This window comes from Nymphaea colorata, chromosome 10, assembly GCF_008831285.2.
Source record: "Nymphaea colorata isolate Beijing-Zhang1983 chromosome 10, ASM883128v2, whole genome shotgun sequence".
Classification (NCBI taxonomy): Eukaryota; Viridiplantae; Streptophyta; class Magnoliopsida; order Nymphaeales; family Nymphaeaceae; genus Nymphaea; species Nymphaea colorata.
This window is the reverse complement of record NC_045147.1, coordinates 23,477,319-23,599,125: the sequence shown is the minus strand read 5'-3', so window position 1 is coordinate 23,599,125 and position 121,807 is coordinate 23,477,319. Positions and strand designations below refer to the sequence as shown.

Genomic DNA, 121,807 nt, shown 5'->3' with positions numbered 1-121,807 from the left:
TTGCAAGCTTCATGTTTTTCTTCTTTTTCATAGGAATCATATCCTAAAATTGAATCGAATCGACCAGGTTAGCCATAGAGCGAGTCAATCCATTCAGCGATTCAGCTGAATTAACTAAAATTTGCCAGAAAAAACTTATATTGCATTATATTATATTACACAACGGAATGTATATTATATTATATGCATCGGCAAGAATGGTTTGCATTGTGCCATTTTAAAGTAACAAAAGTTGTAACTGGTTCATTCAAATGTTGGCCGATACAGAATTGGGCCAATTATATGGCTTCAATTTCACATTAACGCTGTCAATAACGTTATATATCCAGTTCCAAGAGCTTATTATTTGATTCTCCGGTTTGGAATTGGAACTAACATGATCCAATTCAAACCCGGTTGGTTTGATCCAAGAGAGGCACAAATTTCTTTTGTTTTTTCAAGTGCAAACGCACTAATGCACACCAGCAGTGAATCGATATAGACCAATGCACACGTGAAACAGCATACTCCTCTTTTGCAAAAAATAATTTTCGTAAATTTGGTTTTATTGAGAACAATTTGTTAACAGTTCGACATATAGAGATGTATTTATTTCTGGTATGCTAGATCTACCAGCCAGTCGAATATAAGAATGTATATTTGTTTTAGATATTTACAAAGACAGTCAATTCATATTCACAATTGAAGAACTTGGCATTCAAAACTATATTGACCATCCTACGGCAGAAGGGCGGAAAGTGAGAGAGGCTGCTTGTGCTTCCGCCCGACTCGGATTATGAAAATGCTCGTTCGTGCTTGCCATAGAAGCTTAATGAGCATGTTTCAAGGCGTTCATAATTCCTAATTTAAATGAGCTGAGCATGAACAAGAGCTACACACTGTTAGTTCGACTTGCATAGGCCGTTATTATACTTTATACATATATTACACGTAAATATTGTGTCTATGCACATTAATTTTCTAGATAATATATGTCAATTTATGATATGCACATATTTAATTGTGATATTTTTTAATATATTAAGCGAGAGAGAGAGAGACTAGAGAGAGAGAGTGAGAAACCCCATTATAGAAATTATTTCGGATGGCACGCAACAGAACAGTTGCGTTACATGGTAATAATACTGATCACCTCACATGCAGTAGCATCAACTCTGGCTTCTCAATCAAATGCTTCCATTCATTGCAGAACCTGGAGATGGTTGCACCATCCACCACTCGGTGATCAGCTCCGATGGAAACCTGTGACATGACATCCATTTTCGGATTAATATTTATCAATATGAGTCTCACAAAAGGAACTATTTGCAAAATAATTTTAAGTTCCAAACATGACATCCATTTTCGGATTAATATTCATCAATATGAGTCCCACAAAAGGAACTATTTGCAAAATAATTTTAAGCTCCAAAAGGTTCAGGGAACAAAAGATACTTTTTCTTTGTTAGACATTAGGAACCTTTTTTAAAAGAAAAACTTTCTTATGCCGAAGGATTGGCTCCACGGTCATTCTTTTCTTGGATTATTTACAACCAAGAAGGAAATTTTAGCAAATGCATCTATAACATCCCTAAGCTTCTTCTTTTCTTTTGCTCAAAGATTCTCCATTGCAGGGCAGCAACGACAAAAACAGAGATGACTTGGTGACCATGTGGAATGTCTCACAAAAACAAAGGAAACTGACACCATGTCAGACGATAACCTGCTATTTCCTTCAGAACAATAAATAAAGATTAAACTACGTAGTTATAATGCAAGGGGGAACTATAGACAAGATGTAAAAAATTACTTCCATACTTTTATCCTGTATGGCTATCAGAAAGACCATTCGTGTAGAAATACACATTTTTCAGCTCCTAAATGTGTGTACGTGAAGCAACTAATTATATCTCATCTGAAGTTTCAAACAGCTATATAAAGGTCAGAGATCAATCATTTACATTCATGACAGATGCAGCCTGCAGGGTATAGTTATATCTCATCTGAAGTTTCAAACAGCTATATAATGGTCAAAGATCAATCACTTACATTCATGACAGATGCAGGGTATACTGTTCCATCTTCAGCAAATCTAGGAAGTTTATGAATCCGCCCAATAGCAATGATAGCAACCTCCGGCAAATTGAGGAGCGGGCAGCCAAACTTGCCACCAACTGCTCCAATGTTGCTCAAGGTGATGGTTCCACCAGAAATATCATCAGAGGACAACTTGTTATGGAATGCCAGCTGCTGCAGCCGTGACAGTTCCTTTGTTATCTAATAAGAAAAATGAGGTTTGTCAACAATGAGGGAATTACTGAAAACTTGTAATGTGGTATCACACTATCATAAATATGAGCTGAATTATCTTAAAATTAAAGAATCAAATTCATATCTGACATATAAAATGAAAAACTAATATCATTGGTGACACAAGTGACTCAATCAAAAAGCGGTTCAAACATGTGCAGTTTGAGGATCAAGCATGTCTATGTACATCCTCTTGTATGTGCATGTATACTTGTGTGTGTGAAAGAGAGAGAGAGATGAATCTTAACAAGTGACAATATCAAAAGACACTACGAATTTCTTTTTCCATTTAAATTTCTTTTGGAAGGGAGATATGAAAGAAAATTCTGTGAAGTACATTATAAAGGAAATTCCTTTACTTGTTTTCCTGATAAAAAACTTGTATTAGGCAGTTTTTTACCAATTATGCCAAGAGATACACCTTGGGCTCTTGCCCATCCGTAACTTGGTCTTATGTCCAAGCCCCTAGACAGGTGGACAAAGAATTGTGATAATAATGGGAGGCAAATTTTCAATCACACAAAGGAAAGATATGGAATAAATTATCATAGCAGCCAAAAGGGGAAAAAAGGAAAAAGACAACACCAACACCATGGATAACCTGACTCCCAATGAGAGTGGAAATGGATTGGTTAAATGTTAAGTCTATGCCATGATGAACAAATGTCACAGAAAAGAGCTTCCTTTGGATAGAAAATGATAACTGCTACCAAATAATGCATTATATTTTTTGAACAGAACCTAGACCACTAGAAAGTGATAGAGGGCACTAATCAAGAGGAACTCAAAGAAGAGGTGTTTTAGTTCCTAGCTTCCCAAAATTAGATAGCAGTATCATAAAGTCCAATACTGCATCATATACATGGTACTTATTATCATCCTTTAGACAATTTTAGTTGTGTAACCAATGGTCAAGAATAAGAGAAAGTGCTTTGCAGTTTACCTTCATTGAACAACTTCTATTCAAGAATACTTGTTACCATAAAACTGAATCACGTTAAAATTTGACAAAGGAGAAATAAAACGACCGAAAATGAAGCTTATGTATAGCTAGTGTAACTCTAGGATGACATCAAAGTTGTTGAAGAAAGAACCGAACCTCCAATATAGAAAGCGATTGGACCTTCTTTATATTTGGGACAACAAGGCCAGTTGGTGTAGCCATTGCAACTCCTATATTGTGGCATCCTGTAATTAAAGAAGGAAGTGTTAATGGCTTACACATAGACTTTATGACAGTTAGTCTAAACCAAGCAACAAAATTTGCAAGCCTGCATGCTTCACAAGAGACAATCATTTAGAGTGACGAAGCAACTAAAATTAGAGGGATATGCAAAGTCAATAAAAGGTAGCAAGAAAGCAATTCCAAAACCATTAACATGGAGAATCTAGAGCTGTTTAAACAAAGCTATTTTCTCTTCTAGATGACTCCGTGTATTAAAAGGATGGTTTCTTATTCTCAAGAGTAAAAAACTCTGTTGCGCTAATAATAGAAGACAAAAGGTCAACTTGTTGAGGTGAAATGTGTCCAAAAGATACAATAAATATCTAAGTACATAACTGGACCTTCAGCAGGTGTGAAACTGAGGCTAATTATTAGGTAAATTTAAACTTCAAATTTTGTTCGTCTGACTTATTACTGTATTTAATTGATTGGAATCCTCAGCAATTTGGCACTTCCAAAGCCAGTTATAAGCCAAAGATACTCTGTTTTTTCATTGGTATATGATGTGCTTGAAGTTTGTACAGTAATCTACTATTAGAGAAGAAGATCATGTGGACACCATGCAGCCATGTGTGGCACAGCAGTGTCCCGCAGGGACTATTGATGGGGCTATTACAGCCAAAATTTCTTCTTTGATTTCATTCTCCACCACTTGTATAAGCATGACCCGTGACTGACATGTATACAGGAAATAAAAAATCGTTCAAGGATTTTAAAATAGAGAAAACTGGAACAAAAGTTTTTCCCCCAGCATGAGCAAAATAATACAATAAGTTAGTTCATAACTGCTGACCTTTATAGACAAGCTCGTTCACCTCCTCGTTGAAGGTGCTATTCAATATGGGATACTTGGACAATGCCACTGAAAGTGACTTGATTAGGAATGGCAAGTAAGTGTGTTTTATGTTTGTATCAGCATTCTCCTTTTGGAATAAAGCTTTAAGTTTCACCATGGCGTTACAAAACACCTCTTCAAGATAGTAAAAGTGTGGTACTTTTGCTGCCATACTCATAGTTTTGACCATTGCTCTCGAAAATCCCCTGCAGCGACATGATAGATCATAACGGTTTGCACTGTAATAGACTTATCCACATCGATATAACAATAACTCGAAGCCAGTACAGCTCAGGCAACCCATTTCAAGCATGCATAGGGCCTGATTGACCAAATGATAGCCGCACTAATGATTTTATATAAGAAAAAAATGCAAACATATAAACCAAATATTTTTCAAGTAATAACCCATAAATAGACTGAATTATTAAACTAAGACCATGAGATATCAGAAATTTCTTTTAAAAGTATAATGGACAGACAACACCATTGCAGAAGAGGAAAATCAAAGGCCACTAATGACCAAAATGACACGTTACAGTTTGATTTACAACTTCAATAACGTTCTATCCAACATGTGCGACCCTTAAGGAAATAAAGATAAATCAATAAAATGACACCACCTTACCCCCAGTTGAATATTTAACTACTCGGACACTAACAGATTTAAACAGAACAGTCCTGGGCCTAAATTTTCTCCTTTTATCTTGGTTCAAGTTCAACCAATGACCTAGTTGTTCCACATGTATTAGTAGAAATAAATTCCACATGACATTGACTCTCAAGAATGTCGAGATAAACTTTCCCTTCTAACTAAAAACACAGTTACAATAAAATGACAACTTTCTCTCTGGACATACTTATTCCTCCTTTGTAGCATGAACATCTCATGGAATCCTAAGTTCCAGTTTGCTTTTCCTAAAAAAATGGTTTCTGTTAAAACATGAACCATAAAAGAGTCTGAAACATTATATGCTAGGGCATTTTGTAAGCCAAGATAAAGGATAGGGATAAAAGTGCATTCAGCATCCCAGACTTTGCAACATATAAGGTCTCTGGTGGCACTTCAATACTATCAGACATATGGTAAATGCCTCAACTCAAGTATGACAACGTAAATTATTCACTTTGAGATGATGAAACCATTGAAATCTCCAGCCCAGAGTTCATACTTGTAAATCTTTGTAGCAGAAATTGTTGAATTCAGTTCTCAATGTTCAGATCAGTATCCAACAATGGACAATCTTTTCAATCAGCTAGCAAAGAGAAAAAAAGGAAAAAGCATTTTGAGGTCAGAATTACCTCAAGGGGATGGTTTTATCTTCGTAACTGCTATCTCCTATTTCCACATAAGGCTCAATTTTGTCATGACAGTGTCCAGAACTAACCTGGGAGTCTAATGACTCATCTATGGCTCCTTTACCAGCTGCAAACTTCAGGATGTCTTCTTTCATTACTCTCCCGTCTTTGCCAGTACCACAAATTTCATTTATATTTAGACCATATTGCTTAGCAAGGTAACGTACTGATGGTGTAGAAAGCACTCCACCTACTTCCCCCTTGTTTAACTGTGAATCAGGTACATTAATCTCGCTAGCTTCAAGTATACTATTATCTGACATGTTCAAGCTGGGGCCCTGAGCTTCTTTTTCCTCCACCAATATTTTCAGAAGGGTTTCTCCTACCTTTAACAGAAGTCATATGTGTGAATCAATAATTCCAACATGAGCAGCAATCATTTGTAAAGGCTTGAAATTGACAAATCAGCAGTCATAAAGTTTTATTTATCACTATCTACCTCCTCAACACATGCATTAGTAAGCTGCAATAAAAAGCAAATATAATAACACAAAGGCAAACAACCAGTCAAAATTCAGAAATATGACAAAAGGAAAAGGAGTTTATCTTACTGGTGGTTTTTCCTGTATAATCCTAAGTCAGGATTCATTCCTATATTTTCTTTGAGATTGGTTCTTCTCTTAAGGGAACATACTAACAACACAAAGAAACAAATTTGCATAAATCTGTGAAGCATTCTCCCTCGCTTGAGAACAAGAATGCATCTTGGGTTCAAGGAATCTAGACTTATTAACATTATACTCATGTATCAGGCATGCTTGTATGAACCTGTGTCTACTCAAAAACTTTCTCCAGCACATCACACGATGAATTGTGCACCATATTAGGCACTGCTTAGGAATAAGCAGATTGTTACTAGCCTTCATGGAAAAAGTCATATGCATGGTGAGTCATAGAATCTCTGGATTTTTCTTGTTTGATATATGGCTTCCACAAATGAAGTAATCATTTTTCTTTTCATGTTAAATATCTTGTTGACTGATTGCTTCAGTTGTTCAGGAATAAAGATCTATATAGTCATCTTCTCCTCTTCACTTTAACATTCTAATCAATGCAAAAAAAAAAAAAAAAAAAAAAAGCATTGAGCAATCAACAAACATAATCATAAATATTGTTGTAAAAGAAAATTTTGAAATTTCACTGCCTCAAAGGAAGGTAGGAAGCCTGCAAAAACCAACAGTGAATTTCACTTGAGAAAGAAACAATCAAAAGGTAAAGCAATCCCCACGTACGTTTATGGCCAAGGGCTTAGATGCCACCGCAGTAAAGAAGAGTGTAAGATCCACTGAAACAATTTTGTACCAATAAACAAAATAAAGCTACCTGTCAGATGAGGGTCAATACTCAGTAGACCATGCAACCCAGATCAGTTACTTGAACAACACAACAACAACCCGCTCTTACATCTTAAACAGCACTTCATCCTCGATTAATTCATCAAGATCAATAAATATTGATTACCAACAGGAAGTACTTTGTACGATTTTATTTTTTACAGATATGTGCATACATTACTATTATGCAAATACATGCAGGCCTACCTACTCTCATAAATACATGCTTTGTCTCTATTGTGATGCTCTGTACCACAATCTCAAGATTCTCAACATTTAACTTCATATTTATAGACTTCATTGAATCCATCCATCCTACCAGTGACAAGATAAAACCAGACGTATTTACTTCAGAGAGAAGCTACTAAATGGGAAAAGGTGGATGGAACCCAAAGCCTCGGTAACTCAAACCTGTGATGGTTATTGTTTCTACAGTCAATTAAACTTTCATCCAATGGGATGTGGTCAATACTTCTAGAAAGAAGAGCCACTCACTCTTAGTTACCTTCACAATGTCACCTGGTTGGAACAGAATGTCAATAACCTTCCCCTTGTATCGACTAGTAATTTCTATAGTCGCTTTGTCACTTTGAACTTCACAAAGTTGTTGAAATTCTTCAACATAATCACCCTGTTAAACAGAAAGTGTTTTTTAAACAGCTAAAAAGGAACAAATAACCAAGAATAACTACAAGGTTTTCCACCTCCCAGATACAATTTTGAATTGTGAGATGGATAGTGTAAACTAAGGGAATACCCAGGCCCAGCTTTGACCTCAAATGATAATTTAAATTCTCACAGCGATATAATTATTGAGAAAAGACATTATGAAATTTCCTGTACCTCTCTCACAAACCACTTTAGCAGCTCACACTCAGCAATTCCTTCTCCTGTTTGTGCTAATGGAACCTCAACAACTCCAGCAGCTGGGGGATTGATCCACCCTTGATTTGTGCAAAAATTTTTGGTAATTTCATCTATTCTTTTGAACTATTGAAAGAAACACAAAAAGAAAGAAGTAAATTTGGCCTGTCAATTTGTATATTCATGCAGGTCTCCTAAAATCTCAGATAATATTTTCACGGAAAACAGAAGCAGTTTGCTAGAGATAAAGGAAAGGTACCACATAGTCTAAAGAATACTGCTGAGGCTATAGATTCAGTGGATAAAATGATAAATAGACATCTGCCACCAACTTGGAAATCAGAAGTTCTAGAAATTACAAATTCATCAATTTCAAAATTACATTTTAGCAATTTGCCATTGTATCTGCAGCTCAGTGTTTTAAATCTTTTGGTTGACCCTTGCTTTTCAGAAGCTTACTTTCCCAATATAGTATGTTTACCCCACATCTCTTTTAAAATAAGTACAAGTAGATGTTTACAAGTCACGCCGAGCAGAAAGCAGATGTTTACAAGTCAAGCTTGTAAGCGGTTTATAAGAATTAAAAGAAAGGCGTGATACAAATTATATCTAGAGAAATATAGCCGAGAGTAGAAATTTTCATTGGATAAACACCACCTTAAAAGCAGAAAAGTTCCCATGACTACAAACGTAACTTAAAAATTCCAACATTACTGTTTGGCAATCTGTCATTGCATTTCTGCTTGCTGTTTTTCGATCTTTTGGTTGAGCCCCTGGGTTACAGAAGCTTATTTGCCCCACATAGTGTCAACTTTACAAAATATGTGTTTATTTCAAATTTTGTTATTCTATTGTTTAATCATTTACAATATATTTTGTAATTTATAGGACACAACTTGTGGATTTGGCACTTAACGGTACTACTTGATGCACGCTTGTAGTTAAAAGGTGTTTTTTCTACTAGAGTACCATTAGATCTACAAATCTGGTGAAATATTTTCATACAAATTAGCCCACAAGTGAGCCGTGGAAAGATGAACGCACATGAGCTACTATTATCGATTTAGCTCAGTTGTTTCGTATTTTGTCATTACATGCGAAATTTGCAGTAAACCACGCAGAACTTGTTCTTAGCCAGCGTCACAATCGCCCAAAATTGGCATAAATAGCAACTAATGATCGGATGGTCAAAGAGAACGTGAAGAAAGGGACTGACCCATCCAATTTTACCCAATTCCGTCCGTGCAATGGTGCGGCGCGTGAAGAAATAACGGCATGGCGTTTCAGAAGCCGATACGTTCTTCGCTGCACATGGTTGCTGGATCAAGAAGTTGCTACTCCACACTAGTAACTTTTTGTGCCGATTCATGCATCTCCACCACATGGCGGAAAAAATCTTGCTTGAAGGGAGGCAATCAACTGGGCAGTACGAGGTAGAAGAACAATTCAATTGAGCTCTACTCTGCAATTCGAGGGTGCCAATGAAGATGAGTATGGGAAGGTAAGAAGGTAGACGAAACCTGCACGCCTATTCTACCTGTACGAGACTACCCACAGTCCAACACTATCGGAATTTGTTATTTTTACCTATCGACGACAAAAGCAGAAATCCCAGAAGGGAAGGAAGATGGAACGTTTAGAATAGTTCCTTTCAAACATTGGCGATGAGAAAAGGACAGGCTTGTCCTCGGTGAATTCCGACTTCTGAATGGGGATTTCTAGGTGCAGCTAGCTTAACTCTCTGTATCTAGCAGTTCAAGGAACCTCCAAACCTTATCCACACTGATTAAGAGGTTGGTATCTGATCGCAACATCCAAGTCCAGACCCATCTTCTCGGGTTTATCTTGGTCACGGACGACAAACCTGACAAATGATGATTTCAATCCCAATTCTGATATGATTCGCAAGGTCCCTGATAAGTTCCAATTAAATAAGATCAAACCAAATATTTTAAAGCAAAAGGAAATTAAATAAGATAGAACCAAATATATAAAGCAAAACGAACAAAGGGTAGGATGTCCCGTCCCCCCCTCATTTGGTACAGCTGGAACTTTCTTGATTCTTCCCCTCCCTCTGTCACGGAAGAATGTAACCATAGACAACTTGTCTCGTCAAACACATTCAGATGAAGTATGCAATTGGCTTGCGTATTTGACAATGACAACTTGTTCCATGACGTCTGTACTGTATGGATATTCTCTCCGGCCAGGCCCTAGCAATGGAACGCATCTGCAGCCAAGGATTCGGTCCTTAATTCTCCTACTGCCTTTTTTCCTCATTAGCAATCTCTCTTTTATGGCTTAACTTGCGTCCCGTCTTGCTCTTCCTTAGCAGAGACTTCTTTATATACAACTAGAATGATAACCTCCACACTGTTTCTGCAATCATCATTAACATTTAACACTTCTCTTCATCCTTATCGTGTCGGTCTTCGATGCAGAGGGAACAATGCGCCCATGGTCCGGAGCACAACCATGGCTGTCATCTTCCACTTCCCACTCGCCTGCATGCTTGCCTTTGCCTGACACTCTGCATTCCTGCTTCTGCCATGGCCTCTTGCTGCACCAAACTGAACACACTTGTTTCCTTCCTCTCGTGCATGCTCTACGTTGACTCGTTCTGCAACTTGGGGTGATGAGTGATGATGTACTCCCTGTCAGCTTTTTTATTATAGAGCTGCAAATTTCATTTGATCACTCTTTCACTTACAGATTATTGTTCAAGGAAAATGACGAAATATGGGGGATAAATTATCGTAGGTGATATCTGAAGAGCAGGTCGCATGGAAGGAGCCATAGTACCTCCATGGCGCTTCAATTTTCTGGTCTTGACCTGCGTTTTAAGGCTGACGATTTCGTTGGCCTTTGATTTGTGTCATTCTCTATTTGTAGTTTTGTACTTTCTTTCTTCCAATAATCTTGAAATTAACTGATATTTTAGGTTGCCATGGATATGGCGGATAAATTACCTTAGGCGAAGCCAGAAAAGCAGATGCTAATTAAGGAGTCATAATACCTCCATCTCTCTTGAGATTCTGACACAATCCTACTATACATATAAATTGGTGTCAGCCTTCTTTTAAGGCAAATGATTTCATTGTGCTTTGATTTGTACATTTCTCCATTTGTACTATTCTTTCTTCGAATAATCGTAAAATGTTAAATAGGTCCGTCTACGCCCATTGAGAAGTACACCTAGCTAGCGGAAGCTCAGGGACCTCTCTCTCTCTCTCTCTCTTATGCGGAACAAAAGATGTAACAATTTCATAGTAGCACTTTGTTTCCGGTAAAGATGATGAAATTTTGAATCTTACCATAAGAGCGTTGCCCTTAATTGGATTGTGTGAGTTGAGCAACTGCCTGAAAACCACAGGATGTGCCGTGCTCAAGGGTAGTGCCAGGCCAAGATTGGTGCTAGTATTAACCTCCTTCCTTCCTACCCCATGTGTACTAACATTGCTTCAATTCTGGCTTCCACCTTCAAATTTTTGTGTTCTCGGGCCTGTTATTGTAATTTGAGGAGCACAAATTGGGAGGAAAAGATGCACGGTGCTAAACTTTTATCGGCATGTGGAAATACGCAAATAGAATATGAAAACCAGGCGATGTACCAAATTCAAAGGAAAAGATGGACTCAATTTATTGTACTTTGGGTAGCATAACCACATGGTTCTTTATATGGATGTCACAGATGCATTACATGCCTTAATGTGTGCACATGCATGATACAGAGAGACTGTGACACAACGCGAGCGCGAGAAAACCACATGACCAATGAAGACAGCCCCGAAATTTTTGTCTGTGGGCAACTCTCCTGCAACACGGTCATGTTTCAACCGATGCAAAGGCCCATGAATGTGCAAATTCCGATTGCATGTAGGTGGAAACACTGGTCCACAAGGATACAAGGCTATGCATGTGCTAGAGAACAAATATCTTCATAAGTGGATTAAGGACAAGAGATTAATTTACTGATAAAGATGAAAGAATTATTCATACATGCAGTCTCAGAAATATACACGAGGGAGTGGAACATTCTGCAAGTATCTTACAAAGGTATCCAGTGGATGATACATTTCTGAGTAGGCACAATCATCGTTGTCCTCTTAGTCTTCACCATCACCAATACGAACATCTTCATCTTCATCACCCATAGTCATCATCACAAAGCCAAAAACTCTTTCGTTTATCCAGACTTGAACAGTAAGACCCCTTTTTGATCCACATAGAAGTAAACGAAGTGGTTTGTTTCGTGAGTGACGTAAGATCCTGCACAATATTTAGGATTGAAGTGTCAACCGTTATTATAGAGAGCAGCTGAAATATCGCCCCTTATCCTCTTACTACAGCAACAATTGCAAATCTTTTGCTAAAAGAACCACGTGGATCTCTTTAATCAACAACCAGGGAATTCTTGTTGAAAATTAGGTGTCCAAAGTAGCAATCAGAGAGAACAAACATAATAATGTGAACAAGCCAGAGAGAACGAACATAATAATGTTGAACAAATTTTAAGTAAAATTACATGAAAAGATAATCAGTGTTTATGTACAAGCAATATCATGTCAAACTAAAATAACCAGGAAGCATTGGTTGATGGCAGCACTGAGCAGCTAAAAACATGGGAGCAGGAAGACAACAGGGCAGCATTGGATTATCGCACAAGCAATAGAACTGGTAACCAAAAAATAAATGCCAAATGGTGCTTCAGAATCATATCAAGGGCAAAATGGTAGAAGCTGGACTAGAAGTAACCCCTCATGGAACATCACTCTTGAATGAAGTGGTCAAATGACAGTTAAGTTTCAGGTGCTTCTAGTATCTGCAAGAAGCCCATTTTACAAGTTATAGGGAGCACAGTAAAGATGTAAAAGAAAGAAGGGTACGCATGCACTGAAGAAATGGCATAGCAAACAAATAAAATAAATGACTGTAGGTCTCTGATTAAGATAGACTTATACTTTACTCCCTGCACCAACATGGTGTGAGGGAAAATAAGGCACCAGAAACAAAGCAACATTAAGTACTAAATCCCCAACAAGAAAAACTAATTAACAGGGCAATTGCCTTATGAGTTATGACACTTGGCAGAAGAAAGAGACTGAAAAAACTCCACACATAAATGCCACCTCATGTCATGTGACAGATGAACGTACCAATAAACCATCAATCTATAATCAGAGCCATGAATTGATTGACATAAGTAGAGGAAAGCTCACGTGAAGGTGCTCAAGCAGCTTTCCTCCGTAGGTTAAACAAGTAAAAACGAAAATCAACAGCAGGCCTCATTTCCAAACTTGGCAACTAAAAGTCCGAAACATGTCAATATTGAGATATAGTGATACACATGGCTTTCCGAAGAGGTTGAGCAAGCATTGGAAGTCAATCAACTCAATCTCAATGAATGTAGAAAATCATGTTGAAGATTGGAAGAGGAACTTTTGGAATGCCTTAGAAAGCCCTGGTGGATGCCAAACTCACCACAACACAAAGCTGCACAGTAAAATACACGTCACTGATATTCAAAGAAAATATTCATAGAAAACTAGAAGCAAGCAACAAAGTAATGCTTGCTTACATCATACATTTTGGCACCACATGTCCACCTGCATTCTCATCTTTTTATATCCCTTCACTACTTTATTCATATGTAGCTACTTCTATAAGAGATCATTATCATTATGCATTATTTACAACAGAATTTATCAGCCAAACTATTTCTATTGTCCATCTTTGATTTTTCAATTTTCTCCCTCCATGTGGTGCACTGTGGATAACCATGCATATCATAATGGCCAAATCGATATCCGTAATCAACACCACCGAGACACTCCTGTTTTGATTTTCTATGCACTAGGGATATCCTAGCAGGCGTTCAATGCTTGAACATTGTTTACTAGAAAACTTACAATTGCCCCCATCTTAATCAGCATAGTTGAAAACTTGAAACTAAATCACTGAAGTATTCCATTATATCACATGTACAGGCACAACTAACCCCCTCAATTTGTAAATACTGGTTTCATGTAATTTTTTGTTGTTTGCAGAAGATGACCATTGATTAGAAAATCAGCACTTGATCCAATAGTTGAAAAGGAACTATTAGCATGTGCAGCTAAACATTTATCCCTCTGGCCAGCTAAGCACCTAGCCTACTGTAGAAATGTGACACTAAAGTCAAAAGAATCTTACAATTTTCAAGTTGGAGATCAAAGGTTTCTTCTTTCAATGCACAGCTAAATACCAATGTCACCCACAATTAGAAACATAATTATTTCAGTCACAATCTCAACCTTTTATTCTTAAAGCACTTTGTTGAACAAAATGAATCCTGAAATAGTGTTCTACTGGAAACTTCCATAAAGTAGTGCTGGTTTCTCGAAGTCAAGCTACATAATATTTCACTATCAAGCAAAAAAACCCCTCCCAAGTTCTAACAAAATATTTTCACTGCTCAAAGTGTCACGACTCACACCACATGAACAGAATGGAAATGAAACAAAGATATTCATGGGTCCAATTTTGTTCATAGGTTATGCTTCCGGCAGATGCAAAATGTAGTTTTATACAAATACCGCCCGGAGATAGAGTAAAAATAGAAGTCAGGCATTATGGTTGAGGCACCCCAGAATTTATAGCTTTGCAACAACATTCAAACTCCTGCGAGTTTCTACATAGACATGTGTGTGTGTGTGTGTATTTATTCATTTGAACAGCAGATCTATGTTATATCCATATTAGAGCTCGCGTTCTTTTTCCAGTTAAAAAGAAACACAGAAATGAGTTGATCGATTCGCTTGATCTCTTAGTAGTACTTGCATACAATTTTCACCTACTTGCTGTATATCACATATTTACATAGATTAACAAGAAGTAGCTCATAGACCTTAATGTGCAATGTGATACTGCTTAAGCTTCCCACATCACGTTTCAAAACCTATCAATCGCAGCTAACAAAGTCCTGAACTGGAGAGAAGCAACACTATAACAGAGAGTAGAAAGAATCTTCGAGTTGGTATTCACGAGATTCGTCACGAGGGACTCGTGGAGAAAAATCTGCAGAGAAATAGGCAAAGATGCAAAACTAACAATGACCAACATCCCGAAAGTAGCCCGAAAACACAATTTAACCAACGGAAGAAGATCGACCACAGAAGGAATACGAAGCCACGAACAACTAAAGCAATAAGAAACATCAAAGCAGAATAAAGTAGAAGACCCCAGGCACCTATCACCAAAAGAACCAAAAGCAATCCCTATAGAAATAGAGTACCAAAATTACGGCCGACGATGCAATGCCAGGTGGGCCCGTACAATTTGTCGAACTCCTTCTTGATGTAAGCAGCGACGTCCTTCTCGACGCCATGCTTCTCGAATGCCTACAACGACGAAAAGAATAATGAAAAAAAATATATAGAAACGAGAAGAAAAAGAAGAAGAACACAGAATCGGAAAGGATAGAAGGAGAATCGATCTTGGTGGAAGGGAATATGAGGGAGGTAGGGTTCGCACGGCTAGGGCACGATCAACGGCCTCCTTCTGCATCTCCTCCTTCATATCGGCGCTCTTGATGGTGATCTTTGCCTGCCGCCGCTCATCCTTCCCGCCGTGGTGATCCGATGGGGAAGGTTTTGGCACGATGATCCCGCCCTTCTTCATGCTGCTTTCCTCCGTCATTCTCTCTTTCTCTCTCCCCTCTCTCTCTCTCTCTCTCTCCCTCTCAAGCGAAGGAAGAGCAAGGACACAGCTTCGGGGTACAGTGTCTGTACTCCAGAAGAAGTTACTCTTATGCACAGAAATAAACTGGAAAATTCCACAATAAGTTTCAAAGGTCATTAACACAATTGAGGGCCCTTTTAGGCATTGAATATAATAACTTGTTCAAGTTTACCGCTTAAATGTCTTGAATGCAGACAACATCAGTTCTCGTGTTCTTCAACTTCTCTTTTTCACTGCGTGGTTGGAGAGTTTTTTTTCAATTTAGCTGTCAATCTATGCATTTTAGCATTTTCAGACTCAAAATTTGTTACAAATAAGCTACAAATTATTATTGTTCTTAAAAATGATTGGGAAATTTTTATTATTATTTATCTTTATATCTAATTAAAACAAAAATTGATACAATTTCCCCCCTTCTTATGGTCATAATCCATAAAGTTAGCTTATGTATGTTCATCTTAAATAAATTAGGGGTCACCTCGCTGATCGAAATATTCTCTTTTTCTCATGAATTTAGTGTGGTCATTTGAAATGCTAAGATTTAATAAGAATTCATAGCTTTAATTTTCAATAAGAATATGAAATATTTTGCCTAAATGTATAATAATTACACCATGAAATTATAAATATTGTCTTTAAATTCATAAATCTCAACCCAGTATCCTTCCTCCGTGAGTTGACAACCATAAACTTGATATTTAATTGGAAAATCAAACATGGTCTCACCAAAACCCACCCGGTATCTTATCAATTTGCTAACTACTGCCACAATCAAGTTGATGTGCATTTGCGATGTTCATCTTAATTCATTCCACTTGAAAAAATCCAAGCGCCTAACGTCAAAATGAAGGCACCCAATATTTTTAGTTTCGTTTTAAAATCATGATTTATGAATAACATAGTTATAACGACAAGACTGGTTGATATCCAGCTTCATGTGAATGAAACTTTTAGTTGTAGCTATAATATTAAGTGTGTGTGTGTGTATATATATATATATATATAATTAGTCAGAGTCAAGAACGAGGCTACTTAAATACAACTATAAAGGTGTTTTTGTTTTTGTAGTTTAGCCTAATATATATGATCTCAATAATATGTTGATGGGAAACATAGATTAAATTAAACATTTTTTTAAGTTGATCTTATTTTTGTAATAAGTAAAAACTGAGCGGCTCATATAACATCAAAATTTTGATCATAGGGAAACCCCTGATTTTGTAAAAACAACTTGATCTAAAGCAAACTAGTTTTTATAACCATATTATGATGTTTGTTTACCTTTTTTTTTTAGCAAACACATGAAAGGTCCATTTTTATCCCTGACCTAGCGGCCTGGGATAAATGAAAAACTGAATTCTTAACAACTTGTTGAAAGGACCCTAAGATGACTAAAAATGAAAAGTTTGTGTCTTAAAAAAAAAAATGATCACACGAGTATTAGCGACCGTTTATGATGCAACAATGGTTTATTGTTCTAGCAACGATTCAGGGTACTTCCAGTAATGTATTTTTCAATTTTAGTTGATCATGTGACATTCAGCACACGAGCCAATATGTAACTATCATATGCACATATTCTTAATTGATTTCCAATAAAGATTTTTTTTTTTTTTTGCTATGACGAACACTCTAGCTGAAGTATCTTTCGTGGCATGATTTCCCCAAGCAACATTGTCGAAAATATTAGAGCTAGAATGCAGGTGTGACATCAATGAAATTAAGATCAGACATTCCATTAAAATCTTATGTCAAACCTTTGGTTAATATGAGATAACAAAATGAGAATTTGAATTGAATGATCCAAACTTTTAGTTTGACGAATTCATTAATGTATGTATACTTTTTTGGTGCAATCGCGGAGACACCACTCATTGGAACTCATGAATTTACATTTTGCGCCGCGAGCAAAAAGTGCTTATGTGAATGCGGCGTTTTGCTGCATCAACCAAAGCATTTTAATCGTATTCATGAGGTTTCCAAGTCATTACTTCGACAGCGATGGATAAGAAAATGAATGTATCCAACCTGCAAAGGGGAGAAGACCGGCAACCAAAAGATTAATACTTTCACAACTCTTTTTTGGTGGAATGACAAGAACATGATAAAATTTAAAGAAATTTATTCGAGCATCTGTTTATTTGTTAGAAATATTTCAAAAATAGAGTGATTGTTTAACCCCGAATGATCGAGAAGTCTGGAAACTGACAACTTTTCGAATCTGACTCACAAATAAGCTACTGTCCGCGCCAATAAGAAGGAAAATTGGAATCGGAAATCTGTCTGTTGAATCGGTCAAAGAAGACCAAGATTAGTTTATTCCGTAACTTGCTTCCCTTTTTTAATGCCATTTGCCAACTTGATATTGTTACTGAAAAAGGCCTTTTAATTGTTTTAAAAATATATTTCAGTTAATTACTTTTTATTATTTTTATAGTACTCGATTTAATGACATCCATTTCGTAAGAGGTCATCGGTTAAGACTAATGAAAGCATGCTTCATCTAATTATATAAAACAAATTTATTATGTATTTACTCCTAACAGATTTGTATCGAATAGCAAATTTATTATGCTAATAGAGGGCGTTTTCGGTGTTATATCATTCCACTGTTGCAAATGGAATGTGCAAAATACTTACCTATTGAGTGAAATCACATATTAAATAACGTGCTTAATGCTAATATCACCTTCAACGGATTACCCTGTTTAAAATAATGTATTTCTCATAACTATCATCTACTTTGGATCCAACGCCTCAAACATGAATAACGGTTATTTCCCAACGATATTATCCGAATATCACATTTTTCACATCCTTAGCATAAAATACCAAAAGGATGTGCCAAAAACCGAACCAAAGCATTAAATAATTTATAATTGCGTACGTAAATTAGTTTCTGAGATAGACATGAGGAAAGAAAATTTCCGTTAAAACGCAACTATTGTTTGTATATACACCCGAAAAGGTAGTTCATTTTTTCTTGATTTTTAATAGCAGGACAAGATCTTAGTTGTTACTATTATAACTTAACCTCGACTTCAAATCTAAGTGAAACTCAATCAAAAGCAGCTGCATCTTCTTCTTCTTCTTTTTTTTTTTTTCTTTTTTTGTTGACAGATTAAATGGGTTTAGCTTTCGGACATTTACTGGGCTCAAACTAATTGGTTATCCTGTAATCAATTCCAGCTTCCAGTTCGAACCCGTATGGGAAAGAAATTATCAGACAAATGCGGGGAGGAAGGCTCTTCTCTGAGATTAAGTACGAGAATCTGGTCTAAATAAAAAACTGTTAGATCCAGATATTTTATCAAAGAACATTTATTGACAGTCCAACACGCCACCGTCCTTCCGGGAGTCGGAGTTCCCGAGCTTGGGGTGCGTCATCCATGACTCAGAAACGGCCGTTTCGGCTCAACAACATCTTCGCCCACCTGCTTTTAATTGCTTCTGATCCTCACCATTCTGGGGGGTTCGCTTCTCTGCCTTCTTCTTCCCTCATTCTTGGATCTCTTACTGCTGCTTCAAACCGTGATTCGACGATATGGGCAGCAAGGGAAGGACTCAGATGGAGGTTGGTGCTGATGGAGTTGCTGTCATCACCATCATCCATCCACCGGTTAATGCGCTATCGGTCGATGGTATGACCGCGTTCTGGTTCACAACGTATTAGCGACTAGCAATTTAATGGTGCTCTTAGTTTGTCCTTTTTTTAGCTGAAGGTTTGAGGAGTATTATCTTCCTCTGATGGGTGCCTTTTGTTTTCATGGGTTTTCGGATTTGAGACGGTTTCTAGTATCTATGTTTCTTTTTTCGGTGCTCTTATGTTATCTCCACGAATCTGGCGGATCGTGTATCCAGTTCCTCCATCCTTCCTTTCGTCGCCATGCTGGTTTTGTCGGCTAGAGTCCCTTTCTCTTTTTCTCCCCACTATCCGCAATGGTTTACCGCGACGGTGGATCTATCAGTTTTCTCCTGTGGTCGCCCTTTTGAATTCCCATTTTCCTTTTGAATTCCCATTTTCTTGGAGCGGTTATGTTAAGTGAACAATTCCAAAAAATATTTAGATCCTCTAGTGGATGGTCTCTGCAACGTCATGCTCTCTTCTTCAATGGTATCAGCCAGAAGTAAATTCGTATTTAGTGCGTTTACATCTACTGATCTACCCATATTATTTCTTCTTCTTCTTCGTCATTCTTTTGCATTACGTATATTCTTATCTATTTATCTTCCTCATCGCTTTGGTTAACCACTCTCTATCGGCATTAACATGCCCAATAGGGTTGTTCGTCCAATAAGGATGGTCGTAACTTGTTAACTAGTATTCTTGAAATCATGTTCTGTTTAGAAAGTAATTACTAATTTGCTTTCTTATGCCTTTATCTGCCGCAATATGCATGAAACTAATGGTCATGCCTTTTCCTCTTTCAGTGTTAAAATATTGCTTTCGTTGTTACTTTTTCTTTGTTGGTATTATTTTCATTGTTCTAGCAGATTCCGTTTTGATTTTAATCAATCATATTTTGCCTTTTTTTTTTCTTTGATCAGTGTTGTATGGCTTGAAAGAGAATTACGAGCAAGCCTTGGAGAGAAATGATGTTAAGGCAATTGTAGTCACAGGTAATGTGGTCGAATTACATGAAATTTTATCTTCGAGAGACAGATACAGACTGACCTGTGTGTCCCTTGTTATCTTCTCATGAGCAGGTGCAAATGGAAAATTTTCGGGTGGTTTCGATATCACTTCTTTTGAGGGAGTGCAGAAAGAGTCTAGTACGTAAAATTACTTAGTTATAATTACAGACAGCAAGTTATTTATACTTCTGGTGAACATCTGTCCATGTTTGTTCAGGGGAACAGCCACCACCAGGTTTCATATCCATAGACGTCATAACCAATTTGTTTGAAGGTAGTGCTTGTGATTCACACGTCCACACATTGGCATTATCATTTCTATATTGCAGCATTATTTATTGTTTCCTTCCTTCCTCGTATAGGTGCAAGGAAACCTTCAGTGGCTGCTATTGATGGAATTGCTCTTGGCGGAGGACTTGAAATCGCTATGGTATGTGCTCCTTTTTTTCTTGGATTCCTTGATGTTAGTACCTGTATCTTGATCAATTTGACTGAATAAGTTAATCAGGCATGCCATGCACGTGTTTCAACCTCCTCTGCTCAACTAGGTCTGCCAGAACTTCAACTGGGAATAATTCCTGGTTTTGGAGGTAATTCTTCCATAAAAAATAGCTTAAATTGTTGGGTTGTTTTTATTTATTTCTTTGGCATATGCATCAAAAAATCTTTCTACTGGTATTTTAATTCATAAAATTCTGGGAGTTTTTTCTCGTTAAATAACAACCATATAGCTTCAGGTAATTTCATTTTAAAAGAAGAATTGGGTGGAAGTTCATGTTGTCAAGATTTTGGAAGCATCTGTTTAAGCAGCGTTACTGAAGCTCCTTAAAATATTAAAACATGGATTACCCGGACGGGCTGCATTAGCAAAATTGAATATATTCACACACAAACTTGGCAATGTATTATTTCTAAATATGTACATATAAGTATGCTACAAAACAAACTCCAACTATTGCATGATTATTCTGGGTTGACTTGTGAATGGTTTTGTTCTCATTGGAGAATCCTCAGGTTACATAGAAAACTAATGGGTTTGTTCAGTATATGTAAATCCAGCGGTTTATCTGGCCTTAATAGTCAGAATTTTTATTTTCTGTTGTCAAAATGTCCGGTGTGAGATTCTGCTTCACTGTATAAATTAGTGTAAAAATAATTATTTTTAGTAAGAGTATGGAAGTTCTCATTTCACTATTTTGTACATAACATTTGTTGTTTGATAATTTGATTGCATTATGGTTCATGATCCCAGGCACGCAGCGGCTTCCTCGGCTTGTGGGGCTCACTAAGGCACTTGAGATGATTCTGGTACATTTTTGTGAAGTGTGAACAAAATTATTTGTTTTGTCCTAGTTAGGTTATTTTCTAGCAAGTCATCTAACTCATTACCTGCTCCTTCCCGGTGCCTTCTTGAAGTTGTCAAAACCAATAAGAGGACACGAAGCTCATGCCGCAGGCCTTGTTGATGAAATAGCCACGCCAGACAAAATTGTGGCCAGAGCACGCCAATGGGCACTTGATATCGTTGACTATAAAAGACCAAAAGTTCTCAGTCTTTACAAGAATGACAAGCTTGAACCTCTTGGGGAAGCAAGGGAAGTACTTAAGTTTGCAAGGGCTCAAACCCTGAAACGGGCTCCAAATCTCAGACATCCCTTGGTTTGTATTGATGTTATTGAAGAGGGAATTGTATCTGGCCCTGTTGCAGGACTTTGGAAGGTTTACATCAGTGCTGTTACATGTGTTCTATTTTCATAGTTGAAAAGTGTGGGACCATTCAAGATAAACTTCTGATACTCCAAATCTATTGGCAGGAAGTATATGCATTTCAGGAACTTGTTGTTTCTGATACTGCTAAGAGCTTGGTGCACTTCTTTTTCGCTCTACGTGGAACCTCAAAGGTATTTTCTATTTTCTGACATATGTATAATAAATTTAGGGTCGTCATGGTTTGTCTTTGCGTTCGCCCAAAGATAAGTTGAAGGTGGTATAAGATGACCATTGGCTTAGCCATCTTGTCTGAAGCATTTCTACTGGGTGCTTGATATTCCTTATTGACACGATTCCACCGCTGTCTGGTTCCCTTTTTACTGCTTTTCATTCATAATGGTTTTGACACCTCTGTCTGTCTGTCTCTATCTCTGCCTCTCTCATGTGTAGACAGAATCATTCACATAAAGCTTAGCATGAAGCATGGGAAGCTTTGGTTTATGCTTGCTAAGGGCTTGATTGTGGATCTGTGGCTGCATAAACCAGAATCAGGCAAGGTGATCGACTTGGTTGCTAAATAAGCTGATCCCAGATGGTGGATTTAGGTTCATTGAACCTTTTGAAAGTTTTTGTGTAATACTATACAACATTTGCTTATAGTATGCATTGCTTATCTCGTGAAGGTTTATTTTGATATATTATGAAGACATTATTTGATTTTTAATTAGAGTGGATTGAAAACAAATGACTACCCTGCTGCAAAAAGCAAAGTATTTATGCAATGGCCGGGCTTTGCTCGAATAAGCTTTGCCAAGTGAAGCTTGAGCTAAATTAACTCAGGCAATTGGAGCTTTAAGCCAGGCTTCTGACAAGTGGCATCTCAATTCAAGACACGATAAGAATAAAGTACACACCCAGACTTGAGATATTTACTGCCATGCCTGATCACAGCTTAAGTTTTCCTGTGATATAGATCAGGCCATCTTTTCTTCATCTTTCAATATATATGGTGAATGTGTGTTGTCCATGTAATGCTTATATAAACTGCAATTGTTTTCCTGAGGTCACAGGTTCCAGGGGTTACTGACCTTGGTTTGGTTCCAAGGAAAATAAGTAAAGTTGGCATTCTTGGTGGGGGTTTGATGGGCTCTGGAATTGCAACTGCCTTGATATTGAGTAACTACCCTGTAATCCTTAAGGAAGTAAATGCGCAGTTTCTACAGGCGGGAGTAGAAAGAGTGAGAGGTTAGTAGTGATGCTTTTACATTTATTCTTCCCAGTAAATTTATTTCATTATGTCATTGGTGTTTAGAATATGAAGTCTCTTGGAAAAGAATCTTCTTTGTGATATGGATACATTTCAGCAAATCTGCAAAGTCGTGTCAGAAAAGGAAAAATGACCCAAGAAAAGTTTGAGAAAACATTTTCTCTGCTCAAAGGTGTTCTTGACTATGAAGGCTTTAAGGACGTTGACCTTGTCATTGAGGTGATGTGGAAACTTACTCTAAGTACTAGTAGTTTCTTGTTTCTATCTATTTATTCACTAAAAATGTCGTTGAGCAGGCTGTCATCGAAAATGTAAACCTGAAGCAACAAATCTTTGCTGACCTTGAAAAGCACTGCTCACCTCATTGCATTCTGGCATCAAATACATCTACAATAGATCTGAATTTGATTGGTCAAAATACCAAATCTCATGATCGCATAGTTGGAGCACATTTTTTTAGGTAAGATGTTTAGTCTGAGCTTCCATTTTCCTTGCTGAGGTTTTTCTTTTTCCCTCTCGACCAGCTGATGGTGTTATTCTTGCAGTCCTGCCCACATCATGCCCCTGCTGGAAATAGTCCGGACTCATCAGACGTCACAACAGGTCATTGTTGATTTGATAGATGTGGGCAAGAAGATTCGAAAAACCCCTATTGTCGTTGGGAACTGCACTGGGTTTGCTGTGAACAGAATGTTCTTTCCTTATACACAGTCGGCTTTGCTATTAGTTGATCATGGTCTTGATGTTTTTCACATTGATCGTGTGATTACCAAATTTGGAATGCCAATGGGACCATTCAGGTATGATGAAATGAAAAAAGATAATAATAAATACATATTCGCATGCTTTTGCAGAAAAAAATTGTGCCAGTATTTCGAAGTTTTATAGTTGCTCGAAGAACTCAGGCCTGTGGTTTGAGCTGGTGATTTAACTGGAAGCTGGGTCAACCACTAAGTGGGCATTTACTCAGCTAGGTTAAACTGAAATGATTGAACTCATTAAAATTTAGTTTTAAGTGAATTGACGGGCATCCAATCTTCTCTTCTTGTACATTAGAGTTGCCGTATGCCCAGATGTCAGTTTTTTTGAATAGCAGTAGTAATAAGGTATCTAAAAACTGCCAATGTCTAGCTATTAAGCATTTATTTCGTTGTGTAGGCTAGCTGATCTGGTGGGCTTTGATATAGCAGTTGCAACTGGTTTGCAATACCTTGAGAATTTCTCTGAGAGAGTGTACAAATCCATGCTTATACCGCTCATGCTTGAAGACAAGAGAGCTGGTCAGCATCAATCCAATTTGCCGCATGAGATTATTTTGTTCTACAAAAACTTCTAACTTAACAATGGCCCTTTTTAGGTGAAAAAACACGCAAAGGTTTCTATATATATGATGAAAGGCGGAAGGCCACTCCAGACCCTGAAATAAAAAAGTATATCGAAAAGTCACGGAGCATTGCTGGTCTTGCAACGGATGGAAAGGTAAAAGTTTTATTTTGCAAAATCAGTGAAAGGTATGTTGCTTATGACTCATAATGCCTCACCAGATTGACACCACCAACAAACCATGCACTTAACTATCTGGCTACTTGCTCTATTTTCAGCCTGTTTTACCTGACACAAGGACAACCTGTCCTCATTTTACAATGGTTTCCATGAGTGGCCCTCAAAGCACTCATTATTCCAAGAATTAGAAGCTAGGGTTGCTTTGTCCCAAGTCGAATGTTCTTGGTCAAGCTTTGATGTTGTTGAGGTTGTGACTTGTCTTTGTTCTGTTGGTAGCAGCCGCTGAAACTGCAGGACAAAGATATCGTGGAGATGGTTTTCTTCCCTGTGGTAAATGAGGCATGCCGTGTTCTTGCGGAGGCCATAGCTGTAAAATCGTCTGATCTTGATGTTGCATCAGTTATGGGAATGGGCTTCCCTCCATACAGGTGACCGTATCCTTCTCATATGACTTTCCTTCTAACATGTTGCAGAAGCATCATAGTTCTGATCTCCTCATCAAATTCCAGGGGTGGGGTCATGCATTGGGCTGATTCATTGGGATCGAAGTACATTTACTCAAGGTTGAACGAGTGGTCAGAAAAATACGGCAGTTCCTATAAACCTTGTGCTTACCTGGAGGAAAGAGCTGCCAAAGGAATTTCTCTGGTTAGAAAGCTTCACTTTTTCTTCATGATCGTTTCTTTATTCTTTCTATCGCTGGGAGTTACCAAATGCATTATATTCTATTATTGGTTCTTATGGCAAGTAGTCTGTTTTCCTTCATCATCATTTTTTTTTATTCTATCATCAGTGGTACGGATAAGTAGCTTGTCTGTTTCCACGAAGGAGTATCAAATGATGATAAACAACATAGTTGATCCTAGAGACATTCTCTGCTTGCAAGAGCCAACAAGCAAAATTATTGCACGAGTTATCTTATGCACTGTACACCAAATACATGTAGGTTACAGTTTCACAAATCTTTGGATCAACTATAATTTTTATTTACTGGTTATAACTGTTGCAGGCTTCCAACATGCGCGCAACCTCACGGCTATAAAACTGGAATGCAATGGTCCAAGAAAGAACACGGGCAAGGTTGAATAATTGAAATAGGTACATAGTAGACATTCCGAAACGGCAACGTTGGCAAAGTTGAATAATAAAAGTAGGCAAATATACATTCAGGAACAGCAAAAACTATGGTGCGACAATGACTCGATGGATTTGAATGTTGTATTCAAGCTATGTACGATTGCAGCAATTAATTGTTTGTAATGTTGCTTATCCTTGCTCTGTTGTTCACCATGTGCTTTTATTTTTTGAGTTCCCAGACTATTCCTTTCTGGTTTGTTTTCAGATCCGCCAGTAACTCTGGAAGTTGCCATTTTTTTTAAAATGGACTACTTTAGTAAGGTGAAGCAATTGATCATGGTGAACTGAAGCAAACTTATGAATTTAGTGAAAACGAAGTAAAAACTTGAGAATTTAGTGAAGGCGATATAGCACTTCAAAATAGGTCCAGGGCGTTGGCTTAGTGGAAGAGGGCTGTTGCTGTGTCAGACGGGCATGGTGAGGTTCGACCCTCATGGTTGTCAACTCTTTGTGCATCTCCTTGGGTCAGAGACCTTCAGCCAAAGGATTTATCCCTGCTCCTGACCTAAATCCTTGGGCTTGTTATCCCGTTTCAAAATAACCTATATAACGCTCCAGGGGACGAGCTAACGCTGATCCTAGACGTACTACCAAAATAGAAACATGCATGGGTTTCCAATAAAAGGACATCTTGGGAGGTTTGCTCTCTAATTTATTTCGTGGTGAGCTGAGGGAACCCCACCGTCTGGGTGAGAGGCCGAAGCCTCCTCCCCCTTCTTTCCTAAGGTTCGTTAATTTATTTTAAAGATACATATTTACAAGACAACAAAAAATGGGATGCACGCTATCAGCCACGCCAAAAACCAGTGGCAAGACACTCCCACAAACAAAAACCTGTACACAGGACCTGTCAGACAAAACAAAACAGACAAAAGAAGCTGCTTAACACAGAGCAGCATCGAACTGTCGCTCTTCCTGTAATTCAGAATGTTGATTCATACTTTTATTGTGCAATCTTCAAATTAGCCTGCATGAGAACTGGTGTGTCCGGAAGGCCCAGCCATTTCTCTGGCCACTTCCTGCGGCCCTCCAAGGTAGTTTTCAACCTTCTGAGCCAATCCTTGTTGTTAGAGCTGATTATCAGCGAGATGGGCCTTCTATTAAACTGAATGCCCATGGGAGGCATAGTTCTGTTTCATCATGACTACCTTTGACAGGTATGCTAGTGATCTCCCGACTGGTTATGAGTTGATCATGGGAGCACATACTGACATGAGCCCCAATAGTAGCTAACATCAGTGCATGAGTATACGCATGGCTCTGTGAAGAAAATGACAATACCAACATTTGTTTTCACACTTAACACGACTTTACTATATTTTAGTCTTTATGCGCATTGCTCTTTTCCGATATTTCCCCGTAAAGAGAAACCAGTTTTCTCGAAATACAACGTGATTTTTTCGCTTATCAAGATTTTCTAACTTGAACTCATGACCACGATCGGCACAGCCATGTTTGCACCACCAATCACCGTGAGTTCCAAGAGACTTGCAAAAGGAGATCAAAACCATTGAGGACTCCTATTACACACGCAAGCTTTGTTACAGATTCACTACTACCCAATTTGTCAAGAAACAGAATGACGCCTACGCTTCTGAAACAGAAACCTGACGTCCACATGCGCTTTCCTAGAGCTGGCGGACCTGCTGTCCCTTGCTCGAAACAGACCATTAAATCCGCTCAGTTTCTTCACAAAAGAGTTGATCATCTTGTTGGCAGGGTTCGATTTGATGAGTTCTTGCTTGATCGAAACGTGGTCCTTCTCCAACTCTGTAAGCCTCATCCTCATTCTCGCGATCTCCATCTTCAACTCTCTGTTCTCTCTCCTCACTGAGGCGTAATTGTCTCTCGGTGATATTGCGCCGCTGCCCGCCCCACTGTTCAGTTTGTGGGGGTTTTGCTGGGACTCGGAGCCGAAGAAGGGATGGTGGTGGTGATGTTGGTAATGTTGGAATTCGCCGTTCATGGCGTTGCGGAGGCGGGTCTGCTCGAAGTAGAGAACTTGGACAGTCATTTGTACGGGCAGTCTCTCGTTCTGGGCAGCGTGGGTGCAGGCATCTTGAGATAGCTTTTGGCAGTCGACGGCCTTACAGAGTCTGTAACGCTCTGATTCCTTGACGTTAGGATGAACCTGCAATCAGAAGAAGAATCATACGCTATCATAAAGATGGTAGAAGAAGAGAGTTTTTCCTTTTCCTATTTTATTTTTATTTCATTTACTTATTTATTTGTAGGTTTTTGTTAAGCGGATGACAACATTTTACCGAGGAAGGCAGACAGCCGACTTTGCGATGATCAGTTTCTCAGTTTCAATTATTTTCGTAAAGGTTCAGAGGATCTAGTTCGAGTCGAATTCAACTGGATTATTGTTGAGTGAGAAAGTTGAAAGTGAGTAAAAAAAAAAATCCGGTGGAAATATAATCCTAAGAAAAAAAATTAAGAAAATTCAAGAGATTTATCGGAAAAAAAGGTTAGTGATTTATAAAGATAGTCAATCTATAATGAGTAGTTCGTAATTATTAAATAGTAAAAAAAAATATTTCAACAATGTATCTGATCCGTTCAGCAACTGCATCTTTTTTCCATCGGCCAATTCGAAGTTTCGAACTGTTAATGGTGTGAAGAATACGAAAAGAAGAAACCAAAGAAGGAATGAAATGAGGTTAAAATCCATCAAGATTTTGAACATGAAAAGAAGAGCCTGGTTTCCCTGGGATGTAAAGGTACCTTCAGAAAGATATCAATGGCTCTATAAAGTCCATCGCTCACAATTCTTGCATGGTCTGGAAGTAGCTCAGCTATGGCAATAAACTTGGCGGGAGTCAAATTGGAATCTGTTGCAATTTCAGCAAGATAACTATCCAAGAGCTTGGACACCTTATATATCAGGCTCTGCTTAGGGGATCTTGGGTTCTCAAACTCATAACCGACGCCTAGCTCCGCTTGCAGGAGGTCCTCATTATCGTCGTCATCATCATCATCACCATTTCGGTTGATAAAAGTGGAGACAATTCTCTGAACGGAGTCTGTGTCCAACAATGCGGAATTGCTGTTAGAGGGGCTCACAGGGAGCAGTATGTCTTCCAGAATTGCTTGGTCTAACTGCAAGCCTATTCTTCTCTCCAAGTCGGACCTGCAAGATGTTGACACAAACGCTGTTGTTGCTGCTTTAAGCAAGCCAGAAAGAAATGCTATCGGCACAGGGCTCTTTGTCGACTGTGCTGGTAGAAGCTCCACTATGGTTTCAATTACATGCCTCTGTTTATTTTGGAGCTCTGTATCCAAGGCTCCTCCTTGCAGAGTGTTCTGGGAGTAGTTAATTAAAATTTTACTGATAAAATCCTGTTTCAGACCCTTGGACTTGAGTGTTGATAAAACCCTCTTGAATAGTTGAACACTCAGTTTTGTGAGATCACCGACCCACGAATCTGGTGAAGCATCAATTTCATAAATGGTAGTTTTTGTAGGAAAACTTTGTTCAAGTCTTGATAACCCAGAAGTCAGCTGCTCTTTGCAGGCATTTGATGCAATCCCATTGATGATTCTGTTGACAATTTTAATGTCCTCTGCAAGCGGCAGCAGACTTTCGCAATGATGAAGGACGGTGATAGAATTTGAAATGCTCGGGAGAACAACTTCCTTCAGATAATTCTCCGTCCGATATTCCAAGTTCTTCTCTACGAAGTCCTCTGTCATTTCTAGATAATGAGCAGCACATCTCAAAGTGGCCACATTATTTAATGTAATCTCAATATTTATGCCATAACAGAACTTTGCTGCTAGCTCAAAAGCTTCTGCTCCGCCTGGAAATGCATCAAGGCTTATCCTTGGTAATCGCAAATCCTTTACTTCAGCGAGCATTCTTCTAATCTTTCCGCTTCGAGACACTAAAGGAAACTGCAAGAAGTAAAAGCTAGTCAGTGCTTATTAACAGTGAAAATCACGATACATGTGCATATCTTATCAGATCCTCCTTCAATGCAGGCTTTTAAACGAAGTATTACATTTTTGGTCTTATAGGATAGCTTCTTTACACGTTGAAAGCCGACTTAATGCCGAATATACATAATTTGTGCTCTCTGAAATTTCTCATGTTAATCATGCTTCTGATTTTCAAAATAAACCAAGAACTTGAGCTTTTCGGTGAAGACAAAACGTTGGTCTTAAGCATCTCTAAGTGTGTAGCAGAATGCAGTGGAGACTTGGCTGCAGACATTTTAAGAACGAAGCTGTAAGTTTACAAAGTGGGGTTTCACATTTTTGCAAGTTCTACATGTACGTGCTTGTACCAGCTGTGAACACATACACACACACGCACAGAGAGAGAGAGAGAGATATGCCTTGTGGAGGCAATATTTTGCTGCTTGAACTTCAACTGTAAGATCGCTGGAAACGTCCGACAGTGGCCTGCAATCAAGTTGAAGTGGATAGTGTGAGAAGAGTGGCCATGAAAAGAGAATAACCAGACGTGGCAATAGAAAGAGAAGAAAAAGGGAACCATGATAGCCTATTGATCGGTTTTTCTTGCGACATTTTCCAAGTATATCCTAGTGGCTCACGGGGCCTTATAGGAAGCCAACTGAAAGCTACACAATATGACAAGACCTCTTAACACCACGGGAGATCTGTTTAACAGGAAGATGCTTTATAGGTCTACCATCATCAGAATAGGCGGATGAAGCATTTTCCCAGACTGAATTCTCTGTTAAAAAGTGTGAGCCGCATGTCACTTACTGACAGTACTGCTTCAACTCTGCCTACAAAATTTACATTTTTGAAAGATGTGTGTGATTAATGTGTTTTAGATGTGATATATAGGTTGCTTCAGTTCTTAAGGCAGAGACACTTTTTAAGATGCGAACAATTTTGTCATCTAACTATAACATGTTCTCACAACACCCAGTCTCAAACATTGGCCTATTTCTTAAGTATTGAATGAATTAAACTTGCCAAGGAATGGTGAGAAAAAATTAGTTTCTTGCAATTGAAAATAACTTATTTTGAAAATATTGCATTTTCTAAGTGTGTGTGTGTGTGTGTCAGTGTGTGTGTATATATAACGATTTCTTTGGTTGCCTATTGCTATTCCTGTGTGTGTACGTATGCAGAATTACATTTATTGATGTTTCTGTCCAGATTTTACTAAGAACACAAAAGCCTTAGAATGCAACAAGATCTTCTCAAAGTTAACGAGATTTATGTCATGGTTATCCAGCTTGAAAACGGCATCAATCCACACTTAGTGATTGAATAGAACTGGTGAAAGATAAAGACAGCACGGAGACAACTGACCAAGTCTGCCATGACTGGCGATGAGACTGATTACATGGATGGCAAATAATTGAGTTACAGAAAGGCAAGTTGAGCTGCCGAGTGACAAGGCCCAAACAATGGAGAAAAGGTGGGAGAGGATAAGGATTTCACAAACTAATGGCTGTAGTTAAGCAGAAGGCTCGCTGAGAGCGACCATGCATGCAGCAGAGAGATGGCGTAGGCAGGCGTGCCGGAGCCACTTTGATTTTCACTTTGAAAAACAAAGCTCACACCCAATCATAACGACCATGCTGTCCGTCTGCTAACTTAATTCACAACACCAAACATAATGCAGTCCTTTCCTCTCCACATATTTGTCTGAAATCAGTGAGCCTCGAGTAAGCGGCAGAGACGACGAGTTTCAGGCTCTGATACAAGTGGGTCAGAAGCAGCTGCTAGGTTACTGGTTCAGCCGAATCCCGGGGCCGGCCTCACTCAAATCTGGTGGGCAGTCAAGGATACTAAACCATGGGCCAACGGAAGCTACACTTAAGCCTCGGCCCGAGTTTAATTACAGAAAACTGGAAAAACTCTCGGTACTGCCATAGGTGACCATTTCCAGCCATGGACATAACTGTTGCTAGCCAAAGGTTCAGCCTGGATTGGCTTCTAGCTGGTTCCTGGTGCACACACACACATATCCACAATATATATATATAATTGGAGCTTAAATCTTTGAATTCCGTCCAGTCTGCCATTCCATGCATTGCATTGAGTGAATATGATTAAATATACTACCTAATGCAATGCATTATTAAACTATATATCGTGAGAGGCCAGACGAAGAAATCCACTAATCCTATATTATATATTTATGTATTTATTTATTTATTTATATAATATAGTACAGCCGCCTATTTGACTGCGGCACCCCACAGCTAAAAATGGCAGAATTCCTATAGAATGTCCAACCCTTTGGGGCCCTACAGCGGCAAGAGGCGGGATGACACTTGACAGTTGCAGAAGAAAACTAGCTGCACCCAAGTGTTAGCTTCTAGCTCAAGCCAAAAGCAGCTAAGGCGTGAGAGGACGGAGATTCGAAGAATTCTTTAGTCTATAGATCTCATATGTGTGTGTTTTTTTTTCCAGATGGAGTTCAAACACACACCTGTTTGAGGACCCTATGTCTCAAACGAGAGTAACAAAGTTAGGACTTTATCCTGACCGGACTTCACCTTGATCAACACCCTCTCCATGAAATCCCTACAGCTACTTTTGCACCTATATATGTTTGGTGAAAGCATTGGATCGTTTGCAGAAAAAGCTAAGAAGTTGCTTTCTGTTGGCAATTTTCTTGTCATGGAAGTGACCGCCCCAACTCGCACCATGGACGCTGTCTACCATTTTAAAAGAGTGAACAACAATATCACCTAGAAAGCCTCTTGGTCGTCTCTTTGTATCCACAATTCTTTGTGCCGTCATAGTGTTGGGGATGTGCTGTGATTCTCACAACATATTGGTATATCATCATTATCTTGGTGCATCACTGTCCAACTCATGGACCTAATAGCAATACAAAATTGCGGACCTAAAGCCTTTGAGTTGAACGAAATCAAGAGGTTAAGTGGGAAGTGCGTTTCGTACGTAGTATGGTATAAGCATGAATCTGCCTAAACCTATTGAAGTCAAAGAATAAGGAAGCAAAGCATAACTCCTCAAACCCTAGAGGGGTGAAGCATAGTTGATCGGCTTAAGGGACATACAACATGTCCTTAATTCCATTCTCGGATTACTATTTTTATAAACTGCAAACAATGGCATACAAGACACTCGAGTTAATGGGTTGTATTAGTAAACCACTGGAGTTCCAAAACAACCCTGAATTCTATAAAGGAAAGATGTCCAAGGAACTCTTAACAGGAACAACTAAAAATTGGCCCGTTAGACGCTTTTTTTTAACTTTTGAGTATGGCCATGCAACGTATGGTAAATAGCAGTTTGCGATGCATCCTCGGTTTGTAAGAATTAATTGAATGTAAGCGTCTCTATATCGCAGTTTTATGAATGTAAGAACTAATTTAAAATATTTTTAATTGATTTAAAAAATAAAGACGAACATTGATGCTGTATTGTTGTACATGGGATTCTACGTAGAATTGGTTTAATTGCCGATCGAAACGGCAAGCTAAAAATTTATTTCATATGTATTGGTCGGCTTCGTTCCCCTTGCAGCCGACGCATTGCATATCGGCAGATTGGAGACCTATATATCAACACAATCTTGACAAATATATATAACGCGGGGTCACAATGGCAGAGGTTAAAAGGAAAGATTCAAAGAGTGGTTTTCCAGTTTCAACGAAACCCGGAGAGAACATATGTCGAACAGTGTTCATCTTAAACTTCTTTCATCCATGCCGTGGAAGATCCTTCTGTATCTTGGGGAGCTTTCCGCTTGGCCTTTTGCAGAAGAGGGTGTGGCCTACAGCCACAATTATGAGGCTCGAATCGAGCACCAATATCTTAAGACCAGGGGCTTAAAACCAAGCAAAGAAGACAAATTAGAGGGTCCCCAATAGCCAGAATTGATTGTTCCCGAGATGAAGAAGAAAAAAAGGAAGAAAAAGAAAAAGAAGAGGAGGCTAGCAGTGGGACATAATCTCCCCACTAACTCAGAAGGAAAGAATCGTGTCTGCAATTTGCACCGACTGCTGTGGCTCATACTTCTAAAACAGCGGCATTTTAGCTATGTTCTGAGAAGGGTGAGAGGGAGAAGAGAACAAGGGAACTGCAGTAACTAAGATGCAAATTGATTAGATCGTTCGTAACGACCAAAAATTCACTAAAATCCTAACATTTCCCCGTTTATCCAGTTACCTGCCATGTATGAACTAAAGGACAAACACAGGACTGAAAAGGCTTTTTCGTCGTCGTCTAACATAAGGAACGCCGCCTTATGCTGAGAAAGGTGAGAAAATGGCGAAAGAGAGATGACAGAGAGCCTACCATTCATTGGTGTGCTTCGGTGGAGCTGAAGCAGTAGAAAGAGTGGTCGCGGTGGCGGCGGCGGCTCGGAAGTGGCGCTTGACGGAGATGCTGGGTTTCAGATCAACAACTGTAGCGAAACCCATCCCCTTCTGTACTAGTACTGCTCTTAGATCCGTTCTACAAATTACAGCATGGTCTGTCACCAAACTGCCTTCTCCTTGCTCATATAACGTTGAGAGAGAGAGAGATGTTGAATTCTGCAATTTGGGTTGTAGTGAAGGCCAAGCGTGGGCATACAGTTCGGGCTTGACTGCGCAGAAAGACAACTCAGGCTTTATGAATTTTGGCACACTGTGCTTCTCTACTTTCTTCTTTTCTTTCAGTTTAACTGATGCCCTGGTAAAAGAAAGAGAGAAAAGATTTGGGTAGCGGAAATCCGGAAACTTTTGCCGTGCTTTTTCTTGGTGGTGTTTTATGATGGCGTGCATTGTGGGGACATTTAAATTTTAAAGCATTCACACTGGGAGAGAGAGAGAGAAAGAGAGTTTAGATGTTCATGATTCCTTCTAGCTCCCCCTTTCTTCCCCTACTGGATCGGTGAAAGGGGAGTGGCATCTAAGAATTGAGAAAGGCAACGTGTTATCTCATGTCATGTCATCCAACAGTTGGGGTAGATCTAGCTTTTGTCGATTTTGAGTTAACCAATTTTATGTACTTGGATCTAGATTTTGAGTGAGATTCATCCTTTGTTTTCTAGAACCAAATTCACATCGAATTAACATTTATATATGTAATTGAGTCTGATTTTTGTGAGTTTTCTGTTTACTATTGGACTCACATTTAATTCGGTTACGCATGCGCATGTGCATGGCATCAAATCTGAATTCTTTTTTAAAATCACATCCAACTGAACATATTTACTCGATAAACATATTTTAAAATTAAACCTTATGCACTTCCATGAGTCTAAGAATCGAATGATTCACCTGACTATATAATGTGCTTCAATTAATTTACGTCTTGTCAGGGAGTTCAATCATATTCTTTGCATGCGTCAAAAAACATTTACTTTTCATGTGGCGAATATAAATTATGTCTGGTTATCTCAAAACATGCTTCAAAAATGACTTTTGATTCGAAAACAATAATACATTTTGCTAGTGTGCTTGTAAAAATGAACTACAAAGATTAATTCTCCATTTTTATGCGAATGAAGAGAGTATAACCATAACTTATGGTGGTCCAAAACTATGACATATATAGGATGTCAACACTCTTGATATTTTTTTTAGCAAACACAGATCTTAAAACAATCCTCTCTGGTATTAATTATCCTAAAGATCCATATTCATGAACATTGTTTGAACTTTAAAACAAGCAAGGAGTCGCTAGGAAAACTATAAACAAGGGAATCGTCGGGTCCAATGGACTAGACCCGATCCGATATCTTACCCAGATTTAGGGCCACATTTTTTTCTTTGGAAAAGGTAAAGGCAGTTTTCCACTCACATGTAAAAGGGATGGGGTCGAATGATGACACTGGGAGGTTAAAAGTGGGCTTCCCTTATGCTGATATATCATATTTGAGCTGCTCCATTGATCATTGTAGGGTTTTACTTTTATGGATATTCATGCAGTCACTATGCTCAATGATGTTCTCATCTAAGATTTCATTCTCTTGGAAGAAAAGGGGGGGAAAAGAATTGAAACATGATACAGATCCAAATCCAAATCAGATAAAAGAAAAATGCATGAAAGAATCGAGCTCGGATGGGTATAGAACCCGGGTTCAGGATTCATGAACCCGTCATATTGAATCTGGCTCGGATGTGAAAATTCTGGATCTGGTAATGCATATACGAATATGATCATTAGCCTAAGGCAAAGCATACTGACACAAATCGGGGACTAATTTATTTTAAGTAGATCTGATTTGGTTTCCATGCAAGCTGTCGATCGAGTAATTGAATTAGCATCTCGATAAATTTGATACACGGACCCGATTCAATGGGGGATGCATGACACTTTTTATATTTTCATTTCTTTCATTCTTTACTCTCTGTTTTTTTTTAATTAAACAATAAGAGGAAATTATTTTGATTTGACTCGAAAAAGAATTTGAATTGTGACCCGATTCGATTCGGTTATTGGACCTTTTCTCTTCCAATTCAAAATCGAAATTCAAATCCATTTTCTTCTGTAGTTGGATTTGACCGGGCTAGCTCAGCAGCACTCTTGCTGGATTCTTTAGAAAACTTAATCTCAAGTAGGAAGCAAGCAAAGGTGATGTCAAGTCATAGGCAAGCAGGGAGAGGGACACGAGTGCTGGCTTATCACCAGCACCACCACCACCTCAGAGAATGACAAGTTGATTCTCCCCTATAATCTCACTTTCTCTCTTCACCACTTCTTTTCTAATTAACGCTATAGGTCTAAAAAGCAAGACAACTTTTGGCTTAGCCGCCCTCAAATTTACCGCCATCTTTGCCATAAATACTTCTTATACTCACAACAAAATGATTAAGAGAGAGCTAATGACATGTTCGTGTAAGCAAGCAGGAGGATGAATCCCATCACTTAAGACGAAGCTCCCTTCCTTTCCCTCGTCAGCAGGATTCAGAGCTATCCGACAATGAGATCTCTGCATGATTCAAGTTCACGTTATAGGAACATAACCCTCACCAATCGAACCAAAGACAGCTGCATTACACGCTCTAGGCCGAGCGAATGACATTTTCGAAACCAACTTGCAGATAGATCCGATCTCAATTTTTATAAATCGCATTTGTTTTTTCCAAAATCAGCAGCTCCGGTGCCTCTACCTCTTTTGCTTACATTAGAAAAAGAAGAAGAAGCTGCATTTGAGAATGTTAGGCAAAATCACGATGCACCATGTATGCTTTTCATCTTTCAAAAGATGCTCAAATTTTAAGTAAGAAAAAGTATGCAATACCCGCATGCAGAGCCATCAACTCATACAGCTTTCCGGAAAAACAGACCGAACATGAACTTTTTTTCCTTTCACCGTTTAAATATGTCAGGAATTAGTTCCCGAAGGATGTTTGTGGCGGCGGAGAGGGCCGGCCCAACCCGGAAAACAAGAATCGCCACTGGTTTTTATCCTTTTTGTGGAAAGTTATCTTTTCTAGGTGAACGGAGGAGATCTAATCTAATGCCCAGCAGTTTTCAGTGTCTTGAGGTGTTGCTACATCATGATCTTTTGAATCCTACAGCCAATGTGAGCTTTGTGGAAATGAAGAAAGATCCATTGTGCTAGAATTGTCTTACACAATGTAGAAGTTGCTGGAATTGTTGGCAAAGATCAGTTCCTAGGAACCTCATTTGCTGGCTGCAGCGGCGGAGCTACATGTGGGCCAGTGTTGGCAACTGCCTACACAGACCTGTGGGTTCTAAATGGAAAATGGAATTGGCCAACCATATGAGATACCCCACTGAACCTAGCCTAGGTGTGTCATAGTGCGCCCCCGTAGCCACCATTGTTTCCAGATTTCAATTCAAAGAGGGGCCACATGAGATCTAGAACGCGCGACTTTTATCAACCGTGTAAATGACGCAGAGGGGATAGAGTAAACGTTAATATGGCTTCACTTGTTAATCGATTAAATCTTGTTAGGGAAGGGCAGTAGTCATGTTATCTAATAATCTCTTTCTCTCTTTCACACATTAAATGTGAAAACTTAAAATTTGGCAAATGAACCAAATAACGCAAATTTTTTTTTTTAATTTTAACTACAAAAATTTATTTTTATTTTGAATAATCAAATGAATTTCAAGGCATCATCACAGGGTGGATTGAGAAGTTGATAAGATTGGGTTAAACCGACGAACAGTACCTACCAAGCGAGTTCAACGCGTGGAGTGTACAATTCTTTCATTAACTCAAACTCCCAATCTTCCCTTGCAGACAAAAGAAAAAAAAAAAAAGTCCTAGTCCAAGGAGAAAAAGAACATTGTAATTTTGAGAAAACGTTCAAAAGGCATGACACTAGCATCGCTTTGGCTATGATTAGAAACTTCGATAATGACACTATTATGTATATCAATCGGGATGTCAACTATGTCAGTTACACAAAACCAAACGCATGTAGTTGGAACAGTAAACTGTAAAAGAAAATGCAGGGAACGGATCCTAATCAGACTTGGATTTAGTATGCTGTTCAGGCTAATGAAGCTGAACCCAAGATATGATAAAGAGTGAACCTCATTTTATGTAAAGTTCGAAACCCACTCCTGTCGAATCCAGATAATGTTTCTGAAATTCAAATTTAAATCCGAGCCCAAGTCAGAATCTGATTAAGGAAGAGATGAATAAGGCGAATCTGGTTGGTCTGACCCATTTCCAAGCGCTTACATCCATAGAGAAGGAGCCATTCTTCTTCCTAACAAAAGGAGCATGGACCATTCAGCCTTGATTTATCTTTTACTGCATGTTACCATGTGATTTTACACTGTTTACTTAGTGTGAGTATGCCATGAGGTAAACTTCAAATACAAAAGAAAGCAATTTGAAGATCTCGCCCATCTGTATCTTTGGACCACAAATATCACATCTATTTGGTCCATCAGTTTCTTAACACGAAACTAAGTTTCACTTTTAAATGCATCCTAATGTCCCAGATTAAGTTCTTTACAGAACTTCGCTCCCACGTAGTATACATTTCCTATTAAACACACACACACACATATATATGCACCATCTGGCCTCTCAAGCATGCAGTAGGATGCATGCATTGGGCTGTGCGTGTGAGAGGCCGGAGGCATTCAGGCAGTCAGACAAATCAACGTTTTGTATGTGTGTGTGCATATTTGTCATTGATTGAAGAATACGTTCAGGCTTCATATGAGAGGAAGTCGCTTGATTAATTTTTAGAAAGCACTACCAGTGGAGAACTAACGGAGAAATTAAGCATTTCTGCATTCCTGAATGACTTGCAGCTAAAAGGAGGATGCATGATGGATGATGACAAAGAGACAGAGGCGAGACCTATTGCTTGATGAGATTTCACTACCTTTGCGTGGAAATCATATTTCTTTATGAAGGAAATGCTGTCGAGCTGAGTTTAAATGTACAAGATATCTAACACACAACATTAAGGCTGACAAAATGGGCAGGGTATTGGCCGCATATGGCGTCACACCCACTTACTAATCTCCATCACTTGGAACAAAGTGTAAGCTTGATCCTGAAATTGCTCATGCATGGTGGGTTTCGAAGTTGTGATCACAGGGATGAGGCAGCTAGTGAGGTAAAACCGAGGCACATCAACAGCTGGTTGAAAACTATTTCCAAACGATCACAGGGATGAGGCCAGAAAACAGAGTGTTCCAAAAAACACAGTGTTCCAAAAAGCATGGTGTTGCCTCTTATGCATGTCGCTTTATCTAGTGAGATGTTGGGAGCCATCTTAGCCAATATAATGGGGCCAACTTCTAATTAGCCAGGTTAATTTTTCTTTCAATACGCAAGTCGATACTTAATACTCATATTGCTTAAGGGGCATCTGAACCTCCCTAATGTATCTTAAAAATTGGAACCAATTCATGGAATAATGTGTTCCAAAAAACATAGTGTTGCCTCCTATGCCTGTCGTTTTATCTAGTGAGATGTTGAGAGCCATCTTTGTTGTCAATCTAATGGAGGACAACTCCTAATTGGCTAGGTCAACAAGCAAGTCAATACCAAGTCTCAGCATATTGTAGAATACCATATTCTTCTTTGAGCTAAGGGTAATGATATCATGAACGAATAACAATACTATATTGTGTTCTCCTTGTATCTAGAGACAAAGTTTAAGGGACATCTCAAGAAATATGGATATTAGGGCGATGTAAAATATTTTTGTAGAAACTAGCTCATGCGCAGCTCATAAAGTTTGGCTGGTAACTCGTTTGTGCAAACCAGGTTTTGTGTATATATATATGAGTCATATTTTAATTCAAGTTATGTTTATGAAAATATATCAAAATTTCCGCGTAATAAGAGCCACTTATTTCTTTAATAATGTATCAGAAAAACATTAACAAAGTCTAATACAATGAGTAACTTAACGCATGTTTCCCGTCAGATCACTCTTTATCACAAATATAAAATATAAGGTTACATTATAGAAAAAACAATAATATTATATATATATATATATATAATGCCATGAGTGCAAACGCCGAGCGGTTCAATCTATCAAGTGGAGACCAGCCAACTAATGCGAAGAGACAGTACTTTCAAAAGTAGGATTTCAGTTTCGAGCCACTTTCTTTTCCTTCTTGAACATCACTTGTTGATGGAAGTGATTTGAGTTGGACCCTTCGACGGCAGCCGGCCGACCGGCCAACCTCTCTCTCGATTACGACTCATCGGTCAGTCGGTACGCCGACGAGGGAGGACCGGACACGCTCGCCGGAATGTGGGCCCCGCAACAACCAACACCGCCTCAGTTGGAGTGCAGAGGAATGAAACGTGTCATCTCAAACCAGATATCCAATAGCAAACGAACACGCTTCCTCGTGTGGGACCCACTCCAGCAGACTCCCCATCAGCACGGATCCTTCTTCCCTTCTCGAATGTCCACGTATCCAATCAGCAGCGACAGCAGCCGTACACGTGGCCTTGTGTGGGCCCCGTAGGCGAAACGTGGCAAGGAACAGCATCTCCTCAACGTACTGATGACGTGGCGTAGTCTCCACGTGTCTAGTCAAGATAGCGGGGATTTTCCTGACGGAATGCCAACGTGGCGCTGTCCCAGTCGTCCCTCGTGGGGCCCGCACGACTGGTGAAGTCCACCGTCCCCGCTGAAAATCCGATCGGAGATTTCTCGCTTTTCGTCCGATCGAATTTTCACGTCAAGGTCCGTTGATGGGGGGAGCTCGTACCCGGAAAGGGACCTCCTCGTCCTTCCACATGAAACCAGGGGCAACATCGACTTTTCGCTAGCATCTGCAATGCACGAATCACGTTTTCGAACGAATTTGAAAATCCTCGCCGTCAATCGGTCGTCCCCAATTCCTTTTTCCGTTTGAGTTTGGTGAAATGACGAGGAGGCCCCTTTCCAAAAGGAGGAATGTTTCGGGACGGCACTAAAACAATTGTCACCCCTTTCAAGCACGATACCGATACGCATAAGATCAGTTAATGAGGGGACTAAGGAGTGCTTCTAGAAGAGAAACAGAACTTATAAAATCATAATTTTTACTATTAATGTTGCAAAAAACTATACATTAAGAAAAATTGCAGGAAAAGAAGAAGTTGTATACTGCAGAGCTATTGCTACTAGGATCATGTGCTGCATGCGGTGGAAGATGCTTCATCCGGTACTCGCAGATTAGCTTAATTTAAATGTTTCTAGAAGTAATGTAAAATCATATATTACAACTTATTAATCTGCAATCAATTATATGAAGAATATTCTTCCTTTCTCTTTTCATATATATACAGCAGGGGCAGGGGCAGGGGCAGGGGCAAGCTGATGCTTGTACGCGTACATCTGCAGCTACACAAGAGGCCACGTAGCTAGTGGGGAGAGGGTGGCATGCTTAGTGTAATATATAAGAGAGAGATTATAGTAGCTGTTATATATTATGGGACTATTTTATATCCCCAAAAGCAATATTAGTATAATCTTTCATATGATCACCGTTGCATGCACAATATTTAATGCGATTTTGGTCCTTAGCAATGATTTGCCCCATCGGATGCGCTTCACTCCTCACTTTTTTGGTTGCTTCATTTATATATAATCCTCATTTGCAGAGTGGTGTAAAAATGAGAAAATTAAACCAGATCGATTTCGTTATGGATTCAGTGAATCGTATGATTGATCGAATTAGTTGAATCGATTGTGAATTGGAAAAAAGTATATCACATAATTAAAAGGATAAAAACTTTAGAAATAGTAGAATAATGAATCACATCCGCGGACTCCTGACATCCCTATCTTAGCAGGGGAATTAAATCGATTTTCTATCATTTCCATTCAGGTAAGAAGCCAGACATATTTGGATAAGGGGGCACTCATTATATATTTTAAGGGTGTTTTATACGTACATGTATAAAAATCTAAAGCTAACTAATATCTAAATAAAAGATTTTCATTAGATTTATTGGCAATTGCCCACACATGCCCCACATATAGCTCCACTCCTGTGAAATCATTCTTGTGATCTTGTCTATTTCTCTGAAAGGGACGACCGAACACCCCACTCTTGTGTTCGCCCCTCATAGGCGACTGTTCTACTTTCTAAAACATAATGCTTCCATTTTCATTTTGTCCTTAAGAAGCAGTGGCAGTTTCACACCTCCGCGCCGTTCACGGTTTTTGAAGAATGAAGGCACTCGACGTAGTCTCCTCCCTTTTTCTACGTTAGATGAACTCCGTGAAGCAAATCCCTACTAAATTTTTACCAGTGAAGAAACATGTCAGCTATTGCACTCCTATCTTTCTTCAACTCGAAACCTTGAAATGTAAACCTGCGAGCAGATGAACGAGATGTAGCTAACAGCAACACCTGAACATCTCTAGAGTTGAAAACTGGAAGATGTTTCTCAATAATAAACCAAAAATGATCTTCGAAAGTATCAAGTTTTTGCACATTCTGGTCTGTTGATCTTCATAATTGATTAAAACGATTCGCGTTTGAAACAAAATATACTAAACTGTTGGACCAAAAGAAGACGTATAGATCAGATTTTATCACCAAATAAAGGTGAAAACAGCCAATTTCGTTTTCTTTTCCAATCTTGTAAGCCTGAAAAATCTGCACTTGTTCTTATAGTTAGAGCTTAATTTGAAGGAAAATATCTTAAAACGAACTCTGAATAATCAGATGATCACCTCTAGGCCGGATGCTGCACTACTACTACTACCATCAAAAGCAGGTATTTTATATACAGAGAGGGTGGTACTGCGGGTAGTACTACCAACAGGAAAGGAATAAGCTCACAGTTGTCTTGAGTTCTTAAAATTCAAAAAAAAAAAAGAATCCTTCTTTCCTCCCTACAAGCAAATCCAGTTCTCCACTGTACATCACATGACATTCTTAAGCTGCTCTCTCTCTCTCTCCCTCATATGTCGTAGATGTTCAATAAGGAGCATAATGCCTAAAATATGCATAGGGAGTGGGGAATAAGATCTAAATGACTAGGTGGATCATGCATTCTCTCTCTAAGGATCTCTGTCACTCTCTCTCTAACCACTATGCCTAAAAGTGAGTTCAATGTGTCCCTTAAAATCCGGGCGACTCTTCACTTGGGACAAAACATGTGTTCCGTGAAAAAGTGAAAAGTGGCAATTCATCCAAAACCCAACAAACCCCAACCCACACTGGCCATCGCTCAGAAGCAAAAGCAAGAATATGAGACTCTCTAAAATATGCACAATTTGAGGGTCGGGGGGAGGGAGGGAGGGCCACCTTGTACGCATCTTTTGAGATAGCTTTGACTCCCTTTCCTTTGCTTCCTGCTTGGAATCTCATGTTTGATTGTCTTCCACGCTTTTCTTAGTGCTAGCTTGCGTTCTTATGCAAAAACCCAACATGGATACATTAATTTCTTTCCCTTTTCTCAAACATGACTTATAAAGGTGCATTGCATATATTGTTTAGTTTAAATTGTTCGATTATGGTTTTCCAGCCTTTGTTTATCACCCGAATCGAATCGGATCTCCCATAAGTTGTGGCAGAGTCAGAAATTTTTAGCTGAGGGCACCATTTCAAGAATTTTCGTTCTTTAAGGGCACTAGTTTATATAAGTAAAAAAATATTCAAAGCCCCCTTTATGTAAATAATGAAAAATGTTGGGGCAGCCAATATGTAGCTCCACTGCTGCCCACAAGATTAAAGTTACGCAAGCCGCTTTGTTTCAAAGAGAAATGAGAAAGCCAGACACCTTCTCTCCCTTTTGACATCGGCTTGTGCGGGGAATTGACGCCCATGAGAATCGAACCAGAGACTTCTAATCCGACCAGCTATGCTGAACCATTTGATGCTTTCTTGTTAGACCCACAGAACTCAATATGAAACTGCAACAAGGCCCCAAGTGTAGACGCTAGAATTGAGAGGAGGGAAGCTAAGAATTTTAATTGAGTGACCCCTCACAATCACAAAGGTCTGCATATATTCTGGTAGGACCCACAAACTGAATAAGATACATGTGTAGCCTTTGAGCCCAATTGGGGACCAGAATTTAGAGTGGGGGACTAGTTGGACTGCTCCCCTTTTTCTACAAAGAGAGGAGAAAAAGAAATCATACAACTAAGCAGTAAGATTTGATGTGTTTTCTTATTGGACAGGAATGAAAAGGCAGAATGCAACCAAAAAAAAAATTGCAATAAATTTTTCAAGAATTGCTCATGATGTTGAGAAAGCCCCCAAAAGTTGAGTGGGTAAGTCAACAGTCAGAGATTCCATTTCTAGGTCTTGTACATCTGGAAAAGGCAAGGAATTCAAATATTTTATGCAATTAACCATAATGAAGTTGAGGGTTCTAATGTGATATAAAAAAAAATTGCAAAAGCTTATTTCTCAGCTTAATGCTAATTTTATATTAACATATTTTGCTGCTTTTTTTGGTTCATTCTATATAAATTTCCCCATTTTTTATCTCCAATTCAATGATGAGTCAAGACCATAGATAGGCCAGGTGAAGACCATAGACCAACTGTTTGTTTTAAATTATTTTATGTCACCAAAAAAAAAGAAAGGAACTTTACAAGTATTAAATAAGGAGGGCATGTTGCAGCTTTCTCTTTCTTATTTTTGTTGTGCATGTAGCTTGAAACCATGAAATGTTCGCAATCCATGTGGGTTTGCTGTACACTCTTTAATTGTCATGCAATATTTGTTCATACACTTGCCTGGCTTTGAGTAAGTTTCACTGCTACACGCTAACAAGTGCCCTTTCAAATCTTAATCCGCCGACGATCCTCGCCAAGCTTTCTTGCAATAACTCCGTCCAAAACTGACTTGAATTCGGTGCCTCTCAACATCTTTCCAAAAATCTATAAGACTATTGACAAGTTATTTCTCACATGTGAGATGTTTTCAACCTGCAACTTCAAGCGCAAAGATCACATGTGGGATGTCACTTTTGTCTAAAAAGATAAAGATGAGATTCAGGCACCATCGGTCCAAGGTTTTACACTGTTGGAAAGGCAATCATAGATACAGTAAATTAAATCAATATGGTATCGGTGAGCAAGAGGAATTTTTAATGAGAATAAAAGCTTCTCACTCATTCTAATAGTATAAAAGCATAGCACCCACATAAATCGAACTGAACTGATGACTTAAAGAGTTGTCATGCTTACAGAAAAATCAATATGATTAGATATTTCACTTCAATCAGTGTTTTTCCATTACTAGGAAAAAAGAAAATGTGTCATCTATATGATTAGGAGATTGAGCTTAAGAACTTCAAGGTAAACGAATTTAGTTTGAGAGTTTGCATAACGCAACTTATAAAAACAAAAGAGGGAGTTCCATCACTAGGTTATTAACGGTTCATCAGATCCAAATAATAATAATAATACCAACCTCTAAACTGTGTATGGATCTGCATGTTTTCATGTAAATAAAGAAGAACAACCTTGACAAGAGATCCTCTTTTTGAGTGGATCTCATATCAATGTACAGGCCAGATGCCTCGATCCGTGTGTCCATGAATCTCCTCGGATGTATATAACAATCAAATATGCCCTAAAGGTCAAACCCGGACCCAATGTCCCTCTCTCTCCTGTCACCCATTTTGAGATTTTAGGAGAAAAAATCTCCTAGATTTTCGAGAAATGGGGCCATAAAAAGGAGCTTCCTCAACGAGACAAGGAAAATTGTAGGGCAATTGCAATCTAGGGACAAATACACATAGGACTACTGCCTCCGAATTTCAAGACAATGCCCTTTCCATGATTGTGCAGTCCCACAGTTCTTCTCAAAGCCTTTTTCTTATTCTCTCATTTCATCTTGTGAGTCGTGACCAAGTGCAAGATCAACCAAGATTGTCACTAAAATAAATGTCATTAAAGTTTTTATATTTCCTAGTTTGAGACCATCCCACCTACTCCAATATTGTCTAGTCCTTGGAGTATATCGAATAAAATAAATCCCATCAATGTGTATCGCTTCGAGGACGGGGATCACATGGTCACACTCTTATTCTATTATCTCAAAAATTAGGCATTGGCAACTACAAATTTTAAATTATTGGATCAAGACGCGTATCTACAGTGAGAACATAGAGAAGCTAGGGATGTGTTCAGTTCACTGTTCCAGGGGGGGGTTTGCCTGTCATGGTTCAATAATTTCAAATCAAATCCCAATAATATTAGGACCTAGTTTATATCACTTTTTTTACATAAACAAAACACTATGACACGGATTCCTTATCCAAATCAGAGTGTCCCCAATTGTATCACATGCTTCATGGCTCATTATTTTGCCTAAGATTCTTAGCTCTAGCTAGGGAGCATCCCATGCAATGCGCTCATGCATGATGCCTGGGGAAGGGCCTAGGCTTTCCGAGGGTTTGGGTTTGAATCTTAGCTAGGAAAAAAATGTGACTGTTTGGGACTTTCAAATCTGTATGCTGGACTTTCCCGCTAAATTATGAGAATTTCTCAAACTTTCTTGGCATTTTCTTCGAAATTGAACCACTTATCGAATGGAGATTAAGTAAATATAAGGAGGTGTTGCAAAGGGTATTAAGTTGAACCATGCTGTTGTTGTCCTGGTAAATAATTTGGTAATCCGCGTTCACCGGAGTTCTACGCTTCCTTAAGAACATAACCTGCTTTCACTAAAGATGCAGGATTTTCATGAGCAGTAAGAATTGATTTACTCTACTAGTAGAAACCTTATGATTTGGTTGCCAACAATGGATTTATATTCATGTTTAGTTTGTGACTATTTGCAAAACAGGAAAGTGTGAGTTGAATTAATGAGATCATTCAAAAATTGAGATGCTAATCTGGTCATTTAGTGTGCATAAGTTAAAAGTAGGTAGAATTTTTGTCTTTTGCAAAGATCTAGAGAAGGTTTTGTCACTACCTCTGGAACCAAAAACCCCACTAGGAGCCAGTAGGCTCCTAAGGAGCTTCTCTACTAGCAGTATACAATTATAGGAGAGGATATTGGACACCTCAGAGCCTTGGGTAGAGATCAACATGAAATCTCAGTTGTTTTTAGATGGAAATAAATATGTCAGCAGGAAAAGCCAAAAGCTAGAGAAGAGATTGCTTTTAGGCTCCCATGTCCCAATGTTATAACAACAATTCTATGAGGATATGGAGGAAATTTTGCATTGATTATTTAAATGTGAAAATAAGATGGATGTGAACCAACATGCAATAAATGCCCAGGCCCCCACATTCTAATCACCATCAATTAGTCTCCTTTCTATAATAATTCTATTGGAGGGTTTTATTGTCCTTCAAGGCACATCAAAAGAAGAACAAATTTTAAAAACAGGGAAAAAAAAATTAAAAAGACAAATGAAAGAAAAGTCAGCAAAACTCAATTAAACATCTTCCTCCATCCCATCTCAATGTCCTGTCCACTGTGTTCAATCCACACCCTTTTAAAACGCCCCCTACTCCCTGCAAATTCTCTACCAACTCTCCTCAATCTCCACCTCTTTCCATTTGCTCTCAATCCCTTCCCTTCCCTTCCTCAAACTGCTAACAGAAGGCTCTCGGTCGCTTCTCTTCATCCAGCGTCGCCCGCCTGAAGTTTTCCTACATATTGATCCATCCAGGTGCTCCTTCAAACGCTTCCTGCAATGTCCAAAGCAATGGACAATCCTTCGAACTTAGGAGGGATTGACCCGACAACCCAAATCCTGTCCTTCAACCAGGCAAACCCATCTTCATGCTTGCATGAGAGGAGAGGGAGGAAGAAGCAGCATGAGCCAGGAAGGTTCCTGGGGGTGAGAAGGAGGCCATGGGGGAGGTATGCTGCTGAGATCAGAGATCCTACCACCAAGGAGAGACACTGGCTTGGCACATTTGACACTGCCCAAGAGGCAGCTCTTGCCTATGACAGAGCTGCCCTCTCCATCAAGGGCACACAGGCCAAAACCAACTTCATCTACTCTGACACCAAGCCCTTTTTCCACAACACTTCCCAACAACTGACACCCATCATTTCACCACCACCTCTCCCCATTGTGCCCATTGTCCCTACTGCCAATCACCACCCCACACACCCACATGCACCTCACATTGTGCCCCAACCAGTCCCTACCACCACTTCTGCTTATGCTTCACCACACTTTGCAGGTGGCAGTACCACCACTGACAGCTTCCTGGCTTCTGCTGATTCTGACTCGGGCTACCTGAGCAGCATAATTTCAGATACACACCTGCTCAGATCAACTGAGACTGCAGTCCCCACTCTGCCCAGCGGTGGCGACTGCAGCCTTGGAAGCTTGGTAGCTGATTCTCAGCGGGGTGCAACTCACTTTCAAGGCAAAGATGGTTGTGGTGCTGATGCCAAGAACCCAAGCAGCGCTGGTGGGTGTGATCTTGATCTTGATGAAAATGTGAGTCAGGGTCTGTGGGGTGAAATGGAGAGGTTCTTGCTGCCACCTCTGGAGGACAGGCAATGTGGGTCGTCTGCCTTTGGGGGGTCCTTCATGGTGGATGAGTGCCTGGGGCTCCTGAACCCACAGATCATGCAGAGCCCCTTGCTCGGTTGCTTCATGTCCCAGGCGCCAGAGGCACTCAATCAGACCATGCCTGCACTCACTGATGGTTTCTTTGATTTGGGTTCCACCCAATTCTGAGGATTCCATGTGAAGAATGCTTTCCGTTAGTCTCCTGCTGTTTGTTGTTTATAGTGCTCTTCTTCTTCTTCTCTTCAAGTTTTTTCAATGTTTAGGATCTGGGGGCTCTCTAGGCTGCACGTTCAAATCATCAAACATGACTCTTTCCTGCTACAGAATTTTCTCAGTAACAGCAACTTCTTCCCTATAGCAGATATATCAGCATCTACTCTCTCTCTCTCTCTTTCTGACCTTAGATTTCATCCAGTCAGCTACTTAGATCTAGATCCCGTCTTACAGTGTCTACATGTCTCCAGATCACCTGCAGGAGGAGTGTTCAACCACAAGAAAAGGACACATGGCACCACCACTGTCAAAAATTAACATGAAATCGGACACATGACACGATTGCTTCCCTGTGAGATATCTCAGACAGCATGACATTATTGGGCTCCTTGAGTTCCACCAACCAGCCTCGCCTGGCTACGAAAGTTGGTCTTGTAGTCCCAGCAGCCAAGTGATTAATTGGTGGCCTGAACAGCTTGGGTAAAAACAAAAGTCTACACTCCTCTCTTGCTAGCGTCTACATGAACTTGGCTGCTTCACAGGGATACTCCAACTTACCCTTTGCGTTGATGCCCTTTTGCATGATATTCTTAATGCAAAAATGTGTTCCATGTCCCTTTACTTATTTGTATCCTTACGGTGCAGATATGTAGTAAGATAAATACTTGGTCAAGTCCATCTAAGTACCGGCTAAGTTACCTGGTTCCAAACTGGTCCTGTTGGGTCAAGTGCTGGAGACTTAGGTCAAGTCCAACACACAATGTACTGTGCTCCACGGCATATAGTTGGTAGGTCTAGTTGGTCCGGTCGGCCTCAGCAACCGGGTTTGATTTGAGAACCACACCGCCATTCCCGATAGTTGACGAACCCAAACCTAAGTATCGTTCCAATTTTATTAGATGTCTCTGGCAAGACCCCCGAACCCTAAGTATATGAATAATTGCTTCAACCGGACTTGACAAAACCCTAACCGTAAGTATGTCAATAATTGTTTGGACAAATTCTTACAATGAACATCATGTGCGACTAGAGGCAAGCAGGATCCATGGTAATTAGGGTTCAAACAAAGTTGACGTAAGTAGACCGTGCATTTGAATTTGTTTGGCGGGTGAGTCCGGTTTTGGACATGGATACATAAAACAACATGGAACACAAGGCATTGGTCAAGTCATGAAACGTTCAAATGTTTCAAAACCACGAGGATTCGGACAATTAGTTTCTCAGACTCACTCGATTCAAAGTCATAACTATGATTTAGAAATAAGAATGTCCTTGTGGAACCCAACCAATTTGGGATTTGATCTTCTTTTAAATAAAAACTACTTCACATGTATTCACTTGTAAGTTGTAAGTCGTTTGATTATGTTGATCAAATAACTCATAGAAGTGGATATTAGTACTCATCTTAAGAGTTCACTTCACAATGTTCATTTAATGAAGAGAGAAATTGAGTAGTCAAGTTGAAGTAAGGATCTAGCTTTCACATGGAGAGAAAGAAATTAGATTTAACCATTTAAAGTCGAGTCATTTGATGAGTGGTCGGCCACTTAGAGCAATGGAATAAATTAAAAATGATAATTTTTTAGTGTTGTATAATAATAAAGTCGATTTTAATGAAAATAATAAAAAAGTAGAAACAAAGATCAAGTCACAACTTGTGTGTGGCAGAACAAATTCAAATTACTTTAACTGAAATGGGAGAGTGGTTTTTATTGGCGTGGCTGAACGATACAGGAGAGCGTAACGGGAGGCGATCCGACATCGACTATGGTTGGTCGGCGAGGCCACCAGTAGACGTGTTAATGTGAACCGGTTTACAGAGACCGACGTGCAGCACAAAAATCAGTGCCCGAGCGCGGAAGAGGGAGAAGTAGAAGTGTGGAGAAAAGGGCAGTAAGGAAGACGAAGATGAAAGGGGGAAGCAAGGATGCAGAGTCCCTCACGGAGGATGAACGTCGTGCCCTGCGGGCAAGTCGATTCTCTTCCTCTTTGCCTCCTCCCTCCGCTGCCAGTACCAAACCCAGGTCTCACCTCTCTCTCTCTCGCCGCTGTTAGGGTTTCCTTGAGAGATGCATCCTGGAACTCGTTGCCATTTTCTGCTTGTGATGGATGGATTGGTTATTACTTCTCATCGCCTGGTTTTAGGGTCCTCTTCATGTATGTATCCGCTGGTTTGTGATCGATCGGTTCGTTATGCACTAGCGCTATCTGATGGCGGAATTGCGTCTATCTTTCCTTTTCTTTTCAGTAGATCGATGCTTTGGTGATTAACCGTGTGCGGATTCAGAGAAGTTGATTTAGTGAATGAACGATCTTTGCATTTAGTTTCATTCTAGGGACTAGTTTGGACGACAATGGATTCCGCTTTTAGGTGTAGAATTTTGGCCAATTTTGTTGTGATTGTAGACGTAAGTCAGGTTCTTTTATTGAGAATCGGCAATGCTAGTGCCTGAAATTTTGATATCTCTTCTTTGGTCGAATGAGGAATTATGTGAAAACCCTGTCGTGACTATGATCGGTCCTCCCTTCTGCCTTTCTGGCTCTGATCCTCTTTGGTTTCTACTTGTTCATTGGAATGTTGAGAGTTGGGGATGTGTCCGACGCCACTTCTGTCAACAGCCATGTATGGAGCTTTAGTTACTTCCTGCTTCTTACTTCTATCGAATCTTCCCATTTGAGGTCCCTAGTAGACTAGTAGTTCAGCCCCGACGATGGGTCAGGTCAAACTTTTCATTGTAAAACGTCTGATGAAGAAGTGATTTTGTTCTTTGTTGTGGGTTAGAGCCATTTTGAGTGCAAGTTCTGTTTTGATGATTGTTGTGAACTATTTGAAAATATGTGGGACGGGTCACCTGCTCTGGTCCTTAACCTCTGGTTCTCATATTATGTTCAACGTTTTTACTTTTCGTTCGTACAAGTTTTTCTCAAACCTCAGCATATAGACAAAGGCATAAAATACTTACTTACAATTTTGTGAAGGATGCCACACCCAGGTGGTCCAGTTGCAACAAATAAAGCTGCTGCGTTAGCAAAGTTTCTCGAAAGAAAACTCCAAGAGCCAGGAGGATTGACTTCTGTAGACCCTTTGTTGGTTGAGTCGGCTGTAAGACATGCGAAGGGCACCTTAAAAGCAAGTAATTTCATTGCCTCTCATGCCTCTCTTAGTCTAATTCTAAATATGATTTAGATTGGGTCCCAAACAGAACCGGTTTTTCTATACTTCATAGTTTTAAAGTAGTGAAACTTTTTGGTGGGAACTCTGCATTGCACGATTTAAAAAAGAGAAGTGTTAGTAAAAGTGTAAAACTACCAAACACGTTAGAGTGTTAAATTCCCACGTACAGTTCCTGTATGACATGGACCGCATGGTTTTACTCTTCACTGGTTGCTTTTAGGGCATTAAAAATGACACGTGTGGGGGGCCCTTCAGAAGGTAATGACTCAAAGAAAAAGTTGTTACTTGTCTAATATGTTGGTCTGTAGACTCTGTACAGCATGGTTGTTACTTCAGTAGAGCACTGTGAAAATATTTGTGGAAGTAAAAATTAATGTAGTGCAGGGCCAAGCTTATTCTGTAATAATTTTTAAGTAATGCATAAATTGTGAAAGTGTACGAGTCACGTCTTATTACTATAAATAATTTATAAGTAGTTTATAAATTGTTAAGTGAAAGCGTATGAACCTCAGAGACATGATAGATGAAACCTTGGTGTTGTACACTTCCTCAGGAAAATATATAATCAGATGGAACTATGAAGGTGAACTATTCGATAGATAAAGTACAAATATAAGGAAATCTTATTAGTTGTTGATAGTGCTTTTTTCGCAAGGGCGTCTTTAGTGGTAGGTAGAGGACACTTGTATTTTGTCATCGAATGGAGAGCAATCTTGATGCAACGTGAACGAAAGGAGACACAGGCTATTGAACTCGAATATGTGGCATTGGTGGCTGAGCTCAAACATGTTTGGCCTTTTCCAGTCCTCATTTTAATGCTGTATCAAGCACTAAATTTAACTTTCTCTATATGTGGATGACTTCTTCTGGTTTTGTTTAGAAGTTTTCAACAAGTCTCAAAAACCTTATCTGTCCACTGAACAGTTTCAATATGTGAATATTTTGTGCTTCTTTGCAGAAAGGAAAAAGAAAAAGAAAAAACACAGCATAACTGTACAACAGGAAATGTTCAGGCAAGGGAGTCTTGTCATACATCTTATTATAATTAAATAACTTGATGGCTGGAAGCTTGTTGCTGCTAGTGTAGGACAATTACACAATTTTCCAGTCCTGAATTGGAGGTTTGATTGTTCCAGCGTCTAAATCATTTGCCATTTTAAGTCTGAGCAGAATTACAACTTAAAAGACCACATGGTCATAACTTAATGTACATGAATACAAACACTATCCCTGATTTTGCACATCTAGTTCAAACAGATACTTATCTTATTATGCATAACAGATGATTCATGATACTCATCTTATTCTTCATGACAAATGGTTCATGTCCTTGTTACATCCTAAAACTCCTGATGTCTGTTGATTTCTCATCCTATTCCATGCTCATGTTTCTCCCTTTATTCAACCCTTGATATTGGTCTGCTCATACTGGCACTGCGAGAACCTTCTGCATAACATGCCATATTGCTGCAACTGCTCAGTTACATCTTATACTCTGCTGCTAGTTGATATAACGTCTAGAGACCAATACTGTCTACATGCTAATCTAACTTGAAGCATTGATCAGGAGTTTCAAATTCATGTTGGAATATATACTAAGTTATAAAACTTTTGCTCCCAGTATCAAAGCTTAAAGGAACCATGAAGAATGCCAAGTAATATATATAGCCGGGTTTTCTGTTGATCTCTTTTCCTCTCCATTCCATTCTTTTGTTTTTGGAACTGGCTATTGAATAATTTGTCTCTCCAGGCTCCTCGTCAAAATCTGGTCACATGATAAAGCACGTAACTTCATTTGCTGATGATGGGGAGGTTAGTTACTATCCGTCCCTCTTGCTGTTGCTCTCTAGTGTATCTCTTTGTATTTAGGTCATGGACAAAGCTCTGTGTTTACAGGGTTCTGGCAAGTCCGAAGATGTAGAAATTGGCAAAAGCAAAAAGAAAAAGAAAAAGAAGAAGGTGAGTATTCCTTATCATTCAACGAACATAGGGTTGGGAAACAAGCTCTGTGGTTCGCTGGTTCGTCTCATCTGTCTTGTCTCACCCAGTGACAAAAGAAGGAGCTCACAAAGCCAAGTGACGAGCTGTTCTGGTTAGGTGGAACATGGTCGGCACAACCTGATTCGGCTTGGCTCACAGGAACTCGCTGCAGCCTCATGCTGCGTAATTGCCGAGTTTGGTACCATAGCCATTTGTAGTTTGACAGGTGTCTTGCTTCATCTTATTTGATAAGCCTTTGGCCAATGGCGAGGCGTTTTGTAGAGTGTAGAACGTAGAACCACCAAAACTGTTTAGTTGCAATGAGCCGATGAACCCAGGAATAGTAGTTCTCACAAATTTACGAGAGACCTCAAAACCGCATCGAGTTTTAGATTTCTTCTTAGTCCTTAGATAGTTGTTCGGCTTTTTTCCCTGCATTATGCAGTATTGCCGAGCCATCTGTATGAAATGATTAGTTGTTTCATCTTGAATGCAGCGGAAGCTCGAGGAGCATTCTAAAAAGACGAAGAAGAAGAAAAAGAAGATGAAACACGTCTAATTTTGGAGCAACGAGGCCCTCTTGGTCAAAGAAGCTAATGGTCTGGTCCAAAGATAAAGTGAGAATTCAAGGTGTCCTTCCCAAAGAATTGATGCATAAACTGCAAAAAAGGCGATGCAACAAAAGTTTTGGTTTCTGGGGTTTCGAGGCTCTCCGGCCACCTACTCCCTCATCTTTTAACCTATTCTGGTAACGTGTCAACGCCCTTAACTTTCGTCCAGCAACTGGTCTGCGATTCCCATTAAAAAATTTTTATTACTAGTGGGTGGATGATTTTTTTCTCCCTTTTAATCAGATCAATTTTTCTCTTCCACACCATTGAAATTCATACTATATTATCAAAAGGCGCGCTCTATTCTCGATAAAATCAATAAACTCCGTTGTCGTCCCACGAAATCAACACATTTCCACGATAAAAGCAATTACAGTACAGCTAAAAGAATATCGTCATAATCTTTTTCAGTTATGGTAGAAATAACATACAAGCGGAATAAATTTGGAATCAGATATGACCAAAAGCTAGATGTAGACTGTAGTTCAAAAGTTAGTGGCTTTGATTTATTTATTATTAGTCACCAAATCCAGCAACGGACCGGCTTGTAAGAAAAAAACGCCACGGACGCAGAGAGAGCAAAATAAACTTTACAAAGGTAAACGTCCTCTCGAACCATCAGCCATCCTGAAAATTATAGGCCAAAGTGGTCGGGACCAAGAGGATCAACACTCTTTAAAACACAAAACCTGACCTCTGTGTACATGTACAGCTCGCATAACTTTAAACATGTTACGAGGTTCTTCAGATGACAGAGCCGGTAGCAGCGCTCTTGCCTCCTCGAAGCAAGTCCCCAAGTGCCTCCGGCGCAGTTACAGGAGCACTGCATGTGAAATTCATGCAAACATAAGCAGCTGCAGCCTTGTCTCCCGGGCTACCCTTTGCAATCATGGCGACGTTTGGGTTCTTCTCTTCCCAAAATGACATCTCCTCCGTGTTGCTGGGGTCAATCTGAATCACCTGCGATTTAGAAACCAACGTTTTTTAAGTGACAACTTTTCTTCAAAAAATAATTCACCAACACACTTAAGGATTTTAAACGGTCAACTGGGGAATACAGAAATTAACTGAAGCCATGATGTCCACATCCTACACATTTTGCTGCCAACACAAAGCTGGAAGCAGGGGATGCAACAGGTTGTCTGTTCTGATAGAGGAGAAAGAAAATTCGCACACACAAAATAGCTCACAATAATACAGGAGTTTGATTGATGGTATGAAGAGGAGATGAGCAGCTTACTGTTTTGTTGGGATCGTACGACGCATGAACTTCAGCTACCATAGCCTGGAACTCTCTTGCTGATTTGCGTCCAACAATAACAACCTGTTTCCTCGAAGGTAGACAGAGCATGTGTGCTGCACAGCACATCAATGGAACAGCTACGGACTGTTCTTTTAGCCTAGACTCGAAGACTGCCTGATGAAACATGACAGTACATTTTGGATCAGCCACCACCACTCGGCATAACGCAAGCACTTGTCACCCGTTAAATTTGACGCCCCATAATTAGTACGTTTGAACTAAAAGTGCAATCTCCAGATATTTCAAATAAAGAGGACCAGAGATATTTACTTTAAAGCTAGAATAATCGAGAATAAATGTACGCACTAGACTGGAAACGAGTCCCAGCAAAGAATAAATGTTCCCAGCAAAGAATAAATGTTCAATAAAGAAACCTGAGAAGCACAGAAGCGTGGAATGAAAACTGGCTTTAGGATGTGCACAAATATGTTTCATTTTCAGCAACATAATAGCGGTTCTACGTTTCTAAAGTGAATAACGTACCAAAAGGTGTTTTGCAGTTTCTCTGTAGTAGTTGGACAAATCGCCGGATACCAGGGAAAACAACCTGACAAGGTTGATTGCTGCAACCGAGTTTCCAGATGGCTCCGCACCATCGTGGTCTTCTTTAACACGGAGGAGGACGGATGGGTCTTCCCCTGGAGTATTAAAATAGCCTCCACCAGCTTTATCCAGAAATAGATTGTCCTATAAATGTGCAACCCAAGGATGTTATAAGCATACCATGCAATCACGATGGCAAGAACGCTGCACTACTTGCCTGTGTAGCCTGCAGTTCAATGGCCCATGCCAACCAGCGTGTTCTTCCACCGTATTCGTACATGTCTAACAGGCCTGAAATCAGAAAAGCATAATCATCCAGAAAGCCAGGTGCTCTTGATGGACCTTTCCGGAAGCTGTGGTGTAGCCTGTGTGTGTTCCCATCATAAAGCTTGTGTCTCACAAATAAAACTGCTTTCTCAGCAACATCCATGTACTCCTCTGGCTGACATCAATAATAAGCAAGGGTAATCATGCATGCAGAAGTGAAACCGTAAAATCTTAGAATATAGTAAACAATTATGTGCATCCAAGTCAAGTAAACATGCTTTTAGTTTTATCAAAATAAAGTGCTCCATTACTATTTTACAACCTAAAGTAACAGCTCCCAGAGTATGACGTGTTTCAACATTTTCTCAAATAGCCACACATGAGGATCTCAAGATCAGAACTGTCCGTTAATAAAGTTACTCTGTATTAATCATATTAGATCTTGTGTAAACAGAGGAGGAGAAATTAATAACTCAGGCTGCTCATATAAAGAACCACAGAATCACTTACATCACACCCTGTTACAGGAAAGTAGAACTTTGTCCCCTCAATTTCAGATTTGAGAATCTTGGAAGCTCTAGCAAATGAAGATATTGCAAGACCATTCCATGCAACAATTACCTATAAAAGCAGTTCATCTGTTGAAAGTGCATATGTAAGAGAGAGAGAGAGAGAAATTTATCTCGGTAATGGAAGAAGTACCTTATCATCCAAATGCGGACGTGGTCGCCTCAATCTTGCATTAAAGAGCTTCTGACGGGATGACCCAAGAATATTCAAGTACTCCTCTACAGCCATGCCGAACTTTGGTGCCATCTTGGAAGCATCTTCTTTTTCTATCAATACATTCTTCCCCGTGAATTCATGATGAGGATCACTCAGTTTTGAAAGATCACAATTTCCAGTGGGCTTAATATAGTAATGATCCTTGAAAGGTTTCATAGAATCTGCTCCTACCAACTCCTCCACCTTTCATCATATAGCCCAACATAAGGTAAACAGACAACATGTGAAACAGTAAAACCATATAGTCACAAATACCAGAACAGTGATAATAAAAGGTTCAAAAAAAAAAAAAAAAAACAGAAAAAGCTCTGGATTAATTGTCATGAAATTTATGTGATAGATAGCATTAAACACTAGCGGTATAACAAAGCTAAGCAACAAATGACGTAGACTTTAGAATTGTTGGCTGTAGGTAAACTAATTCAAACATGAGATATCAGAAGGTCAAAATCATATATTCATGTCTTATTTGTTCATACCTATACAATTTTCTCATTGATAGTTTACCAGATTTATCGGTTAAAAAGTAGAGCCCACAGACAAAGAAAACATTTCGTATAAGAGCAAACTCTCCAAATATATGAGACGCCTTTCTTACGAAAAAAATTAGAAATTGAAGGGAGGAAGGAAACCAAAAGGAAAAAGGAAAACCTCTTTGCTGGTCCATATGTAGAAGGCGCCTTCTTTTTTCCTACCAGCTCCTTCAAATTCTGCACTATCTGCATCCTCAGCTGAGTATATTCCACCTTCCTCCCCAATCATGTCTCTCCTTAGATAGTCAAGGACATCCCTTGCCATGGATGCATAGAAAGGATCATTGGTAATGCTGAATGCGTCCAAATAAACGTTTGCAAGTTGCCCTTGATCGTACAACATCTTCTCAAAGTGTGGAACTGCAAAAGCACAAATGTTGTGTCACGGAAAGAGACCTAAATGACTTTGCATTTATGACTTTACAAAATTACTGTTTCCTCCTTATTTCCCACTTTAGATAAGGAGAACAGCGATTAGCATATGATAGTTTGAAAAATATAAGGTTTGCCGTTCATATGGTCTACCATACAGTGTAATAGAATTACAGAAGCATTTTCTTCACATTTCTTGGTTCTTTTGATGTGGATCTCACCCTACAAATGTGATCTTCATGGTCATTTACTAGCAAAAGGGATTTGGATCATGAGGTGCTAGACTTCATGCAGGTTTTCTAGAAAGCTTCAAAAGTTGACAGCTCGAAGTGTCTCAAATTTCAGAATTGAAAAAAAAAAGGAAGAGAGACAGAAAACATGTGTCCAGTAAGATACAAGGGAGTTATACTGTGATCTATAGCAAGCAGACCATGATAAAACGTGTGGGGCTAAATTGAAACAATTCAAGTTTACCCATGTTTCCCTAACTATAATTGGGCTAATAAGACCATAATTCAGTAATGGTAAATGAAACAACACATGCCTTTGAAGGGGAACCAACAACTTTGGAGGCTAGTCTTAGGTTAAATAGGCATATGGAAGAAGTAAAGATTCCTGACCAGGAACCCTAAAGTTAATTCAATTGGAAATTAATATGATTTCAAGCATTTAAAATTTGTCCTTATCAAACACATGCCTTGGAGGCCAAGGCATTCAACCAACGGCTCAAAATTGCAGCGAAAAAAGAAAACAAACCAACAGCTCAAATTGACCTTGCTTCACCACTCTCCATGTAAAGGTGCAATAACTGGTCCCGATAATAGCACTAGCTGAAACTTACAAAGAATTATCTACTTTACCAAAAGAATAGGGTACATAGGTTATGGCCAAGGTTCTAAAAGCCTTCTGTCAAAAGATGAAGCCCAGTAATGCATAGTTGCTTCTGTGTAACACTTGAACATGAATATATGACTTTTGATCTACAAACCATGAGAAGCATTTTGTCAAGAAAAGATGTAGTTTGCTAACATGGACTATCAGCCAAAGGAATAAAGTAGGTTTTTGTAGCAACTCAGAGGGCCTATGTCTCAGGAATTGCACCAAGCTTTGGTTGTCACAAATTCATTCTACTGCCAGAAAGTTGAATGTCTACCATGTTGAAACAAATCAAAGAAGTACATGCTTTGGCCAAATTGATTATGCAGTAACCTAAAATACACACCCATAGAGTAACTCACCGTGCCAACGTTCATCCACACTATATCTATGAAAACCACCTCCAACATGATCATGAATACCACCCTTAGCCATGCATTTTAAGCTAAAAACAGTCATGTTTAAGATATTTTTAGCTTCAGTCTTCTTTAGACTTTCTTCCAGCAATTTTGCATAATAAAGCATAACATTTATTTCCACAGGCCTTGGAAATTTTGGGGCAGCTCCAAATCCTCCAAAGTCAGAGTCATAGCTCTGCTTAAGCTGTAAAAAAAGATAATGTATAAAGCAAGAGAATCTATTGAATAAATATTAAGACAAGAAGCAGATGGGCACAATGTAAACATTTATGGATACATTTCTCCAAGAATACTTCTCCAGGCCACTTTTGTCATGTCAAAAGTTGGGGCACAAACCACGTAAAACTACTAAGAACTAGCTGCATTAATGTGATTAAAAGGTAAAAAACTTGGACACTAACCAGAAAAGAAAACCAGTTAAAGAAATAGGAGCAGCAAAGTCGTGATCTTGAGAATCAAAATAATTTTTCTTGCCGCCAAGTAGTAGGCATAAAGTTGACATTAAGGAACAACTATCACTACTTCAGGCCTGATACTTTACAAGGCTCACAGCTTGTGTAAGTCAGTAAAACTGAAGAAAGAATCCCTCTAATACAGCATTTCAATAACGCTTAAAATAGTTACCTGGCCACCCACGTCTATTTTCTATAAATTAATTTCATACTCCAGTGTCATAAGCAAGTTCAACCCAACATTTAAGGCCTAAAATTATTTTTCCTGAATCTCCACTCTTACCAAGTTTCTTTCTCCCATCCTAAACAATATCAGTCGTTAACTTGCAAAAAACTAGTTTAGTATTGTTTTGAAGGCATGGAAAGCACTTGTAAATAAAAATGTTAACAGAATAAACAAGGGCTTTTGAGGAAATGATAGTGTGCTGCTATTGTAATAACATAACATAATGCAGCAGCATCAAAACGATGAGTATGGTCAGAGTGGTAGTGGTAGCATCCATGTTACGGTAATGTTGAATGTGCATGAGCATATGTGTGCATAAGTTTACTGTTTACCTAAGGACCAAAATTTGGTTCTAAAAGACCATAATTTTCATAGTTGATTTTCCAAAATACTAGGCTATACTATAAATTTATTCCTTTTCAACTTTTCTGACCTTTTTTATTCTATTTGAGTTGTTCATCTTGCTTAAGAAACTAATTCTTAACCCCAATGAGTACCTACTTTTCCTGGATAGAATGAGACGATATTGTGATGGTGCCTGTGTTTGAACCTCATTGGGCCATCACGAGATTACCACTAGACCCCAAAGAGAAAAGGCAAAATAAATATAAGGATAGTCACCATTATGATATTATCTACAACATCAACGACAGTATATCAGTTTCAGTCCTTATTAGTTCATCTTAGAATACAATATGCACTTTATTTTGCCATAAGAAGGATCCAATGAGGAATATTGCTATAAAACTTCTCTCTCTCTCTCTCTCTCTCTCTCTCTCTCTCTCTCTCTCTCTCTATATATATATATATATATATATATATATATATATATATATATATATATATATATATATATATATATATATATATATATATATATATATATAACAGCACCTCATGCACTTCAAACGTTAGTAATCAAAAACCATGGCCACCTTTTCGATTAGGCTGGGCCAACCTAGACACCTAAGTCAAAAAAAAATGTTTTATTTTTCTCTTATTTTTCTTCTTCCTCTTCTTCTTCTTCTTCTTCTTCTTCTTCTTCTTCTTCTTATTTCTACTTTATTCTATTTTTCATTCTTTTTCCTTCAGATTTTTTTCCTTTTTCTTCTTGATTTTCTTCTTTTCCTCTCCTCCTCCCTCATCTCCATCCTCATCCTTTTTCCTTTCATATATGGATTTTGGCCTGTCTAGGCACTGCCCAGGTGCCCACCTAGGCCTTTTTTGAGGGCCACCACATAAGCCTGCATAGCGCTTTTCATTACTAAGCTTCAGATGTGTCGTGCACAGAGCAATCAGAGAACTTTGAAGACCAAAATGCATCTCAACATTGAATTCAGAACTTCCACTCATCATTTTGCTCTGTACGCACACAGCTCAAAAACATGAAGCTTTAAACAAGATTATAACCGGTAGAGATCAAACAGTGGTACGACTTATGAAAGAATATGTTCAAAAGTATATAAAAATTTTCTAGTAAAAGCTTTAGATATATACGTGACAAACTGTGAAGATTGTGTCCTAAAGAATTCCAAATTGCCACTAGACAACTAAAATATTAAATGTAAAAGCTGGTGAAAACTGTAAGAGAATGTTTTTATATGTACAAAATATTTAAATAACCCAAAATGGTGGATTTATTTAGAAGGATCAGAAATCATTCACTAGATATCAAGATAAATATGACAGGACTACATGGTTATGGGAAAGATTGTTGGATCTTGAAAAATCTACAGTGTAGTAGACATCGAGTAGGTCAGACACGAAGAACAGAATATTATCTGCACTCAAGAAATGAGCATGTGAGCATGCATGTGGTTAGATATGGGCCTCAGTATCTTCAGTTGCAGTCATATAGTTCTATAACCACTGGAACAGTAAAAGCTGCACGAGCCCATCCATCTATAGGCTGAAAAAAGTCAAGGGAGAGAAGAAAGATCTATGCAGCAAATTCAAGCCATAACTTCCAAAAGAATTTGTAACTTAACATAATATCAATTAAATAAATATCCTCCAAAAAGACCAAGCAATGTAACACCCCAAAAGTTTAGCCTTGTATTGAATATTTTAAGAGATTTTTGAATGCTTATTAAGGGGGTTGTTAAGTTGTTGGCCTAGTTCCTAGCCTTTTTTTGGGCTGGAACTAAAACTACTAGGGGGTGGGTTGGTATCCACTAAACCGAAGGCCCGAGCCCGTGAGTGGATCTGGTACTTACAGTGGTATCAGAGTTCAGTTCAAACACTCGGACCTGGGGTCCCATACGCACGGACGTGTGTGCCTTAAGGGAGATGGATTGTAACACCCCAAAAATTTAGTATTGTATTAAAGATTTTGAGAAGATCTTCAAGGGCTTCTAAGGGGGTTGTTAAGTTGTATTGTCCTGGTTCCTAACTTTTTTTATGATGGAACCGAAACTACTAGGGGGTGGATTGGGATCCGGTGGACCAGAGGCCCAAGGACGGGAGTGGATCGGGTCCTTACAAGCAAGCATCATTTTACACAATACTACTTGCAAATGAAACCTTAACCAATATTATTCGCATACTATAAGTCTTATGGTCAAGCAATTATTTCGTCCTCAGTAAGACAAATATGCCTCATTTACAAATGGACAAATTATAATGCAAATTCTCCAAAAAGGCACCATACTATTTTATGTCGACTTCATTTGCGAACACATAATATTATAGGGATCCTACTACGAAATTTTGACTTGAGAACTTCAACATCCAGACGAATGCAGTTAAAGTCTTGCATATAGAACATGACGTATGCTAGACAAGAGGACAAACACCTATCAAACAGAAAAACAAGTGCCCCTTGATTATACATGCTGTCATACATATTCTTTGCAAATGCAACTTCTATCGTGGCACACAAAAAAAGCAGGTTTCACATAAATTGCATTCCTGGGTGCACTGATCAAATCAAAGTTTTCCCTTACATAGGCAGATTACAGCATTCGAATCAACAATGATGCAGTTGGTATGGGAAAGGGAATGCCATGATGAATAACATCCCACACTTCAGAAACTAATAACTTACCTCTATATTTAGCTAGAACTAAACACTGTCCGAACCATTTAGAGAAAATGTCTAAGTTTTAACAGAACATTTGAAAGAAATAGCTTATTTTATATGATAATGAGTAGCTAACAAGAACTTCAGAAGATTCCTTGACACAATATGGCAGCACCATGCAAATCAAGTAAACCATATGTCAGAAGCAACAGTCACCTTACTAGCACATCTGTCAATGCAATGGTAAGAAAGATCCTCCTGAAACACTTTATTAATAGCTGCAGCAGATAGAGCTTCTGAAAGTTCTTGAATTGCAAAATCTGCACTCTTCTTAAGCATGTCCTGCTTAGTTTCCCAAGCTTCCTTCACTCTCCTGAATAACAATATATAATTTCTATCAAGAAAATGTCTTAGGCAACCTTAAATAATGTGATGGGGAAAAGATAATATTTGGACCTGAGCACAGTTTTGAAACCTGGTCGCCCATATTTGTCATCAGGAGGAAAATATGTTCCACCCATCAATGGCTTCAGGTCAGGAGAAAGGAAGACACTCAAAGGCCAACCACCACTTCCATAAACTGCTTGCACATAAGTCATGTATACCTACATATCAGAGTATTTTAGACAAGAACCAAAGTTTTAACTTTTTAATAGAGCTGATACTGTGGTGCTTTCAAAGCAAAACCAGTTTTCGTTGTAAGAACTTCAAAAATGCTACTGACAAATAGGTCAATATGGTATCACTTGATTTTTAGTAACAAAAGCTGTTTATGGCATTTTCTTTTTAGACGCATGGGGTGAGAGTAATACTTTGAATTTCTGACACCATCCCTAAGGAGAAAAAAGAGTCAGGATTCCACCTCTTCCACAAAGAAATTTATTCCTTTACATAGTAAAACTCATTGTGATATGAGACACTGCGATATGCAGACACGTACACTTCCAATTTATGGAATTGTACTTCCATCCATATGCCATTGAACTGTAGCATTGTGCGTGACCCATGGTGACTGTTAATGTGTCAAGAGAGTCAATGTCTGATGGCCACACATACACTGCTCTCCCCAATAAACAGTAACCTTCTGCCATCCTCACTCGACTGACTGGTTGAAGCCAAAACAACCACACTTGTTGCCGCTTCAGTAACCTACTTGCTTTGTCTAGGATAGTCATCATTTTAACTCTAAACTACCTTTAATAGGGATGCATAAGACAATTAAGAAGTTAGTTACCTATGCATCACAAAACAGTGTACGCTTTATGCAAATAAGAACATAGCTATGCATCAGGATTTTTGGCTTCTTCAGGATTGTACCTTATCAACATCTGGGCGTTCTTCTCGATCCACCTGCTCCAGCAATGAGAACATTTTTAGAGACAAGGTCGCAAAGATATCTTTCAGACAGAAAATAACCAAAGACAACTCACCACAAGAACACCTACCTGATTCATAGTCTATTGACAAAAGTACATTACCTTGATGCTAATGAACCATTGATTCAGCATCTCTGCCACCTCTTCGTTTTCAAATGACTCTACTTCCATCACATGGCACCTACAAGCAGCATTCAAATGATACTAAATATACAACATGCCCACCATTGATTTTGATTACATAATGATCAATAGATTTCAGAAGTAAAGGAACTCTACAAATATGTTCTAAAGCCCAACTTTATCCATTTATTCTTAGCTGCAGCATTCAATGAACTGAAATGCTTAAGAGACTGATGCTTCTGAGATATCTCCAAGCCAGTCCAACCAATAACTTAGAAATTGTTCGCTTTCTACCCACTAAAAGAAGCTCAAGAATGGAATAAACCTTAGGCAGTAAAATGGAGCTGCTAGCAGGCCCAATGAAGCATAGGATATCTAACTGTCAAACCAGCTGTGATGGGCATCCTAGAACCGCATTATCCAGCATATGTTAACAAATGCACATCTTAACACAACCTTTTTCCACTTATCTGTGCTAGCAAGACTGATTTTTATTTCAGAAATAGATGAACATTACCTTTTATTACACGCACATTACCAGTTGTGAGAAAAAATGGAAGAGTTGTTAATTGAAACCAATTACACGGTCAATTTAGTATGATGTTTCAAACTTCCAACTAACTATATAGATAGCTCTATTTCATCATGCTTATTCAAATTTGACATGGTAACATCGTGAAGGGGAAACTAAGCATTAATGATCGACTATGTCACACGGGTGCAGATGCGATACGGGTGCGGATATGGGGATACGGGTGCGGATACGGGAATTTTCAAATTTTTTGGATACGCGGACACGGGAATTTTCAAATTTTTTGGATACGCGGACACGGCTACATTAAATATTATAAAAAATGATAAGATTAAAAAAAACATTAAATTAATAGTTCACTCTTACAATCTTGTTAGAAAATGTGTTTTATCACAAAAGTACTGAATATCTGAAAGGATTGTTTGGAAATAATTGGATGCATCATAAAAAATTGATAAAATGAAAAAAAAAAAACATTAAATTAATGACTTTTATTTTTTGCCGTGTCCGCACCCATATCCCCGTGTCCGCGTGTCGACACGGATACGTGGGCTATTTTGCCGTGTCCGTGTGACATAGATGATCGAAGACAGCATAAGCAGTTACTAAATGAAATGCAAATAACTTGTCAGTTCTACCGGGCAGAGAAAACTACATAATATGCAAATATGTCTAGTACAAAAGACTTCTTCTTCTTTGTGTTAGATCAAGGGAATCCACCTTCCTCTCTTATCATTGGCAATATCTGTATCTCTCTAGATGGCAAAATACATAAGGTCCATCCAGACCGCCTCCTAGGACTTATGAGTTAGCCAGTTAGGAGTATAACCAGCTTCAACATTGTGGGTCCGGGAAAAGAGACCCCTAGATGTCTAACTCATAATATCCCGTCAGTTTGGTAACACTCCTGGACTCTATGAGCACTGGAGAGCCCTTTCGGGCCCTTATTTCAAAAGTCATAAAAAGGATTAGGATTATCACATTGGTACAGTTTTCACTTCCCAGACCACAGTACGAGATTTGACAATATAAGGAGAACCATAAATTACATGTATAGAGAAGCAATGAGAGGAAACTTACCAATGACACGTGCTATACCCAACTTCAAAAGTAAGGAGTGCCATCCAAAATAACAAAAAAGCCAAGAAACGGTGTCAGCAGAACTTCAGCATCAAGATTGGGAAGGAAAAAAACGAAATCAATACACAAACGTACTTCGGCAAAGCAAAATCAACAAACAAACGTACAACGACAGAGGCAAGCTACATACTCGACAAGAAGATGGGTATGTTTCTTTCCCGAGCTCTGTCAAAAGCTTCTTGCCCCCACGGAAACCAATCAACCTCCATATAAGATATACAGAAGAAGCCAAAATCAACAAAAAAGCAAACAATGGCCAACCAAAAGACGCCAGTATGATGATAAGTGATCCAAACTCCATGGAGAAAAGAAACGAAAGAATCAACGGACAAGAAACCAAATTACCAACCAAAAGGCACCATGGCCAGAATCTACTAAAACTTTCGTGCAGAAAAAAAACAAAACAATCGACAGATAGCTCACCAAACAATCAACTAAATTACGTTAACCATGATAGTCTTCATTTAGAAGCTAGCGATTCCGGACCTTCTTATCACAATAAAAAAACTCATCTCAAATGTACCGTTTGAACCAGATAGCATACCGGATTGTGGGCATGCTGAAGCAGATAAGGGCTGTGCTCCGAAGCGAGTCTGTTGACGTGTTTATGCTTCTGGCTGCCTTCCGCCATGGCAAGAACTCTAGAGAAATGGATACCGCGCCTTTTACGGACGGGACAAGCCAGGCAGCGAGATGAGCGTTGGATGAAACTCGATGACGATACCGATACTTTCGGCGAGAAGAGAAGCAAGGAAGCAGGAAACCAACGGGTAAGCATGGAAAGAATCGACTGCCAACGAAAAAAGGAAAAATATATAGACAAATAGCGACAATCTGGATTCAGGAGGTGAGTTGGGTGGGGCGGCTGATGAAGCTGGCTAAAGGGAAAAAGGGCAGCTGGAACCACGGCTCCCTTTCCCTCCTACCAAACAGGCCGTAAACCGCTCCACGCGTTGGTGTGACGCCCGTACCATTTTTCCATCAATTCTGGAACCACGGAAACTGGGAGTTGAATTCCAACCATTCACCATTTCCACTGTTTGTTATCAGCATCACTGAAGAAAGAGAAACACAGAGCCTCCCACTCCCACGTTCCACTAATGAGCTTTTTAACCAGAATGCTAAAATATTAAAGTAGATTAGATCCATTTGAAACCTAAAGATGCCTCTCTTCAAGCGTGTTTTTTATGGATACTGGCGTCTAATCTGCGTTCAAAAGCCCATAATATGGCTGTTTAAAACTTCCTATTTAATATGAGATTATATTTAATATATAATATTGCTCAGATATCTGACCCGAATTAATTGACTGATGTGTTGATATTTTTTTGCTACAAAGAATATTTTCAGTTACTCGTTTACATTTTTTTTAAACCTTAATGCAATGACAGTTGGGTCTATATCGATGCCAATACTAGGATTTCGTCTCTCATCGTAGCTAGATTTCAAAAAAATGAAGCGTGCATGTGCATCTCCCCAAAAGCTTGGTGAGATTTTAATAAACTGTAGCAAAACTTTAGAAATTACTTCATTGCAAAGGCAATCGTGTGGTTGCTTAAGATTCATTTGTACCAAAAATAATCTAAAAATATCATTGGCCTACATGTTTGTATGCTTAGGAGTACTTCATCGATATTTTTTACATTTGATTCGAATTTGGTAGTGTATGTGAACAACGTTATTAATGTCGGTGAGTATCAGCCCGTACGCATTGTCATAAAACAACCAATTTACATTGAAATTAAACTTTTAAGTTAATATTTTATAGCACATGTGGAGTGATTAGTTTTCGAGATATGGGATTTACTACACAATTGACAACTGAGAGAAAAATTGTTTGCATTTGCTAAATATTAGTACGTGGTTAATTGATGCAATCAATATAAGTATGTGGTTAGCGTTTGTAACACGCAAACGCGTGATGAGGCTTAAGAAATATATCACGTGAATACCATAAAAATGTCAAACTAATGTATACTTAGTCTATTTTTAAGTCAAATGTGTTGAAAATAAGAGCAATTAGCTTAACTGAACTTGTTATTCACTTATAAAATTTTAGACCCGATAAAGTTCATGTCATTCATACGTTATAAGCTAGTTATGTGTCTATGCCCACCTATAGCCAAATATCAACGCGTTTTTTATCTTTTAATCGACTACTTAAAAATTCAAACTAGTTATGAGGTCAAGCTTACAGACCAAAACTGCAAATTAAAGTACTAATATAAAGAAAATAATATTTCTAATATAATAGAAATAGAACAATTAATACAAGCCCATCTGACCGACTATACAATCATTATAAACTTTCACCGCGGCTGCTGTAAATATTGGTTTGGTATTAGCTGGACCAGCAGCTGATACATAATATATTGCCCACAAACCGAAACGTCTTTGGTTTTATGACATTGATACTAGATTATTATTAATCACTTTTAAATTTATTTATTGTTACATACATATCTTTCACCTTAACATATAATGTATAAATGAGATAATATTATGGTATATGACTAACGTGAATAAGTGGGTTGGCCCGAAAATGCAAAATTCAATGATGATGATTTTGTTAATCAACGATCAAACAACAATGAATTTTTTAATTGTCCATTTGACGGTGAACTTTTGAATTGAAATATCCAAGGTCCTTCGTATAACTATTTATAAATTTTCACACCTCCCATCCAAACAAATCAACTGTACCTCATTGGGGAATGAATTGGTCCACTGAGATGGGAATCTTGTTGTAATTCACAAAAAAACGAATGGCAGTATGTGTGCTAGTCCCACATTGGTCACGAGCAATCATAACCCTCTCTCTCTCTCTCTCTCTCTCTCTATATATATATATATATATATATATATATATATATATATATATATATATAGAGAGAGAGAGAGAGAGAGAGAGAGAAGATCTGCACCGCTTGCAACCATCATAGCTGCACTATGAACTCTCCTCGCGAGTAGTTGCCAGCAGTAAAGAGACTCAATCACTCTTTTGCAAGGAGACAATGAGATAAAAAAAGGTCGGTAGTTTTGAATTGGTGACGGCACTTCGCACAGGTAAGCTCAAATAACACAAATTTAATATTTATATCTATAACCTTTCCTTTTTGGCGGGTACGCGAACGAGAGAGATTGAGAGAGAGAAAGCGTGGGAGAGAAAGACTAGTAGTAGTAATAGTAGTGGGAGTTTGTAGGGTGAAGGTTGCCAACGAGGAAAAGACTCGAGAATGGGAGAGCTTTGAAAGATCAAAATCTGTGAAGAGAGAGAAAGAGAGAGGGGTTGAAGCAGGGTGTCTTCTGCCTCTGCCTCTTCCTCTCCCTGTTGGGTTTCACGTCCAAATCCTACAGAAACAGTTAAGAAGCTGAAACTCTCTAGAATCTCCTTCATCTTCACCCCCCGTAACGGCCCAGAAGTGGGGAACCCCGGAAGAGGTCTTATTGTTAATGGAGTTCTACGATAGGAGCGCCAGGGTGGAAGGCTCTCATACACATCTGGCCCTAGAGTGGAACCGTACCCCTGCAGAGACCGGGCTCGAAGGTGAGGTTTTTGCACGTGCATTGTTGAATTACGCGTCCAGATCGCCGTAATTGGGGTATTTCTTTGTTGGGGGCCTCAAGGAATTAGGGGAATTGGGAAACGGTGTGTGTTGAATATGAGGGGGCTAATGGGTTTGTGTTATTGGCATTGCAGGACCTTTGTGGCGGCTGAGAATCGGTGGAGATGGCAGCGGAGAGTTGTATCCGGAGCGGCCGGGCGAGCTTGATTGCCCGTTCTATATGCGAACCGGATTATGCGGCTATGGCGGGGGTTGCCGCTTCAATCACCCTGGAGACCGGAATCTGGTAGGACTTTCTTCCTCTCAATCCTTGTTATTTGTTCTGGATCGGAACTTCTGGTCCCTCAATCTTGCTTAAATAGATGTTTGGTTAGCTTAAGACATTAGGTTCATATGATTCTAGTTCAAACTTGATCAGATCCGAAGAGGTCAATTTGTCTTACTTAGGCGGTGGAGCTGATTGGGATCTCAGACGCTTTCTTAGCGATGTGTTACTGTCGTTCTGGTCCTAAAAAGATAACATTGCACTCGTGTCCATATTTGACATTATAATCATGCTGGCCGGGGCGCCTTCTCAGTACACCCGAGATCATAAGCGGAGTATAGGTCTTCATTAGAAATGTCGGTGGTGATTTTATTTTTTTTAAGGGGGTGCATTCGGTTGGGGTGCTTCTTCCTCTGGAATGTGACTTTGTCTCCTTCCCTGTATTCGATAAGCTGAAGATTTGTGCTCAAGCTACCCGCTTTCACTTTAGATGTTTAAGTTCATAGTCGGTCGTTTCACGTAGGCTGGACGAGCTTGGTGCATTGACTAAGGGATCGTCATGTTATTCATCAGAATCTACAGCTTGTGTGACGCCTTCCTGGATTTTCTGTACACTGTACAGGCTACGTGGGGGCAGCCTTTCATCAATAATCTCTCTCTTAATTCCACAGTTTTGTTAGTTCTGTTTACCAGCAATCTTAAGATTGTTTTTGTATGCTGATTTTGTAAGCTGTGTTCACATTGCAGCGGCTTGCAGTTTTAGGGGAATATCCAGAAAGAGTGGGTGAACCTCTCTGCCAGGTACAATCCTATTAATTTTTTCATTTGATGCACGTTAGGTCTGCGATCTCGATTTGATAGGCGAACACTACAGACATACGTCTTTCTTTTGGTAACAAATGGAGCTTATTCCTGGGCCAACTTGGTCCTTACTTGAATTCATGCCTATAGCTGCTCATTTTCGTGTACAGACTTCAACAACAGTATTTCATAGGCATGTAAATTCATAATTTGCACAGAATCATATATTACTTGGGACCTGACTTTAGTGCAACGTTATTGTGGTGTCTATGAATCAACTAAATAAGGAAAAACGTTTCAGATGCTGCTTAGTTCTTGGTTAGTTCAGTCATATTTTACTAAATCCATGTCTACTGGTTTTTCTTGATGTTTTTATTTGGCAACTTTGATATGTAAAGCTTCTTGTAGGTATGGTAGTGATAACTGATTAAAAAGTATGTTTGGTCTCACTAAGTTATGCATGAAACTCTCAGGCCCTACTATTGCTGCTATGTTACTATTTTCTTACAGAAGGCCTTAAAATGATTATGGGTTGAGGACTCGATGTTTCTGATAGAAACTTCATGAGTCTGTTATATCATCCACTCTTTATTACTTGATGTTCTCTGAACTTGTATGTAAGGTGCTAATTGATAAACCTTGCATAAAACTCTAATTAATGAGGTAACGTTTCTGTGAGCATAAGAGGGAAATTTGAAGATTTTACATCCACAAGGGGCAAAGTGATGATGGCTCTGAACCCATTTCCAACAACCCTGCTTGGATGGTTCTTCCTTCATGAAAAAATGGTCATGATGCGTTTGTGTGTTATGATATTCAATCTTCATGTCACCTTTTTCATTTACACCAACTTGCTAGAGACCCCTCCATAGATGTGTGATTTGTTCTGGAAGTTAATGGTACATTAAGAAGAAAAGTAGGAAACCATTCACCAACTTCAGGAAGTACACTGTATGACACTTAAAATGATTACAACTTCCTTCTGCAAGCAGTCAGTGCATTGATTATTTTCAGAGGTATGATGGTTTCTTTTTGAACCTTTGTGTATGATCTACGCTTTGAGATTTATTTGATTTCTTGCTTGGAACTGCACAAATTTGCTTTTTTGTGTGGTTGTTGCAGTACTTTCTGAAGACTGGAACTTGTAAATTTGGTGCAACTTGCAAGTTCCACCATCCAAAAAATGGGTCGAGGAACACACTGCCAGTAAATTATCTTGGCTACCCACTGCGACCGGTTGGATCCCTTCTCATTCTTTATGTAGTTTTGTCCAAATTTTTCTCGTGAATCCATTAAGGAACGCCCTAATTAGTTGGAATTGTTTTCATTTCCTCAAGTTAGGTTGCCCTAGCACTACTTGTGATATTCCTTTCAATCTTTCATTTGTTCTTCTGGCTACCAGGACTTGTTAAAGACTCCAGACTGTTCATTTTATCTCATCATGTCTATATTATTGAACTTACTTATTTGTAGATAACCTTTTTTTGCAGGGCGAAAAAGAGTGTAATTATTATATGAAAACAGGACTCTGCAAATTTGGTATGACCTGTAAATTCCATCATCCACAACCAGCTGGCACCTCACTGCCAACTTCTGCACCTGCATTTTGTTCAATGGTGCAGTCTCCTTCACTTCCTTCTTCTCAACCATACGGAGCAGGAGTTACTGGCTGGCAATTTGCTCGGCCACCAATTTTACCCAGTTCATATGTCCAAGGGTCTTATGCCCCAGTGCTTTTACATCCAGGCATGGTTCCATTTCCAAGTTGGAGCAGCTATCCTGTAAGTCTAACTACTTTAAGATGTTCACTTTCCTCTTGGCCTTTGAGTGCCTGCCACTGCTGGTGTAAATTTTTGTGTTAATTATCTGTACCTTGTGTGATAACAGTCACCAATGGCTCCTCTAGCTTCTCCTGGTACACAACATCCTGCTGGTACAGGACCGCTCTATGGATTGACTCATCAGCTATCCCCTTCTGCACCTGCATTCCAGGGACCTTTCTATTCATCATCTCCAACCGATGGTCCCTTAAGCAGCCAGAAGGATAACAGTTTTCCTGAAAGACCTGGTCAGCCAGAATGTCAGTTCTATATTAAAACAGGGGAGTGTAAATTTGGCTCCAGTTGTAGATATCATCATCCACGCGACCAGGCTATACAAAAAACAAGCTATGTTCTCAGCCCCATAGGTCTACCTTTGCGTGCGGTATGTTCTCATAATGTTGATTTCTTGCACATCTGAAGGAATTGTAGATGTTAGTGATTGCAGTATTGGTAGTGTTATTGATGATAATAATGTGGATGACAGTGGTAGAAACAACATTATCAAGAGCATCAAGTAATACTTTGTTAACAGTGACGTGCAACAATGGTGATAATTATAATGGTGGTGGTCGTGCTGATAATGATGGTAGTTGTGATAATTACATAATAACATTAATTTCAAACACTTCTGCTTTCTAATGATAAACTTGTATAGATCCTGCCCTTTGCTAAATTGCTAATTCTCGTGGTCTTTATGGATGCTTTCCATCTAACTACCCTAAGTTACAGTTTATGGAACTTAGAGACTAGTATCCTAGTTTTGGGTTCACCATTCATCTAAGACTGTTTAAACATGAGTAGCATTTCTGCATTTTTGTCACCTATTTTTCATCTTTCATTATTCAGTTTTTTACTAAAATTTCCTTTCTTGAAACGTTACTAGTTTACCTCAATCACCACCACTTTTTAATTACAATTTGGGCTTGCAATAGGTATTGGTGGTCATCTGAAAGAGTTATTGAAAAGTTTATTCCTTCATCTAAGATTGTGAAAAATCTTAGGGGATTTATAAAGGGGTTGATTAAGTCTTAGATTGTCTTGGTTCTTAAATTTTTTTGGGGCGGAAACCGAAGCTGCTAGGGGGTACCGGGGTAGTTTGGGAACCGCCAAACCAAGATCCAAGCTTGGTGTGAGAGTGAGCCAGACTATTACAATGATATCAAAACCAGTTCAAGACTTGGACCTATGGCCCCACACACACCGACGCTTGTGCCTTAAGTGGGGTGGATTATAACACTCAATTGAAAATTTTAATCTTGTATCTAAAATTGTAAAGAATCTTGGGAAACTTATAAAGGGATTGGCTAAGTGATAGATTGTCTTGGTTCTTAGTCTTTTTGGGACTAGAACTGAAGCTGCTAGGGAGTGGGTTGAGTTCTATCAAATTAGGAGTCTAAGCCCGGCATGGAAGCGAGTCATTCTTCTGATTATGCTAGCATCATCAAATACGACAATAGAGATACTTCCAACTTTGCTTTAAGGAAGTGGGCCATTTTCCAATTTAGAGCGAATTTGGAAGAATCTCTATTGTTGTGTCTGATGATGCTAGTGCAACCATAAGAATAACTCACTCCCACGTCAAGCTTAGGCTCATAGTTTGGTGGATCACAACCCTCGTCATAGTAGCTTGGGTTCCAGCTCTGACAAGTTTAGGAAATACAGAACAATTTATCACTTAGCCAACACCTTTATAAGTCCTAAAAGATTCTTCACGATCTTAGATACGAGGCTAAACTTTTCAGTAGGCCGTTGTATGCTATCTCTCTCAAGGCACACACATCTATATATGTAGAACCATAGGTCAAAGTGTTGAACTGACTCTGGTATTATTATAATAACCCGGTCCACTCGCACACTAGGCTCGGTGTTTTAGTTTGGTGGACCCCAACCTGCTCCTTAGTAGTTTCAATTCCAGCCCCAAAAAACTAGGAAATAGAATAATCTATTACTTAGTCAACCCCTTTAAAGTCCCACAAGATTCTTTACAATTTCAGATATGAGACTGAACTTTTTAATAGGGTGTTGCAAAATCTATATGGTGGAGTGCCTTTTGATGAAAGAATATTTTTATTAAGCTTGCAAGAGCAGAGCTTCTTTTGCACAGTCAGGTGGAGGCAAAGGCATCCTTCTAAATCACTTTACGATTCATATGAAGGGGTTTATTAATGCATTTAATGAATATCATTTGAACCCAGATAAGAAGTGTCAAGGTAGTCAAACTTTAAAATTTTAGGTACACAGACCTCGCTGTTTATATGATTGATGCACGTACGTGTGCATGTATATCGTGTAAGTGTTGAGCAATCTTTTCTTGCAAGATCAAGGCAGCAGAGAAGGCAACGGAGGATATATGGGAAATAGGAACAGGAGGCATGCTGGATAAATATTGCCTGATGAAAATGTACTTTGTATAGATGTGCAAATTTAAATTCCCATGCAAATTTTCCTTGAGGTTATTATTGTGGTCAATACGCATTGTTTCCTTAGAGGAATTGAAAAGTGCATATTAAGTCAGTCACTCAATGACAAGGATGATATTCATTTTGATGGTTGTCATAAGAATTTACAACCATATAGCAGCTTTCTTCCTTTATCACATACCACACAGTAGTCATTGATTTCTGCAAATGGAGACTGTAACCATGATAATGCTGTTCTTTATACTTTCCTGGTATCAGCACTGTGTCTGAAGGTTGAGATTTAATTCTAAAAACTGGACCAACCTTCTAAACCGGATGCCAAATAACCTTGCTTAATCTTGACACTCAATCATTTGTCAAGGCAAGGTGCTGCTCATAGATTGGCGATGTATGGCTGTGTAATAATTGAACCCTCTCTTACTAAATACAAATTAGAAAGCTTCTACAATTCTTTCATTAAGTAATCTCTAACTCTAAGCATCACATAAATACACTCAACCATGAAAAAGATAAAAATAGGATGTAGTCACGCACATAAAATAGTAAATTAACAATGAAAAGCTTTTATTATATAACTAAAATCCATGCAAGTATGCATGATTAATACAAGAAGAGACGTCCATTCTTTTCTGATAGAACAAAAGGGACTGAACTAGCTGTGGGACTGCCCAACAGCCTAACCATTTTACAATCCCATTGAGTGGAGTAAAAATTACAGTAATGCCTACTTGCATTACATGAAAAGAGGTAAAAATAAAATAAAGAACATATTTACATGAAAAGGGAAAAGTTATATATATATATATATATATATATACACACACACACACACACACCCCATTAGACTGCCGAATGTTGCCAAATGACTGAATATTAAAAGCATTGCTAAAAGCACCATGCTACAAATGCATTACCAATGATTTATGGTGCTTTTAACAATAGTTTATGCCTTTATGGTGCTTTTAGCAACAGTTGTAAAATGTTCAACCATCCAACAACTAGCTTATTTCAAATTTTCCATATATGTATGTGCATACAGTACATATGTACGTAGGAAACATGAATTGCCATGGCCAGGTCTTGGCGAGAATAGCAGTCTAGATGGACTACGCATGCCCTGAGGGGGAGAGAGAGAGAGAGAGAGCTGTCCGATGCAATAAAGCCGCGATCGTTGCTATGGGTGAGGATCCAAGCTCCCGAACCAATGTATCTCATGAATAAGCAATGGATGGCCACCACTTATTCCATGATCTCTTGTTCATGCGATCTAATGTCGGACCCCCATTTCTTCTCCCTCAACCCCCACTCATTCTGCATTCCTTACTGACCCTTTCTCTCCCTGTAGAGGAAAAGGAGCTGCTCCAGCAGCCCCTTCATTGGCAGCTCATTAAGCCCAAAAAAATGAAAATGGGCTGCTCCTGAAGCCACCCCTTGCTGCAGAAAAGAGCTGCCCTCTGGCAGCTCCTTAAGCCAAAAGAAAAAGCAAAAATAAAGGTAGTACGACAGTTGGCCATGGATTGCTGGAAACCAAACCCTTAAGAGAGAGAGAGTCATACCAGAAAAGGACGCTTCCATCAAGGTTTTGCCATCCGTTAAAGCACCAACTCGCTGTCTGCACTCTGGGAGAGTTGCACAGGTGAGAAGGGATTGAATGGAGAGAAGGGGGGAAGGGCAAGGGCAGAGGGGAGAAAGTGGGAGGGGTGGGGAAATAGGTTCACCTGCTTGAATATAAGTTAATGAATCGGGGTCATCCGACTTTATCTAATTTGATGAAATCGGATGGCCCCCTCAACATCCATGAGATACGTTGGTTCCTACAGACATCCCCTATATATATATATATATATATATATATATATATATATATATATATATTATAATGAATATTCAAATCTGCTGGATGTCAAGTGGCCTGGTGGAACTACACCACAAACTGTCGCTAATGCTCCTGTGGCGATAATTTTTAGTTTTTAGTGGCATCTGGTAGATTTTGATCTCTCCTATATATATTTGTGTATGTGTGGAAGGGCACCACCCTTAAACTTACGGTGTCACCACTGAATGTCAAAGGGATCACACAATGAGGAGCATTGGTGAAGAGATCAACAATTTGATACTTGGACATCACAATTGGAAGCAATATGTGATTCTTCAAAAGTTCCTTTCTAACATAGTAAAAGTTCTTCATGACATATTTTGTTCTCTCATGGAAGGTGTGGTCACCAGCAACGTATATAACACTTTTGTTATCACAATACAATTTACTTGGCTCAAAGATTCAGACTCTCATATCTTTAAGTAGAGTCTTTATTCAAATAATTTTGGTTGCCATGGTTGCCATAACTATATTCTGCCTTTGCAGATTGTAATGATAATTTTTGCTGCTTTTTATGCTTCTAGGAAATCAATGCATCACCTGAAAGAAAAATATACATTCAATTATCCTTCATAGTCACTATAATAGTATGCTTTTTATTTCTGGGTCTAGATATGGTGATAACGGAATCTTTTCTACCATTTGAGAGTTTCTTTGGCCTAGTTTCTTCCATGTGCATATGTGTAATATTCATGTTCTGTAGGGGGAGGCTCGGGTTGACCTTGCTTCAACAAATTCAGGCCCCTTAATCCATTAAGGAACTAATACACTGTTGCTTCTCATTTTGTCATTGATATATTCTAAAATTTTCAGTAAACACACATTTAGGCTCAAAAAGTTTCATTTCATCCCACAGTTTGGTAGGGCAAGAAAAGTGCTCACATATTGTCATATTACCTTGCTTGGTGGCACAAATCTTCCCTTTTATATGATACTGATAGTTAATATCTTCCATTCTATTCATTATTTAATATAATCCCAGGACTCACTAGCAATGAGAATTTTGCCACATTGGTGCAAATACTGAATTATACAATTTTGAGGATGCAAGGTATTATCCTGGAGTGACAGAGTGTTTTATGTATCAATCAGACTTTTTATCATATTTTTCCATAGGCTTGATTATTTCATCTCCATTGGGCTTTCTTGATATCTTGGGACACCTTACTAAGTTGAAGCATAGGCTTTACTTTGGACCGATCCACTAATCCCCACAGATCTCTCCATTAAATGTGATGCTTCATGGTGGAGCCCCGGTTATGTAATTTGATGAGTTGAGTGTAAAAAGGGGACAACTGCATTGTCCTTATCTCATGTGCTCAAGAGTCGAAAAGGAATGAAGAGGATGAAAATAGACCACAGGAAAGAACAAAATAAGCTTCTAGCACAAATCCTGGGGCTGCACGAAAAACCTTTTTGAATCTTTGATACCATGTATGCGTTGAAGGCTCTCTTACCTTTTACCAATTAGAGAGCTTTTGCAACACTATTACAAATACAAAGTAATCCCTCACTTGATGTCACACTGAGTTCATTGATTCATAAAAAGAATAAAGGATATCACACACACAAATGGTAAAAGAGACATTTTTATTATATCCCTAAAATACGTGCAAAAGTGTGTGACTAATATCGAAGGAATAGTCCTTTATTTATTGAGTAAGGGGGATTGATTTTAGCTGTTTGACACTCCTAACGACTTAGCAAAAATTACAGCAGTGCTGTTTGGGCATTATCTTTGTTACATAAAAAAAGAAACAGTAAAGCTAAAACTACATAAAATAAATGAATTGTGTTTACATCAAGATATATACAAATATAAATATATAGATGTCCATACCATGGTAATAATATATACGTATGCATACATAGAAATATACATATGTAGATGGATAATACACACACACACACACACACACATATATATATATATTATCATCATGGGCAGTAGCATATGCATATATATTTTAACAACCTGTACTATTCTTTTGCTCCTGTAGATCTCTTGTATTCCTCAAGTGAGGAAAATGGTTGTTCCTTGGTTCTAGAACTGCTATGCCTATAATTGTAACTCTGTACATTTCTGTTGGCTGCTATACCGAGGTGAAAACTCTTTTTCTTCCAAAGTTGAACATTACATTAAAAGTCTAAAATGGCAACATATTGATGTTTACTATAACACGTTGTCAATTGTCATCAAAGAAATATTCTGATGTCTGCTTGAAAAGCTTATGAGAAAAAGTTGGATTTCTTTATATTGTTGTTAGTCTTTGTTTCTCGAAGGGATAACATATTCTCAAAATTTCCTTTTTCCTGTTCTGTGGGTTAGGGGGAGGGGAGCAGGGGGTAAAGTCTATTAAGAAGCTTCCTTACTACTGAAACTCTAGGTTGACCATTTGAGATAGATCATAGAGTACAAAAATAATATTTTTCTCAAATCAAACTCATGGCTTATTTTCCTTTGTTATTAGCGTGGCTGATCAACCATTTTACCCTTAGCTGCAGCAACGGGTGCAACTTCTGGACTATATCTGTAGAGTACTGACTCCTAAGGTTTAAGCATTATCTAGAAAGTGCTTCTGAACAAAGATATTCTTCCTTTTCAGTACATGATTGTTGTTTAAATTAATTATTTAGTTGTCCATGGATGTGAATGAAATTTACTTTAACCAAGGACTACCGGAAAGGTGTTTGAGGAGGAACTCACTGTTCTCATTAAGAGCTTATGATTTCAACTTTAGTTTCTCCATGGCAACTATTTTGTTTTGGCTTCTTCACAAACTCGTTCAGCTGATCTTCCATTTATCTTTTGGGAGTATATCATGAGATAGCCAGCTGTGTTGGGTTGCTTGTGCATCAGGTGTATGTTAGGTCTATACAATCTGTCACAGGCCCACAGCTCTTTCTATTATATACGGATTTCTGCATTTGAACCTATGTTCCTCAATTGGTTCGGATGTCAGATATTGGATATTATATTCCAGTATACCAGGTAGAGATTTATTCAAAAAATTGGCAATAACACTTGTATGTCTCTGTATGTGTGTGAGAGACCAAAACATATATGAATACTTTCTTCTTAACTTTCTAATTTTCTTAAGGTTCTTCTTTACAGACCATTTTCTTTAATGTGTTTTTGGTCTTTCTTCTTTCCTGTTGTCTGCATCAAAATAAATAGTGTAGAGCTTCTGTAAAAAAAAAAAAAGGGTGTTTCGTTAACCATCGCCTTTTTAAGGGTGTGTACCGGACAAGATGAAAGCGTAATTCTTGTAGGAGACTAAAGACCAAATGACTGAATTTATTAATAAGACACTGTTGCTGTTCTATTAAGCGATTTTTGATGCTGATCCCTATTATTTGCTGTCGCAGGGGGCTCCCATTTGTACATTCTATGCACAACATGGAGTATGTAAGTTTGGACCAACATGCAAATATGATCATCCAATGGGAAGTATAGGTTACAGGTCCTCTGATGTGTCTGTTGCATCATATCCTGTTGGATTGTCTGTGGCAGCTCTAGCTCCATCCTCTTCATCCTCGGACTTTCGAGCTGAATCGGTGGCTGGATTAATCGAAGATTCTTTAGCTGTAAGTGAGAGCAACAGAGTCCTGTCCACTGAAACTGGATCAGGTGGTTCGATGGGTTCAGTTTTCTCAAAGGTAGGGCAGGTCTCCATTGCGTCCAGTCATAGTACTGCTCCTCTTAGCGGTGGTATTGTCCCCAGTGGCGATGAATGAGAATCCCAACACCCATCCTTACTTTCCTCCTCAACCAGACTTCATAAATCCATCTTACGGACATTTGCTCCCCATTCCCTTCAAAAACTATATATGCCTAAGCATTACCTTGGCAAAACCACTTCATCCCTTGATAGCTTTCTAGGTTCTGTCTGATCAAGGTCTAACCTAAGTTAGGTCCTCTTTATCTTGTGTTTATACTTTATTTTATACAAGAAATCATTGTTATATTCAATAAACAAGCCCCTGTCAAACAGGTTCATCAATCTACATCAATAATCTCCTAATAAGACCAAGAGGAAGTCCCTCATAAGAACTTTAATCCTCTCAAGTGCAATACTGCTCTGATCTTTTTGGAAGGGTGAAGATCAGGTATTCTTATCATGTATATGGCCAGTTCACCGCTGCCTCACTTTTTGTATTTTTAGCACTGCATGGCTTGCTGTTTCTTCTCGATGTCCTTCCAGTTTTGTTACAATTTAGCTTCTGTATTGAATTATGGAAGTTTGGAGATTTTCTTTCCCCTTCTTTAGTTGAGGGAGTGATGAACATTAGCGCCTTGCCTCTGTCAGAAGCATAATTGGAAAATTGTTACTTGGTATGAAGCCTATTTTCATGTGAAGGCTTATGTAATTGAAAACCATGTCAACGCTGTTTGTTATTTATGACATATCTTGGACCATTTAGTTCTGTTGAAAACTTGAAATGTAGATATGGTGGGTTATGTTATCCCGTTACTTCTCTGTCGGAACTGCAAATTTGCATGACATGATAGATGCTGCGTGGCCAAGATTTTGACGGTCTTTATGCTGTCTCAACTATCTGAATGCTTGATACACAGGAGAATTGGTAACGAGTCTGCTGCGCTTGTACATCAGTCAACTGATCCCAATGCGTGAGTGGCAGTCAGATTGCGCCTAGCCTGTTGGTAAAGCTTTCTTTTGAAGAAGTCCCTCACAAACTGTGAAGACTATAAATCAGGAAAAAGCAAGAAAGATAGCGCAATGATTCATTTCCATCTGGTGTTAACAGAAAGGAAGACATGCTTGCTCTCTCAAAAATCCCCTTCCCCAACAGATCCTCAAGTCTTCTTGGCCAAAATCTCATTTTTCAAAACTCTGGAAATGCTTCAACATCCTCAGCAGAATATATCTTAAATGGAGCCTGGGGTACTCATATTGGATGCCTTTTTTGGGGATGTGGCTATTCTTTTGGTCTGCCATCTATTCTTGGTCCAAGGCATGGAAACCCATATATATATATATATATATATATATATATATAAACAGTACCTCGGTAAGGTAAAGATTGTTCCTTTTTTCTTTGGGAGCCAAAGACAACGTCAAGTGCGTTTTCTTTTTTTTGTTACCCCATTGATTTTATTTTGAAAATAGACTACGAGCTTTTCACGCTAATAGCCAACCATGTACCATTACAATAATATCTTTTTTTATAAAGCATTGAGGTTTCTTCCATTGAATGGATACAACCAACGTTGAAATATTTGAACTAATCATTTGCGTGTAAATAAGGCCTGTATGTATGTGCATGCTCCCCACTGTGCACGCATATCTTATAATCATTTTCTCATGGTGCTCTTAAATATTTAAAATTTCAAATATTAATGACCCTTAGCCAGATATATTTGGCTCTCTAGTAAAAAACTCAACCATCAATGGATCCGAATTCCTAAGGTGATGGCATAGACTGTCAGATTATGATCCAATTCTCATGGGCGTCACTCTTTGGGCAAGCTGAATCTAAGCAACATAAAACACTAGCAATACCATTTAATTTCTTAATCGATTTATTGTGATTAATCAATTTATTGCAATTGTTGTATAAATAAGCATATGGAGCAATCTTCAATGCATGTTATGCAAAACACTGGTCGCAAGAGGGGCTGAAGCCTACGGCTGGTACTTATTATTTAGCCACAGAAAATCCGTCTTCTTTGAAAAAGGCCCGATAAAACGTTTAAACCAATAAAACCGAACAAATCCCCGTCTTTTTCCCATTTTGTAAACTTCAACATGAATTTTTCCCCATTTTTATCGTGTGCTTTCTCGTGATTTTTACATTTATTTTATTTTAAAGTTTAAACTTAAGTTAAATTATTTGTCTTCATTGGTATCATTTCTAAAACATCATTTTTATCATTTTGTCAGGTCGTTTTTAATGCTTTCGTATTAGTTTTCTTAATTTTTATAGTTTATTATTTTCCAAAAATTTGCTATTTTTTTTATTTTCTAAAAATTGACAAATTTTCTTAAAGATTTTCGTAATACTTTCAGTTTTGTTGGAAAGTACCTAAAAAAACCTCGCTGTTTAAAACCAGTTAACGATATTCGTTTTAGTTGTTGGTTCAAGTAACATAAATGCCAACCATTTACTCTAGCCAACACATGGCATAACCTTGAGCGATCCACAATGCTTGTCCAACATAATATTGGTAACTTAAATCTCAATCAACTTCAAAGGGATCTGACACTCCTGAATAGGCTAACTGCTGATAAGCAGGCCTTCTTATCAGCACATGTTAACGGCCTTTGGAGTAAAGAAGTTGCCCAATCAACTCCGAGGGGATTCGGCACTTCGATTGCTGGTAAGCAGCCATTCTTATCTACACATTTTTACGAACTTTTGAGCAGAAAAATAGATATATAGAGTTTTACACTATTAGGCAAGCGATAAAGTTTCTCAGATTAGTTTCCCTAACTAAAATGCGCAACTTAATCCCATTCTAGGCTTCTAGCAAGCAAACCCACCCACAAGTTCAAGTCCGATGCTCGATGCGACATTAACGACCACGCTCATCTCAAGCTTTAACGTATTTCCGATTTTTTTTGTCACCGGTAATTAGATAATAAAATCATTTTCCTTCCTGTTGGTCTAATTTTTTTCTTATTTTCCGTTGCTCTCTCCCCCTCCCTGTCTCTCTGTTTCTCTCTCTCTCTCTCTCTCTGAGGTGCGAGGGTTTCGCGACAACGAAGAGATCTCTCGAGGTGAACATTAGGCGGAGAAAATCCAGTGAGATTTCCTTTAATTATTTTGTCTTCTTATACTTAATCTACTGTGTTTACGTGTCATTTTCGTTTCCTCGTATTGGAAAGTTAGGGCTCTCTCTAGGGTCAGAATCGGAGTGGTCATGAGCACTTTCAGGGCGATGAATGGATTGATTGTCTTTATTGATTTGGTTAATTATTGAGTTTGCGTTTTATCGATTTTTTACGGGTTTGGTGCTGTTGCAGGGGGGTTTGGTTTCATTGTTGAATTCGCCATGCGAGAAATCCAGGATTCTGTTACTGGGGAGCTCGTTTTCGAGGCGTGCTATTGACGAGTTTGTGGATTTTCTTCGAGAAGGTTCTTTAGGGATTGTAGGGCTTGGATTCGAGATTCGGACGCGGTGGATGACGTGAAGTAGGGGTTCGATCCCCGCACTTTTTTCTGCTAGCGCTTGGAAGGTTTGGAGGGAATGGGGAACCATTGAGGGGTCCTCTACCATAGTGTGGAGGATCCCTGTCGACGGAAACAACGCAAATTGTTGCTCCTTCTGCGGGTGGTGGGGCTACACTAGTAGAGTGATGGGCTGTTCAGGGTGTTGGTGATTTGGATCTTGCTGGTTCTACCCAGAGCGGTATCCTGAGCTTCGAGTCCTTGTCCTGGTCAATGACTCGTCATTTTCTAGTTATTGTTCACACGTGCAATTTTTTCTCAGGCCGGAACAGATGTTCTTCTCCGGGACGACGGATTCAATGCTAGAAACCTGTGGAGTGGCAGCAATGTCATCGGTTTCCATGAGATTTGTGTGGCCGTATGGTGGCCGGCGTGTCTATCTATGTGGCTCTTTCACAAGGTGCGACCTCTTAATGTTTTCTTCTCCCCTTCCCCCCACCCCTCTCTCTCTTTTGGTTATTGTTTTTCCATTTTTCTTTTACATATGACATGGTACACGTCCATGCGAAATATAAGTGTCTCCGTCTGCGACCTTGGATACATCTGCCCGTTCATACTTTTTCCAAGTATTACACTCTGCAAACGTACATTGTCCATGTATATTGACATGCATTTACTTAGTGGATATCTTACAATTATATCATGCCGATGCTGTCTCGGGTATGGAGATTAAGCAGTTTCGCTGGAATTTAAAATATGCTTTCCCTAGGGGGGAGATGAAATTGGAGAATCCGTGTAGCAGCCGTACAGTGGTACATATTCTTGTTGCATGGATTTATCTGTGAAACGTAAAATCTAACTTTAAAAGGATGTGTTCACAGTGTTTTATTTCTCATAACAACATAATCAATTCTGATGTATCACGTGGTTCAACTTTTGAGAGAACAAACACAAATATTTCACAATAAGATGGAGATGATTTAAAAATGGCTTGGATTTATGTCGTCAACACTGATGGTGATGGAGTTAATTTTAAAAACATTGATATTATAAATAAATCCCATTGAACATGGTCTCGTAGCTAATTTTTTTCCTTCTTGTTGGATGTCACACTTGTGCAAACCAAGAAAAGGTTTCTCCACCGAAGTTAGTTGTGCTACACATACATTCTCACACTGACTTGTATTTACATTCATATTATGGGGAATCAGATTTGCACTCCATTTTTCAGTTTGGTGTTAGTCCTACCTCTTTTGATTGTCTTTGCCAAAATCATACAGTGCAGTCAGAATGCCCAAAAATGTATGAATGATGTTCCTATTTTCAGCAAACTAAGTTGACGACCTTACTATCACTCAATTTGACAATTGACATGGTTTTGTTTTATTAGAATGGCATTTTGGCTTGGTGAAGAAGACATTGTTCATTGAGTTGTAAAATTTGACATAATCGATTAACTTTGCTCTATCCTTTTCAACGCTTCTTGGTATGTTATGAGCATTTGATGTATTTTTTAACGGTGAATTATCCAAAGGAAACACTCTTTCATGTGACACTTAAGTTACCGAGTGTTCAGTGCTGGATATTTCATGTCCGTCACATGTGGAGCCTATCTTATTTGGTTTTTTTCCTGGAGAACATTACCCATTATTGAGACCTTGTTGAGTTTAAACACAAATAAAAAGAAAAGAACCGTTTCTATTTTGATGTACAAGCCAACACATTCGCATATATATTTATGTATGAATATAATCATATAGATAAACCATGTCCAGTTGTCTAATGTTCCAAAGGACCAAAACCTGTTGTGTCCGATGCGTTGTGTCCATTCTAGCCACTACATTTGTTTCAGGTGATGCAATACTTACAACTGTAAAGTGTAAATAGATAAGCACATATATAGATTTCTCTTCTTGCTATGTCCATGTAACGGGTACCTTTCTATGGATTGGATTTGGAATGACCAAAAGTTGTACGATCCCCTACTAAATCTGATCCACCTTCCATCCATGTTGATTGTTCATTGTCGTTCTCATGCTTATATTTTTGGTTGCTCCGACGTCCAACCTATGTTAAGCAGCACAACCACTCTGTGTTTTTTAAGCAATTGTTTTGAATTATGAACTATTTAGCTTAGTTACTCTGTTGAGATTATCCTTGCTTTCTTTGTTGGGTTCTAATTGTTGGGCTAATAAATTTGAAATAGTTTAGACATTCTTGTAAGTCCTTATTGCATGGAAACTGCAAGGTGTTAACGAGGGTTATCCCATTTTCACTAACTTGTTTACCATTTCTTTTTCGTTCTTATAGGTGGTCTGAGCGCATACCAATGTCCCCAATGGAGGGATGTCCTACCGTGTTTCAGGTTATCTGCAGGATCATTCCTGGGTATCATCAGGTTAGTATTCTGTTCTTGGATGTGCAAAATTATGTCATGTGTTGGTAAGAAGTAGTTGCACGCATTGAGGGTTCTAGAACTTAAGTATATATGTTATATGATGATAGAGTTCTTTCTCTGGCCACTTTGAGTGCTTTATGAAGCCAGTGCAGTTTTGTTCGCATAAATAAATTTGAAACTTCTGTTATTCCCTCTGAAGAATTCACGTAGTGAATTTTGTGGCGCGAGTGCCCAACATTATTTCCTCCCGTTGCTTTCTGCGGTCCAATGGTACCATGAGTAATTTTAGCGGCTATCTCTTGTTTTCACCCCATTGCCCTTGTCCACATTAGGTAGTTGCTACATCCTTAGATGATTTTAGTAGTTGTTTTTTGATTTTCCTGTACTTCTATGGTTTCTTAGTTTCGGTATATGTGATATCTATATCCTTGATTGGCTTGCATTTTTCTGTTTTTGATTGCAGTATAAATTTATTGTTGATGGAGAGTGGCGCCACGATGAACATCAACCATACGTTACTGGGGATTATGGAATAGTAAACACTATCATGATTGCCAGGGAACCAGATCCAGGTTCTGCATTATTCACACCTGTTTCTAGAATGAACATGGATGTGGACAATGAAACTTTTGATCGTGTGGTAAGAAATTCCCCCTTTTCTCTTTATTTGATAGATTATGTTTCGTTTCACCATGTCCGTGCTATCTTTGCTCACTCCCTTATGTTTAAGGTCTGTTGGGAAAATTTCACATGTAATGGATGCATGTTGCCGAGTGCATTATTGACATTGGTACATATAAAGTCATAACTCATACCATTGGCTGGATTGATTTTTTTCCACATTTTTTTCAAAAAATGTTTTCATTTCACTTATTTTCTTTTCATGACTTGCAATTGTTGCTATTTCTCCAGTTGACTATTTGAATTGATTTTGTGACAGAATTCTTCTGAAGTGTATAAAACTATCTTGGTTTCCAATAACTCTTCCTTATGAAAGATATATACGTTGGCAGTAGACTTTCAACTTTACTGGAATCAGCTGTTTTAATTTTCTGCTTGGTGCTTTCGTGTGATGCCGAGCAGGTCACATTATCAGATGGCTCTCTGCAGGAGCCAATGACTGGAATGTCCGAGGCTGATATAAAAGTGTCACGCAATTGCATATCTGAATTCTTGTCCATCCATACTGCATATGAATTATTGCCTGAGTCAGGCAAGGTTTGCATGCTTCACCCAACCTTTTGGTTCATCATCTCTGGTTACCTTATATTCCTTTTTATCACTAGTTTCCATTCTGTTTCTGATTCAATGAAGACCTGTTAGGTGATTGCTTTAGATGTCAACCTGCCTGTGAAGCAAGCATTTCATATCCTTTATGAACAGGTGCATGACCCTATCTCATTCTTGTTACTTCTTGGGAATCTCTTCAATTTTTTTTTTCTTTGTACTATGATGGAGCAAATAGGGGCTTTGGATAGGGTTTTGCGGAACATTGATTGGCTTTCTTGTAACCTGAGCTGCAGAAGCCTTTTTGAATAGTTAGGAAAACTTGGTGGCTTTTGTTAGGCTGAAAAAGAAGAGGGAGAAAAAGGAAACCAGTGAAGGAAGTACAACTCACTAGAGTTAGTGTATCTAGATATTATCCAATAACCACATTATGGAGACAATCGAAAGTTTGCTGCTTTTGCTCACTGTAGAAAATTAAGCTATGAAATTTGATGGAAAAATTCCTGTCTTGCTTCAGGTTGATCAAAAGAAAGCAGAAGTAATTAAGAATGATTTCTGTAAGCCATAGCCACAGATATTTTTTTGGAAAATGAAAGTGAAAACAGATTTAATGTGTTGCTATCGCATTTTTTGGTGCCTTTCTATGTAACTGTGAAAAGTGACTATAACAGTCACAAAGAATACATATAATACCAAAAAGGCACTAAGGCCAAGTGAAGAAGAGTAATACTCATTCAATAAACAATATAAAGGCTGTAAAACACAGCTTATACTTTACAAAGACTGTTACAAGGATATTTATAAGAGAGAATAAGAAGAGATGAGCTAAACTAGCCGTTGGGCTAGTTCCAACAGCTCTTAATAGAGCTGTTGGAACTGCCAACGGCTAGTTTGGCAGAAATAATAAAAAAATAAAAAAATAAAAAATAAAAAATAAAGAGAAAAGAAAGAAATAAACTAAATCCTAAACTAATTCCTAACTAATCCTAAACTAGCTCTTAACTAAGATAATACCTAATTAAGAGATAACAACAATAAGAAATCATATTTCTTAACACCCCCCCTTAAACTTACGGTGCTATCACCGAAAGTTTATCTAAAAGAAAGTTGAATCTGGGAGAACATAGAGGCTTTGTGAAGAAATCAGCCAGCTGGAACTCGGAGGAGACATATGGAAGTTTGATAGTCTTCTTCAAAAATTCTTCACGAACATAGTGACAGTCCATTTCTATATGCTTTGTTCGTTCATGGAATGTTTGATTCTTGGCAATGTAGATAGAACTCTTGTTGTCGCAGCATAAATCAGTGGGTTCTTCTATCTTTATTCCCATATCAAGGAGCATTTGGCGAAGCCAGACAATTTCCATAGTTGTAGAAGCCATGGCTCGATATTCAGCTTCAGTAGAGGATAGTGAGACTTTCTGTTGCTTTTTGCATTTCCATGAGATGAGTGATTCTCCTAGAAAAACACAAAATCCAGTAGTTGAGTGTCTATCATTAGGATCTCCTCCCCAATCAGCATCAGTATAAGCAATCAAGTTCAAGGAGGAAGAGGAAGACATAAATACTCCCTTGTTTATTGTTCCCTTAATATATCTGATGATACGAAGAACAGCTCCCATATGAACGGTTGATGGAGCATGTTGAAATTGACTCACAGTATGAACTGCATGAGCAATGTCAGGCCGAGTGATGCTAAGGTACATCAAGGATCCCACAAGTTGTCGGTAAGGAGTGGGATTGGCAAGTGGAACTCCATCATCAATCTTCATCTTGCTTCCTACTGCTTCAGGAGTTTCTGTGACCTTATCATCTGTTATGCCTGATTTAGCAATGATCTCTGCAGCAAACTTAGTTTGTGACAAAAAATATCCTCTAGTAGAGTATGCAACCTCAATACCCAAGAAGTACGTTAGAAAACCTAAATCTTTCATTTCAAAAGTTTCTTGTAGTAATTTCTTACATTCTTTAATACCTTTCTTATCACTACCTGTAATGATCATATCATCAACATACAGTAGAAGAATTATGATACCTGCAGTAGTATACTTAACAAACAAGGCAGTGTCAGTTAAGCAAGAATGAAACCCATAATCAGAAATAACAGAATTAAAACGGTCAAACCAAGCTTTAGGAGCTTGTTTGAGGCCATAAAGAGCCTTCTTAAGTCTAAGAACTTTCCTTTGAGGAACAGACAACCCTGGTGGTACTTCCATATAAACCTCTTCCATAAGATCCCCATTTAAAAAGGCATTTTTAACATCCATTTGATAGATATTCCAGTTTTTAACAGATGCTAAAGCAATAAGGGTCCTAACAGTAGTCATTCTAGCTACAGGGGCAAATGTTTCCTCATAGTCAATACCATATTCTTGAGTGTAACCTTTGGCAACAAGCCTTGCTTTATACCTTTCTAGGGATCCATCACTTTTAGTTTTCACCTTGTATACCCACTTGCATCCAATAGTCTTTTTCCCTATAGGTAAATCTTGTATTTCCCAAGTTTGGGCTTTTCTCAAGGCATCCAATTCTTCTAACATGGCATTCTTCCACTCAATATATTTGGATGCTTCATTAAAAGTAGAAGGTTCAAAGTGAGAGTGAATGGCATTAATTCTAGCTCTATGAGATGGAATAAAAGTTTCATAAGACACAAACCTATTGGGTTGTCTTACATTTCTAGTGGATCTCCTAAGGTTTTCTCCACTTTGAGTTGGTTGGAGATCAATGGTCTCATGATGTTCTTCTTCACCAACTTCTTGTTGCCGGTTTCTTCTATGATAAGTGATTATATCCTTGGCCATTCTACTATCATTACCACCAGTGTTGCTATCATCACCATCATGCATTTCATCATCACATTGAGAAAGGAACTTAAATAAAAAGGAATAATCATTATTGTGTTGTGACTCCCCACAATTTTTAAAACCACTTTCATCTTCACAAAACCTTACATTCCTTGAGACAATGATCTTGTCTTTAATTGAGTCATAACATTTGTAGCCTTTTTGGGTTTCAGAATAACCAATAAAAGCACATTCAATAACTTTTGAACTTAGCTTATCAGCCTTGTCATTAAGAACAAAACATTTGCATCCAAAAATACGAAGTCTATTGAAATCGGGTTCATACTTGAATAATTTTTCAAACGGAGTGGTATTATGTAAAACTTTTGAAGGCATTCTGTTTATAAGATAAACAGAGGCAAGTGCGGTTTCAGCCCAAAAGTTTTTAGGCACATTTTTGGAAATAAGAAGGGTTCTTGTTGTTTCAATTATGTGCCTATGTTTTCTTTCTGAAAGTCCATTTTGTTGAGGTGTTCTTGGACAAGATTTTTGGTGGACTATCCCATAGTTTTTCAAATATCTTTCGAACTCATTTGAAATGTATTCACCTCCGGAATCAGTCCTTAAAATTTTTAATTTAGCATTGAATTGTGTTTGTACTAACATGTGAAAATTTTTGAATATCTCAAAAACTTCGGATTTATATTTTAGGAAATATATCCAACAATACCTAGTGAAGTCATCAACAAAGATCACATAATATGATAGCCCTCCTTTTGACATGATAGGAGAGGGTCCCCATACATCGGAATGAACAAGCTCAAAAGGCAAAGAAGAGAAGAAGTTCCTTTCTCCAAAAGATAAAGATTTCATTTTTCCATGTATACAATCATTACATTTAAAATTTTCAATACAAATATTCTTGGTAGGGTTCATCATAGACAATTTTCTAACATTTGGATGACCTAATCTTTGGTGCCAAACATTGATGTCCACATTTTCAACATAGTGACAAAACTTTTCTTTGGGGATGCATAAATTGTCCATGTAGTAAAGGTCCCCTTTTCTAAAACCTTCCCCAATCAATCTCCCGGTTTGGTGATCCTGCACCAAACATTTATTTGATGAGAAAACAACATCAAATCCAAGATCTGAGATTTGTGACACAGAAAGTAAGTTAAGATTAAGTTTAGGAACATAACTAACTTTTGGAACAAAAAATTTTTGTTTTCCAAATTCTTTTTCAAAATTCCCAATCCCTTTAACACTTAAAGAAGTTCCATCGGCGGTAACAACATTTGATTCTTTTCTTGTTCTTTCAAATTTGGTCAAAGATGATATATTTGGTGTCATATGAAAAGATGCACCAGAATCTAAAAGCCAAGAAAACATACCAGGAGTGTTGGAGATGGATGTCGTTGTTGCTAGTGCTCCGGAATTTGACTCCTTGATCATGGGTTGAAGGGCTGTCATGATTTGATTCAACGTTGTGGATATAGATGATAGATCACATCCTTCATTTGTGACATTTGCGGCCTTTCTTTGATCAAATTGTCTAATGTTGTAATGTCCACCTTGAGGAAATGAAATTCCCCGGTTGTGTTGCCCTCCTTGTGGATATGAAGTTCCTCCTTTGAGAAAATTTCCTCCAAGATTCCGCGATTGTCCTTCATTGTTGTTCAACTTTGGGCAACTAGGTCTTATGTGACCCGGTTCATGACAAAAGTGGCAAATAACTTTATATTCTCCTCTAATTTGATTCTTAAAGTGAGGAGGTCTAAAAGACTTGATGTTGTTTCCAGGTCTAGAGGCGGCTAAGGCTCTTTCTTCTTCTTGTTTTGAGACAAGAACACTATCTTTATCCATTTCTTTGGATAATTTCATTCTAGTTTCCTCTCCACTTAGCTTTGTAAGAAGTTCATGAATGAGTGGAGGAGAGGATGAAGAAAGAAGGGCTGACCTTATTTGTTCAAATTCGGGCCGTAGCCCTTGAAGGAATTGAAAAAACCGAAATTCATCTATTTCATTTCTTCTAATCTCATGGCATTTGCAGTCCAACCCTAGTTCGGGACTTAGTTGATCTAACTCATTCCATACACTAGAGATTTCCATGAAAAATTCTCTAACATTTTTCTCTCCTTGCTTGATACTTTGGGCCTTTTGAATCAAAAGATACTTTCGGGCCATATCTTTTTGGGTGAACATTCCCTTAAGATATTCCCAAACTTCACTAGCCTTTTCATAATACATAAGATTTTGGGCAATTCTAGGTTCAATACTTCCATAAATCCATTCTTTAATCCTAGAATTTTTAGCTTCCCAATCGTCTAATTTTTTGTAATATTCATTCATAGCATTTTGTCTTTCCACTCCATCTAGTTGTTTTTCAATCCCATTTTCTATTTTGGTCAACTTGAGAGTGGGAGGGATAGACGTACCTCTTATGAAGCCCCATAAATATTTTCCTTTGATATGCATTTCCAAACATTTTGCCCATAGTGTATAATTGGTTCGGTCAAGCTTGTATGGAGCATAATAGCTTCCTCCTTCAATTGAAACTTTGGAGTCTTCCATGAGAGCAATACTTGAAACAATAATCTCCAAGGAAGTCAAGAAAAAACTCTTCTAGAAATTTCACCAAACAGTTGGTGAGCAACCGCAGCAAAAAGGCCTTCAAGAAATTATATCCTCCAGCAAAGAATCTCTTCAATCAAACCAGCAACATAAAATCTCAGCAGCAGCCTTTAACAAGCTTTGAGAATCAGCCCAATGGCTCTGATACCATGTGAAAAGTGACTATAACAGTCACAAAGAATACATATAATACCAAAAAGGCACTAAGGCCAAGTGAAGAAGAGTAATACTCATTCAATAAACAATATAAAGGCTGGAAAACACAGCTTATACTTTACAAAGACTGTTACAAGGATATTTATAAGAGAGAATAAGAAGAGATGAGCTAAACTAGCCGTTGGGCTAGTTCCAACAGCTCTTAATAGAGCTGTTGGAACTGCCAACGGCTAGTTTGGCAGAAATAATAAAAAAATAAAAAAATAAAAAATAAAAAATAAAGAGAAAAGAAAGAAATAAACTAAATCCTAAACTAATTCCTAACTAATCCTAAACTAGCTCTTAACTAAGATAATACCTAATTAAGAGATAACAACAATAAGAAATCATATTTCTTAACAGTAACATGGGTACATCTTAAAAAAAAAATTGAGGAACTGGAACCTTATGATGCCCTCACTTGATGGCGGCAGCAGTCAATCGACCCCCCAGTTAACCAACAGCAACAAAAGAGAGAAAGAGGGTCCCAGGGAGACGATTACTGCAGTGGTGAGTTAGCAGCGAGCCACCAGGAACAAAAGAGACAAAGAGGGTTACCAGTGAGAAGATTCCTGCAGTGGTGAGTTAGCAGCCAGCCACCAGCGACTGAAAGAGATCATGACTGGCTACCCATGGCGAGGCTGTTGCACGGCTTGGGAGAGAGAGAGAGAGAGAGAGAGAGAAAGAGAGAGAGAGAGGGTTTTAACTTTAAGAGGTTCAACCCTTCGACCCTTTTAAACATTTCTCTTATGATATAAAATTTCTTTAGCTTCATTCATATTTTTCCTTTATTACAAAAATACACTCAAAATTTTTTTGACTTATAAATCATACAAAATCAGCCTATATTTCTTTAAGCTCCTTTTGAAGGGGCAAAGTAGGTTAAATGTTGTCGTTGCTTCCTTTAAAAGTTTAAACTTAAATTATTATTGTCATATTGATCATCACTACGAGACCATTTCACTAGTTATTTTTTGTGTCTTCTTATTAGTTTCTCATGTATTTTATCTTTATATATATTTTTAGGATTTTATTCAAATTTAAAATGAAATTTCCGATATTGTCCTGAGAAAAACAATTTTTCGAGAAAATGCCCAATAAAAACCTCGCCATTAAGAATCCGAGAACCATATTTTGTGGCTATGCTGTAAACTGTGAACTAAGAGGAAACTGGAAGCTGATATTTTGTAGCAAAAAGAGAAAAAGTTACTGCTATGTTCCTAATAGTTTATACTTTATACTAATCTGCACATAGTATCATGGTAGTTTATTTATGTTGGTGCTTGCAGTCATTTATTGTACAGAGTTTCTTTCTCTACCTCTTCTGTTCAATAGTTGATATTTATTCTTTTATTCTCTTTCATCCAAGCATTATATTTTTTTTCATACATGTTACAGGGAATTCCAGTAGCTCCTCTTTGGGATTTCTATCAAGGGAAATTTGTTGGGGTGTTAAGTCCATTGGACTTTATTTTAATTCTAAGAGAAGTAAGTAAATTATTGTCCTATTTTTTCTCTAACTTTTTCTACTCTTTTACTAAATTGTTTTCCTACTTTTTCTCTTGATTTTTTTTTTAAAACTCTTTTATGGCCTTTCTCCTTCATGACAATGAAGTTCTTTTGCTAGTATAGCTTTTTAGGTATGATCATCTGGGAGCCTTGTTCTTCATTGCTTAATATGTCACTGATGAAAAGGGCCTGGTTATTTGAACTGAGTGTGCGACTTGTTCTTATTTGACTCTTACCTACATTTGTTAATTTGGTAAAACGGCTGAGTTGCTTTAACTGTAGAAATCCAAAAATTAGCTGGCATCTGGATTCTTGTTTGTTGCCCATGCTTATCTATTTCCCTGGTCAAGATGAGTTGCAGTTCATTGACATATCAAATTACAGTTTCAAAAACATTTTAACCAACTTAAACCGGTCCAAGAATTAGAGCTGGTTCAATCTGGTAGCATAGCTTTGAGGTGGTTGTTTTGTGGGTGATGATTCTGCCTCTGGTCAATTTTTTACAGAAAGCTTCTTAGTTATAAAACTTGTTTATTTTTTATTTTTATATTCCATCTAGTTAAGATATTGTACGTAAATAACCAAACAACCTCATTTTGAATTTATTAAAAGAGGAAATAAAAAATTGATTCCCAGTGTTTGATGTAAGAAATTTGACAGTCGACTGTTGAATGCAAAAAATTTCACATCTCAAAATTTCAAGTTTCTTGTGGCTTAGAATTTAAAAATGAAATGCCATATTGTTTTTACGAAATCTTATTCTAAGTAATTTCTTTATAACATACTCTATGACTCTTGGCTAATTGGAGATTTTAGGATAGGCTGTTTTGGTAAACACAAACTGGTATTCCAAGGTCTCATAGTATGTGGAAGAAAGTGCTGGTTTCCTCTCTAGTGTGAGTCAGGAGCAGGTTTGAAATGCTTTGCCTACCATTCGTTTGTTTTAATATTATTTATTCATCATGAAAAGTAAAAGAGGGCCTGCTTGCGCTTTCTAGCTGGTTCTGAGTTTGAGCTTTTACTTTCACAAAACCATTATGCTATCGGCATAATTGGATGATTTATTATATAGTTTGTGAGATATATTACATGAAGTACATAGGAAATGTGAAGTGTGTAAAGCTTTTTTATTCCTGAGAGCAATAGGCAAATCAATTTAGGAAGAGAAACTTGCTAGATTTTCACGAATGGTGTTTAGGTGTGCTGATTTGTGAGATGACTTCTAAACATGAAGAAGTTTTACCTTTAAATGCATCAAGTAGCTACTAGATCATGCATGTTCCTGTAGATTTCAACACATTTATGATTAAGAATAAAATTTCTAGTCCCGATTGGCCTTTCATGTTTATCTGAGTAACAATGTTCTATGAGGAGATAGACGAATTGGCCATCTTTGGTGAAGAAAAGCTCTTTCAAAGAAAGGCTCGCGGACTTTCTTTCTAAAGAGTAGAATGGTCAACGGGGCCAAGAAGAAATCCACTTTTGGTTTTCCTTAGATGTTCTTTTTTAGTCAGAAGTCCAGAGGAGAATGACAATCTTCTTCTGAAGTCACTCATCCATTTTTGTCTCTGGTAAAGCCATCAGAAACGTGGGATCACCATCCATGTTCAGATCAAAAGAAATAGACTTTCTGTCTATCCCGTCGCTCTGTCGTGCGTCCTATGTTCTATAGTCTCAGGAGTGTGTGATCTTCTCTCGAAGTGTTCTTTCGACCCCATTTTCCATTGATGTATCACATGTCAGTTTGATGGGCAAATCTATCTGTAAAAGATGCAGTGTATCCTGTGATGCTTTTGTTGGATCAATTTGAATGTTCATATTTTAGAATTGCATAGTTGAAGAAAATTAAGCAGTTAAAAGATAACCAGGATCCAGCTTAGGTGGCCTCTTTCATTGAGGGGCCGATTTGATATCTATTGGCTGATACAGGCCAATGTACCTGAAGTCTGAAAATAACCAATGAAGGGGGAAATGTGCATATGCATTGTAAGTTAATGAATGTAACGATGTGTCTCAAATGATGCTGTGCTACTGCTGCGTCTGGAGACCATTAATTGGACTTTTAGATCCATGCTAATAATTTTCTTGGTGCAGCTTGGAAACAATGGGTCGATACTGACAGAAGAAGAGCTTGAGACACACACAATATCTGCTTGGAAGGAGGAGAAATTGCACCTCCACAGGAAAACTGCTGGGAGACCACTTGTTCATGTGAGGGTTTCTACGTTGTGCTTATTTTTTCAAATTTTATGGTGCCTTAGTTTGTATGCATGAGGAGTCGCGTCATATTCATTTCAAGTGGATGAGCAACCCTTTTTGAGGACGTCCTTTCATAGGCTGCATATCCGTGGTTATATTGTTGATGATATTCTCTTAGAAATGAACAACTCATCCTTTTCTGATTTAGTTACACGAGATCGTTAGTTTACCATGGTTCACTTGTTTCTGATTATGTACCTTATAAACTATGTTTTCTACAATGTGGATATTGGTGCATGTCTTATAGACTGCATGGTGAAATCTTAGCGTATTACTTTGTGAAATTGTTAATAGGCAACATAAACTCATAAAGTTAGAAGCTACAAGCCCTATGATAGAGTGATTTGCTCTTCTGTTGTCCTTCTTAGTTCTTGCAGTTCTGGGTTATAAATGGATGTTGTATTGTAGTGAAAGACGTTATGGTTTGGGGAGTATGCTACTGCACCACATGTTGGAAATTATTTGCTCAAAGATCATGGTTGTGTTTTTTGGTGAAAGGTTCATGCTTGTTCCTGTGATTTAAGGGAACAGGTTTAAAGGGTGATTGCTTTCTTAAGGAGTGTATCAAAATATTGCAGGCTGTACTCTTGTTTGGGATTTTTTTTTTTTTGGGGGGGGGGGGGGGGGGAAGGGGTGGGCTGCGTGGGTTTAGCCTGTGACTTTTCTTCTTTTTGTGATAATGAATGATGACATAAAGTCATGAACCTGCTAAAGAAGTCAATCACTGACCAAAGCAAATGTACCCTGAGGACAGTAGCTCAACCACAGAATGCTGTTTATTGCACTTTTCTCTTATTTGTAGGATGTTCTGGTTTATGCTGTGCAGCTCCCTCTAAGCAGTGGTTGAACATGTGCAGGCGAGTCCTTATGATTCTTTGAAGGATGTTGCTTTAAAGATTTTGCAGAACAAAGTAGCTACAGTTCCTATAATCCATACTTCTTTGCCAGATGGCTGTTTTCCACAGTTGCTGCATCTTGCTTCCCTTTCAGGAATTCTGAAATGTAAACCTTTTCTTTTTGGATGATGATGTATGCACTTTTATGGTTATAGTCGGGCATTTACACCAGTCAAAAAAATTTCAGGTATTTGCCGACACTTTAGACACTCATCCAGTTCCCTGCCAATATTACAACAGCCCATCTTCACCATGAATTTGGGTACATGGGCTCCAACAGTTGGCGGTTCAAGTGGACACCATTTGGCTACTCTGAAATCAAATGCATCACTAGGTTCTGCGCTCTCTTTGTTACTCCAAGGTGGGTTCTGTCCAAGTGTTATTTTTATCTTATGTATGGACCTGCCGAAACTTAAGGCATATGAATTGAAGCAGATTGTTTTTTTGATCAATAAAAACTCTTAAACAAACTATACAAAAATTTTTCCAATGCACATAGCTTTCTAAATGTAGATAACGATATGTATTCAGATGGATCTTGTATGAATTGTGAGGTGAGAGGCAGAAGGATGACAGGCCAGCCAGGTGTCCTAGTTGTGAAAGAGGGAAACCTTTACTCTTTCCCATAGCCAGCTTGTGATGCCTAGAAAAGCAGCAACTGTAGCCTGTAACTCTTGCTATGATGCGTACGACATGCTATGCATGCCTATATAGCCTCATGAACGCTACTTGTATCTAGATTGGTCTCTGTGTGTGTGTTTGTTACTAATAATATGTAGGTGGTTTGTCGGTTTTCTGTTCTTAGAAGCTTTATCTAGCTCGCCGTCGGTTATCTGATTTTGAAGAATTCTGAAACTGATCTTCATGATTTTTATGTGTTTTCAGCTGAAGTTAGTTCCATACCAATAGTTGATGATAACAATTCTCTTGTTGACATATATTCTAGAAGGTAAGCTGTTCTTCAGTATTTGTGAAATTTCATATTCAAATTTTACGACATTTGTGTAGGAAGCTTCAAATGACTATTGTGTGTGTGTGTGTGTGTGTGTTCTTTTTCACATCAACAGAAACTGTTAGTCTTTTTTGTGCACAGTGATATCACAGCCTTGGCAAAAGATAAAGCTTATGCGCAGATTCACCTTGATGAAACAACTGTTCACCAGGTAACAGCTATTTATTAATGATTTCATTTATTGATCCTTCTTTACTTGGTGAATGGTATATCTACTTTTAATTGCACTTTCATCAGACAATCAAGTTTCGTACATTCAAGTCTTCAGATTCATCAACCTGCTATTGTCCATGAGTTTTTTTTTTCCTTACATGCTTGCCTGCATGGTGATTGCTAAATATTTATTTTGGTCATGTTCATTTGTCTAAATTTTATTTTGTGAATTTTCAATGCTTTTATGTGGAAGACATTTTGTTTTTTAATAAGCTACATTTTGTCCCATCTGTTGCATACAATGTAAACAGCAAAATGCTGTTTTAACTGGAGACGCTGAGACTGGATTGTGCTGTTCATGCAGTGCTTTCATGATATCATATCGGGGATTATGGTATATATACACATGAACACATACATACATAGACAAAGGGCTAGAGGATACACGTGTCATTTAATGTTAATTTTCAGTAACCACCTTATCATTGAAGAAGTGCCTTCTCGTCTCCCATTCTCACACCTGCAACAGTGGGAATGGGAAAACATAGCTTTACTTATGGTTGGGCTTGTTTGAAAGCATAAATCGGTTGCAAGTCATTTTTTGTTTGCCTATTTTGAAAAGATCGGCTAATTTTTGTGGAATTTTCCAGGCACTGCAGTTAGGACAAGATATGAATTCGCCTTGTGGTTTCTTTAATGGGCAGAGATGTCAGATGTGTCTGCGGACAGACACCCTTCAGAAAGTCATGGAGCGGTTGGCAAATCCAGGTGATGATTGGTAGTTGACGGTGATGTTTCCTTTTGGGTAAATTTATCAGATTATAGAGTTACCTTATCTCAATTTGTCTTAGGTGTACGCCGAATTGTCATTGTGGAGGCTGGCAGCAAGAGAATTGAAGGCATCGTTTCTCTGAGCGATGTGTTCAACTTCTTGCTCGGCTAGCTTGCGTTCTTCCCACCTATTGATTACAAGGCATTACTGGTGCCCCTGCAATTGAAGAAAGCAGAATCCATTGTTTTTCTCCACTGTTAGTGTTGTTGGGGGGGCTTAACATGTTCATCGCTGAATGTGGATGTCGATGTTGCCTTTGATTGGGTGGCCCTTGCTTTGGGAACCTGTTTTATTGGGATGCAGGTTCGCAGCTTGAGGTCTAGAGATGAGGGATTTGATATTTGCCTTTTTTTAATTGTCGGTGCATTGTCATGCTAACCGCGTTCATTTCTTATGATCCTGTAACCATCGTTGTACTTCAATCATGTCCCGATGAAATTAAGAAAAATTCCCTTGTATTTCCTTGTTTGTTCCACTTAATTCTTGATGACATATGCAGCAGAAAGGTCTTAGGTCAGTGGGAGAAGCGCAACGGTGAGAATGCCGTTGCGTCGGTTCTGCCATACTCTTTGTGCTACTGTATAATCCGTCTCATTGCATCAGTGTGGGTGGATTGGATTGTCAAGAACTGCTGAACCTAAATGCTTCCATTTTAAAGCTATACCCAGAAACCATTTGGTATGACCACTACCACTTCTTAGTCAAGCAGCTAGATTAGAATTCCGTTCAATTTTTCTTAAAATAATCAACCGTTGCTTCTTGCTGTCATTGTTTTGGGTCGTCTTGCTGTCTGTTATTTAGTTCCCTGCGTGAGTTTGATCAGCGCTTGGGCGGTGGTACATGAAGTTGATCCCTTCTCCAAATGCCACACGCTGAGAGATCATTTTTTTTTTCTCTCCCAATTGTTTTGTTGAGTTCGTGGGTTTACGTGGTTTTCATGAGCAATGCAGATCAAGTATAACCGGGTTACTCTTGAGAGCCGGGTGCACCAAGACTCTTGGTATTAATGGCTATGCAAAATCTCCCAGTAACAAGTCAACTGGATATGGTTCTTGCTATTTCATCAAGGAATCGAACTGCGTGGATTTTTCGAGAATCGCAAACTGGTGAGAAGGGTGTGATCTTTCAATACGAACGGAAAATTGTCCGGGGCCATCTATAAACGACCTATTCTCAACGGTTTTGGTATAGAAAAACACCCATGAAAACCGGCGAGACTATTTAGAGAGCGACCCGAGTAGCTATGTCACGTTTTGCTGGCGACACGGACAAGCTCATTGGTCATATACAACGCAAGTGGTTATCTTGTCTTGATAAAAATCGTGGGGCTGGGGCGCGACTCCTGGCAATGTTTCACTTCCAATATAATGCAAAGGTTTGGGTTCCGGTAATCTAACCACCTTGAAAATCATATAGTGAAATGTGGTAAAATAGATGGCCAAGGTTGTTTAAATAACTGATAGGGTGGAGGCTGGTAAGTGGCCAGTCTCTTCTTCGAGATCCCTTGTGACGTTAAATGCTTGTGCTGTATAAAAGAAAGAGTGCCGCAAAAAAAGAAAGAGCATCCATATGCAAGCTAAAACATAACGGGGTGCCACCTCGAGATACCGAAAGTAATGAAAGAAAGATGAAGGCATTGGCAGGTATGAGAATGCTCTCTAATATGATATTTCCAAATGTGGCAACTGATACTTTTTTTTTCTGGGGATCTCAAATTGGAGGGCTACGGTCTGCCGAAGTGCAAAGATTGCCGTAACGTACAACATAGCCCAGTTCGTGAACTTCCAGCGCAGAAATTTCTGAAGTTCATGAAATTTGCCAAGTTGCCGCTTCGGCCGAACGGGCTTTCGCAAATGACGGCCGATGGCACGGGCACGGGCACGGGCACGGGAACACACCACGGACAGAACCTGATCTAAATCTAAAAGATGAACGGCCCACAGTGCACGTGCGGCGTACCTACGCGAGATATCGAAAGGCTTCCGCCTTCATTCGTCCATGTCCCTGTGGTCTGTCCACGCATAAAATGACAGAATAATCCCTTCAATTTAGTCCTCCTTACAGCCACCGAAATCATCGAGGGATCGTCGTTGTAGACTGCAGGTTTTTTCCACCAATTCATCCCCAACTTTATTTTCAACAACAATTTTTTTTTTATAACAAAAAATGACTTAACAGAAAAAAAACCTATGTGAGTCTTGAGTATTAAAATGTTGCTTGATTTTAATATTTTAATTCATTTTTTATTTACAAAAATTGTCATCCCTGCCCATCAAAGTTCATAAAATTATTAAAATTGGAATTTGATTTAGAGCCTGCAACTTAATATCCTTCATGGCTTCTTCTCACCAGAAAGGTTAAGCCATGGTTGGACAAGAGGGGCTGAAACCTGAATTTACATAAACAAAGTTTTGCAACCAGCCAAGTTGATTGATTGTTAATTTGGATGACTGACAAATGAAGAAAACAGATTGACAGTTTTCCAGCTGCCACTCATCTGCTGGAAATGGGTCAATAAGACTGCCTACAGTAATATTTCCCCGTCAATAGGAAAACTGGCCTGGGCAGACTGCCAAGAATTTCTGTAAGAGATTGGGGAAGAAAATGGTGGTTTAAGCCGTTTCTAAACGTCCACCAGCCAGAAAGACGTCCCTTAACCCATTGCCAAACCAAATGGCTGGAAAATGATCCAACGGAAAATACTATTTTCCTATCTTTTTGCCATTTCTAGCTTGTGGCTGGCCGGAATATGGCCAGACAGGTATCGCCCGGTGAAGAAAAGGCAACCCGGACCATCGTCCAGCCAGCCAACGGCCGGAAATGGGTAGAAATCCTCGCCGTCCACAACGTAAAAGTGGGAAGGGAGACCAACAAATTTTTCCGAAAAATCTACCCCAATAAAAAACCGGTTTCTTTAGTATCGAGTCTCCCAGCTGCCGTTAAACTTGCCCAGATCGACACGGTGTTGACGTGTGGCTGGCCCGAATATGGTCAGACTGGTATCACCCAGTGAAGAAAATGCAACCCCGACCAACGTCCAGCCAGCCACCGGCCGGAAATTGCTAGAAATCCTCGCCGTCCACAACGTAAAAGTGGGAAGGGAGACCAACAAATTTTTCTGAAAAATCTACTCCAGTAAAAAATCGGTTTTCTTTAATATCGAGTCTCCCAGCTGCCGTTAATCTTGCCCAGATCGACGGTGTTGACGAGTTCCGGGTAACCGTCATATAATGGTCACTGCGGCTCGAGTGTCTTTTTTGCCATCAAAATGACCATAATACCTTAGGATCAACCATCCTCAATCGTCATCTATAAGGGCAAAATTGTCAATCTTACTTCCCCGTCGAAAACCATAACCAACAAAAATAGGGAAAAGGATTGCATTTGCCTGTTCTTAGTCCTTATCTCACATTCCCACAAAATGTCCGTTTTGCCTTTCTCAAGCCATCTCATTCCATCCCAAGAATCTAAGCATATGCCAAGGATGCCAACAAACAAGAACTGAACAGATCAAACCATGACTGTCAAAGACGAAAACAGATCAAGGAGCAACAAAGCTCTTGCAGGAGCTTCCTTAAGACCAAGAAAGAGGAATCTCATGAAATAAGGTTTGATCCTATTCATGGATTACCAAAAAATCCACAAAGCTCTATTGGCTGGAAAACGAGGAGTTTAATATGTGATTAAAGTTAATCATGCGAGTAGATTGGCTTCGTATTGAATGTAACTATGTTCGAATCTGAATAATTGGGCCAGGTTAAGGTTTGGTGTATAAAACACAACATTGGTTTTGAATTTCCAGTGCAATGGCATTCACATATATCCATGAGCATGGGACATTCACAGAGAATCGTGTGCCAAATTTTTACTCAATTAGTACTCCGGTAGCGGTTTTCCTATCGAATATTACTAGTTTGATTTGATTTCAGTCAGATGCCAATCGTATCCGCCACTTTGTTCATAATCAAAATGAAGGAGTCTAAAAGCATAAGCTTATGGGTGTACAGATTTTACTGCACATAGATTTTGCCTAGTGTTAGAATTGAGAAACTGCAGGGAGCATCCACTTCGTTGACACCCCAAAGAAATTAAAAACTTGAAGCCTGTCAATTGTAAGAGTTGGAAAAATCAACCAGACTTCATCCTACCTACTGAAAAAAGATGCACTAAGCAATGGATGTATGAATACGTTTCATGAAAATGGTGTCAGGGTAAGATTTTCGTCCAAGACCAGTCATGATCGGAATCTTGCCAATGAGGAAAAATCTAGACTGCTTTGTTATGATCAGATTTTTTGCAAAAAGAAAAAATATGTAATTATAGACTTTGCTAAAGTGAGAAAATGATTAACTTTCTAAATAAATTCGGAAGTAGTAGGATTTGAGAAAGGCACCTTTTTTGAGGAATGGCTCTTATTAATCTTTAATGCAAGGGCAAGCCGGTCAGGTCACCCAGAAGATGTGCTCCGATTGCTTTAAAAAAAAAATCCAATAAAATTACAAGGACAAAAAAAAAACATAAAAAATCTACATGAACAGGATCTTGCACATACTAAGTTCGACACATGAACGCAAATGGGGAAATGCCCAGGAACGTCAAAGGCATGCACATTTGCTACCCGTCAAACGTCAAAGTCGGTATTTCTGGATTCCCTCAACCCAATAAGCCCTTCCTGCCTTTTCCCTTCCTTCCTGGGGTTCAGACACCATAGCCAGAAAGGGTAGAAAGAGGAGAGAGAAAAAGAGGGAAAGGGGTGGTGAAAAAAATTAAAAGAAAACAAGAAGGAAAAAGATATAGGAGGAGGGAAATTGTTTTTCTATTTGTTGTTTCTTTTTCACAGAGTTTCTCGGACTTTCTTACCTCTTGTCTTCAAAGGTCAGATCGAGTTGTATATAATTTATTCAACGACGACAAGGTTTCAAAAGTTTTCGTTTCTTGGAGTGCTCCTTCCGTAGCCGCTTGTGTGGTGTCATCATCGTTCCCAACCAAGAAAATATGTGAATTTCCGGGAAAAATATAAAAGGAAAGACGAGAGAGAGAGAGCGCGAGGTTTGTTGGGTCTTGAAAATCGACCTTCGATTAGGTGGACAAAACAACCGATTCCTAGAATTACTCGGAACTCAACGTGGGTATCGAAGGATCGGAGGTTTCACCTCCGGTGCCGGTCATATTGCGAGTATCTGAGATTGTTTTCCCTTGTTGGATGTGTTTCATATTTCGATGGTTTCTTCTTTTTTTGGTTTAGTGTTTGGGCGCTTGCGGATTGATCGTTTTGTGGGTTAAGACGAAGGTGGTAGTGTTGCGTTTCTCAGATTGGTGGCTGATCGTGGTCCTTCCGCGGTCGCGGGCGATTGGGAGGTTGTGGCTTCTAGGGTTCTTTATTTGGGGACTCATTTTTAGTGAACTGGGGATGATGGTTTCTTGTTTTCTGGCGGTGGATTTTGAGATTGGCGTCTTCTTGCTGGAATTTCAAGGGGGCGTGTCGTGTTGATGTTGTCTCTAAGGAGTAGGGATGAGGATAGGGAGTTTAGGAAGAGGAGGAGGAAAGGGTTAGGGTTCGAACGCATGGGAGAGATGGAGGATAACGAGATTGAAGAAGGAGAGGCTTGCTCGTACCGGGACGATAATTCAAGCATCCATGGTCCTGATGTTGATGTCGATCTGTCTTACATTGTAAGTTCGCATATTTATCATGGGGAATTTTCTGAAGTTCTGTTTCTTTCTTCTTGCTATTGGTTTACTTGCTCTTTTGCCATACTTATTTTGTGAATGCGATTCAAATGCTACTTTGGATTGTTAATGTCGGAGCTAGGCTCTGGTCGCTAGCTTCCGTTGTTGGAGAACAGATGCTGGGTTGCATGTTGGCGGTGGTCGTATCCGAATTGCCTTCTTTACGTCTGTTTATTTTGTTGTATTGGACCATTGGTTCTAAATACTTGCCTAATCTGGAGCTTTGTGATTACGAGCTTTTGTGAGAGATGCTCATTCGAAGTTGGGATAACGTAATGCACTAGGATGCCGATTACAGGGCCCTCTTGCTATAATAGTTTTTTCGTGATAACACGATCTCTTGAATCCCATTGGTAAAAAATCTGGTTCATTTAGCTTGACAGGAACTCATGTTATTTCTCTTATGAACATCTCCAGCTTCCTCTTTCCCTTTTGTAACATGAGAATCCTATTGGATTATTGATGATCTCCTTTTGAAGCTTTCTCTTGTCCTTTTTGCAATGTCATGTTAAGTTTGTAACTTTTACTTATATGCTTGAACCTCTTCGCTCTGCTTTAAGGAACCCATTGCATGTGTGTATGCTGCATTTTCCGTTCCTTTTTATGTGGTAATAATGATGCATGTTTAGATGCATGAGCAATTTTGTGAAGTGTGTATTGTAATCGGTATCAGTTGGGCTAGTAGATATGCTGTGTTATATCATATTGCAATGTATCATAAACGTATCGTAAATTTATTTTTTAATTTCATTATATGGCTATGAGCATTCATCAATTGAAATATTTAACAAAAGAAAATCTAATGTCATAAGCCATAACAAATCAAGAAATAAGAGCTTTACATTTCACAAGATGAAATGGTTCAATGCAAATAACAAGCGAGAATATCATGATGATCATTCATCATCCTCGTCTTCGTTCTTGTTTTCATTGTTGTTTACATCTTATTCTTCAAGTTGAACATCCTTGCGGACTTATTCATGTTCTCTTTCATACGACGTTCTCCATCAAATGAACAATTCCTCCTTCAAATTGACAATTTCTCCTTGAAGGCAGCAAGAACTGCTCCTTTTTCAGCTCCTAAAAATGTGTACAAAGGAGCAAAGAAAGGGTTCTAAAACTCAGTTCAAAAAAGGGAGGCTCATACCCCCATTTTCCCATGTTGACCATGTCTTGTAAGATGCAAGGTGTATTGTCGTGTATCTTAAGACCTAGTGGTATGTATAGATACATAAGATACACATAGGATAGACCACTTTTTAAGATATGGGTGGTATATCTTATCGTATTTCTTAATAGATTATAGATGCGATGCATATGATGTGGCTGGGTATCATAGGAAATGTACAACACCGTCATGAGCATGTGTACAAGTTTAGGTAACAGCGAAAACTATCACAATTTCAGAAAGCTCATATGACACAAATGCATAATGTGATGGTTCATATCAAAATGGCTTGGACCTATCAATTAATTTGCATGAAAAAAACCCATGTCTCCATTTTTTTACCTAGGCGGAGGTGGGAAGTCGTGCATGGATAAATTGAGAACTTTTACTAGAGGTTATTTGACGTGCTTGAAACTTCTCCTTTGTGCCTGAAGAGGCATAGTGTAGCTGTTTGAGTTGGCGAGCTGGTGAGAGTTTGGCTGTTAGTTCGATCCCCATGGGCGCTATTCGCTTGGGCCTTATGTGGTAGGGCAGGACACCAAGTTGAAGGTGCATTGCTCTAACTGAGGCCCTGATGCTTCCCTTAACCTTGGAAGCAAGGAGAAGAGGGTTTCAGGGTTTTGTTTTTTTTTTTTGTTTTTTTTGTTTTTTTTTGGGGGGTGGGGTGGGGAGGGGAGGGGAGTAGATGTTGGGGAGTGTTGGCTTCTTGTGCCAAATTAGCTTGAAACTTTTCCTTGTGAATTCATTGAATGTATTATGCTTCATTTTCTTTCCTATTTATATTGCACTAAATTATGAATGATGCGCATGGAGATGCATGACCATCTTTACAAGTTGATATAACAATGGAAACTACCATAAATTCAAAATACTCAAATGATACCAATGTATAATATCATGGTTCCAAGCAAAATCACTTGGGCCCGTTGATTAATTTGTGTGAAACAGACCACACTATTTCCATTTTCTCCCCAGGGTGGAGGTCGGGAATTGTGATGGACTTGTGTGTGCGGAATAGAAGATCGTGAGGCATGCATTTGGTAGCACTGGTACAGTTAGCTACTTAATCTCGAAGAAGACTTGTCTTAGAGTCCAAGAGATAAGATTAGAGACAAAGGCGAGCAAATGTTCCTAAGTTAATAAGGTATGCCTTAAGATCTTTAAAAGTCGCATATTCTAAGCCTTCAAAGCTGTTAGTTGTTCCTAGGGTGCAAGGCTCCTGCATAATCTAGTTAGCCCTAGGCAGGGCTAGTTGGGGCATAGTCGAGAGTCAGAAAAAGAGATTAAACGAACTTAAGCATTTCAAAGACTTAAAGCAGAAAACGATTGAAACTCATATAATTGAAAGCAATGAAAATAATGTATTCAATATCTTTTAAATCATGCATTCAGATATCTTTTAGCATAAAAAACTACAAAAGGAAACAAGAATTTTGGGGGTTACACTTGGGCAGGTACTAAAGTTAGTTAGGCACTAGAATTATGTATGGGGAGTATAGGCAGCATAGGCACTGCTTTTGACCATGTTGGCCACATGCAAGTCAAAATTATGTAGTCAAAAGTGCTAGACGTGCGCTTAATTGGTTGGCCTTCAAATGATTGATGTGGGGGCCTAGGCCTCTGTCTCAGGATACAGTTGCACAACCTATGCAACAGATCTGTTCAAGTAAGGTTGAATGCAGGGGCTTAGGCTGAACAAATACAGTAGATGGAAGCAAAGGAGGAGGAGAAGAAGAATAAAGAAAGGAAGAATGTGGAAAAAAGAAGAAAAAAGGAGAACAAAAACTTTTGAAGGACCCTTTTCTAGAGGGGGCACCTAAATAATAGAACTTATTCGAAAAGGTGGCTGCTTAGGGCTGGCATTGGTGCAGTTTTGACTGCTAGAGTCAAAAAGGGTATTATCATGCTTGAATTAATACTGACCTGAATTTATTATACAGGTTTACTTTTGGATTAAAATCCATAGATCATGCAATTTAATTCATCACCCAGTTATGAAGACATTTCTTGTTGAGCAAGATGGAAAGCCTATTATGAAAATTAGCCATTTGATTTGATACACAAATCTATATGGTCATTGCTAGCATACTAAAATAACTTAGCAAATCTGGCATAAATGATTGGAGATCGAGGAAGCCGATGTGATGGTGAGAAGCCTTTCGTGGCTCAAAGTTCTAGACTGGTAGCACACTGAACCATACCGAAGTATGAGGAGAAGGATGCACCTTTCATATTTCTCTAGCTTGCCCTTTCTTGTCGTCATCCTGTTTCTCATAATTTCATTTTGGAGTCCACCTCTCTGCTCAACCAAAGTGAGTGGCTAGCCTTTTTCCAGCACGGGATGTAGGATTTCTCACAACACCTAGTGCAACACCTTTCGTAGGTTGGGTTTATTTCTAAAGTGTCAAGGTGACTGAGAGGATATATACCAATGCCATGGTGAATTGATTCCACATACTCAACCAGATATTTGCCTAACTCAAAGGTCCTTTCAGGAGCTGGTAGAGCCTGTGAAAAACGTTTTTTTTCCCTGTGTATAAATATATAAATAAATATTTTATTTTTTTCCCCAGCAGCAACTCAGAAAAGATGGTCCAAAAGAAAAGAAAAAAAATATCCATCTGATAGAATCTAACATTTCCAAATTGCAGAAACGGTGTCAACTATTTCCACAAATACTGCTAGTGTGTGATTGGACTAGTACAAAACTACAAATTAAGGGAACATAACCACCTTTGGGTATTAACATGGCTTAAGATTTGTCATGGTTTTGTATCTGGGTTCAGGGACTCATTCTTTTTGCTTGTTTGGATCTTGCATTTATCATCCCTCTATCAGAATTGTCTAGAGATTCTTTCATCCTTGTCCCCACTTTGATTTTACTCTCTTCAAAAATGTCTTTGATCTTTTCTTTAACTTCCTGTTATCGCAACTGGTAGCAACAGGAATGAACTAGATTAGGGAGCCAAGGAACCATAATAACATGAAAAAAATTAGAGCTCTCCTTTAATCTGTGAATAGGAAAGAATTCTTTTAGTCTTTATCAATAGAAAAACAAGAACTGTTATTTGTTAATTCCCCTTGCCCTCAAAGGATGTGCTGGTGAGCGCCATCTGTTTATGAAGTGATTCACGTATTTGAGGATAAATTTGTTTCTTGGTGATTAATATGGTGAAGGGGAATTTATATGGTAAGTGGTTTATTATTAAAGAAGGCCCTGAGAAGGCATTGATCTGAAGGCTGTCTGCCTCACTCTTTACCTTTCCAACTGTCCATGTGGTTTCCCCTTTAAAGACTCTTTTCAAGCAAATAGATCAAATAGTGAAAGCATCGGTAAAAATTGTAAGAGAAGTTGATGGATATTAACTAAATAAGATTGTTGCATTATAAACAGTGAAGATTAAAGTATAAAGTAAGAAGTCTAATAAAGGTTGGGAGCCGATCTCCCAGCAATTCTGATTGGAAAGTATAAAGTAAGAAATTGTACACAAATGTTAAAACACTTGCAATAGAAAAAAATTGAAACCCGAACTGGAAGAATTAGCTTTTCATTATTTTGTCCTCTCTCCTATCCATAGTTCACCTAACTTTCAAAATCTGCATAGAAGGGAAACCTATAAATGTATGTGAATGGTTGATGTTGAAGTATGAACAAAAGACATTGAAAGATAAGGTTTGATAACAGATTTGGAGCTTAGTTTAGGATGGATTTGTTTCTTGGTGATCACAATAGTGGACAGAGACAGGTTTACCATTAAACAGAAAACCCAAAGAAGGCAGTAAGCCAGTGATGGCTGTCTCCCTTTTGACCATCTTTCCAACTGTCCATGCGGCTTCCTTTTTAAGACACTCTGTTCAAACAAATGCATCAAATGATGAAGGCATGGACAATGATTTTGAGTTACAAGAAAATCTAAGGATGAAATCATGAAGCAAAAGCTGATCTTTCCATTATTAGGGCATGTTTGAGCGGTGTAGAGGGATGCCACTAGCTGGTCCGTCTCAAGATACCCCATCGTGAGATGGGGTTTGTATGGTGCCTTTTTTTGGGGACTTGACAGAAATACAAGGGAAAATGACAGAGAATGCAACTAAATGTCTGATGATACTCTTGTTCGATAATTGATGGTGAGGAAGAGCCATTTCATCTCAAAATTGCTGTAATGAGATACTTTTTCCACCCTTGCAACATGCCCTAAACACTGAACCTTTAACAGAAAAAGGTAGAAAAATGTCTGCCAATTATACTAAAAGAAATAAAAACCCCCGGACCTGAAAAAATTAGAACCACATGTACCTTGTTTTCAAAAACCTGCATGAGAAAAAACATAAATGTCAAGAAGTATTTTAAAGATTTGGATTATATTAAAGGATAAAGATGGAAATAAACATGAGAAGGAGAGAGATGTTTTCCATAGCTAAGGTATTAGAAACACAAGAACTAAAAGATATGGTTCAGTGTCACATAAACCGAGAAGAATTTCAGTAAACTTGGCAGTTTAGAGAAATAAAAATTAAATGTAATTGGAGAACATAGTTCTTCAGTTTGATGGTATAAAAACACAAATATTGAATCCACTACCTCTAGGTTAGCATAAGTGCACACCCGTGGAAAGATGGCCAAAGTCAGTGTCCTGAAAATATGGTATGACAATTCATAATTGGAAAGTGGGATTGATAAGTAGGACCCTTGAAGTATTGGCTTGTAGACAATCTACAATGGTCTATTGAGTACTGCCTTTCAGTAATCAACAAAAACTTCTAAAGTTCTATGTGATTTGATTGTTAAACCTCTTTAAAAAAGATTTTACGGTCACCTGAGGTGATTTGAGGGATTGAAAACTTCTCTGTGCATTCGAACACCCAATCTCTGCTTCTGTTGGTTTCATAATGTCTAATATTCCTAGCTCACTTTTTGTAACTCTTATTTTCAAGTATGCGCTATGAGGTTTGACATTTGCTCCTCTCTGCTGCAGGACGAAAAAATTCAAGATGTTTTGGGACATTTCCAGAAGGACTTCGAAGGTGGACTCTCTTTAGAGAATTTGGGTATGTTTTGAGAGCTTCAAAACAGAAAAATTTTGCTAGTACAATTATTTTATACTACTGAATCTATTATATGATTCTTTGAGAATGATTGTAAACACTTTTTTTTTCTTTTTTAATAATGCTGTCTTTGTCATTATCATCTCATTTTGCAGGGTCAAAATTTGGTGGCTATGGTTCATTTTTACCAAGTTATCAGCGATCTCCTCCCATTTTGTCAAATTCAAGAAATCCAGGAAAGGTCCAGCATGCTAACACACCAAGTCATGTTGACCAGTCCCTTGAGGTATCTTTTGGGAAGGAATGTCGATGACCATCCCAGTCATTTGTTTAGTTTCTAACTGCTCTATCTTCTTTTCTCCTTTTTTTTTGGACAGGCTACACGTCAGAATATCAAACATCAGACAGATGCTTCTGTCCTTGTTAGGTCTGCCCCTGCTCCCGCTAATGTACAGATGGCCGCATCTGTGACTTCCTTGGTTGCCTCTACTCACAAAGATTTTGGAATGAATATTACCATGCATAATGCTCAGGACTCCACTCCCAAGTGCGAGCCTGATTTTAAGCCCTCTAACCAAAATGGTCAGAAGTCTCTTAAAGTGCGAATCAAGGTCCCTTCTGAAAATGTTTATGCTAGGAATAATGAGGCTATCTACAGTGGCCTGGGCCTTGACATTTCTCCATCTACATCTCTTGAAGATAGCTCAGATGACAGTGGAGGCTTGTCAATCAAAACTCGGGAGGCACCGGATGAATCCCCTAATTCCATTCTTCAAGTAAGCTTTTCCATTTATGGCTCAAAATGCATCTTTTTTAAGGGGAAAAATCCTAAATCTGGGATTGCTTTTATTTTCTAAACAGGTTATGACGTCCTTCCCACTTGTGGATGGTTTATTGCTCTCACCCCTTTCTGATGTTCTGTTGAGCTTGATGGAAAGGGGAAAGCCTCTTCATGAAGAGAGTCGATCAGAAGCAGTACGAAAGAGTGTCTCTGGTAGGGACACAGAATGTGTTGTTTCATCATCTGGAAGAAATTCAAAAGGACACAAAGGGAAGACAAAAGTAGCTCTACGTCAAGCTGGCGAGCTTGAGGAAGTCAAGCATGTGAATCCTACAGCTGAGGAGAAAGGTGTTGCTGCTATGCTTAAGAAAGAAGTTGACATTGAGACACCAGAAGGCAAAGAAATTGTTTTGAATGCTTTGAAGCTTCCATTGCTGGCTGTAGGAGAGGATGACTCTTGTGAAGAATTGGACAAGTACAGTGACCTAGATGTGGGAAAGGCCACATGCAAGCTACCTGATGTCTTAAAGGAGCAGGGAGAGATCACATTGTCTAATCCTATGAAAAAGGAAGCAAGGGAATCAACAAGACACATGGGTATGATGAAAGATGGCAATACTGTGAATGAGATGCTACTCATGAAAGGGAAGCTTATGTTGAAAACAAATTTGGCAGGCAGAGCATGGGAAGAGCAAAATGATAATTTGGAAATGGGGAGAGATGATAAAGCTACAATTGATCCTAGGTTTCATGTATCAAATGATTTTACTCCAGGAAAGAAAAGTAGCAACTCTTTGTCTGAGTATCCAAATCAAAAGATGAATGAAAGGAAAACGTTGATAGCTCAAACTGATGACCGAAAAAAACAAGAAGGGAAAAATCACTTGGTTGTTGAGAAGAAAAAACGGAAGGATAGCCAAAGTAACATAAAATCTGCTTCAGATCCATCTAAAGAAAGACCAATGTCTGCCTCCGGTTCGGTAAAGCATAAGAAAAAACACATGCATGCCAGAAATGGCCTTGAAACTCCACATGACATGGTGAGATCTCAGGAATCAAACAAGAGAACTGATAAAGATTGCCACAAAGACACAACTGGCCATGTGGGAATTGAACATCTTAAAAGCAGGGTGGATTCATTAGATTCTTTTGGCAAAGATAATGTGGGGGTCCTAAAGGCCAAAGACATCCAGAGGGGTTCTGATCAACATTTTGAAGAACAAAATGATGGATTGAATGCAAAAATACTGGAAAATGCATCCTCATCCAATCTGAATGTGTTAGGTTCTGTTCCTCCCATTGCCTCAAATGGTTTGTTATCTGATACAGCTGCTACTGCAGCAGCCCCAATCGTTATAGAGGAATATTGGGTCTGTTGTGACAAATGCCAAAAGTGGCGTCTGCATCCTTTTGGTCCAGATCCTACATGTCTGCCGAAGAAGTGGCTATGCAGTATGCAGCACTGGCTGTAAGTTTTCCCACTCATTCTGATAGATGAAAGTGTAAATCAAATTTGGTGTTGATTTTCTAATATTCTGTTGCTTACATTACACATCAGATGCATTGGGTTGATCTGTTTTCCTATAATTTATGTAGTGGTAAGTTTATGAGCGATTAGGTAATGTGGGACTTTCAAAGTTTCTAAAAAATCTAAAAGCCAATCGACTAGATTGGCAAGATCTTTGCATGGAATCTTTATTGAATAGGTATATTCTCTAGTAAATAAAATAAGATAAATATGTTACTCTTTCAGATCACTATAAACTATAGAATAAGATAAAAATGCTACTGTTTCTGTTCAAACTATAAACTATCTGCAAGAGGGTTCTTGTTCTCTGGTAGTTTTTTGGAAGGTAAAAATTGCTACTGTTTCAGATCAAACTAAAAGCTAACTGCAATAGGGTCCCTTTTTATCTGATCCACTAGTACTGTTGTATATGTGTGTGTGAAACTGTTGTATGGTGTTATACATTTAGTTGTTTTTAGATAAGGTTTGGTGGATCCTCACTTCAATTTAAATGCACATAGGAACTTTATGGAATACAAATCTTCTAAACTAGTACCAAGAACCTACCTTCCAAGCTGGGAGTTGTACAATGGAAGTTTTTTGTACTTGCATAAAGATGCACACAAACACATGCATATTGCATACATATATTGGTGTAAGATTATCATTAGGTTCTCATACTATTTCTGTCAGTTCGTGAACATTTATTTGTTTGTTAATTCTTCTACCATCCAGGCCAGGGTTAAACAAGTGCACTGTAAGTGAAGAGGAGACAAACAAAGCATTCTATGTATTTTACCAACTGCAAGATCATCAAAATAGCCTCCACACACAGAATTTTGGATCAGTACCTGGTGTGAACTTGGGAGATGGGCAGAATCCTGGTTCAACCTTGTTTAAGTGCAGTGCCAGCTCAACCACTGGAAAGAAGAAATTTATGGTGAAGGATACAAATAATGGTTCAAACTTGACGACTTTTGTGTCATTTTCAAATTCAACAAAGAAAAACCAGCAAACCCCTATCAAGAGTATAAATGATGTGAACCGGTATCCTTCAGATTCAAACACATCAAACAAAGAGACAATGCAGTACGTGGTTAAGTCTCATGAACATGATGGCAATAAACAAAGGCATAAACAGAATGAGAAACATAAGTCACTAAAAGGCTACTCGAATGAAGGTATTTTTTTTTCTGTTTTCACTTTTCTCTTTCACGTTTCATATGGTTGTTTCATTTCGATTTTTGCAGTTATGTTTGTCTAGTTCAATTATTATCCTATGAATAGGCGATGCTTCCTTGTTGGGCCAACGTATGTTTCTAGCACTAGGTAACTTTGTTTCGTGTAATTTGATTTTAGGTGATTATGTTGAGCTGGATATGGATCCTAAATTCAAGGATATGAAAGAACCTGAGCAGGATAATCACAGATCCTCCAAGAAAGTTAAGGTTGATGGTTCCCGCACGGATGAAGAATGGGACTCAAGGAATGTGCAATCTGATAAAGATGAAATCTCAACAAAGGTTGCATCTACAAATGTGCAAAAATTTGATAAAGATGAAACCTCAACAAAGAAGAGAAAAATGAAACAGTGGCAGGCGAGTCAGGTGCTTCCAGAGGGCATTGTTAATAAAGAGAATTTCTCTGATAGCAGGCTGTTAGCGAAAGATGTAACACATGAAATGGAGAAGAAAAGGGAAAAAAAAGCAAAGTCATCAAAGTTTGAGGAAAGGGAATCAAGCACTCGAAGTTCAGATGTAAGGGTGGAAAAGAAAGGAAAAGTCATGCAGATTGTGCCTAATAACAGTGAAGATCCTCTCTTGGATGGGACGTGCGAAGGTAGCTGGGGGAGGAATGTGAAGGAACATCAGCCTGCAAAATTTCAGGCCAATGCGGTTTCTAAGAGGATCTCAGAAGGTGTCAATTCTTTGAAGCAGGATATTGGATATATGCAGCAGTCTTCGGCTGCCACTTCAAGCTCCTCTAAGGTTTCTGGTTCTTGTAAATCTAAAACAAATCTTCAGGAGGTGAAAGGCTCTCCTGTTGAATCCGTTTCTTCGTCCCCATTAAGGATGTCTAGTGTTGATAGAGTTGCATCAAGGAAGAACTTTTCAGGTAAGGATGATATGACAAATGTTGGTCCTTTTGTTGGAGGTAGTCCACGAAGATGTTCTGATGGTGAAGCAGTTAGTGGAAGCAATCGCTCTCGGATCACATCAAAGGAGAAAAATTCAGTCTTAGGAGAGCATGTGATGCAGAACGGTGGCAAGTCCTCTAGATCTTTGGTTCTGGACTCAGGTAGAGTGGCTTGTGATAATCATAGTGGAGACCTTAAGAAATCTAAATATGGGTTGAAAACTTCTGCTGATGCAGGCAATAACCATGTTGTTGATGGCACGGATGTCATAGGACAGCAGAATCATGGTCTCAATGAATTGAAGAATAAGGAAGACAGTTCAGAAAGAAAAAATTGTGATGCTGCAAATGGTTCCTTTCAAGGAAAGTCAGGAAAGGGATCCTCTTCTCGAGCAAGGGAAAAACAAGGGGGCACCAAATCAGACACTAAAAAGGGAAAATGTAAAGATCTTATTTCATTTGATGAAGATCATGGTCAGTTTGCCTCAACAAATTCAGTGGTTGGAAAGTCCAAGACAGTTCGAAGCAAGGATGGGAGACCTGCTTTGCAGCAAACCTCTCAGCAGCCAACAGCATGGGAGGACGAAAAGATGTTGGGCCCACCTCACTTAAGTAAAACTGATACTGCAGATTTGGTTTCTGTGAGAGGACGGTCACAGACATTCCCATCATCTCAGGAACCACCGAGGGCAAACAGTTCATCTCATAAAGTAGGCAACACAGGTGCATGTTCTGTGGATGCATCCAATGGTGGCACATCAAAGGTGCCTAATCAAATGGATAATCCAAGATTAGCAAAAGGTGCTGGTCTGAGACATGCTGCAACTAATGACATTGTTGTCAGGGAACTTGATGTCAGAAGCCCGGTTAGGAAAGAAAGTGGTCAAACTGCTTTGAGAGAGGCGAAGGATTTGAAACATACTGCTGATCGATTAATGGTCTGTAGCCTTCTGCAAATTTTCCATTTTGTACCATGTAGTGTCCTTGTTCTAATGTTCATGTGGTCGGATGATGTCTTCTAGAATGGAGGTCAGGAGCTCGAAAGTTTTGGTTTGTACTTCCGTTCAGCCTTGAAGTTTCTTCATAGTGCATCACTTTTGGAACCTAATGATACTGAAGGTATAAAGCCAGGGGATAATCATTCAGTGCAAATTTACAATGATACTGCGAAGCTGTGCGAGTAAGTCCTTCACAAAAATGGCAATTTCTTTACCTAGTTCAGTACATTACAATTAGCTTTCAGTTTGTTATTTCTTAATCTAATCCACTCCAGCAGATTCTGTTGGTCAATTTTCTTTGCATAGATGTAGATAGTGAAGGCACGTGAATGCATTTTTTATTCATAAATATAAAGGATAAACTAATAGAAAACTGGATTGGCACAGCTTGAGCCATCATGCTTACAATTTCAGCCTTTTTCTCTCTGTGATTTCCCATCTGTCTCTGATGCACGTCACTGATGGCTCTTCTATTTGTCACTGATGGCTCTTCTATTTGTTGTTTTCTCGTCTATTTTCTTAGGATTTTATTTTTCTTGAAGAATCTTGGAGATCATCTGTCTTGGAAGGGCCTTTATGTGATATGTGAATGTTGTAAAAGCATACCGTAATGCGTATTGATCGGGCCTACCTGTCTGCCTTATCGTAATGTATTGTAAATGTAGTGTAACGTATGTAAAATTAATTTGTAATTTATCAAAAATTACAAAAAAAAAAGAGAAAAATTCAGAAAAGATTGGAAAAAGTCATGAAACATAGAGAAAATTCAAAAAGAATGGGAAAAAATGCATTCCATATAAAAAAAACTCAGCATAGGTTCATCATTTATACGCCCTAATATATCAACAACACATTCAGTAATGAGAAATAGTTGATTCAAAAATCCATAAAATTCAGCCAATGTTGTAAAAGGTGTATCGTAATGCGTATCAGTCAAGCCGATATGCTGTATCGTAGCCCATCATAATGTACTGTAAATGTTATCCTAAAGTTTTTTTTTTAATTCATAAAAGGTAGGCAAAATCAGAAAATAGAGAAAATTCAGAAAAGATAATGAAAAAGTGTTCTATATAAAAAACTCATTATGCACATAATGAACATTCATGATTCATCATTCTTAAGCCATAATATGTTAACAATACATTAAGAAAATAAAGCAAATACCTTCATAAAATAAATAGAAACCTATGGTAAAGTTTAGAAAACAGCAGAAATATATGTAAAACTTGAAATTGGGAGATGGTATATCTTTTATAGAAGAAGCAACACAAAAGTCTTCTTTTTCCAAACATGCATGGGTTTTCCCACAAGCAAATCTCCCTTCAAATCAACGATTTTCCCCTCAAATTGATGATTGATTTCACAATTTCTCTCTAAAACCAGCAAAATCTCTTTCTCCTAGACCTTTTATAAGTGTTAAAAATCTAGTGCAAGTTGTGATTTTGAACAAAAAAAATTGATCAAAGGGGGATTGTGCCCCCTTTTCAAAATTGTACATTATCATAAGATACAGGCTGTATCGGCCGTATCGTATAGGTTTTGTTGTCTTATGCAATACGTATTGTACGACACATTGATATTGTATCAGACGATATGGATTACACTGGTTTAAAGTTTAAACAATTTATAGTGTTTTGCATGACATCGACGATTTCTTGCACAGATGCGTGATTTTTCTGCAAAACTAGCAAAACCTCCCATTCCCGTAGCCCTTAGAGATGTTTAAACAACTTGTGTCTGAGCTTCACTTTTGATATTTAGGTTCCCAACATTGTCATGAGTATCCAAGGTGGACGCTTATATGGTTTCCAATTTCCATAGAGGCCACACGTCAAGGTGGGTATGGGAACACTATGTCCAAGGGTTCTATACCTTCTACAATGGACTGATTTTTCAAAACCATAGCTTTCAAACAGGAATAGTCCTGTGGTTTCTGCACACAAAACGGTTTACTCCGTTTGAAAGCAACCATCACAAAAGTATGCTTCCTCAACATAGCATAAAATTTATTGGAATATTTCTTTGCCTTTTGGAAACAACTAAACTTTCCCTTTTTTGTAGTGGTTTAAAGTTCTGAATTTTAATTGGGAATTTGGGAGACTTGTAAACCCATTTGTCACAAGTTGCAAGTGCTTGGATCAATTATGAAAAACGAATCCATGATGTTAATTGTGTGTTTTCAAATTTTAAAATCCATACTGACATTTACTTGGTCATCACATTCATACAAAGACTGCTTAACGGTGTCCTTAAACCATTATGAATTTATGTCTTCATAAAACATAAACAAGAGGGGGTTCAAGACCACATCTTCAACCTACTTTTTATAAAAAGTCTTAAGTGTTATGTTTATGTGTGGGATAGCGAAAGATGTAAAATCAAATACCTAGGTGATAGAGAGAGAGGTAAAATCAAATTCCGAAGTGTTAAGGGTATTGATTTTAAGAAACTAAAGTTGTTTTCTTTCATTTGTATAGCTAAACAAACATGATACTTAATGATTTTTTTCTTTCCTTCCTATGCCAAAAAACTTTTATTTTAACTTCTTTCCTTTCCTTTCTTTTCATTTTCCTTCCTGAGCTTAATCCCCCATTTTCTTCTTCTTTCCTTTTCGTCCTTTAGGATCCGTTCCTTTGATCCAAATTAGTGTTAAAAGTATTTGCTATGTGTATTATCTATTGCATTTTATGATCATAGTTGGATAAGGTTCATTTTCAAAATTCTAAGTACACCTTTGATAGGTCATTTGTCTTGCTAGAAGCATAAAGGTGGTTCAGGAAGGAGAAATCATGCTCATATTTTATTATAGTTGTGTATATAAGGAGCAATCATGCTCATATTTTATTATAGTTGTGTATCTATTGTCTACATTATGAGTGGTACATGCTTGTTGTTTGGCAGCGAGAAAATTCGTTTATGCTATCTTTTAAGTGTCTTCATTGTGTCTCTAAAATGATAAGTTCAGGAATATTGGAGTGTCAACAGTCCAATGTGGTGGGACTCATGTATTTGATGTTTACTTTTCACATCTTCTAGATGTTTGGCTGTTAACCTTAGCTACTGAAGGGAGTCTTGCTGTTTCTTTCTGCATCCTCCATAAGGTCTTTGCATATATTGTATGCAAAATTCTTTTCCTTGTACTTTAATTTATATTTTGACTTGCCAGCTTCTTTCTGATAGATAGCTAGCTCTAAGGCTTCTAAAATTTTTAAAACCAACTGTCCATAATTTGTTTAGATAGCTATTTTTATGGTCTGTGTTGGTGGATGCAAGGTCCCAGTTATATTGATATTGGCATGATTCTTATAAGCGTGTCATGTCATGCTAATCGCATGCTCTCTTTGACGAACAGGTTTTGTGCCCATGCTTTTGAGAGGTACAAGGACATGGCTGCAGCAGCATTGGCATACAAGTGCATGGAAGTGGCCTATATGAGGGTTGTGTTCTTGAAACAATCGTACATAAACAGAATTCGCCATGAAGTGTTGTCTGTGTTGCCTAGTGTCCCTGGTAAGAAATTTGGCTTGGTCTTAAAAAGCAATGTTTCATTGGACGGCTGGAAAATTCCTTTTTCCCGATGGAACTCTTGTTATATCCAGCTATTTTGGATGGTTGGTGTTACACATAATTCCTAAGTTATGACACATCATACTTTGAGAAGTGCAAATCTAGTGAATATGTGCATATAGTAAAATTCTAGACACTGCTCTTTGCTTTTTTTTCTTTTTCTTTTTTTTTTCTTGTATGAATATGCAATATACATTATTTTCTCTTCCACAAAGAAACAAATAATTTTTTTTTCCTAGTGTAATGTTTCGTTTATGCTAAAATTGGAATCTGGATTAAAGTTATTCATGATCATTAAAACATGATGCTTGCATCGTTTATGTTTGGTATTCTTACGTTTTCCCTATCTTAGATGTTTACAAGTAGAATCGTGGATTGAGCAGAAAGTTGTTGGTAGAACA

At 38.5% G+C, this 121,807-nt stretch overlaps 10 protein-coding genes and 1 non-coding gene across 18 annotated transcripts in view; 6 read left to right on the top strand and 5 right to left on the bottom strand.

Moving 5' to 3' along the window:
* Positions 1-1,054: 1,054 nt before the first annotated feature.
* On the bottom strand, positions 1,055-9,735 carry LOC116262551 (lipoamide acyltransferase component of branched-chain alpha-keto acid dehydrogenase complex, mitochondrial). 2 transcript variants are annotated; one of them, XM_031642009.2, is made up of 9 exons: positions 9,679-9,735; positions 9,123-9,368; positions 7,886-8,032; positions 7,548-7,673; positions 5,652-6,034; positions 4,308-4,555; positions 3,389-3,477; positions 2,029-2,256; positions 1,055-1,242 (listed from the first exon to the last, which is right to left on the bottom strand). In XM_031642009.2, exons 1-9 carry the CDS (start codon positions 9,718-9,720, stop codon positions 1,129-1,131), a joined length of 1,623 nt encoding a protein of 540 aa, XP_031497869.1. In that variant the 5' UTR covers positions 9,721-9,735; the 3' UTR covers positions 1,055-1,128. The 2 variants fall into 2 exon arrangements, with proteins under 2 accessions (XP_031497869.1, XP_031497871.1); XM_031642011.2 differs by lacking the exon at positions 9,679-9,735 and adding an exon at positions 9,494-9,652.
* A 2,120-nt stretch (positions 9,736-11,855) lies between these two features.
* Positions 11,856-15,664, bottom strand: LOC116263157 (uncharacterized). The gene is made up of 3 exons (XM_031642775.2): positions 15,419-15,664; positions 15,180-15,285; positions 11,856-12,175 (listed from the first exon to the last, which is right to left on the bottom strand). The coding sequence occupies exons 1-3, from the start codon at positions 15,581-15,583 to the stop codon at positions 12,093-12,095; spliced, it is 354 nt and encodes a 117-aa protein (XP_031498635.1). The 5' UTR covers positions 15,584-15,664; the 3' UTR covers positions 11,856-12,092.
* A 3,301-nt stretch (positions 15,665-18,965) lies between these two features.
* Positions 18,966-26,011, top strand: LOC116262432 (peroxisomal fatty acid beta-oxidation multifunctional protein MFP2). Its single transcript, XM_031641791.2, has 18 exons — positions 18,966-19,266; positions 20,174-20,245; positions 20,333-20,398; positions 20,478-20,534; positions 20,623-20,690; positions 20,769-20,850; positions 21,513-21,568; positions 21,677-21,979; positions 22,075-22,161; positions 23,041-23,215; positions 23,335-23,456; positions 23,534-23,697; positions 23,783-24,037; positions 24,396-24,517; positions 24,595-24,716; positions 25,020-25,168; positions 25,250-25,388; positions 25,750-26,011. Exons 1-18 carry the CDS (start codon positions 19,170-19,172, stop codon positions 25,780-25,782), a joined length of 2,169 nt encoding a protein of 722 aa, XP_031497651.1. The 5' UTR covers positions 18,966-19,169; the 3' UTR covers positions 25,783-26,011.
* Positions 26,012-27,224: 1,213 nt separating this feature from the next.
* On the bottom strand, positions 27,225-34,573 carry LOC116262011 (BTB/POZ domain-containing protein At1g03010). Of its 2 annotated transcripts, none has more exons than XM_031640992.2 (4): positions 34,137-34,573; positions 30,218-30,284; positions 28,605-29,774; positions 27,225-28,008 (listed from the first exon to the last, which is right to left on the bottom strand). In XM_031640992.2, the coding sequence occupies exons 1-4, from the start codon at positions 34,259-34,261 to the stop codon at positions 27,445-27,447; spliced, it is 1,926 nt and encodes a 641-aa protein (XP_031496852.1). In that variant the 5' UTR covers positions 34,262-34,573; the 3' UTR covers positions 27,225-27,444. The 2 variants fall into 2 exon arrangements, with proteins under 2 accessions (XP_031496852.1, XP_031496853.1); XM_031640993.2 differs by lacking the exon at positions 34,137-34,573 and adding an exon at positions 30,376-30,471.
* Positions 34,574-47,697: 13,124 nt separating this feature from the next.
* On the top strand, positions 47,698-49,264 carry LOC116263000 (ethylene-responsive transcription factor FZP-like). The gene is made up of 2 exons (XM_031642563.2): positions 47,698-48,931; positions 49,203-49,264. The coding sequence occupies exon 1, from the start codon at positions 47,902-47,904 to the stop codon at positions 48,904-48,906; it is 1,005 nt and encodes a 334-aa protein (XP_031498423.1). The 5' UTR covers positions 47,698-47,901; the 3' UTR covers positions 48,907-48,931; positions 49,203-49,264.
* Positions 49,265-50,732: 1,468 nt separating this feature from the next.
* LOC116261803 (uncharacterized) lies at positions 50,733-54,978 on the top strand. The gene is made up of 5 exons (XM_031640679.2): positions 50,733-50,975; positions 51,931-52,085; positions 53,877-53,938; positions 54,023-54,085; positions 54,603-54,978. Exons 1-5 carry the CDS (start codon positions 50,860-50,862, stop codon positions 54,663-54,665), a joined length of 459 nt encoding a protein of 152 aa, XP_031496539.1. The 5' UTR covers positions 50,733-50,859; the 3' UTR covers positions 54,666-54,978.
* A 218-nt stretch (positions 54,979-55,196) lies between these two features.
* Positions 55,197-67,787, bottom strand: LOC116262307 (uncharacterized). Its single transcript, XM_031641547.2, has 15 exons — positions 67,232-67,787; positions 66,818-66,890; positions 66,628-66,649; positions 64,995-65,073; positions 64,834-64,866; positions 63,973-64,121; positions 63,733-63,889; positions 59,760-60,000; positions 58,268-58,509; positions 57,533-57,799; positions 57,341-57,451; positions 56,781-57,005; positions 56,504-56,707; positions 55,958-56,134; positions 55,197-55,677 (listed from the first exon to the last, which is right to left on the bottom strand). Exons 1-15 carry the CDS (start codon positions 67,463-67,465, stop codon positions 55,462-55,464), a joined length of 2,430 nt encoding a protein of 809 aa, XP_031497407.1. The 5' UTR covers positions 67,466-67,787; the 3' UTR covers positions 55,197-55,461.
* LOC116263462 (small nucleolar RNA R160) lies at positions 61,785-61,856 on the bottom strand. The gene has a single exon (XR_004174669.1). It is a non-coding gene; the product is annotated as a small nucleolar RNA R160 (small nucleolar RNA).
* Positions 67,788-69,614: 1,827 nt separating the features above from the next.
* On the top strand, positions 69,615-81,913 carry LOC116262452 (zinc finger CCCH domain-containing protein 6-like). Of its 2 annotated transcripts, none has more exons than XM_050080178.1 (7): positions 69,615-69,753; positions 70,388-70,539; positions 71,266-71,319; positions 72,442-72,555; positions 72,810-73,100; positions 73,207-73,524; positions 80,808-81,913. In XM_050080178.1, exons 2-7 carry the CDS (start codon positions 70,474-70,476, stop codon positions 81,174-81,176), a joined length of 1,212 nt encoding a protein of 403 aa, XP_049936135.1. In that variant the 5' UTR covers positions 69,615-69,753; positions 70,388-70,473; the 3' UTR covers positions 81,177-81,913. The 2 variants fall into 2 exon arrangements, with proteins under 2 accessions (XP_049936135.1, XP_031497713.1); XM_031641853.2 differs by lacking the exon at positions 69,615-69,753 and adding an exon at positions 69,796-70,234.
* Positions 81,914-83,974: 2,061 nt separating this feature from the next.
* Positions 83,975-100,931, top strand: LOC116262451 (sucrose nonfermenting 4-like protein). Of its 2 annotated transcripts, none has more exons than XM_031641852.2 (15): positions 83,975-84,181; positions 84,428-84,813; positions 84,895-85,032; positions 86,883-86,970; positions 87,434-87,610; positions 88,054-88,188; positions 88,294-88,353; positions 95,211-95,300; positions 97,416-97,532; positions 98,438-98,582; positions 98,664-98,837; positions 99,362-99,425; positions 99,570-99,639; positions 100,292-100,409; positions 100,493-100,931. In XM_031641852.2, exons 3-15 carry the CDS (start codon positions 84,905-84,907, stop codon positions 100,582-100,584), a joined length of 1,458 nt encoding a protein of 485 aa, XP_031497712.1. In that variant the 5' UTR covers positions 83,975-84,181; positions 84,428-84,813; positions 84,895-84,904; the 3' UTR covers positions 100,585-100,931. The 2 variants fall into 2 exon arrangements, with proteins under 2 accessions (XP_031497712.1, XP_031497711.1); XM_031641851.2 differs by having other exon boundaries at positions 83,975-84,206.
* Positions 100,932-105,184: 4,253 nt separating this feature from the next.
* Positions 105,185-121,807, top strand: part of LOC116261887 (cysteine-tryptophan domain-containing zinc finger protein 7-like) — a 20,204-nt gene continuing 3,581 nt past the window's right edge. For 2 of the 4 annotated variants that reach the window (XM_031640814.2, XM_050079925.1), the window contains exons 1-9: positions 105,355-106,146; positions 112,348-112,420; positions 112,573-112,703; positions 112,795-113,193; positions 113,279-114,666; positions 115,441-115,886; positions 116,065-117,779; positions 117,864-118,021; positions 121,192-121,349. In XM_031640814.2, coding sequence (XP_031496674.1) covers positions 105,964-106,146; positions 112,348-112,420; positions 112,573-112,703; positions 112,795-113,193; positions 113,279-114,666; positions 115,441-115,886; positions 116,065-117,779; positions 117,864-118,021; positions 121,192-121,349 — 4,651 coding nt within the window. In that variant the 5' untranslated portion in view covers positions 105,355-105,963. The other 2 variants (XM_031640816.2, XM_031640815.2) reach the window with 2 other exon arrangements.

What these genes read in the sequence shown, in the direction of transcription:
- LOC116262551 (XM_031642009.2), bottom strand. Translation starts at nt 9,720, where the DNA reads ATGTTGCGATCAGATACCAACCTCTTAATCAGTGTGGATAAG. An exon ending in AATTGGGTAAAATTGGATGG is followed by an intron (nt 8,033 to 9,122) that starts GTCAGTCCCTTT and finishes TTCTTTCAATAG; the next exon opens with TTCAAAAGAATAGATGAAAT. An exon ending in ACCCTGCATCTGTCATGAAT is followed by an intron (nt 1,243 to 2,028) that starts GTAAGTGATTGA and finishes GTCATGTCACAG; the next exon opens with GTTTCCATCGGAGCTGATCA.
- LOC116263157 (XM_031642775.2), bottom strand. Translation starts at nt 15,583, where the DNA reads ATGACGGAGGAAAGCAGCATGAAGAAGGGCGGGATCATCGTGCCAAAA. An exon ending in CCGTTGATCGTGCCCTAGCC is followed by an intron (nt 15,286 to 15,418) that starts GTGCGAACCCTA and finishes TCGTCGTTGTAG; the next exon opens with GCATTCGAGAAGCATGGCGT. An exon ending in CATCGTCGGCCGTAATTTTG is followed by an intron (nt 12,176 to 15,179) that starts GTACTCTATTTC and finishes AATATTGTGCAG; the next exon opens with GATCTTACGTCACTCACGAA.
- LOC116262432 (XM_031641791.2), top strand. Translation starts at nt 19,170, where the DNA reads ATGGGCAGCAAGGGAAGGACTCAGATGGAGGTTGGTGCTGATGGAGTT. An exon ending in GGGAGTGCAGAAAGAGTCTA is followed by an intron (nt 20,399 to 20,477) that starts GTACGTAAAATT and finishes ATGTTTGTTCAG; the next exon opens with GGGAACAGCCACCACCAGGT. An exon ending in CTGCCAAAGGAATTTCTCTG is followed by an intron (nt 25,389 to 25,749) that starts GTTAGAAAGCTT and finishes TAACTGTTGCAG; the next exon opens with GCTTCCAACATGCGCGCAAC.
- LOC116262011 (XM_031640992.2), bottom strand. Translation starts at nt 34,261, where the DNA reads ATGGGTTTCGCTACAGTTGTTGATCTGAAACCCAGCATCTCCGTCAAG. An exon ending in CAAAATATTGCCTCCACAAG is followed by an intron (nt 29,775 to 30,217) that starts GCATATCTCTCT and finishes TACTTCTTGCAG; the next exon opens with TTTCCTTTAGTGTCTCGAAG. An exon ending in CCATTGATATCTTTCTGAAG is followed by an intron (nt 28,009 to 28,604) that starts GTACCTTTACAT and finishes TTCTGATTGCAG; the next exon opens with GTTCATCCTAACGTCAAGGA.
- LOC116263000 (XM_031642563.2), top strand. Translation starts at nt 47,902, where the DNA reads ATGTCCAAAGCAATGGACAATCCTTCGAACTTAGGAGGGATTGACCCG.
- LOC116261803 (XM_031640679.2), top strand. Translation starts at nt 50,860, where the DNA reads ATGAAAGGGGGAAGCAAGGATGCAGAGTCCCTCACGGAGGATGAACGT. An exon ending in CATTTGCTGATGATGGGGAG is followed by an intron (nt 53,939 to 54,022) that starts GTTAGTTACTAT and finishes CTGTGTTTACAG; the next exon opens with GGTTCTGGCAAGTCCGAAGA. An exon ending in AGAAAAAGAAAAAGAAGAAG is followed by an intron (nt 54,086 to 54,602) that starts GTGAGTATTCCT and finishes TCTTGAATGCAG; the next exon opens with CGGAAGCTCGAGGAGCATTC.
- LOC116262307 (XM_031641547.2), bottom strand. Translation starts at nt 67,465, where the DNA reads ATGCTTACCCGTTGGTTTCCTGCTTCCTTGCTTCTCTTCTCGCCGAAA. An exon ending in TTGAACTGCAGGCTACACAG is followed by an intron (nt 56,708 to 56,780) that starts GCAAGTAGTGCA and finishes GCACATTTATAG; the next exon opens with GACAATCTATTTCTGGATAA. An exon ending in CGTACGATCCCAACAAAACA is followed by an intron (nt 55,678 to 55,957) that starts GTAAGCTGCTCA and finishes TCTAAATCGCAG; the next exon opens with GTGATTCAGATTGACCCCAG.
- LOC116262452 (XM_031641853.2), top strand. Translation starts at nt 70,141, where the DNA reads ATGGAGTTCTACGATAGGAGCGCCAGGGTGGAAGGCTCTCATACACAT. An exon ending in TGGGTGAACCTCTCTGCCAG is followed by an intron (nt 71,320 to 72,441) that starts GTACAATCCTAT and finishes TGGTTGTTGCAG; the next exon opens with TACTTTCTGAAGACTGGAAC. An exon ending in TAGGTCTACCTTTGCGTGCG is followed by an intron (nt 73,525 to 80,807) that starts GTATGTTCTCAT and finishes TTGCTGTCGCAG; the next exon opens with GGGGCTCCCATTTGTACATT.
- LOC116262451 (XM_031641852.2), top strand. Translation starts at nt 84,905, where the DNA reads ATGTTCTTCTCCGGGACGACGGATTCAATGCTAGAAACCTGTGGAGTG. An exon ending in TCATTCCTGGGTATCATCAG is followed by an intron (nt 86,971 to 87,433) that starts GTTAGTATTCTG and finishes TTTTGATTGCAG; the next exon opens with TATAAATTTATTGTTGATGG. An exon ending in ATGAAACAACTGTTCACCAG is followed by an intron (nt 99,640 to 100,291) that starts GTAACAGCTATT and finishes GGAATTTTCCAG; the next exon opens with GCACTGCAGTTAGGACAAGA.